The sequence below is a fragment of a genome, unplaced genomic scaffold (genome assembly GCF_019419815.1).
Source record: "Pyrus x bretschneideri cultivar Hongxiangsu unplaced genomic scaffold, Pyrus_bretschneideri_v1 Contig23, whole genome shotgun sequence".
Classification (NCBI taxonomy): Eukaryota; Viridiplantae; Streptophyta; class Magnoliopsida; order Rosales; family Rosaceae; genus Pyrus; species Pyrus x bretschneideri.
In genome coordinates, this window is record NW_025999535.1 from 1 (window position 1) to 131,858 (window position 131,858).

Consider the following 131,858-nt stretch of genomic DNA (forward strand, 5'->3'; position numbering starts at 1 on the left):
ATGGATGGGGATGAATGCGCTCATTATATATGCTTTGGGTGCTTGTGACCTCTTCTCGGCAGGTTTGCAAGGTTTCTATTGGCGGTCACCAGAGAATAACTTGGTAATCTTTATCTTTCTTCTCTGCTGGAAAAAAGAAGAGAAAAGACCGAAATGTTTTTGTTTGCTGTAGTCTTTTAATATTCCTTGCATTAATTGTTGATTTGTTGGATGATTTGTCACATTGGCTAGTTTCATAATAAATAGTTTGGAGGGAAATGTGATGCAGGTTGATGGGACAGAGGCATTATTGCAGGACATGCTTCGATCGAAGAACTGGGGTACCCTAGCATTTGTAATACTTGAGATTTTATTTTGGGGTCTTGTTTCCGGGTTTCTTCACATGAAAGGCGTGTATATAAAACTGTAAAATGGTACCAGTTTTAATTTCCTGTAGTGACAAAATTTAAGGACATCATCCTTGTTAATATTACAAGAAATTGTATAAATAATATTTCGGGATTATTATTTTAAGCATTAATTTTCTTATCTGATAAAACAGAAATCTGCTAATAGACATTTTGAATGTAGAGCAATTAACATTAGTACTTGATGCGAGCAAAATTCTATCTCCACAATCAAATCTGTATGTATTGTAGCTAGGTAGAAATCAAAGCCATGCACTATGCGGTACCTTATCTATATCTAATGATGCACAAAAAGAAGATGCATGCATCCATGGCCGACGATCGTGATCCTAATATTAATTGACGGTGAACTGCATGCCTCCGGCTCCATCAAATATATAGCTATATATCTATATATGTTACTGACGTGCACGTACTTTCACTTTGTTAGTTTAGCGAAGTCCATGATGTGGATGTTTCCGTTGCACGCACTTGTGGTCTTGCAGACTGCGTACCTCAGTTCGTTCAAACTAGGCAATATACTTTTACCTAAATGATCACGTGAAATTATAATTGTTTATTTGGTTTACGGTGTACATGCATGTATGCAGGATTTGATTAGAATTTTGTAAGAGCAGCATTTTTGTTGAAAATAATAACATAATTCTAATCAAATCTTGCATACATGCACGTACACCTTAAACCAAATAAACAATTAATATAGGTTGACACATCCCGATTCCGTTATCTCCAAATATCAGGGTAGGGACGTGCTAGCTGACATCCGATGGTGACGAAATTATTTTAAACATGCATACAATAAAATATGTAATTAGAAAGAAATATGCTAATGCAGAAACGTGTTCAGAGCATACAACTAATCAAGAATGATATGAAAGCATTATTCTAACAAGGCACGAACAAAGGAATGGGTCCTACACAGAGAAGACTCGAAGATACCTATGCGTAAGCGTCCTGACACCGGGATTGTATGCCTCGATTCTAACTCCTATAGGGGGTGCAAAACAAAGGGTGACTGGACCAAAGTTTATAATACTAATACTAATAATAAGAAAATCATTTTCTTTCTAAACATACTAACCCCCTGTTTTGAAAGCTCATATATTGTACTATATAGTAGGTTTTCTGAAAATTTTAACATGCCATGAAAAACATTCGTAAAACATGTACGTGTAAACCATTGTTCAGTAATGGTAATATAGTCGCCCAAAGGCAAATCCAAGAAACATCCGTAAATCACATCAATGATGTACTCAACTGGGGATATCATAGTCGCCCGAAGACATAACTATCACCTGAAGGTAAAGCTGTACGACACTGGGTTACGCCAATGAAGAAATAATGGGTCTATCACTCGAATGTGAATCTGTACAACTTTGGGTTACACCATAGAAGAAATATACATACATATATACACACACACACACACACATAACACACCGACATTAGCCGTGGCTAGTGAAGCTGGAACTACATCATAAATATCATCAACTGTGTCCTATGGCCATAGACGTCTACATACTCGTGTTGTGTGTGTGTGTGTGTGTGTGTGTGTGTTATATAATAACTCACTAGATAAGCACCAAAAACGTATCTCAAAAACTTGTATCAAAATACCGAAGCTCAAAAGCTCAAAGCCTCATCTCATAAATCCATGAAATTCGTATTCGTAAATCCATAGAATTTCACATACAAAAATACAATAATTCATAACCTTTGGTGAAACGTAAATTTAATAAATCATAAATAATGCATAAAACGTAAAATCATGAAATCATGCTTTTCATAAATGCAAGCCTAATATTTTATAAAAACTTGTGAGTTAAGAAGGGGTCCACTCACAGATATTTTGTTGATGGGGAGCCGCTTGAACTAGAGAGGACGGTGTCACTTCCCACCGACACACCTAAACACAAATAGAGGTCATTTAATAAAACTCTGCTAATACGATAGAATTTGGGAAAACAGACAATGAATTTGGATTCGGCACGTCGAAAAACCTAAAAAGGGACCTCAGGTCCCCCATGTGCCGAGATGGGTCGCCGGCGGAGCCCTATGTGTTCCACGCGTCGGCCATGATAGCCCTCCATGCGTCGACCATGGAAACTGGGATTGGATTCGGGTTGGGTCGGATTTGGGTTTTGGGTCGGTAGTTGGGTTGGGCCTGGTAGCTAGGTTAGGCCGGGTTACTGGGTTGGATCCAGATTATTGGATTGGGCATAGTTATTGGGTTGGGCTTGGTTGTTGGTTTTGGATTCGATTTAGGTTAAGGGTTGGGTCGACTCAGATTCCAGCCGTGGATCGACCGGACTCAGCGAAGAAGAAAATTGAAAACTGGGAAAATTATCCAGAGCTCCGATCAAGCTCAAATCTATACTATTTTCAATAATCTATAACTCAAAATGAAGCTAAGGAAGAGGAGAACAAGGATTTACCCATTCGAGGACTGGTTGTGGCCGGAGTTGGCAGAAAAACGGCTCAGAGCCGTCGAAATCCCCTGAAATCTGGGGAACTTTTCCTCCCAGTCGATCTGTACCAAAACTTCATCAATAAGCATGTCTAACCTAACAACTAAACTTAGAATAGCTAGATGAGAAAGACTAAGGGAGTCCCGAGACTCACCTTCATTAGAAAAATCGAGGAATCATTAAGAAAAATCAAGAATAATGGCAACAGTCACTGTGCGTTTCGAACCATCAACCTGGCATCCTAAGCACGTTAAGGGAAATGATGGTGGTCTGAGTGGTTTGCCGAAGGAAGAGTGGCGAGGTGGTGGTTGTTCTGAGAGAGGGAGAGAATGATGAGAGGGAGAAAGAGTTCAAAAGAGTTCGAGAGATTATGGGTGGGAGGACACGGGGAAGAAGGAGAAGTGGGGTGTGGGCTCCACGTGATAGAAAATTATAAAATAATAAAAATATCTAACCCTAATATCTAGAATAGTGAATTGACTACTTTGCCTCTCGACTACGTAGTTCGGTAAAACGTTCATAGTAACTCCAAATTCGATTTTACTTTGCGCCCACACATCCGTAATGCTAAGTACTACAAGGATATGCCAAGGAAACGAATCTTACATGACACAACAAGACGGTCTACAAAAGTCAACATTTTTACCTCGAAGGACGTTTTAGTAAATTCATGCTTTAAAATTATAAAAACCGAAATATTTGGGAACGGGTTGTTATAGAGGTAGGGTCTACCAACAAATATATGGTGAAACTCTTTTCCAGCATATCTTCCTCAGTAATGGTATCCCCACAGAGCTTCATCTGAAAGGTAATTATGAACAATGCAGAATTATACGCAGCCACTGACTTGAAATTCTGGATCCTTAGGTAAGTCCATTCTTAGCAAGCCCTTGGAAGAATCACAGTTGTCTGGTGATTGTATCTGTTTCTCAATGTCTTCCAGAGAGCTAACAGATCTTCAACCGTTAAGTACTCGCTCTTTAGTCCCTCATCAAGATGGCGTCGAATAAAGATCATGGCATTCGCCCGATCTTGAGAGGATAAGTTGTTTTCTTCCCTAATGGTATCTCCAAGATTCCTTGATTCTAGATAGATCTTAGTATCCAGTACCCAGGTAAGGTAATTTTTCCTAGTAATGTCCAGGGCAACAAAATCAAGCTTTGCCAAGTTCGCCATTTTCTTTTCTTTCTGAAAGAAAAATGAGATGCGTAAGAACTTGCAATAATATGTATTCCTGGAGGAATATAGTGTTAGAACTTCTGGTTCTTACAAATTTTTCATTTTGATCTTCAGGCCAAAAATGATAAGCACTCGAAACTTTAGGCTCGAGATTTTCATGATTAATGAGAAGGACGATTGTACCGCATCATTCTCATCGAAACAAGAATAGGATGGGTGATTATTCCGCACCACTTGAACAGCAGAAAAATTTTAATATGCAGGGCAGGGTAGAGGATTATACGCACCACCTACAATTGCGATAAAATTATGCAGAGCAAGATATAATCGATTTCAATATGCAGAGTAAGGTGGACGATTATACCACACCACCTAAAATTTGCAGTAATAAATCTGCAGCTAAAAATGGGCTATTTGTACCACACCATCTTTGATCGTAGTGAAAATTAAATTTGCAGTTCAAGATGGGCGATTGTACCTCACCATCTTTGATTACAGTAAAATTAACATAAATAAACACTGGGTTAGAAACCAGGAACTGCACCAAACAAGAAATCAAATATATAAGTAACTGTTAAATTTAGAACGAGAAGCAGGCATGGTGCTAGCAGTTCATCGCGAGAGTGCATCACTCAGATGAAGCAGAAGAAGAAGAAAGACAAGAAAAACCTTAAAGGAAGCATTTTTTCTTTTTTCTTTCGATGAAGGGAGATGTGAACTATTTAAGGTTAGAGAGTCATGAAGATAACGTGTTATCAATAGACAAAAGTTAGACAGATAACCTTTCTAAGGACAGGAGCGAAGCAGGTGCAAAATATAACACTATGACTTTAGTAGCAATAACACAAAAAGGATGGCAGATAAAGAGAGGGAGGGATACTGATATTATTTCTCTTGCTTTCTTTCGCATTGCATTTGATAACAGATGGAGTGCTCTATTTATAGAGCGACTCCTGTAACTACAACCATCCACAAAACAATGATGATACTTTTGAAAGTATCAAACACTATTCCTAAGTCTTGTTCTTTTTGAGTGGGTATTCATTCATCCATCAATTTTACAACATATATATATATATATATATATATAATTTTAGGAGGCGAGGCTATCCATGAAACACCTCGCCTACGCCTTCACCTTTTAATACATTGACAAAAACTTGATGGTGGTGAGCAATTGCAACCGACTTGCATGGCGGGAAAGATTATGGTAAATTGTAGTGGGGCAAGGATTGCTGGTTTTTTTTTTTTTTTTTTTTTTTTCAATTTTTTAATTAATTATATGAGAAGTGTTTTTTTTTTTTCAAGAAGAAGAGTATATTTGATTAACTGAAAAAAAAAAAAAAAAAAAAAAAAAAGGGAGCATTACAAATACATATTATGAAGAACGTGGTCCCAAAAGAATCCTTACAAATTAGGTCTAAAAATATTACAATAAAGCATCATTACTGCAAAGCAATTAGTAGACTTCAAGTCCTGGCCCGAGCTTATTAGGAACCGCAAGGTTAAACTTCGTGTCACACGAAGATCATTTGAGAACAAAAATCTCAAATCATAGATGGGAACAAGGAGTACGATACCCCTAGTCTAATCGCATTACCTAATTACCGCCAAGATCCCTTAACACAAAGTGAAGTAGATCTATCAAATCAAACAACTCCACCATTTAACATATATCCAAAAGAGGTAGCACACTTTATAAATCATCACATTCCTGAGGGAAGAGCTAAGTGTACTAAAGCCTCATGGTGCCAAAGGTGTAAAGGAGGTGTGCATCTTGGCCAAAAGAAAAGGGAAGGCTTCAAATCATAAGTCCATAAGAAGAAGGGAGGCTTTAAATCAAATCATAAATCCATTTCAATTGACCCTCCTACGGCTCTCCATTCATTTCACATTAATGGTAGTGCCCTAAGTAAGCACGAAATCACTTGCTAGTTAACTTTGAGGGAGGCATTAAACCACAAGTTCTTAAGCCATGTTTCAAGACATATAAAGTCAAGAGACACTATGCAAATACCCAAACACTCATGCTCTTTATCAAGCTCATGGAGAACCAATAAGCACAACAAGCACGTGTTGATTCATCCCTAACAAAGTTGATGACCACTCACCACGTGAAACTCCTCGTGGTCCCATTTCGTTCAAGATCAAGCCTCAACGGCTCTTAAATAGACATTTACGTAAAAGGACATCAAAACACACATTCTACACGTGACAAGCACATGTATATGTTATGCCTTGAAGCGGGAGTATTTGTAGATATGTAAATTTTGGTGAAATGAATATTCATCAACACATTAAAATTTTGATGTGCCAAGCGACACACCCTGACCTGGAATGTCCACCTGGACTCCGAATCGAGTGTGATGGCCGACACCAGAAGCGGAAAATGTGAATAAAAAATAACCTAAAAGTGCCTAAATGTAAGAGTATGCTAGTGAGCGGGAATGAACTCATTCCACACGTGATGTCAGAGCATAAGTAAAGTACAGTAGGATAGATTGAGAATTATACCATCGAAAATAACCTCCAATACCAAGATTTGCCAAGAATCCTTGTCAACATAGAAGTTCTGCCACTAAAACCTAGAGGGGTGAAAAACAAGGGTGAGTGGGTCTAAAAATAAAGCTTTGTAAAAACTTTTTTGAAAATATGATAACCTCTCGCCATAAAACAAGTATAGTTCCAAAATATACATATTACATATAGTATGAAAATAATTACCATAACCTGCAATATCCCAAGAATCCAATACGTCATAATAAATCATATATAAACATCTAACATCTGATCATCACATAATCCCACATAAACAAAATATCATATCAAGTGTTCATCAACATATGCTAACACACGAGTTCATGCAGAGATATTCTGACAAGAACAGGACTAGGTGTAATAATGATTTACGCTCTAGTACTACAATCACGTGAAGACTAGCGTTATGCGCGACACATACGAGTCCTAATTGCCTATAGAAATCTAGGACAGGACTGGCACCTACAATAGATCCAAAGTGAGTGTACAGTGCGATGTGAACATACACATGAAAGACTGGCCATAGCCCAGGCGAGTACTAACACCAGTGTAGCACATGATGAGCAGATAATGTAGATAAATTCATACAGTGGTAAATCGATAATTCACGTGACCATAATACTATTCACAACCATAAAAATAATTAAGGCATTGATAATAATATGCATACCTGTGCATCCTATAGGACGTAGCATAATTTCATAATTTATATCAATGCGCTAAAACTTATAAACGTTAAGGTAATCTAGACGTATCTGTTTGGGCCCAAAATATTATGATTGGGCCGAGCAGCAAGATGTGCTCGACCCAAGGTAATGACAAATACTATGGGCCGAATAATAAAACCCGGGCCAGTTGGCAGGGTCGGCCGAATCCTATCCTAAGAGGTCCAGATGAGTAGAAGGATCGAGGAAGTCCTAGTACGACCAGGATTCTCGACCAGCAAGAAATAAAGTCTCAAAAGGAGGAAAATTCAGAATCCCAGAGAGGGTAGGATTGTTCGAGCTAGAGGTAAAATGGGACAAGGACTCCCAATCCAAATCCGAATGGGTTTCAGGGAACGAGGTGCTATAAATACAAGAAATTACGCAATAGAAAAGACCCCTTCACAATCAGCATACAATTGCCCTGCGCAAAACCTCTCAAACACCTTGAGATTTTTCCTTTTCTTTTCCTGCCGACACATCTTCAGTTTGGATAAACAGCACTGTGGAAGCACCCGGCGAGCATCTTCAGTTTAGATAAACAGCACTGCTGCCGCAGAATCAGCCGACCGAGGAGCACCTTCAGTTTGGATAAACAGCACTGCGTCGAGGTCGACCGATTATCTATCTAAGTCTCAGCCGAGAAGGGTTTTCGAACCTTTGTTGGTGGAGGTCATCCTACTAAGCCTTTCTGGCATAGTTGGGTGTCACGAATTGCATTGCTCGGCGCATTGGACGCCGAGTGGTTTTATGATTGGATACTCGCAAGTAAGCTTCAGGGTTCGGCATTCAGACGGCCGAACTACGTTTACCATCAAGACATATATCACATTCGAGTACCTGTGTCCATATAGTTTGGTCTCGATTCGGCGTGCTTATACTCTTACGAATATAATCACAGTGACCGAATCAGGCTCCGACGACTTGTGAACTCCGTAGAATTAGTAGCCTTGTCTTCAGGCTATAGAACCCAGAGGCCGAGAGCGTTCCTTCCTCGGTCGCAATCGCAAGATACAGAAGTCAACAGCGTACCCAACGCGACAACATCAAATTTTACTCCTCGGCCGAGCTCGGCCGACGAGTTGGCACGCCCCGCATTCAACCGAATGACGTAGTTAGCTTATTAATTACTCGGCCTGCGCGCCACGTAGGTTTTGTAATTTTTATAGTCAACAGTATCGTACAAAATTCTTTATGAAATATATAAATGGAAACTAACAAATATATAGACACACACACTATATTAAAGAAAAAACCCACTCATAATTGCTTGCGATGTCACATCCTTTCGAGCTAAGAAAGCTGGAGTCTTCGATAGTAATCACACCAATTCGAGAAATCTAGGGAACTTTTCCCCCCGATCGATCTTCGTCGGAAAAATCAAGGAATCGCTATGAAAAATCAAGAATAATGGCAGCGACCACTTTGCGTTTTGAACCATCAACCTAGCGTCTTGAGCACGTTAGGAGAAGTGATGGTGGTCTGGATGGTTTGCTAGAGGAAGAGTGGCGGGGTGGTGGTTGTTGGGGTCGGTCTCGGCGTTCATCTGAGATGAGGAGAAGGCTAATGGAAGGAGAAAGACGAGAGGGAGAAGAGATAAGGGAAAAAGAGAGTCCAAGTGATGGAGAATGATGCCACGTGGCAAGAGATGAGAGGGAGGGGTTTATGTGTGGGTCCCACCAAAACAAAAAACTGAAAACAAAAATAATAAAATAATAAGAAAATATCTAGTATACTGAAGTTAATAAAATGCCCTTCAACTTCGTAAGTTCGAAAAATCTTCATCGTAGGTCCAAATTCAAATCCGTTTGCGCCCACTCGTTCGTACCGTCAAGTACTTCGAGAATACTAGTAAAATAGTAGCTTGTACACGTCACGAAAAGATGGTCAACGAAAGTCAACGATCTCGCCACTATTGGCATTTTTGTCAACTCACTCTTTCAAAATTATTAAAATCGTAAAATTTGGGACGGGTTGTTACACCAAGGCTTACGTGGCATGCGTCATGTGTCTCACCAATCGTACATATGACATGTGACTCATCAAAACCAGATGAGTTATCAAGGATGGCACGCTCAACAGTTGACGGAAAGTAATTAAGAAATTATCTTTATTATTCTTTAATTAATTTGAATTTAAATCAAATTAATTGATTTAAAATGCCAAATTAAGGATGAAATGTTATTGATTTTATTTGATTTTAAATCAAATTTAATTTGATTAAATTAAAGATTATTTGATAAAGTCAAATTACAAACCAAGTCTTAGATCAAGTCTTAATTCCTTGATACAAAATTTATGTTGTACTCGTGTTCTTGAGTTATTTGTAGCAAGAAATTCGGTTTACAAGGGATTTTATTTCGTAGTGTTGATTCCTGGGGGATAACATATATAGTTTTGGTGCATATGCACCGAAGGAAGGAAACAAACAAGGAAACGGTGGTCATGTCAGGAAAGTTCCAGCAAAATCCAACTAATAAAAAACTGCGTTGATTGTGATAGTTTATAACTTTATTATATATATAACATACATGTTGCTCAAATAATTAGCAATGACCTATTCAAATGGCAACCCCGGGAGTAGTTTTCTATCATCAATTTCATGTATATTTCGTCGAAAACCATCATTTATATGTGAGTCGTATATGTCAACAGCTAGAAAAAAAATTATATATATGTAGTCCCTCATATCCAACTTACTAGTTTTGTTGAAATGTAGTAGTTTCTTGCCTATCATAAGCATTAGTTAATTAATATTGTTGACTTGCAAGTTATAGCGCATTAAGGGTCAATTCGGTTGCATAATTTCTTACAAGTTTATGTATATGGTATAGAGATTCAACTTATGGCCTTTTGAATAATGTAATAAGAAATAACATAAAGATGCATTAGTTAGATTAATAATTTAATCTAATAAATAATACTTGGTTATTCAAGTTTTTGATGTAAATCCTCCTTAGCCATTGTCACTTTCAGGCTCTGTTTGTTACACTTTCTAAATGAGACTAACTTAGATAGGAGTATCCCTTGTTTGGTGGCGTAAAAATTAAGAATAACATAATAATAGTATACTAAGGGGAAAAAAAAGGCGGGGAAAGGAATGAGGGGGTGTATTAGACAAAGTTTGACTTCTTACATTTTAGAAATCAATACTCCTTATTTTCTTTTTACATGACGATGTTATATCATTTCACCTTACAGATTTCAAAATCTAAATTGTTTATTCTTTTTGTCGTCATCTAAAAATTATCTCTAGAAAATTTAATTTAATTTAATTTGAAGATCATTTAATTAGTCATTCATATGAATCTAACAAATTGACAGTTATTGTAAGGATATTACTTATTATCATATTCGTTATTTGTTAGACACATATAAATGGCTAAACATCTCATATTTATTTAAAAAAAATCGTGTTGGAATAATAAGAATGAACAATTCAAATTATCAAGTTTGTAATACAACATCATCATGAAAGAAAACCAAGTAATATTGTATTTGAAAATTGGGAACCATTGAATGAGTGGAAGGGGAGTTTCGAGCTTGCTTCCTCCCGCGTGTAACAACCGTGTCCCAACAATCGGGTTCCTACCTTCCACACTGATCTCCTTAAACCAATCATTAAAAACCACCGCGTACAAGACAAAGATTCCTCTAATATATACATTGTTTATATATAGATTAATAATCATGTATTGTATATATTCCAGCACAACAGCACTCACCACATCATACAAATTTTTCAGCTCTCTCATCAAACTGAAATTTATTAGCCAACTTTTTGTGAACAATTTGTCTTTCTTTCGTTCTTTCTTTCTGGTGTACCACTACCAGGCCACAGTTTCAATCTACGTACGTAAGTAGAACTATACTCTTTGCTTCCACCCGTTAATCAAGTACTCAACAGTGAGCTGACGACGACGATGACAATGATGAAGATGTCGAAGAAGAAATCATCAAATGGTAATGATGATGATGTCGGTCGACCAAGACCAACACATAGAGCGTGGAAGCTGCTGCGTCTGGCATTGCTTTGGGCAAGAAAAGGCGGTGTTTTCAGGCGACGCCTCATGATGGAACTGCGCGTCGTCCCCAAGTTGCTCAAGAGTAGCCTCGCCCACATGCTTATGCAGCAGCAACAGCAGCAGCAGTATTACTTTGAGCGGCAGCTGTCGTTCGACAAGACCCCCATTTTCCCCACCCTCAAAACGAAATCCAGCTGCTCCCGCTCCTCCTCCATGCGCTTCATCAACATCCCTTGCTTAAACCCACCATCAGTACTTGATTATTTTGATGATGATCAAGTCAACATGATCATCAATAACCATGAAGATCAATCAGAGGATCGCCGCAACTGCTACTATGTTGATGATGAGGATGATGATAGTACTGCAAGGCAGAGCTTTCTTATCAAATGCGATGAGGATGATGATGGCCGTGATATTATTCAGGATGATGAGGAAAAAAAGGTTCCTCTTTCTCCAGCATCAGCTTCTAATAATAATAATATGTACGAGGAGGAAGAGGAGGAGTTGGAGGAATCGATTGATATAAAGGCAGATGAGTTCATAGCTAAGTTTTACCAGCAAATGAAGCTCCAAAGACAGATTTCATACCTACACTACACTCAGAACCTCACATGTTAAGTTAATGATGTTAATCATAAATGTTATTCACATTGTCCATCCACATTCCAAAATTCCACAATTCCACAACTCCACAATTCCACAATTCCACAATTCCACAATTCCACAATTCCAGATCCAGGGGCAAGACAAACAGCCAAAATATTAACGCAGGACAGCCATCGCATTGCGGCATTTTTTTCGGTTTTGTTTTTGGATTCAATTCTACTCTACTGAATTACATTGTATTTATTTTGTAAAAGAAGAGGCATTGCATTGCGTCATATTTTTGCTGATACCGAAGGCTTAGGCTTCCCATTATATGGATGCATTTGAGCGTTTCCTACATTCTCCATTTATAAATTCATAAAAAGAATAACATCTTCGTATAGAGTTGGTTAATTATTTTGTTATGAAGTTTTGTTTTTTGATGAGCGAGGCTAGAAATCTTAAGATTAGGAATTTGAAAGCCCATTTGATAATCAATGATCATGATTCTCTTCATCGTCACACTAAGCATTTGATAAAAGTACCCAGCAATATAACTAGAGAGTAGAGACAGAGTTGGTAGACAAACAGTCCCGGGCTGGCATTGGCATTATTACAACAATATCACACCTTCTGAGTTGTCCCGACCACCTGCTGCAGTCATCGTACCCAGATTCCAGACTGTACTAGTCTACTCTAGTCTAGTCTAGTTTTCTCATGTAGTGACGACATCCCTTGTTAAACAATTTCGCTACACAAACTGGAGCTAAGAGAAATACTGTGTCCCATTTTGTATCGATGAACAGAAATATATCTGTCTCTTCTCAAATGCAATCACTTAAGATGCACCTATTTATGCATACGGAGCACAGAATATTGTGAGTCAAGAGAGATGATCCAACCCATTCCCATCCCACTTTCTCACCCACATTCAGAAAGAGCCAGGGGGAACAATGCACAAACAGCTCAAACGCAAGTCCAATTCTTCTTCTATGGGAGCTCTCGCATTCAAAGTACAAACCTACCTTGAACTAATGATCTGGAGAACTTGTATTTTGATTCTCATCAAGATATGTTTCCAACTGTCCCGTTGCTGCCAAGACCAGACCTACAGTTGCAATGTCACATGTCAACTCGAGTACAGAGATCAAAGGACTCGACAGAAATTGACCAAATAAAAATGACAACTGTAAATAGACAAGTCTATTCTGCCACAAACATGTCCCAAAATCTCTCAACCCTGACTAAGATCTGCACTACATGGTAATTCCATGATGGTTGTTCTAGTGAATACATGTTTCCAAGTAATAATGGTAAATGCGAGTGTATGACATCTATGGTTCACTTGTGTGTCCAAGTACCTAAAAATAGAGGAGAGGGCCTCCCAGGCCGTGATTTAAATTCTGGATGAAACTGCACTCCTACATAGAATGGATGACTTGGAAGCTCTAAAATCTGCACAAGAGAAAAATACCAGAACAAACACAAATCATGTAAAATATAAATCTTCAAAGTCAAATCCTTTTGCAGTAAATGATAGAAAGGACTTTTTGCAACAAAACCCACCTCCATTCGTCTCCCACTGTCATCCTTCCCCACAAATTTCAGGCCAGCTTCTTCAAGAACTCCAATAACATCTGGGTTCACCTACATCATGATGAAATAAGACCATATACACTACGGAAAACATGCTTCTGATACATCATGTTTTCACCTAAATAAATTTACAACAAACCTCATATCTGTGCCGGTGGCGTTCATCCACATACTCTGAGTTATGGTACCTAGCAATTGAGAGCAATAACACATCAGGCACGTAAAATATGGAGGCTAATATTGCAATACTCTTTAAAATGGAGAACTTTAAAGTGGTGGTCATGTGTGATTAGTTTTGACAAAAGCAACCACAGACACAACACAGAGGATAGGTCATCAAAGGCTGCCTGCAAAATAGTACATTGACCCCAAGTTTGTGCCGTGTGTCCTTTTCAGACCGCCAGCATTGGAAGTTGGAACACATGGCACATGCATCGGTTTTACGGTATAAATGCAGCAAAGTTACCTGAAGTTATAGTTTCAGTTTGCAGTAACAGACCGGCTATTTTATGATTTCTAAAACGGAACACAGTAATAGATATTTCACATACAGCTTTGAAGTAATGCAGTCAGGAGCTTGGAAAAGTGTTCTTCTGGATCCCAGTCTCATTGTGCTTCCCATGTGAGTTCTTGATCCCTATACACGGATATAATAAAAAATCAACTGTCATGGGGCGAGGTTGAAGCCATACTTATTTTTAAATTCCAGAGGTAAACATCACCATAAATTGTACCTCAGGCATAAAAATTACAACAGGATTCGGTGTCTGTGCATCAAACTCTGTGCTGTCTGCCCTTTCTAAATCCAAAACCTAAAACAAGTAATTAAAGTAGGGATGATATATGATCAAAATTAAGAATAAAACATGTCAGTTACGGAAATGTTGCTTACAGATCTCGCAAATTCAATCACTGAAATCTGCATGCCCAAACAAATCCCGAGATAAGGAACATTGTTCTCTCTGGCATACTTTGCAGCTAATATCATACCTCTCACACCACGATCTCCAAATCCACCAGGGACCAAGACACATGCTGCATTCTGCAAATAAAGAATAGATTAAAACATAAGCTGTACAGGCTAGGAGACGATAATTTAGCTTAAAGCAGACCTTTAGGGTCTCCCATGCAGCAGCATGTGCTTCTGGTATCTGTACGAAAAACAAATCTTAAGAAAAGACAAAATAATAGACATCAAACGAAATTCTGCAAAAAGAGGAGGGTAATGGTTCAATACCAGTTTGGCACTATCATCTTCAAGGTCAGAAGCAGCAATCCAGTCAATTGATGGCTTTAAAGAACAAGCAACACAAGCATGCAGAAGGGCCTGCAAGACGAATTTAGCAAAATTTTTATATTTTCCGGTCCAGATTTCCATATTCTTCAGCAAGCATTTATGGTAAAATAAACGTATAGGCGGTGACTTATTAACATATATAATTTAACAAGCATGCATTGCACAAGGAGCCATAGACTCATATTTACACTACAAAATGTAATAACTGAATTTTCTTATATGAAAAATCTCTAATGAATTCCGCAGACTAAGTAAAGATACACCGTCCTACCACCCAGCTTAATAATAGAATAGAAGCTACCATCCCACCTTTACTACAGACAAGTACGAATCTGTAAGGCCCACATACTTCCCCACCATGGCAATCCTCACCTGCAAATATAAAATTCTCATCTGGTGAATGAAAAAAACCAAAAGATGTTATGTTCGAAAATCGAGCATCGCACAATTATCTAATAATACTAACAGAATTGGTCAGGTTATCGTAAGTCTCTGCCATCTTGGTCCAATCTCTTAAATCAGGAGGCATGGCAATGCTGAAACAGAACATTAAACACCGGTAACTTAACATAGCCAAACTTCATGCGGTTTGTCTTCCTATATTTATGTAGCATTCCTAGAGAGCACATATATCAGCTAAAAGAACTCCAAGTCGAACAGTATTCTAGAAAGAGATTGCCTTGGCGTCATTACACAAGAAGAAGTTACATAAGCTGATGCTGATCAACAATCAAGCACAAAAGTTGAAGCCTTAGGTCATCTCCAATTGAAAGAGCTAAACATGGCCCCATCCAGAATTATAGCCCCCCCAAAAAAATTTTTTAAATGAACATTGTCAGGCCATACTCATATACCATCTCCAACCAAAGAGGCTAAACATAGCCCCCTCAATATTTATTAGTTTTAAGTCTATACTTTAAATTTATTGGTTAATTTAGTTAAACTACCGTTAAATGTTTTCAAATCTAGTCGTTGAATTTGAATAAGCTATTGCAACTGAGGAGCTGAGCTCTAAAAAAAGGCTAAAAGGGGGCTACATTTGGCCAGCCTTTGGCCAAATAATAGCCTGGTGCGCTCCATAAAATTATAGCCTAGCCATTGGTTGGAGATGAGTTTTTGTGCAAATCAGGTCATTTTTTGACTTTTGGACCTTTAGCCTTCTCCATTGAAGATGGTCTTACATGTGAAGTAATGGGTGAAAACATACCTTAGTAGATTTAGTTGTTGAAGAATTGAATGATGAGCTTTTTGATTCTGAACAACAATTTAGAACAATAGCTTAGATAAAAAAGAAAAATTAAATAAAGTATTAAACCACCAAGGAGACAGATAATTGTTAGTGAACCCACCCTAAGTAAGAGAGGAATGTGCCATATGTTTGGTACATCATGGATATTAAGAATATTACCAGCCTGTAAGAAAGCATAAATAAAATTTACAATATGTAATCAAGAAAATGAAGTTTGATTAAACATATTTAGAAAAAGGCCAAATAGAATTATTCAGCAACAACTTACTGCAACATGACAAAATTGTGAAAGTTTCTGCTTAGTATTTTCCAGCAAAGGCTGCAATGCAGTCACAAAAATAAATAAATACATTACATCTGCACAAAATTTAACCTTAGCAAAATAATGGTAGAGTAAAACACAAGGGAGTCGGGTGATCTCACTGCACCATTGTAGGTGTCCAAGCAAGTCTTAAATGGGAACTAAAGAAAAACTTATAAGGTTAATGGATAGGTGAAAAGAGGTACCTCCGCAGAGCGACATGCTAATAGATGAGGAGTCAAGCCTAATGCTCTTAGTTCCCGCACACTATGTTGCGTAGGCTTTGTTTTCTGCATGGATTACGAACAAGCAAAGAAAGTAAGAAACATAGAAGATTAATCAAACTCTTCTTAAAATTTAATCAACTTTGGTTCTAAACTTACAAGCTTGAATGAGGAACTAATGAAGAAAAGTAATACTCAACAATTAAGTAGAGGAATCTTACTTGCTCTCCAACAACACCCAGTACTGGTATCAGGCTCACATGAATAAGACAGAAGTTCTCTTTCCCTGACGAAAGAATGAAATCAACACCAGCAATTATCATTTAACATCAATGAAAGTTCAAGATCAAATTGCATATCAACTCAAAGGGGAGATAGTTAGTTACTTCTGGATAAGCATTATTCCATTGCATCTATACCCCGGACAACAAAAATAAAAAAGCACCACAGAAAGTCTCAATAACATTGGAATAAAATTGGATTATATCAACATTATTGTGGTAAAGCTGCTCATAACTGACATATCAGACCAGAAATCTAACCATAAGCCGCTCATACCGCGTATTCCTAGAGCAGTCATTGGAAGATGTATATATATCGATCACACAGCATAGAAACATAATAAACAATTGGAAGCCAACATATGGGTGAAGAAATTATCTCATCAGTGGAATCAAAAAATTCCTCAAAAGAACAGAATAAACCACAACCTTACCAACTGAAAAGGACAAATGGCGTAGAGCCTCAATGAATGGCATTGATTCAATGTCACCTAAGAAGAAAGAAGAACAATTATCATAAACACAGAGAAAAGAATAATGCATGTAATGCATCTATGTATTGATCATTGCTTACCCACAGTCCCTCCCAACTCTATCACACAAACATCTGCAGGGCCCTCTTTTCCATCCACAGGAATGACTGAAACAGATTCTATCCATATCTTAATGGCATCAGTTATGTGTGGAACCACCTAAATTGACTCAAATCGCGGAAGAAAGGCAGTCATCAGCATTCAATGCATGTGAAGCAAAAAAGAAAAGGTAGGATCTATGAACACGGTGATTCTGTAGCATCACCTGAACAGTTTTGCCAAGGTAATCACCTCTCCGCTCCTTCTCAAGGACAGACTACAGGGAAGAGGGGAGGAAAAAATTTTAAAATAAAATAAAATAAATGGAAAGCTAATTTGTAATTAGATTAAATAAAACTCATAAAATGAGAGACAAACACCCATGGTTATTAGGAGCACCTGATATATCTTGCCAGTGGTAATGTTGTTATCCCTAGTAAGAGTTACATCTAGGAAGCGTTCATAGTTGCCGAGGTCCAAATCAACCTACAGTTACGATTTGAGTTTAAAAAAACTCAGCAGCATGAAGATTAGAGATAAGACTAACACGGATTTGAATTGGATAGGTATTGGAGAAATTAGCAAGGTCAATGATTACCTCTCCGCCGTCGTCAAGAACAAAAACCTCACCGTGCTCAAAGGGAGACATGGTGCCAGCATCTGTGTTCAAGTATGGATCTGCAGAAGCAGCAGCAGCAGTAGAGTAAATCAAATCAAATCAAATCGAAGAGAAGATGATTAAGTAATAAAAGCAGAAGGAAGGAAGGAAGGAATAAAGAGAAGGAACCGATTTTGATGGAGGTGACGCGGAGGCCACAGGCTTTGAGGACGAGGCCGATGCTGCTGGCGGTGACGCCTTTGCCCAGCCCACTGACCACCCCGCCTGTAACCAACACGTACTTCATCAGGAGCACACTCTCTTCCCTTCCCTCCCTGTCACTTGTATTTTGCAGGCCAAACGTTTGTGTTTATGACTGAGCGGGAAACGCTAAGGGAATAGTGCCTTATCGTATCATAATCATATCGTATCATATCGTGTGATGGAGATGGATGCTCAAAGTCCTTTTCCAAGTTTCCATTTCTTACACACGTGGACGTCCCTCTTGGTATTGGATGGATGGAATCATTGACTTTTCTATTTTTGTTTTCTTTTCTTGTTTAGGAGAAAATAACTTTTTACAACGCATGATTAGCAATGTCACATATAGACAAATTTCTCTTAGACAAAGATTGTCTGTCCTTTCGTAGCCTCTAGTTTGTGTGATCACGGTTAAGTTACGTCAACCTTTTATATTACTATTCATTTTTATCTTATTATTTTTATAAAAAAATAATATAAAATGTTAACTTATCTTAACCGTGACTACACAAAACAAAAAGACACGAAAGGGCACCAGAAGTAAAAGGGCGGACAATCCTTGTCCATTTCTCTTTTATGCTTGGTTCATTTTCTTTTGTTTTCCACCAATTAATATCTAACAAGCCTGTTCATTTTATTCCCTTTGCCTAATTAAGGACCGTTGCTGCTGAGTGAGGGAGGAATAATCCCAGTTCCTCCGGCATCCATCCCACTTCCATTGCAATTAGTAAGTGCATTTCTTTTTCTCTCTCCGTCATCCGGATCTTCTTTTAATTCAATTGATATGCACATATCACAAGCAACGAATTAGCCATGGCATGCAAGCCCACAATAACTTATTTATCAACATATTCGATTTCACTTTCGTTCTGTTATGACAACACTATAATCACATCGGATTCCTCTTCACTGGCGGAGTTACACTCACGGCTACTATGGGCTGTAGTCTAGGGAGGACTATAACAAACTGCAGCTATAGTAGTTTGTACATGAGCTTGTTGTTGCTTATTGTAGATATAATAGCCCACTCAAATCCTGTCAAAACTATTAGTTAATGTATTTCTTAAATTATAAATAATACTTTTGTTACCTTATATATTATTTTATTATTTTATCATTTTTAGGCTAAAAGTAAAAATGGTAAATTAATACATAATTAGGTTTCTCCTATTCCCCATGTTTTTTACCCTATTCGTTCAAAACAAAAAATTTAAACTCTCTACCTTAAGAAAAGAAAAACTATGAATCACCATCAAATTATTTTCTAATGATATTCAACAGTAGGTATGTTCTTCATCTATTCATTTAACTTATTTCTTGATTCAATTGTTAGGTTAATTTTTATTCGTCCTTGAATTTGTCTATTAGGGTTAAAGATTTTAAGAATAGTCCATGTTTCATGGTTCTTGTATTTGTAACTAATAAAAAGGGCTCGACGACAATATCGATTTTGATAATAACAAAAGATTTCAATTCCATTACAGATATCTATGGCACAACTTGAATTGGTATCCCCTAACCTTTTTTTCTTTTGGGTACTTGTTTTCAACAAAAGTGATAATATTTGTTATCTTTCAATTGCTTTTTTGTATGCATGTTTTATTTGTGTAAAAAATAGTTGGAAAGTAATTAATAAACTCGTTTGGATTAGTACTTCATGTTCTTACTTTTATGTAGATTATTATAGTATTTTATGTAGGCAAAAAAAAATATCATATGATTACATGCTAATAATTTTAGCTAACCCATCCAAAAAAAAATTTCTGACTCCACTATTGATCCGCTTTCAGTTGTAAATATTATTACAAAGGGCATGCAATTCCATTACATAGCGTCACATTTCGAATTGAACCGATGAATCAACTTCTTTACCCCCATTCATATCTTACATCTGTGTCAACACGGCATTGTGTTGTACTAATTTTCCGCCTGCTACATTAAAGTATCTCCTTTACAAACATAATTAACTCCATCTTAAAGAAATGGAAATGGAAACAAAAACACATTCAATTTTGTGAGTCTTGGGCTGGTGGGGGAAGGCCCAAGTATATTGTGTTCTTTTTATGGAGGCCCAGTAATCGAGGGGCTTAGAAGCGGCGTCGTTTTTGTGTTCCCATTCCTTTCTCGAGCAGCATTGTGAGAGAGTCGGAATCCAGCTACTCTTTTGAACGAAACAGTTTCATTTGCCTTCCTTCCGCAGGGAAATGATGAGACCGACGTGAATGGAAATGATAAGTAAAGTGAAAATCCAGTAAAAAGAGATTAGACGAGAGAGAGAGTAAGCTGTCAAATGCGTCCGGAGTCCAGCTCATCAGGCGGAGGTGGAGGAAAAGGAGGAGGTGGTGGCGGCCCAGAGATAGAATCTTCATCATCTGCAAATGCATCCGCTGCATCAACTTCATCGTCTTCTTCACCATCTCCATCTGGGAAGCGGAGCAGAGATCCTGAAGATGAGGTTTACCTCGACAATTTCCACTCTCACAAGCGTTATCTCAGCGAGGTTTCCTTCTCGTCTTTTTTCTTTCAATTTCTTTACTTTTGTTTAATGGAATTAAGCTAAAGAGTCTTCCTTTTCCTTTCAAGAATGAAAATTTACTGGCTCTAAATTCTGATTCATTTCCATCAGAATTGAATTCATTCATGGGTCTTCAAACAATTTTGTTAAATGTTTCTTTTTTATTATTATATATATTTATCATTAATAGGCCTTATTTTGTTAGTGTTTCAAGTGAAACTAGTCCTTCATTTCCCTCATAACTCGCTTGTTTGTTGTGCACTGCACTAGTGCAGATTATGGCATCTAGTTTGAATGGACTCACAGTTGGAGATCCACTCCCTCTCCCTGACAATCTCATGGAATCTCCAGCAAGGTCTGATACCTTGTTTTATCCAAGGTTACTTCTTCTTTCACACTCATATCAAACTTGTCAATCACTTTACATAACATCGTCATCTGCTTTTGGAACCCTCTCAAATGAACTACTCCTTCCCGCATACATAACTAACTGCAATTCCTTCATTCATTCATTGTTATGATAACCTTGCGCTTCACATTCGGACTGTGTATGTTTAAGTGGCCTAGTTTCATAGGTCATAGGTGCTATTGCATCTTTCTATGTTAGTTCACCCTCTTTTTTAGTAAACGTACCTTGATTTTATGAGTTATTCCAATCCAATCCTAGAGACCAAACGAGGCTTGTAAAACATCTTAGGACTACAGGTTCGTGTTCATGGTTTCTTGGGTTATGGGACTCAACGTTTTGTATTTTCTTTGACTTATTTCCTATTTTGTTCTTATTTTTTCCCCGAATTCAGTCTGTTGGTGATAACCGTGATATCATATGACTCAAACAGAATAGGCCATCTGATGTTATAGACTGTATAGTTTCGACTGGAAGTGGTTATGATGCACTCATATAAGCTTCCTTTTGCAAGAATGTAATCGTACTTTTAACTGTCATACTTTGGGCCTTTTGCTTAAGTGGTATACCAATAGGTGAATTTGGTACTTCATGTGGCTGCTTAAAATTTTCATCCTTTTCTTCAGTCGTCCAAATGTTATCGCCTTTCCTTCAAGTGTTTTTTCTCTTTTTGTTTGATCGGGGCCTCGAGTGCCCCCCTTCCTAGGGAACCTTCAAGTCAATGTTTTCCACATTACATTAAACAGGAGTTCTCTGCATTGCTTTCTCCACCTTGATTCTTCCTGAAAAGGAGAAAATTGTATGTCCTTTATTATGCTGATCTGATTTTTCATTATGTTTTCATAACTTTATGCTTCCAGGGATGAGATGTGTTTACAATATTCACCAATGTCAGAGGACTCAGATGACTCTCGATTTTGCGAGAACCCCATAAATACTTGCTCCTCCCAACCTGATAGCGTTCCCTCGAGTCCTGTCTCTCCTTATAGGTACCAAAGATTTCCTTCCACTTGTCCGAGTAGTTCACATGGCTGCACTGTCACTAATTTCAACTGCTCCCAGCCTCGTCAACGAGGCTCTGATTCAGAGGGGCGATTCCCATCATCACCTAGTGATATTTGTCACTCAGCTGACTTGAGGAGGGCTGCACTCTTGCGGTCTGTGCAAATGAGAACACAGCCTGCTGGCCCACCGTCTTATGAGTTGGAGTTTGGTTCCGGGCAAGAGCCTGTATCCGATATTGAAGCTGAAGAGCAGCCATGCTCCTACATGAAGTCTTTAGTTGATGAGAGGGACTATCCAATTGCGGGGTGTTCTTCTATGGGTATCACGGAGCCTGATTTTAAACAAGAGAAATCGTGTGGGATGTTGGATATGGATGTGAAAGGGATTGATTCTGCAGATTAAGTAAGTGCATGCTTCAGTGATGTTCAGATAGATACTTGCTTCATTTGCAGAATCTGGAGTGCAAGATGAGCATTTAGGCTATCGCTTTGTTGCATATGAAGTGAAGGGCGTCATGAGTCGCATGTTCATTTTTGGGAAATTGGCCATTGTTGAACTATTTTAAACAGGCGGAGAATCGTTTACCCTGCTGTTATGTGGAAGAAGGTGAATCGTTTATTCCTTTCCTTTGTTTCCTTTGTGCTAGGGACAGCTTATCAAACGGTCGTGAGATTATTGTAAAGTAAATTATTCATTTCCCATTGTTAAGAGATGGTCAATTACGATTACGACTCTCATTTCTCCGCCACTGGTAAGCTAACTAGAGCAATAATTGAATGGCAATGGATATAATCAACACTTGTGTAGGTTCTGTCCGTTCAAATAATGCCTCGGTCGCATGTACATTTTGCCCCCTGCTAGTTTTGGGTCAGTGACATCAAAAACGTGTGGCCAGTCATTCGTAATTCTCCTAACATGCAATGCATTACTACAACTATCTATGGTAGGGTAGGGGCATAATTTCCCAGCTGTGTTGTTGTTGTGAATACTACTGGGTGTTGGTGATGTGAGGATGAGCCTCCCTCAAGGTGCAACGAGGCATTGTGCAGACGCTCCAAGTCTTCTTACGTCCGCCAGTTGACGGCTTATCTCCAATCTCAAATCATAGTTAGCCTTGCTTTGCTTGCTCCTCACTTCAGGGGAGGAGTCTCTTCCATGTAAATCAGCTCACCACTTGTGGCCGTTCACGATCGTCTGATTCAATCTGACAACCATAGGCGCAAAAACCAGAATTAAGCATGGGAGACTATTCATTAAAGCAAAAACAATTAACAAGGCAAGAAGTTGTATCTAGTCGAGCAGCACCTAGACTTGAACAATTACTGTAGTGGTGCGCTCTTCACTCTTCCATCCGAATACACAAGCAAATATATATACAAAAAAATCCCAGGAGTAAAGAGCTTATGACAGGCAGTAGTCATCTGTATATGCGTCCAGTACTTTCCAGATTAAAAAAAGCAAATGCAATGCTATTGATGAAGGTACAAATGCAAACGAAATCAAGAAAAGAAGAGTAAGTGTTTTCTTACCTTTTTATTGCGTTGTCTTCCACGCTAAACAAGGCATCAACTGCATCTTCTTTTGTCCTTACAAGCCCCTCTAAGCTACCACAAGACGTGCACATTTGAGTGTACTGCTGAGTCTGTTGTCTCCGAGTTTATTGGTAATTCTAATGGTAACTTCCTCTTTCTCCTCCAGTGGATCAATTGAACGACTGAAACTCCGTACAACAACCTCCCAATCCGAACCTGCTCTTTTGAATCATGGACAGTAAATAATTATCCAGAAACAATGGAAAATGGGGGTTATTCAACAGTTCAAGGGTAAACGACAATGTATATGACATATTCGTAAAAGTGGGCAAGGGCCTCTTTCAATAGGGAAGGTTGATTGCAGATATGTTCTCACTGCAATAGTAATAGATGAGAAGGTCATATTTTCGAATAAATAAATAAATATTGTTGTTATTGTTGCAGTTGTCATGATAGAATTAAATAGTTGGACAAGAGTTACCCAGTTTTGAGGAATCATCTTTCAATCTCATGCTGCTTTCTAAAGGCATTAGAGGTCTCTTCGCACGATTAAAACTTGTTTGGTATCCTATTTGAAAATTTTTATCATTTCTCAAAACATTTTTTGGGAACACTTCTTGAAAACAATTTTCTTTAAGACTCAAAAACTTAATTGGTATGCAATTTAAAATTTTTAAATCTTACGACTTAAAGTAGAACAAAGAGATCTAAAAAAAAGGGGGGGGGTTGCAAGAGAATGAAGGAAAAAGAAAGAAGAGAGAGGATCGGACGAGATAGAGAGAAAGATCAGTGAGAAAAAGAACCTAAAAAATGAAGAGAGCGGATTGGAGGAGAAACGAAAAAGGAGGGGGGGGGGAAAAGAGGTGAGAGAAAGAAGAAAAGAGAGAGATAGATTTGGAGTGAGAAGGAATGAGGGTGAGAAAATGAGTGAGTTTAAGCTTAAAAACTCTAAAAACTCACTTTTTATGTTTTCAGAGAATAGACTATATTTTTTAGTTAGTCTTGAATTCAGTTTTTGAAAATAGTCTTACCAAACAAGTTTTTAAGACCTAAAACTTGAAAATTGTTTTTGAGTTTAAAAAGTTGGATTCAAATACGCTACCAAACAAGCCCTTAGTTTTCTGCTTGAAATGAAATTTGTAACACCACATGGCCACATGGCATGTCTCGGTTCAACAATATTCATGAAACTGCAAGCAAAGGTAATATCTCTATAGCGCACACGCACATAAACAAAGTAATGAATGTACCAGGTTGGGACATTAGGCCATCTCCAACTAAAGGCTGGTCAGACGTTTAATATTTTAATGAACACTACAGGATCATATTTGCCTCCATCTCCAACCAAGGGCCATAGGACTCGTTTTAGCCCTGTCACAAAAAACCATTTCCAACCGAGAGCCAAAGGGCCAAACATAATTTATTATTTAAATTTAAAAACAACAACTTATATTTAAAAACTACAACTTAAATTTAAAAACGACAAATTAAATTTAGCTTCTCTGTCATCAACTTCAACTTCCGAGGATGAGTTGGAGCTTTAGGAAATGGGGAGTAGGGAGCCCAATTCGAAGCAGGTGTCATCTTCAGAAGATGAAGAATGAAAGGACTGGGGGACATTGTTGTTGGAATTCCTTTGTCCCACATTAGCCAGAGGACTTGAGAACAAGCCCTTTATATAGAATTACCCCACTCTAACTAATACCAAGACCTTTTGTATTAAAACCCCACACCTGACGGATTGAGCAGATGGCGAAGTGGGGACAGTATCGGTGTTGTTGGAGTGGGCTCATGGCCCGTCTACCTGAAATTTAAGATGGTATCAGAGCCAGGGGACGGGCTCGTACATCCACGTGAACAGGTGGGTCCCCTTTGACCTCGCGCAAACTAGTGAGCCCCGACTTCGCTCCACGTGGTTGCCGATGTGTGAAACTTCACGTGAGACCCCACACCTTGTTGAAGTGGGCCCATGACCCGTCTACCTGAAATTTAAGAGTTGTTATGCAAGATAAAGCCTTATTCCTCAATCATTTTCTATCCTTATATATATTTAGAGGTTTGTCATTCATATAGTATGCATTAAATTAATGCAATGCCATGCCTTGATAATGATTCATTAAAAAATAAATAAGGATTTGAAAAACTGAGGTAAAATTCGGAAGTAATTACCGAATGAGCTTTGTTACGAATGAAATGAAGAGCTCTTCACCTGTAAAGAATGAAATGAATACTCAGAAATCGTCATCTATTCTATCGGGTTTTGAAGCCAAAGTAACAGCTAGAGAAAGAAAAACCCTTTTACCAGTGGCAGTGAATGTTCTGAGGCGATTAGGCTTCAACCTCAACATCCCCACTCCCTCCGCACTCCGCAGCCAACGGTGCAGTCAACCGCCAGCATGCTGACAATGCGACGAGTATTGTAGTGGAATCATCATTCCACTGCTTTGTACTTGTGAGCTTCATCATGCTGACAGTGCGACGAGTACTGTAGAAACGATTCAAGAGTTCCCGCTTCAATTGCTCCCAGTTGTTGATGGACTCAGGCTCTAGGTCTGTGTACCAATCGAACGTATTCCCATTCAGAAAGCGGACAAACTGTTTTACGAGGTAGTCTCCCTCCATCCTAACATTGTTGCAAGTTTTGACGAAATAAGCGATGTCTTGCTTTGGGTTCCCCTTTCCGTTAAACTGCATAAACTTTGGTGGTTGGTACCCCATTAGCATCCGCAAGCTATCAATCCTCTTGGTGTATGGCTTCGAGTACATCAGTGCATACCTTGAAGTGCCTCCATATTGTGTCTTGATGGTGTTTGTGATCATGTCTTGAAGTTGTTGGATGGAAAGAGAGCCCATTAATGTAGCTTCGAACACTGGTTTTTGTTTCCCTCCAACTTTGTCGACATGATGCGTTTTTCTCTTGCCAGACTATTCGTCATGCTGATTCTTCTTTAGGTCAAGGTCAGCTTCTCCATCATGCTGTGATTCCAACATATTCATGAGCGTAGCGATCTACACGTATTTCTCCTCGACAATCTTTGTTAGCTTCGCGATATCCTCATTCATCTGTGCAAGTTGTTCCTTAATGAAGGTGGCACTGATGATCATGACTTGTGCAACCCAATAATGTGACTCTCTTGCAGACATCAAGGGTGCTGGCAAAGTCTCCGTGCAATGGTTGTTGGTTGGTGATCTGCAGTAGGATCATGCACTTGAGTCCACATCTGAACCCAGTGATAATGAGTGCTCCCTCGAGTTCTTCGAATCCCACTAGCCGCTTTAGGATGACATCCTACATGCCACAGCAGCATGCTTCGATGCCCCCAGCGGGGCTATGTTGATGACGAACACGCGCCTCTGACGCTCCCTTTACTCCCTCAGTGGCACCAACTTTGAAGTAGCATGTTGAAGAGTGGCGACTGCCTTCACTTTGCTCCGGGTTAACACGCCAAAAGATTCTTCGCTTGCGATAGAAGTACTCAGGCTCATTCCCTTGGTTGCGAGAATGGTTTGTCCCTTCTTTGATGCCATTGCGTTTGGAAGTATGTTTGGATTTCTTGAACGAAGAAAGAGATGAGAGGAAGAGATTGTCCTCCTGGGCGTGCCAAATTTGTAAACACAAAAATCCTGTGACGAATGAGATAAGAACATGTGTATAAAATAAATTTGAATTAATGTAAATTTAGGGTTACAATTTCTTTACAACTTGATCCTCTGATTCAATCTCCGAAATGTGTAGATGTAGTGTTGTTGATCCAAGGGTCGCGATGACTTGATCTTGGATGAACGGATGCCGCAAAGTTTTGGCTCTTGGCAATGGAGGAACCAACACGTGTAGGGGTGCTTAGTGGTTCTTCATAGGATTTGGCGAAGAACACAACGGATTTTCCGAGTCTTCTTGAGTGTTTGAGTGTTTAGAGGGTTTGAGTACTTGAGAGCTTCAGAGTTGCAAAGCTTCAGTGTCTGGGTGTGAAATGATTTCTGGACCCCTTTCTTTGTCTTGGAGCCTCCTATTTATAGACTTTCCAAGCCTTGACTACGGATGGATTTGGCCTTGATTGTGGGCTTGATTAATCGACAAAAGGACCAGGACTTGATTTGTGGGCCGGTTCATGATTTGTCTCCATCAATTAATATTTGATTTAATTAAATTAAAATCAAACAATTCATTTCCACCAAATGTTGACATGTGTCCTTCTTGATAACTAGTCCGATTTTGATGAGTCTCATCCATGTGTACGATTTGTGAGACATATGGCACATGCCATGTATTCATGGTCTGTCAAAACTTTAATGCGTTGGTGAATATTTATTTCACCAAAATTTTGATGTCTACAGATCTCTGTATACAATTAAGAGTTAAGATGCTTTGCTCTAAATGTAAATATATAGTACAGTGCTTTCTTTAAACTATAGTGATGGTATGATCGTACCTACATTGTGGGTGTTGTCCGAGGAAAACTAATCCCGCTATGATGTTGATCGTACCTACTTGCTGGAATTAATTTGAAGGGAAGAAGATTGTATTAAGATTGGCTTTGGAGACAAATTAAGTGCTAAATGGTTGTAAGTACGTATTTACACATCAGTGAGTAAATGGCTCGCCATGCATGTAAAGCTTGCCTTAATAGTGGACCTTGTAGTTTTTAATTAATTCATTGCATGTCACCATTGTATCAATTGTCAGGTAACATGTAAAAACGACAATTATGGATCACAATAAAAACAAGTAGAAACTTCCTGTCTTGAATTAATTGATTTCTTTTAATGGAGTACTCCATCTCACTTAATTATCACTTCCTCATTCAAAGAAACTTTGACAAAGAAAGCAATTAACCAAGTATAAGAAGTGGAAATTAATCAAGATATATAGGACGTTAACTTATAACATAAGAGAATACTTTGAATGTGTTTATTGTATTTTTCTCATTCCGAGGTATATATAATCATGTACAATCCTACTATAATAAAGAAAGAATAATTACAAGTAACCTACAACGTAAACAAGGAAACCCAAAATAATAGGAATCCCAGAATTAAAGGAAAATATTATACAAGTCAACACTTCTCCTCAAGTTGGTGCATATATGTCACACATACCCAACTTGTCCAAGAAACTTGAGAACTTGTCACTAGAACGGGCATTTGTGAGTATGTCAGCCACTTGATCCTCGATCCTAATCAGGGGAAATGCAATTACTTTTCCCTCTAATTTTTCTTTAATGAAGAACCTATCAACCTCCACATGCTTCGTCCTATCATGTTGTACCGGATTATGAGTGATATCCCTAGCAGCCTTGTTGTCACAAAATAACTTCATTGGCAGACTATGGTTAACCCCCAAATCTTGTAATAGAAACTTAAGCCACAAGAGTTCACAAATACCAAGAGTCATACCTTTATATTCCGCTTATGCACTCGAACGAACTACTACATTCTGCTTTTTACTTCTCCATGTTACTAGATTACCACCAACAAAAGTAAAATATCCTGATGTTGAGTATCGGTCATCTACTGAACCCACCTAGTCGGCATTAGTATACCCTTTGATTCTAAAATGCTCATTTTTCTTAAACATAATTTCTTTACCTGGACTCCCCTTCAAGTAACACAATATCTTCATAACTGTACTCATATGTTGCTCCCCCGAATCATGCATATACTGACTAACTACGCTCAAGGCATGAGCAAGATCAGGTCTTGTATGTGCCAAATACATCAATCTTCCAACTAACCATTGATATCTTCCTTTGTTTACCGGTACATGATTATGGTCAAGACTCAACTTCATTCCTTCAGCCAACGGAGTTGCAATAGGTTTACAAGCTGACATCTCGGTTTCCTTTAACAAATCAATGATATACTTTCTTTGGGACAAGAATATTCCAGACTTGCCTCTTGATACCTCGATCCCAAGAAAGTATTTTAGAGATCCAAGATCTTTCATTTCAAACTCCGTAGACAAATACTTCTTTGGAGCAAATTGTTTAACTGTGTCATTCCTTGTAACCACCATGTCATCCACATATGCAATGAGTGTTGTAATCTTTTCATTATTCCGTTTCAAGAACAAGGTGTGATCCCAATTGCTCTGACTATACCCAAATGCCTTCATTGATTTAGTGAACCTGCCGAACCATGCTCTTGATGACTGTTTTAATCTATATAATGACTTCTTTAGCTTACATACTTTACCCTTGTTCATTTCTATTTTGGTACATCCCAATGGAAGCTCCATATAAACTTTTTTAGTCAAATCTCTATGTAGGAATGCATTTTTTACATTAAAATGTTGAAGTGGCCAATCTAGGTTCACTACCATAGACAATAGAACTCTAACAGTATTGATCTTGGCTACTGGCGCAAAGGTGTCGGTGTAATCTATGCCATATTTCTGAGTGTACCATTTTTCCACAAGTCTTGCTTTAAACCGATCGACCATTCCATCTGCTTTGTATTTCACTGTATAGACCTATTTACATCCCACAGGTTTCTTACCTGCTGGCAAGTCCGATAGTTCCAAGGTAATATTCTTCTTCAACAATCTTAATTCCTTATTCATTGCTTCTTTCCATCTAGGATCGGCTAAAACTTCCTGCACACAGTTAGGAATATATAAGTAGACAATTGATTTACAAACGACTTATTTAATTCAGACAAGTGTAAGGTGGACACATAGTTGTTTAATGGGTACCTCACTCTCGAGTTGTGAGTTGGTTTGCTCACCGAATATTTAGTTTTACACTTAGAGTCTGCCTCATAAGTGGGTTTAGGAATACCTCGATTAATCATTTTCGGGAGACTACAAAGCGATGATCCATTTGGAGTAAAAGATGATTGGTAATGAGAATCACTGAAAGACGAGTCGGCATGTACTATTTCTTTTACAACAGTTGGTTCCAACTGCAAGGGGACTAAGGGGGCAGTGTTTTCTGCTATCTTAGGCTCGACAAGAAGCTGTTGTGCAGCAACAACTTGCTCGAAGCTTGGCTGTTGTGCAGTCGACATTTGTTCAATGGTAGGTTGTTGTGCAATGGCCTATTGGCTGCACTGCAACGTGCTGCTTGGTTCCATAATCAAACATACGAATTTCATTGCCTTGAAACTCCCCTTAAAGTGAGTACTCAAAGGAACCAAAATACATCTCCGTTTCATGAAAAGTGAGATCGGCAGTGATAAACATTTTCTTGGTTAGAAGGTGATAGCACCGACAGCCTTTCTGAGTAGTAACATGCCCCATAAACACATATCGAAGAGCTTGATGTTCAAGTTTGTTTTGCCGTTGTGAAGGGTGCACGTGCACGAAAGCCACGCAGTCAAGAACACAAGGGGAAATGTTAGGGACTGATGGGCAACTGAAGAGAGACATAAAAGTATAAAACGGTGTCTGAAACTTGAGAGTACGAAAGGGAAGCCAATTAATAAGGTAGGCAGCAGATGTGAAAGTCGCACCCCAATAATATAAGGGAAGACGTGCCTCAAGAAGAGAAGCACAAACCATTTTTAATAAATGTCGATTCTTCTGTTTAGCCACCCCATTCTGTTGAAGGGTATATAGACATGTGGCCTGATGAACAATATCGTGCATGTCAAAGAAAGAACGGAGTTTAGTATTAACATACTCGCCTCCATTATCACTTCGAACCACCTTAATTTTCATATTGTATTGTATCGAAACCATTTTGTGAAATTTCTGAAAGGCCATACTAACATCACTTTTTTATTTTAACAAAGTAACCCAAGTCATTCTCATACGATCAGCAATAAATAAGACAAACCAATGAGCTCCACCAAAAAGGCAATTTTGGAAGGGCCTCAAACATCTGAGTGCACAATCATAAAAGGAACGGAACTCTTATTTAAACTTGGAGGAAAAAAAGTTCGATGGCTCTTAGCCATTTCACACACATCACACTTAATCTGAGAAACATCGTTTTTCACAAACAAACTAGGAAATAACTTATGCAAATAACCAAACGAAGCATGGCAAGACAACGGTGCCATATCCATACGTTGGACCCTTTATTATTCTCAGCTGGAGTCCCATTCACTGACAATGCTTGAGTGAGCAATCCCGAGCTACTGGAATTCAACTCGATGAAGTACAGCTTCCCTCGTCTAATACCACAACCAGTCGCCTTCCGCGCCTGGATGTCCGTAAAGACAAAAAAATAAGGCCAAAAAACCACCAAATAGTGTAAGTTAAGGGTTATTTGGGCAACCGACAATAAATTGTAATTCAATGAGGGAACCACAAGGACAATATCAAGTTTCATGGTATCAAAAAGGGAAACCGTGCCTTCCCCAAGAACTGGGGCGGCATCACCATTAGCCACATTAACCTCGGTGTGGGTAAAGTTTTTTTAGTGAGGAAACCTGTCTAGAATCACAAGTCATATGTTCAGTAGCTCCATAATCAACTATTCATGTATTATTCATAACAGAAGTGAAGACATTAAGTGCCTTACCATTGGTACCTGCCGCAGCAATCAGAGAAGATGCTTTGCTTGCTACATCCGTTGAATCATCATTGGTTTCTGCAACAGAAGCTCGAGGTTTGTTGAAGCGAGGGTCATGTGTCTTATCCTAATTCTCGGGATACCCAATCAGCTCGAAACACCAGCTTTTGGACTGTCATGTCATACCACAATGCAGACATTTACCTGAGAACGATCACAACTGGTTTGGCAGGTTTTTGGCTGTCCAATTTTAGTCTCGAACCCACCTTGGTCGGTGCGGTTGGAGGGGCCTCAGGCCTTGGCTGCCATTATAGTCGGTTCTGACCTTTAGCCTTCCATCTTCATAGCTTCTTTGTGATCCGCTTCACGACGGACATACACATAAGCAGTATGAAGTTCAAGTGGTGGGTCTTTGTGCTTTATTTCGCCACAAACCTGATCAAACACATCATCAAGCCCATCAAGAAACAAATACAACATTTGTCGCTCGGTTGTCTTATGAAAGAATAATTACAAGCAATCTACAATCTAAATAAGGAAACCCAAAATAATAGGAATCTCATAATTAAAAGAAAATATTATACAAATCAACAATAACATTCATCAAGTACTTTTATCAACGAGTGAGAGAAAAACAAAGAAAACATTTACCATCGCCGACTATAGTTTTTGGCTTCGGTTTTTAGTTTGTGTGCCCTGCGTAAGACTACGAGGATCATTTCGTGATGTTTCACAAGAGCTTCTTTGTCATTAGAAAGTGATGTAATATTTTGTCCTCATGAGCATTATGGTTGAATGTGCTTACGTAGTTGAGATTTTATATTGTCTTTTATTGTATTTATAATCGTGAAATTATATTCTTTGTCTCTCATTTTAATTAATTAATGGAATCTTTCTCATTCAAACATAAAAAAAGTCCAATAAAACCAAAGAAACAACAAATTGACAAAAGGCTAGTGTACAACAAATTGAATTGAACATTCAAGATAGAAGCCAAGCCACCATGGCATCAGCATGATCACCATCACCAGCAGCAGTAGCAGATTCTCCTTCCCGCAACCAAGACAGCATGTTTTGTCTGTCATGGCCATCCCATAAGTAGTCATGCCCAGTCCCAGCATTGCTAAGTACACTCTCCCAATCCCATAATATTTGATCGTGATCTCCGAATCCACCTGCAGTATGACCGTCCTCCGTATCACAATTAATAGTATTTGTCAGTGACAATGAAGAGCCGCATGAATGCAAGTCCCCCGTCACAACTTTTCCGTTTGAGTTTGAGATCGACGACGTGGAGCTCAAATTACAACCGCAGCTGCTACTCTCTAGCTCCTGATCGTGATGATCATCACTGGCTGCCGTAGTAGTAGTCGTCGTTGTTGTCGTCGTCTTCATAACTTTGTTTGGACTTATGACTAGTTGGTCACATGACGAAGGTAATTCTGTGTCCTGATGATCACTTATAACCGCGTTCGGAAAATGATCAGCATCTTGATGAATGTTTATTTCACTTGAACTTAAAGCCATAGCCCCATTTGGATCCAGTATCTCGTCCTCATTAATGTCGTCCATCAAGTAGTCAGTAAAACCCAACAACCCTCCATTAATGCCGACATATTCATTCATATCATCGTCGCCATGTACATGTGGATGTGGTCCTAAAATTAGTTTTTCGCCATCAGTTTCTTTCTGATGATCAATGACCGTTGCCGGCATTGCGGTTCCTCCACCTCTAGTTTCCTGCTGCTGGTCCGGGACCCCCATTGGTAGCACGTAACCGTCCTGCATGGTGTCCACGTTTTTATTATTACTTTTAGTAGGCAAGGCAATTGCCTCGTGGGCATTATTGAGACGATCATCATCATCATCAGCAGCAGCAGCAATATTATCGTGTTTGTGGTGGCTCTGCCTCAGCCGGGCCTTGAGGCCTTTGGGTTTGGTGGTAGAGGAGGTTTTGTCCTTCTTCATGGCCCAGCGACTGGTTCTGCCGCCCCTTCTTTTGGGAGGGCCTAATTCCATAGCTGCGGAAACTTCATCACCGGCTGGTGGGAAACTGGTGCTAATTTCAGTAGTAATGGCGGTGGTGGTGGCAGGCCTCCTGAAGGTGCCAATTTTTCTGCTCAAGTGAGAGTTCCAGTAGTTCTTTATTTCATTGTCTGTTCTTCCTGGTAATTGACCCGCTATCAAAGACCACCTGCATCATATATACATTCATAATGACAGTAATTATTAATTAACCAGCAACGTTAAATCAAAACTTTATTTGCATTTGCATATTTAGAAAGAAAAGAAACGAACATTATATACTAGGAGTAATTCTAAATAGACAAAATTTACAAACTAAATGATGTATTATCTATAAAAAATGAATACGTTTATCGACGCTTAAGTAATAATTCAATCATCAACTTTCATATCATTAAGTTACAAAATTTTACCTACAAATTTAGTCTCTCTAACATTACATAATGCTATAATATCTGATATCTACAGCTAGCTAGGTTTGTCTTTGTTCCCCTTTACATTAAATTTGAAGGCCAAATTTTATGGTCCCAAAGAAAAATTGTCAAGCCAGTTTGATTATCGCGAGCATAAAGACAAGAAAATGTAAACAACGGCAACTTGTGCTAGTCAGACAATATGACATGGAAGAAAACAACTTATACCTACTATTGCATAATTGGCACGAGACATTATAGTTTATAGTTGTGAGTTTTTATATTAATCATACAATATCATGTGAAAAAAACTATTTATCATATTGCATAATTAACATGGAACACTGACATAGTAACTCTGTGTACTCAGTATAAAACAATACCATGTGAAGAAAAGTCTACTCATGGTATTACATACTAAACATTTATCACCATAGTAACGGAATATACTCTATAATACAAATCTTTCTAAACTAATTCAACCCTTTCTTTTATTTTCCTTTTTCAGTTCGTGTGGCCTGTGGGGACATTTGATATGATATAGTGCTTGTGTATCCCATGGGGGACTTATTTGTCTTCTCATCTACGCTTAACGAGCATTTATCGTTCAAACATCATTATCAAAATCGTTCATTATCTTTTCATCATCCAAAGATATGGAAAAAAATATATATATAATTTGGAGATTTTCAATCATCCATATACATAAAACAAATGAACAGTTCATCATGAGGATACTATTTGTTATCAAAATTATTGATTGATTTAACACGTATAGATGACTAAACGATATTCAAATTGAATAATTTTTTGCAGATATAATCTTAATAGATAATAAAGAGAACAAACAGTTTCAATTATGATGTTCAAGTGATAAAACTTTATTAATTGTAAGTGGTAAGTAAGTCCCTCAATAGGAGACAAACAGTATCTATGATATGCTTTAGATAATGCAGTAAAAAAATGTGGTGCACGAGAAATCAAGTAAAAAAATGTGGTGCATGAGAAATTATGGAGGAGCTTCTATATTTATCAAATCGTTGTAATTACAAAAGAAGCCATACATTATTTGGTATTAAAAATTGGTCAAACCGGTGCAGAGTAAATGTGCTTTTTTTTTTTTAACGGTGGAGAGTTGATATGATCACGGTGCATTCGGATTATCTCCGATTCTCCACAAATTGAGTTTAATGATCAAATGATTCGGATTGTTGAAATTTGATCTAACGATTATAATATTATAACTTTTAAAAGAATTCGAATCATTTGATCATTAAACTTAATTTTTGGGGATCCAAAGAGGATCCGGGTTCAATCACGACAAACCAATTCAACGTGTTTCCCTCAAAACAAACAACAATAATAATAATTAGTGCTAGCAGAGAGCATACACTTTGTGTGTGTGTGAACAATTTCTCTTAATAAGTGCATATTTTTTTTATACTATTATTAAGATAAGCCTCCTTGTCAACTTTTTTCCCTTTTTTTTTTTTTTCTATGTTGCTCTCATTTTTGTCAATAGTGTATCAAAAGTGAGGACAAAATAGGAAAATCCAAAAAAATCATGATTTCACTTACATGTATGAAAAAATGATGATGAGATAATTTCTCTTAATAAATGCATATTTTTTATCTTAGGTAAATATTTCGATATAAAATTACTATTTTGCCCTTCTTATGTAAATATTGTGTATCAAAAGTAAGGGCATAATAAAGAAAATGTTCAAAAACTACAAACTTACTATTTTACCCTCCTCATGTCAAATATTGTGTATTTAAAAGTGAGGGCAAAATTGAAAGAAAATGAGACAAATAGTTGACAAGCCCTCCCTCATTCGTCGTAAATTTTACGATCAGTTTTTATCAAATACTATTTGTATTCAATTTTAAATATAAAATTTAAAATAATTTCTGACTGCACAATATATAACGAATAAACATGATTAGAAAATCTTCAAAATCCTCAGAGAATTTAGAGAGGATGTTCATTCGAGATTTTTATTTAAAATATAAATATAAAAATTAATGATTAAAGTACTCGGAGTACTAGTAGTCTGGAGTACTCAAATGGTTTGCCAGAGTATACGCCTTACCCAAGTAACGACAAAAAGCAAATTTGTTTGCCGACAAATGACAATGACACGGACAGCATAAAAAAACATAACAATAATAGCTGCAAGGAAAAGAATGTTGACAATTCAGAATCCAGAAGAGAGGAGGGGAATGGGGAGAGAAGACGATACTTTGATGTTGTATGATATCCCCCTTCTTCTCTCTCCATTCCCCTCTTCTCTTCTGGACTGTTTCTATTTGCGTTTGAATTTTTATATAATTATTAGTAAAAGAATTACGATCCATGAAAATGAAGTGCATGGGAAAATAATTATAATTAGGCTAATTTATGAATTTAATTAATGCCCAGGCTTATGAGTGAGTGACTAACCTATTACCCAAAGAGGCATGCAATTTGATGATGATATCTTCCTCTTGAGAAGAAATATTTCCCCTCTTTAAGTCAGCTCTCAGATAGTTTATCCATCTCAGTCTGCAACTCTTACCACACCGCAGCAACCCTTCAAGTTGAATAATTAATAATATTATTAATTTAATTTAATTGTACGATGCATAATTATTAACAAATTCATGATAAGAAGGACAAGTAGGTACCTGCATTCTTCGGTAAACACCTCCAGGAGCCTTCCCCATTGGCCTGGATATAATTGAGTAACATTTCATCCTCCTCCGCCGTCCACCTTCCCTTCTTGAGACCGACTTTCTCACAGCAAGGCGCCCTCCCCATTTCTCTCCAGTTAATCTCTCGACCGAGCCAAGAATATATACAACAGAGATAATTCACAAGTAACGAGTCCTCACTGCGACAAAGATCACTCTGAGGCTGCTAAGACGAGGGTTTTAAAAACGTGATTTACACAAGGAGAGGGTCCAGCAGGGTGGGATAAATATGAGCCCCCGAGATAGAGAGAGAGAGGGGGAGAGAGAGAGAGAGAGAGAGAGAGAGAGAGAAGGGAGGTGTACTGGTGGACTGGTGGAGGTGGAGGTGGGGTTCGCCATTAAATAAAAAATTGAATATTGATAGAGACGGACGTGTGGTGGAAGATTGTGCCACGAGGTCTACATGTCCATACCACACTCGTGGCTGCCTCTGTGTCGAGGGCCTCGTGATGAGGAAAATTTTAAATGTGACGGGAACACGAATGGTATATTATGTATATTTATGTAAGTGGTGAAAATTTTTATTTTTCAAGTAATTAATTTTTTGACACACAAATCTCACAATTTGTATAATAACACGTGATGTACTATCTCGTATGCTGATCACATTGAAAAATCTCTCATCGTGAGGATTGTATCTCCCACGTTGATGAACCTCCGGGCCCTCTCTCCCTCCCTCCGTCCCAACCTACTAGTCATGTCATGTCCTTCCTAAAAAATCAAAGGACAAAAATTGTATGTCCTCCCGTGTCCTCCTGTTTTGTATGATCATGATTAAACTATGTTAATATTTTATATTATTTTTTTATAAAGATAATAAGATAAAAATAAATAGTAATATAAAATGTTGACGTGATTTAACTGTGATCACACAAATAGAAGGGCACGGGAGGATAGACAATTCTTGTCCAAAATCAAATGTTCTGTTCGTATTTTCTGTCTCCAAAATATTTATAATCTTATCTACGTCCTACTTTTCTAATATTCAATCACTTGAATTTGAACTATTTAAATATAATGAGATCCTCTCTAGAATTAGTATTCATGAGTCTCCACCCAATCCATCTTCCCTTCTCTTATTTCATTTTTCCGTTAAGTAGGAGGGCTTTCACGTACCTAATTATATATGTAAGGCTACGTCCGTAGCTTAGCATACTCTCTACTCAGTATTGGAGATGTGAGCTGCTAGCTGACCCCTTGGTCTTATTTCTTCACTAATTTTATGTTACAACAAACGTTTTTCACAATCCATCCATCAATGAGTTTTCACGAAAAAACAAATCGTAACAACAACATTTAAATGCAACCACCGCATTTATTTATATCGTATATACTTAATTTTGCTGATGATGTTCTTGCTCTGCTCTCTCCGGGCCATTCGTTCATTCAATTCAAGCCTCCTCTTGAAAACTTGAAGAATCCTCGACGTGTTTCTTTCTACCAATCACCACGTAATCATTTTATTTTTATTTCTTCTGATATTTTTCTGTTATTAATTCATTTGTAACGGGCCCCATTGGTCAGGATGAGGTGGGCTGCAGCCCACTCAAGTTCTGAGCTAGAAAATGAGTACCCTGATTCATTGTAGGACAATATAAGAGCAAAAGCAATGGGGCCTGCCTTGTGCCTGGCCCTGCAGGATCTGAGAAATGTATGGAAAGCCCACATTCCAGTCTTTATTATTTGGGATTTCATTTTGAAGAAATGATACGGAGCCCAAACATCATTTTCGACGTGTCCATCGGATCTACAAAATAAATAGCATCGTCGTCGTCACGGCCTCCAGTCCGGTTCCAGGAATGCGCATCAAGGAAAGCCTATCCGACGTGGCAGACGATGATTGGGTAGAACAACCATACGCTCAACGTGATTGGCCAATTTTGGAGGAAAACACGTTGCAAAATACAAATGGTTTGACGCAAAACAGAAAAATTGAATTGACGAAAAAGTGGGTTTCAGAGTTTTGTGTTGGAAACCGGAAAGGAAATCACATCACTTAACCAACGGACCAACGAACTCCAGAACTCCATCCCACGCCTTCCTGCTGCCAGGAGAGGAAGACTCTCAGGAGGAAGAAGAGGACGGAGACCCTCGGACCCGCTGTCCGCCGAGAATTCAATCGGAAAGAGAGAGTTTGAGTGGTCAGGGGAGATCCACCATCCAACCCCTAATCTTTCCTTGCAATGGCGCATCAGAGAACCAAGCTTGTACTTGTCTTCCTCTTCTTCCTCTGCTTTGCTGTTGCCGCCGTCATTGCGGTCGCAGGGAAGAGCTATTATGAAATACTGCAGGTGCCCAAGGGAGCCTCCGACGAGCAGATCAAGAGAGCTTACCGGAAGCTCGCCTTGAAGTACCATCCTGATAAGAACCCCGGCAACGAAGAGGCCAACAAACGATTCGCCGACATTAACAACGGTACTTCGCTTCCTTCCTTCTCAAATCTCAATTATTTTCGAGCTAATAATAATCAATGATAATGATGCTGAGAATAATAATGGCTACTTTGATTGATTTGATTAGCATACGAAGTGCTTTCGGATAGCGAGAAGAGGAGCATATACGATAGGTACGGAGAAGAGGGTCTGAAACAGCATGCCGCTACTGGAGGCCGAGGCGGCGGCGGCGGCATGGGAATGAACATCAACGACATCTTTTCCGAGTATGTTTCATTGGATTTTACTGAATTACTTTTCAGTTTCATTACTCCATAATCCATATAATTACTCACTTCACATCATAGTTTTGTTCATGTTAGCTAACTACACCAATTCAAAACTGAAGAACTAGAATTTTGAGATTTAATGTCTCTAATCTATGGACTGTGGGTGAGTATGTGCGAGTTTAGTACTTATTTAAAATAAGGTAGCTGGTGTTGATTCCGAATAACTATTCAATGAGATAGAGACCGTGGAACCACACAAACACTGATTGATCGTGGTTTATCCAATTCAGTCCATGTTGAGCTATATCTAGATTTTACTATAATGTGGGTTACATTGTACATATAGAGAACTGGGAGTTGCCAAATGATGAGAAAGCAAGGAACCCAAAGATATGGGTGAGGGGACCCTTTTATAGGGCAAGGGGTTGCTCTCCACTTCACATATTTAGTGAGGCCGAAACCAACGGTGCAAATAGCTGTACTTGTTGCACTTTTCCTACACTCACTTTTTTTTGTTTCATATAGGTTTTTTGGTGGCGGACGCCCTTCGGAAGAAGAAGATAGAATCATCAAGGGAGATGATGTAGTCGTCGAATTGGACGCAACATTGGAAGACCTCTATATGGGAGGCTCATTAAAGGCAAGAGACATGTATAGCTTTTTAGCTCCCAATTAAGAATATGCATGGCTGTCATCCAGTATCTGATATTAAGCATTCTTCATGCATTGTGATAGATATGAAGTTGTTCACCCGTGCATATCAACCATGACGGAAAACTATATATAATGAAAATGAAGTTTTAGTGGTAGCCAATTGCATGGCATCACTAATCTCTCTCTCTCTGATATGGTCACTGCTTTTCGATGTATTGTGTTTGTTCTGACATCTTGTTTCTACATTTACTACATGCTAGAGAAACCAAGTTTTCCAAGCCTGTAGGCTCTGCTGGATCTTTCCATTTCTCTCTGTATGACTTTACACTCTCTTTATCAGGTTTGGAGGGAGAAGAACATTCTGAAACCAGCACCAGGCAAGAGACGTTGTAACTGCAGAAATGAGGTCTATCACAGGCAAATCGGTCCAGGGATGTTCCAACAGATGACAGAACAGGTATATGCTTCAACAATTGTTTCTTCCAACAAAGTCTTCTGAGTGCATTTCTATATTTTTTGTTTCCCTGTTCCTTTCTTCAACTAGTTTCACTGGCTATTATGCTACTACCATTCTTACATACTTTGTTATGCTCTTTCAGGTCTGTGACCAGTGTCCCAATGTCAAATATGAAAGGGAGGGATATTTCGTCACTGTTGATATTGAGAAGGGGATGCAAGATGGGCAAGTAAGATTTCATTCTTCATTTTCTTTTGAAACTTATTAGTTCTGTCAATTTGCTTATGCCAGTTAACAATAGATAACTTCTTCCTTGTGCACATATTCGAAAATCTCTTCCCAGTGTTTCCGTGTATTGCCCCATATGCAGTGCATGTTGGTGTTTTAATTCCTGTTGATTCCTGATTTTAGAGTATCATTCTGAATATTCTGAAATATAAGCTTTTGTTCTGAGCGGTAACTTTTATTTTATTTATATTATATATAAGATTTATGGAACTGGTTGATATTGTTTCAAATCTAGTTCGTGAGTGTATAAGATTTATGGAACTGGTTAATTTTGTCTTTTTACAGGAGGTGGTCTTCTATGAAGATGGTGAGCCTATAATTGATGGAGAACCTGGAGATCTAAAAGTTAGTTCTATGACCTTGCCAACTTGGTTTAGTAAATTGAACATCCATGGGCCATGTTCTGGCAATAATTGTCCACATTTTTTTTGCAGTTCCGTATCCGCACAGCAGCTCACGACCGGTTCAAAAGGGAAGGCAACGATTTACATACAACTATCACTATCACACTGGTATGACCGAAATTAATTTGTGTGTTAGGTTTAATAAGTTGCAGCTAGCATAAGGACCTTAAAATTGGACATACAAGTTTTTAGGTTGTAGAATGGAGTTGATTTCTTGGCCTTACAATGTAATGTATATACAGGTTCAAGCTCTTGTTGGCTTTGAGAAGACTGTTAAGCACCTTGATGATCATCTGGTGGACATTAGCTCAAGGGTGAGTCAGCATAGCATGTACTTGTTAGCTATAGGGAAAATTGCTTTAGAATATGTCATGCTTTGCTACTTTTAAAATTTCCATGGGGAAGGAAAGGGATTCATAAAATAGTACAAGTTAGACTGAGGTTTACGTTGATAACGATGCAGGGAATTACAAGGCCCAAGGAAGTGAGGAAATTCAAAGGGGAAGGGATGCCTCTACATTTCAGCAACAAGAAAGGAGATTTGTATGTAACATTTGAGGTTCTATTCCCGAACTCACTAACAGATGATCAGAAGACAAGGATCAAGGCGGTTCTGGGCTAAGTAGGTAGGTATAGAGGATATATAATTTTGTTTTTGTTTTGTTAGTTTAAAATGTGTTCCAATTGTAACATCTCGAGAGACGTTAAGAAGGCCCTGAGTTCTTGTTTGAGCCCCGAGCCCCTCCTCTCCTCCTGAGTTTAGCTAACAGAGTAAAACATTTTATGATAAAAAGATTATTTGTTGTTGTAGTTATATCATTTGTGTGGTCTGCCGGTAAAGCGCTGTTCATTCAAAATCATAGCCATAGCCGGAGGGAGGGAGAGAGAGAGAGAGAGAGAGAGAGAGCTCTTAAACTGGATCATGAATTGGGCCTGGCATCCAATTGTTGTTAGATATGGATTTGGGTGAAGTTTTGGTTGGAAGTTGGAGATGGCGAAGGTGGCGCCCAATTTTGACCAGAATGAATGGGAGCAGATGAGCTACCTTCCTTATTCCACCCACTCATGAGTCAAGACTCAACTCGCTACTACTTGTAGGCTGCTGACTTTTCCAAATTGCCATCCCAATTTGAATTTCCCACCGACAAAGGAAAGGAAGCAAACTCTTTGATGCTTGTGTTGTGCGATTTTAAAAGTCTGCCAACTTTCTAACACAACTTGTTGAATTACTACTAAAACCCAACAAGGAAAATAACAAAACCTCGAAACTTTTGAGAGCCAGACCAGTAGTAATGCAATTTAAACTTTAAAGGGACGTCACGAATCAGAATTAGGTGTGCTTGCCTAGTGCCCAACATACATTAAGGAGGGAAAGCTCTATTCACCCTTTTTTCTGGGCTAATAAATTGGCTTTGCCTAAAATCTAGCTCCACCCTTTTTCTTAGCTTAACAAGCCATATACACAAGTATTAATCACCACGTTGTTGAATATCCTCACCTTTATTACGAATTAGAAAAATAGTTTCATGAATCAAAGTATTGAGAGAGGGACAGGACATGATGTGGGTGTCATGGACACGTGTTAAATGTAGGAGAAGCAATGGCATGAGAGCTTGGAGAGTCTGCGTCTGTGTCTGTGTGAGAGAGGGTACGTACGGGATATGTATTCCATTCATACAATCCACTTTTGTTTTGTTCCCTTCCTACTTTGATGTGTAGCGAAACAAAGAAAGAAAGATAGAGCATTTTTTAAGACACGTCACTCATATGATCCGTAGTTTGTATTGAATTTTAGAATTTATAGATTTTTCCGTTCCATTTTAAAATTTAGCTACATGTATGTTTCTCAATCTTTTTCAAAAAAGGGAAAGGAAAGAGAAAATCACTTGTAACTCACGATTTCATTGTTGCATATGAAATTGCTTGGTGTTAATAACACACAGATGTTAGAGAGACCAACGATGGACAGAGACTCGATCAAAAGGAGATAGAAGGAAGGGGCCTACCCGACCCGACCACGCACTTTCGTATAAGATGATATTCAGATTACCTTCTTCTTCTTTCTTCTTGTTGCTTCCATGATTTTGCCAGGTCACCCCACCCCACCCATGTGATACTCAAACATGACACATCCCGATGATGCTGGTGGTCTTGGACTCCTAATATAATACTATTACTTGTATATTCCCTAATACATAATCATTACTTGTCTAATCATAATCAAATTAGCACTTGTTAGTTTAGACTAGGCCTCCGCGGTCCACCAACTTAAGATAGGCCAATGCATTACTGAATCATTACATTATCATCTTTCCAAACCTTTCTATTTCTATACAATCTCTAATTTTGCTCACTACTCTAAAGAGATTTGAGTTCAATTTGTGCCGGGTGCATTCATATAGAATATCGTTTATTTAAAAAAATAATAATATTAAATATACAGTTGCGAGAAGGTTGAAAATGAGCATGATTTGTAAAGTTGGTGGGCGGTTGCGGGTTTTACAAAACTACCAAAATTACATACAAACCCCCTTCCCTTTCTCTTTCTTTCCTTTGTTTCCTTTCGTCTTCGTCGTCTTCTTCGTCTTCTTTCTCTCTTTTTCTCTCTCCTTAAAAGGCCCCTTTCTCTCTCTGTCTCTCTCTCTCTCAATTCCATCTTCTGCAGCTTCGTGCAAGAAAGAAACACAGACGATTCACCCAAATTTAAATACAAATACTTTACTTATTTGTAAATTGTAGGTTAACGCCTTTTAGGTTTTTTTTATTTGTTTACGTGTTTTGCGAAATCAAACCAAAATCCCCATAATCATATTTGTTCTCTATATACCCAAAAAGAAGAGGAAAGGAAGAGAAGGAAGCAGGGAGACTAGTCATAAATGGATGGCCTTTGTCTGAAAACAACTGCGCCAGGGATACACGGCATATCTTCCACCATCTCAGCGGCTGCAGCCCTCGATATCCGTACGAGCCCATCTCCATCTCAGGTGAGCGCCATTGGCCGCTCCTCTGCATCTGGGATTGACAAGTCCACAGCAGCTTTGGTTCAGAAAAGGACGACGCCGTTTTCCAGATTCTCGTTAAAGCACCCTCTGAAATTCTTATGGCCTGGAGCAGCAAGAGGAGGTGGACCTGCCTACAATGGGATGGCTCCCTACGAAGCCGTCCCCTTACCCTCTAAGGAGGAAGAGGAGGCGGAGGAGGAGCGCCAGAGTGCGACCAGGGCGTCGGCCGGTCAAAGTGGGAACTGGGTTTTGAAGATTTTGCACGTGAGGTCTCTCTCTCTACCCAGGAGAGAGGAACAGCAGGGGGACAAGGGTGGCGGCGTTGCAGAGCTGCCAAGGGAAGATGGAAAAACCGTGGTGGATGATGATGACAGAAATGGGAAGGCCAACTCGGAGGAAGACGATGACGAAAATGATTGTTGTAGTGTTTCAGAGGAGGCCGAGTTTGATAAAGATACGTTTAGTCGGTTGCTTAGGAAGGTTTCGTTGGCGGAGGCGAGGTTGTATGCTCAAATGTCGTACTTGGGGAACTTAGCTTATTCCATTCCTAAAATCCAGGTACGCACACATCATTCATCATTCCTATTCCCAATATGCGTGGGAAAATTATGTTTTGCTTTCCCATGAGAATCCAGCAATTTTGGCCTTTTGAGATTTGAAAATCTGTTCTTGTTGTTTGTGTTTTTGTATTCGTTTGAGGTGTTTCTGAGGTAGCGAATTCTGCATTTGATAGGAATGTGATTTAATAGATATTAGTTGCCTACCTCGGTTAGGAACTTTTCTGTACTAAGGTCAAGTTTATACATCAACCTTCTTTTCATCAAGGCATGGTGCATTGATGCTTAATCGTGTAATTAAAATGGCATCACTCAAATCTCATGTTCGTTCTGTTGTTTATGGTTCCGGGCAGTTTGCATTATTTACTCGTTTGATGACGCTACTGGATCCTTAATCACTTGAGGGTCATGAATCATGATATGATATGTATCGGATGCTATAATTACATCTTACTCTATGTTAGGGAATCACTTTGGACTCTCGTATTTTCTTGGGTTGATAAACTATCTCATGTATCTCATTTCCGTCAACCAATCCAATTCCCATATACAGGCTACATGCATAAGAACTTACTTGATTTATTTCAAATTCAGACAGGAAATCTCCTAAGAAGTTATGGTTTGCGTTTTGTTACTTCGTCCGTAGAGAAGAAGGAATTGGCTGCTAAAACTGAGGAGGACCAGGTGTCAGCTGAAATTCAAGAAACTGAAAAAAACCTTAAGGAAGACAGGGAAGAAGATGGGGAAATAAAGGAGCAAAAGAACAATGGATATCAAATAAGTCCAGTTGCTGCTTATCAAATTGCTGCTTCTGCAGCTTCTTATCTGCGTTCTCAAACAAGGAGCATACTTCCATTCAAATCCTCAGAGACTGAGGCAGATAAAGATCTCACTGAAGAAGGCAGTGAAAGAAGCGAAGCTGTTAATAGGATGAACTCAGAAGTGGCTTCTTTAATGGCAACCACCGACTCAGTTACAGCCGTCGTTGCTGCAAAGGAAGAAGTAAAGCAGGCTGTTGCAGATGACTTAAATTCAACACTTTCATCACCTTGTGAATGGTTCGTATGCGATGATGATCAAAGCAGCACCAGATTCTTTGTCATTCAGGTAAGAAAACCAATCAAAAGGCCCTCCCTTATGCACTGTACAATATTTATGCATCCCTCAAGGGCCGAGCATGTTGGGGCACTTCGAATAATTTTCTTTCTATTAACGGTTAAAAAGGGGGGAACATATTGTGGTTTTATACATCTGTTTCAGGGAACTTTCCCCAGTTTTATGATTTACTTATCAGCTCATTTTGTTTTCTTAATATTTGGTATCTTCTTTCCTATATTTGACTTCAAATCTATATGATTTGCAGGGGTCTGACTCCCTAGCATCCTGGCAAGCAAATCTACTTTTTGAGCCCATTCAGTTTGAGGTTAATCCCTTTCCATAATTTCTTTAGTTTTCCTAGTAATAGTATTGACCTTGTTTGTATGAGAAGTAATTACTTATTGAATAATCTTCTTTTTCCTAGGGACTGGATGTGCTTGTGCATAGAGGCATATACGAGGCTGCGAAAGGGATTTACGAACAGATGCTGCCTGAAGTCCATGCCCACCTCAAATCTTGTGGTGACCGTGCAACCTTTCGTTTTACTGGGCATTCTTTAGGGGGAAGCTTGGCACTACTAATAAATCTCATGTTGCTTATACGGTTAGAAGTGCCAGTTTCTTCACTGCTTCCTGTTATTACTTTTGGTGCACCATCCATTATGTGTGGAGGTGACCAATTGCTTCGCAAGCTTGGATTACCACGAAATCATGTTCAGTCTATTACGTTGCACAGAGACATTGTACCCCGTGCCTTCTCTTGCAATTACCCAAATCATGTGGCAGAGCTTCTCAAGGCTTTGAATGGGAACTTTCGGAATCATCCCTGTCTCAATAACCAGGTAAGACTGGTACTGTCTTAGAAAGATCGTAGTAGGAGAACAGAAGAACATTGGATTTATCCATTTCATTGTTCCCCTGATTTTGATTTCTGTATCTGATCTGTTTTGTCTTTCCTCAAAACAGAAGCTACTGTATTCTCCAATGGGGGAGCTCCTGATTCTTCAACCAGATGAGAAATTCTCCCCAAATCATCATCTTCTTCCATCAGGCAGCGGTCTATATCTTCTAAGCTGTCCGCTGTCTGATGGCAGTGATGCAGAGAGGCAGCTCCTCGCTGCACAGTTGGTATTCCTAAACTCACCACACCCACTCGAGATCCTAAGTGATCGGTCTGCATATGGTTCAGAAGGAACCATTCAAAGAGATCATGATGTGAATTCTTACTTAAAATCTGTTCGTGGGGTAATTCGGCAAGAGCTTAACCAGATTAGGAAGTCTAGGAGACAGCAGCGCCGCAAGGTGTGGTGGCCCTTGATAGCACCCCGGAGCATGCATGCAGGAGGTGTGATTGTGGGAAGGACAATTGCCTCAATCAACCTGGGAAAAGAGCAATTAAACTTTTCTGGCGTATTACAGACGGGGAGAGAGTCGTTGAAACGGCTCAGTAGACTTGTTGCATCGCGGCACATGCATTTGTTTGTGGTGCTTTTGGTACCAGCGCGATTGTTAGTATTGGGGGCATACAGCATCATCGGTTTCCGGTGACTAACCGGCATGAGGTAGGCGGGCGATTCATGTTACATGCTTGTGGACGGGAATATTACTTGTGCACATGGGCGGTGGTTGTGGTTGTGGTTGGGTGGCAGAACGATAGATGATTCTTTATTCAATTTGTTTGCTTATTCGTAATAGTAAGCAAAATCCGGGTCCAGGGTGAGCAGGGTGGGTGGGGGTGTTTTTTGTTTCATTCACATTTCTCAAGAGAGATGATAAACGTGAAGCTGGATGGATACTCTTATTGTTGTGTAAACAAGATAATATAAATTAGCAATGGATACACATACAAAGAAAATTTTACTGGCAAGAGGCAGAGGCAGAGGGAGAGGCAGAGGGATTCTGTAACGTTTAAATTTTCTCAGCGTGCAACCGTAAAGTAGCATGAGTAATAGGGTTTAATATGGCATAGACATGATCATCATCATTCAACTTAGGGCACCAAATTTAGTTTTATGACAGCAAGACAAAACTGATTAAATCAATTTATGATGTTTTAGGAGGATATTTGCAAAACTGGCCAAAAGTCGCGAGTTATAGCTCACAATTCACGTGAAACTTGACTCTTGGCAAGATAATTTGAATGCGCATTAACGAAATATTACAAAGCCATTTTTATTCGTCACTAAAAGATGCTATTGGTGGCAAGAACAAATTTTCGATAGCCATATAATGTCTTTGAATGAGTGGAATGGACTCAACAATTGCCTACCAAAACAAGAAGCAAGTATATATCATCTTGAATAGAAACTCACGTCTCCGATGGTCAACGGCACAACAGCACAATGCTTCCAACATTGCATTCCTCGTACATATAGAACTTTTGAGTCAATTCAATTCATTCAGAGTCATAAGTGTGTTGTTTTTTGAAACCGAGAACGAGAAGAAAGCCCCCATAGAAAAGGGGAAGTTGGGGTTTTATTTTCTTAGAGATCAAGCTTACCAGCCAAGTACCACGAGTGCATAGCAAGGCTGCCAAATGCGAAGATGTTGGCAAGAGATGATAGTCCGTGAATCATACCAAACTTCTTATTCATGGCTGCCAGTTTTGGGTTTACCTTTGCAACTTGCACATTCTTTGACCATCCAACTTCTTCCCCAATGTTCTGCTCCCTCTCCACCTTATGCCTTTGCTTCATCATCTGCACCCGTCAGCCACCACAACCACAATTACATTTGAGTTACGCAGCACCATGATAGACAGTGATGACATGCTCATGTTATGGTCCAAATAAACGAACTTCGCTGTGAGTGATAGCTACTTAACCAAATAAACACACAGACGGAGTTGGGATACATTTTATCTACCTAATCCGCAGACAGACAGACAGACAGACAGTATTGCAAGTCAGTAAACAAGCACTAAACTGAATTTCCAAGTTATGAAATGAAATGTACAGCAATTAGCAACTAGCAATTACCTCGATGGTCATGGGAGTGAAGACGAAGAGATTGGTGAGATTGAAAGATAAGGAAGAGAGCAAAAAGCCGAGCTGGTACTTGTCGGCAACAGAGGAAGAGCTCCACGGATGTAAATACCCAAACGACCCAGCTGATACTGCAAGGCATATCCCCACCATCGTGAAGTACGCCGGAAACATCTTGCTCTGAAGATTCCCGAACTGATGCCGCGGAAGATTCCTATTTTCCAATTCATCAATCAATCAACCAATCAACCAATTTTTGTTATTCTTCTCCGTTGAACAAAATACAAAATTACCAACAAAAATGGAAATTCAAGAGAAGATAAAAAATGAATACTTGAACATGATGATGCCGCCTATGAAGGTGACCCATAGAGCGGCGCCGAAAGCGGTGGAGAAACAGAGCAGATGTGCCAGCTTTAGGTAGGTGGAGAGGGTGGGCGATTTCAGACCGTCCGATTTCGACCCAAAGGTCTCCGGGGAGAATATCACTCCGATGGCCAAGAAAGCCACGGCTGCCACAAATCGAGTCAACCAAGCCATCGCAATTCGCAAGCGATTGAAGGAATGAAGCTTGAAGCTTGAAGCTTTACCTACTTTCTTTCTCTCACTATCTTGTTTTCCTCTTGCGACTGGAAATGGCGAATGGTAGTTGCTTTGCTTCTTTCTAGTTTTATTCCTGACCGTTGGATTCACCAATCTGATCTGATCGAAAAGTTGGTGATTCACCTAAAGCTAAGCGTATAGCCAGAGGCCCATTTTATGTATGTTAACGACTCTAGTCTCCGGGAGGTTTGGAACTCCTCCAGCAACAATATGTAAATTTGTTAATTTATAGCTAAAGACTAGTGTATAAAAGTATTACAAGCTAATTGGAAGCCTACTTTACAAATACAATATTTAAATTATAACAAGCGTGTCATTTCTCTTTTCTTTTTGTTAAATCTAGCGAGTAATTGTTTATTTCGCTTATTTACCGAGCCATACAGTGAGTAGATTTGCTGTTTTTTATTTTTCGCTACATTTTTTTTTTTTTTTAGTGCAATGATATGACTAAGAAAAAAGGGAGTTTGGCTAGTCACATAATGGGTAACCTAATTTAGTATCGAATTTGCCACTCACGAAATTCGAATCTAAAACTCTCACCTACAAATAAGAAGGAATACTAGCATACCGTAATACTGGGTGACACTACATTTTTCGTTACACTAGTAAAAAAATTTCTTCTAACCAGTCAGCTAGAGACACTCTTAGAGCAACTTCACCGTTGCAAAGGCCCCCTAAGGCAAATCACTGTTGAATAGCCTTCAATGAACAGTAACTGTCTTAATGAATAGTAATTACCTTTTGCATCTCCATCTTTATACTGAATAGCCATGACAATAGGTAATAAAATATTAGTATTTTTTATTTTATAAAATAATACAAAATAATTACTTGTGGAATTTATTTTACTTTGACCAGTCCCCTCACCTAGCCTTCTCTTTCTCTATCTCTCTTTCTCTTTCTCTCTCTACCGACGCAAACATTTCCCCTCATTTCTGAAACCCCTATTTCTCTTTAATCTCTCGACCCTCTCATTCTCTTTCTACAGCTCCGAGAGCTCTCATCCTTCCTCTTCTTCGAAACCAAAGTAAATCAAACTAACAAACTCTAAAATCTCAATCCCCTGGATGAGAGAAACTCGAAAATATCCTTGCATGCATCATCAGAGCACCATTTGGGTGATACACCATTGAAGCCAAGAGCTTCAAGTTTCCATTGCTCAAACCCATGTGAGGTTATTGCCCTACTTCAATTGCTTGAGTTATTCATTGGTTTTTTATGTGTTTCGAGTTGAAACCCTTGGGTTTAGTCTCTGCAATTTGTCTATGGGTGTATCATCAGCCTCGGCGATGACCTCCGGCGAGAGTCGTTGAGTTCGAAGCCTGCTGGGTTTTATATTTTTTAAAATTTTTTATTAATTTTATATTATAGTTGACGTGATCCTAACGTCAGCCTGTCATTAGATCCTTTCATGCGCAATCGCCCGCATGGGCTGGACATAATTGCTGAGGCTATTGCCCCTTGTTCTGGAGCCGGTCCATCGGGCTACTCCACACGGTGGAGTAGCTCTTATGGGCGACGCGCGTTCAAGATATGTGGTGCCACTGTTCCACGTGGCGCACTCGCACCATTTAGACCTCCCGCCACTGCACCCAAAATCAAAAAATGAAACAAAATTCCCTCCCTTTTACCAATTATAAAAAACAATAATTATTAATAATTGTCATTTTTTCCCCCAAACAGTGAGTCGGCCTCTCAGTCTTCCTCCACAAGTTTTAGGCATTCAGCAACCGGATGAGATGAGATTGCAGAAGCCGCGGAGGCGGAGCACTATCTGTTAGTTTTACACCCTCACCCCTTGAATCGCACCTTCTTCCTTTTTCTCTTTAGCTTTTATTTCTGGATGAATCTTGTGTTGGGTTTAGGTATTTAACTGCTGAGAGAGGCCCAGAAAGAGCTAGAGAGTTGAAAGGATTCAAATTTCAATGACGGAGGGAAGTTCACCGGCCAAGACGTTTATAGGCGTCCGTTTCCTTCTTTTGGGATTCGATCCCTTTGACGAGGACCAGGTCCTCCTTCCTCCCTTCCCTTTGTCTCTTACAGTCTTGGGAATTACAAGTATCTGAAATTTCCATGTGTATGATACTATGATGTGGTAGCCTTGCTTAGTTTTGTGTTTATTGATGAATCGCGCAGGTTCGATCTAAGCTTGTAGATTGCGGCGGAGAGGATGTTGCCCACTATTCCCCCAATTGCACCCACGTCATTGTGGATAAAATTGTGTATGTAAGTCGCTTTTTTCTTCTAATTGCTTCTCCAAGGTTCAATTTTGACGCTTCAATAAGTTCATGCTATGTCTTCTTTTCTGTGATTATCGTAGAATTATTGAAGTAGAATGGTATTATTTGCATTTTTGTACATTGTGTAGGATGATCCCGTATGTGTTGCTGCTCGAAATGACGCCAAGACTCTTGTCACCGCTTTATGGGTTCATCATAGTTTTGATGTCGGACTCCCCATTGATCCCACTTCGGTGAGTTTTTTTCCCCCCTCTCAATCTTACTTCTCTTATCATTTTCCAGTTTTGATCCTTTCTTTTGTTTTGGGATCTGGCTTCTTAAACGTGTCCTCATTCCCAGTGAAGTTTGCCATTTATTCATTTAATTAATACATGATAAACGAACCACGTTTATTGAAAATGCAAACTCTAGCTGCCATAGTTTAAAGCACCTATGAGCCTGCAAATACTGTTCCTTATTAATAGTAGCCTTTTGCACAGATTATATACAGACCTCTTAGAGATTTGAATGGTATTCCGGATGCCAAGAGACTAATTGTATGCTTGACTGGATATCAACGACAAGATAGAGATGACATTATGGTACGCATTTCTACTTTTTTGCAATGCTTCAGATATAGGCCCTGCTGGAGACTGGAGATTTGTTTCATGAGTGCCTGTTTCATGATTTGTTTCTTTTTTCTTTATCAGACAATGGTTGGGTTAATGGGTGCTCGGTTTTCTAAGCCCTTGGTGGCAAACAAAGTCACTCATCTCGTATGCTACAAATTTGAGGGTACACATTTTATCTATTCTCTGTTATGCATTCTTCTTTAACTCTGTACTTTTATAACGAAAGTTATGATACATATGGTTTTTATATCATTAGGGGAGAAGTACGAACTTGCCAAGAAAATCCCAAAGATGAAGCTTGTCAACCATCGTTGGTTGGAAGATTGGTAAGTTCATGTTTTGTTCACTCTCTTATGTTTTAAAAATTCTGATATCATTTGGCATCTATTCAGATTGTTTCAACCAAAGAAAAGAGATTTTCCACCACTATGAATTCTTTATTTGTTTCCATCTAAGCTCCTTTTTACATGCTTCAGCTTAAGGGATTGGCAACTTCTTCCAGAAGATAATTACAACATTAGGTGAGTTGGTTGTGTGTGAATTTTTGAACAATTTTTTCTCCGTAGACCTGCACATTTATATGCTGATCTCTCACATTCTCAACAGTGGCTATGAACTGGAGATGATGGAGGCTGAGGCTAGAGATTCAGAAGATGAGGCTGAAAACACATTTGGGAAGCAATCTGGGGTGAGAAGCATGTATAAAAGTCCTCACAATATAAAAGCTGGCTCACCAGCAACGTCTAGATTGCCTAAATCAGAAGGAGAGGTGCCTAAGGTTCCCTTGATTTTTGATAATGCCATTGGCAACTTATCAATTCCTCAGAATGAGAATAAATTGGATCAAACCTCAAGCTTTTCTAATTCTTATGTTTCCAAGGGATTAAGCTGTCAGGATGCATGCGAGTTGAGGGATGCTAGTGGCTGTGACCTAAATGATCAACATCACCGAACCCCTGACCCTAAGGTGAGAGATGATTTCATATCTAATTGTGGTTCTGCTGGAAGGGCTTCGCACTCTGCTGGGAAAATAAGCTACTCAAGGCAAACCTTATGGATGCCAACAGTTCCACTATACACGGGTGATAAATCAAGTGGTGGTAGTGTGTCTTCTAAAGTACCTATTTGCAAATCAAGTGCCACTTTGAAAGATCAAGCAAATGACAAATTTGACCCCAATTGTGTTGAAGTCCCTTTAAAAGGAATTCATTTACAGAATGGAGAAGAGTCAAGTGGTATATTGCCTCGGAAAAGGGTGATGGATCTCTCTTATGCTAGCTCCAAATCACAGAAGACGAGTCCAGGTGCAAAATTAGGCAGTATGCATAGTCCTTCACCAAGTAATAAATCTCCAAAAGTAAAGCCTACATCTTTGATTGATGGTTCATGCAGGACTACTAGCCATTATATTGTCACAAATGATGACCACTCTCTGGATAAGACTGGCAATTTGAATGCTGCAGGAAACTCAACGGCTGGTGTTTCACCAGCCAAATTATCTAATTTAATTCAGAAGCCATTGGCATCTGATCTCCCCTTCTCTGCCACCGTGATCTCAAACATGGGGAAAGATGAAAATGCAAACATGAAATCACCTCTAACCACTCTTCGAAGATTAAGAAACTCTAGCTTATCCAACAAGCCTGGTATTGTAGATTGTGCTGAGGAAAAGTCTACAGCTGCAGTCAGCAAAGCAGTGGAACTGCAAAATCAGCCACAAGATGTTGAAGGTTCATCTGCAAGTAACAAAAAGTCAGTGAATAACAGTTCCAACGACCCTGCTAATCTGAACATGCTTAAAGAGGGAAATAATGACTTGGTAACAAAACATCTTAAGCAGAAGGTGAAGTCCAAGAAGACTCTGGGTTCTAGGCCTAGGTTAGTTTCAGCTAACCAAAAGGGGTCTGTGCACTTATATAAAGATGCCTCCTTAAATGATACGGCAGTTCTTTATAATGCAGGGGATCATCAGAAATCCCCTGATCCCACAAAGCTTGATGTGCTTTGTCCAGATATTAATGTTGAGGCCCCATACGAGGTGGATGGAAAAGATGTTGACATGTCTGCAGATGTTGCTGAGAAAAACATTGAATCTGTGGATGATGAAACTCAGGCTCCAGAGGAAGAAAGTGAACATAAATTAGAGAATGTAGTTCACGAAGCTAAGGGTATAGTGGTCCAAGCAACAAGTAAATGTGGTGAGAAGTCAGAACAGGAGCAGCACCTACAGGATCATTCTGATGCCTGTACTCCCCGTGATGCAATGGCCTCATTGGGTACAGAAGGAAACGAACGAGAAAAGTCAGTTTCTAACAACATTTCTCTGCTGGTTGAGCCAGCCGCAGACGGAGACGCTGTCGAGGGAAAGAAGAACCAAGGGAAAAAGCATGCTTTGGGTAAAACCAAGCTGAAAACTGTTCATCCTGTCACGGATGTTATGAAACCTGAAAAAGTAGCATCTGAGGAAAATACTCGGAATGATAACACTAGGGTGACAGAGAAGGAAAAAGAAAAAAGACTTGCAGGTCTAGTGGGCAAATCTAAGTGCCGCGGTGCGCCCCAAAATAAGTTAGAGAACTCTGCCAAAATGAAGGAGAACAAGCCAATTGTTGGTGGAGATCAAACTGTAAGCAAGGCCGAACAGCAGGCAGAAAAATCAACAGCTAAATCTGGTATAACTCCGTTGAAGATAATTCAAACATCTGCGGAGAGAAGTGACAATCCTTCAATACCCGAAGGGAAGGCTTCAAGCAAAGTTAAAATTGAACCTGTTAGGTTCATTCTGAGTGGGCACCGATTTCAAAGAAAGGAGTTTCAAAAAGTTATCAAGCGTTTGAAAGGAAGGTGTTGCCGGGATTCTCATCACTGGTCTTACCAGGCAACGCACTTCATCTCTCCAGATCGAGTTGGCAGGACAGAGAAATTTTTCGCAGCTGCAGCGTCTGGAAGGTATGTATGTTATCCCCTTAGTGTGCCTTTCTCCTAGGATGTTTGGGATTAGCAAATTGAAATTTCCAGTTCAAATGGATGCTTTAATGTATTCTACGTTGAGTGCAGGTGGATTCTTAAGAGTGATTATCTGGAAGCTAGTGATAAGGAAGGAAGGTTTTTGGAAGAAGAACCTTTTGAATGGTACAAGAATGGTCTTAGTGAAGATGGTACAATCAATTTGGAGGCCCCAAGGAAGTGGCGGCTCTTGAGAGAGAGAACAGGCCATGGTGCTTTCCATGGAATGCGCGTTATCATATATGGCGAATGTATTGCACCACCTTTGGTATGCTATATTTTCCAAGTTTAATTTCACTGTTTTTACATTGTTCTGATCCAAATTGTGCCTTATCTTTTACTAAAGAACATTAGATATCTTTCCCAATTAGTCAAATTCCTTTTTCATACTGATGGGGGGTATTATGCCTCGGAATCGATTGAAGGCTAACTGGAGAGTTAACCAGAATGTGCACTCGTTGTCTTCAAACAGGATACTCTGAAGCGTGTCATGAAGGCTGGTGACGGAACAATATTGGCGACTTCTCCTCCTTATACCCGCTTCCTTAAGTCGGGGGTTGACTATGCCATTGTCAGCCCAGGCATGCCGCGTGCCGATATGTGGGTACAAGAGTTGTTGAAGCATGAGATACCCTGCGTAGTGGCCGATTACTTGGTTGAGTACGTGTGCAAACCTGGGTACCCGCTCGACAGACACGTGTTATACAACACCAATGCGTCGGCGGAAAAGTCTTTTGAGAGAGTGCAGAGTAGAGCGGAAGAGGTGGTGGAGGGAGCGTTTACAGGTGGGGATGGTGATGATGCTAGTTGTGGTGGTGATAGCGACATACCTTGCGTGCTGTGTGGGTCTGGGGAGAGAGGGGAGGTGATGCTGATATGTGGCAACGAAAGTGGGAGCGTTGGGTGTGGAATTGGTACTCATATCGAGTGCTGCAATCCACCGCTTGAAAGTGTTCCGGAGGATGACTGGTTTTGTCCAAACTGTAGTTGGAGCAAAAACAGCACCAAGTCGTCCAAGAAAAGGAAAAAGGATAGGAGCAGCAAATGAATTTTCTTTTTTTTTTTATTTTTGCTCGTTTGTTTGTTTGACCAATCTTGGAGGGAGCTATTTTTATTTTGACTTATGTTTTTTTTTTTTTTTTTTTCGTATAATTGATTTTTGTAGACGAAGTTGTGGAGTTAGTAGTAGAACTAGAAACTTATTCTAATGAATGATTCATGATCGGGCGTAGCTAGCGTAGATACCTTGCATGCATTATGGCTAATTGCTGTTCGCGCAAATTCTCGTGTGCGGACCATAAAATGTGGGCCAATGATACCGACGTTTTTAATCCGTTAGATTGATCTGGACAACTCACAACAATGAGGCCAATCGAGGTCATTGGTAGAATCGGGTCATATATGACCCGTTAATTAGTGGGCAAATTTTGAATAATTCTATAATATAGTCTCTTGGTGATGGATGCACAGATCAAAAGAGAGAAGAAAGAACAAGGTCTTGAAGTGTCTAAGAACTTGATGGTGAAATCTAAAAGGAGAAAAAAGTCACTTTAAAAGAGAAAGTATTTGCCTAATATGTTCGGGATGTAGAGGGGAACGCTAGTCAAATGTGGAATTACGTAGCTAGTATCCGAAAAGTTACAAAATGAGGTATTAGGAGAGTCTAAGGGTTTTGCCCCACATCAAAAGGAATCTTGGTGGTGGAAGGAGGAGGTACAAGAAAAGATTAAGGCTAAGAAGGAATGTTGTAAAACCTTATACAAGGATATAACCGATGAAAACTATAAGAGGTACAAGTTAGCAAAGAAGGAAGCAAAAAACGCTGTGAGAGAAGCAAAGCTAGCTGCTTTGGACGACATGTATAAGCTGTTAGATAGCAAAGAAGGAGAATTGGATATCTATAAACTAGCTAGAGTAAGGGAAAGGAAGACAAGAGACTTGAACCAAGTAAGGTATTTCAAGGATGAGGATGGAAAAATGTTCTAACTACGAAGAACGCGGTTATAAACAGATGGAGAGCTTATTTTCATATCTTTTCAATGAAGGACACGACATGAGTACTTTTTTGGGTGGTGAGTAATTGAAAGAGTGTAGAAATTACTCGTTTACCATTGAATAGGAAAGATGAAGTGGTTGTAGCTTTGAAAAAGATGAAGCAAAGAAATGCAGTAAGTCCCGATGATATACCGATTGAAGTGTGGAAAGTATTGGGAGAGATGGGTATAACACGGCTCACAAACCTTTTAAATAAGATTTTGAAAATGAAGAAAATGCCCAATCAGTTGCGAGAAAACATTTAGCACTTCAACAAGAATAAGGGCAATATACAAAATTGCATGAACTATAAGGGTGTTAAGTTAACGAGCCATACGATGAAGCTCTAGAAGAAGCTAATTGAGCATATAGATTGAGGCATGAGACATGGGCCTTAGAGAATCAATTCGGTTTCATGTCAGGGTGCTCGATAATGGAGGCAATATATCTCTTACAAAGATCGATGGAACAATATAGAGATATGAAAAAGGATTTGCACATGGTCTTTATATATTTGCAAAAAGAGTATGATAGAGTCCGAAGATGAATTCTTTGGAGGATGCTAGAGAACAATTGAGTACGAATAGCATATATCCAGGCAATAAGGGATATGTATGATAGAGAAAGAACTGCAATAAGAACTCATGCAGGACAAACTGAAAGCTTCCTATAACCATAGGGTTATACAAAGGCTCACTTTAAGTCTTTACCTTTCCTTTTTTTTGGAAATGAACGAGTTAACATGACATATTCAAGATGACATCCCTTGGTGTACATTTACTTCACCTTAATTTGGCAGGTAGTGTTGGAAGCTAAAGGTCTTTGTCTAAGTAGGTCAAAGACAAAGTATATGGATTGCAAATTTAGTGGAAATGAGGGTCCAAATGAGATAGGGGTGGAGATTCGAGGTCAGGAAGTACTAAAGAGTGAATGTTTTCGTTATCTTGGATCTATCTTGTAAAATAACGGAGAATTAGGTGGAGATCTCAACCATATAATACAAGCTAGATGGATGAAGTAGAAGAGTGCATCAGATGTGTTGTACGATTGTCGTGTGCTACTAAAGCTAAAAGGAAATTTTATGGGATGACAATAAGGCTAGCGATGCTTTATGGCACGAAATGTTGGGCAAAAAGCAACACATGAGAAATATGAGCGTAGCAGAGATGAGAATGCTTCGTTGAATGTGTGGGCAGACACAAAATGATATAATTAAGAACAAGGACATTTGAGGTAAAGTAAGAGTGACTGCAATTGAAGATAAAATAGAGAAAATCGGTTAAGATGGTCTGGGCACATAAACCGAGACTTACAAATGCTCTGGTTAGAAGATGCACTATGAACTGGAGACTCAGGGAAAAAAGGGTAGAGAAGACCTAAGAAGACTTTGAAAAAGACTATAAGAAAAGATATGGAGTACTTAGAGTTAACTGAAGACTTGGCGCAAAACCAAGCAATGACGTTGTAGGATTCATATGACGACCCCACTAGTTAGATAAAGCTTAGTTGTTGTTTTTTAATATGAAAAGTGAAATTTCACTGGATAATGTTCGATTGTTGTTGTTTAATATAAAGTGAGAATTAACCATAAGCCCTGTCACTTATATACACTTTATATTGAGTATTGATGATGGGCCGTTGGGTTTTGTTGTATTGATGATGGGCTGTTGGGTTTTGTTGTTGGTCCGTTTCAATTACAAAGTTAGAAACTGAAACTGGGGTGTGGACGGCAGGCAAATATATCATCGGATATATTATTTCATTTCATTTTGATGGTTGTCCTTTTATTTTAAACGGAGCGAGCATTTGAAATGAACCCAGTCCAAAGCAAAATAGTGCTGAATCAAGGAATTGTTTTTTATTTATTAAGATTATAAATATAGTGCTGAATCAAGGAATAGTAAGATTTTTCATGAAGTCTCTGTCACTTCATGTTTTTTGTGCAAGATTTTATAAAATAAATATTGAGAAGACTCTCTTAAAGTAGGACTCTTTATGGACTCTCTATCACTTCACAGTTTAACGTCAATTCCCGTGTCAATGTTATAAAACATTGTGTCAAAAATATGAGAGGGTTTGCTTAGCATTTCTCATTTTATAAGGTTGAATGGAGAGTCTAACTTTGAGAGAATCTCCTTAACATTTCTCTATGGGTAGCGCTATCCAAATATCCATTTTTACTTCTCACGTACTCTCTCAATTTCTGGTTATCCGAATGAATTAAAGAAGATCAATGACTCAAAATTAACAAAAAATATATAGAAAATAAAAATAAATGTATGAATAACACTATCCTTCTCTATATACATACATAGATCTCGATGGATTACAATGTGAAAGGAATGTTGTGCTTGAAGTTGCATATTATTAGTTTATTAGTGTTTTCGTGCTTTGACAAGGGGAAGACCTACAGAGCCTACACTAGTGTACAAGCTCCCCAAAACACACCAAACCCTAAACCCCAATTAAATAAATTAACTAACCCCCATCATCATAATCATGTTCATATTCATATTGTATTGTCTTTGTTTGGATTGGATCGGTTGAGCTGATCAGACTTGAGAATTGAGAGAGAGATGAGATGCAACGAGTAACGAGGGAGGGAAGGCTCGGGCAGCACGTGAAAATATGATATATATGATGATATCTATTCGCACTGAGATTCATATGGGATGGGGTGGCAGCTAGTTGCAGTGACGACATCATCATATCTGGCCACGACTTAACCCCTTTTCAATGTTAACTTACGTATGTTCCCAACATTCAAAACATCACGTGTTTATTTACTTCTTCTAATTATACAACTAAGGAGATTTTTTTTTAAATATCTGATATTCAAGCGAATACTTCTCGTATTAGAATTTAACACCACATGAATTCCTGAAGGCTTGAGCTCTTCCCTTCTAGTTCTAGTACGTGCTTGGTTCTAGTTTCCACCCAGATATATCCAATTTCTTCTTCTTTTTTTTTTTTTTTTCCATTTCTATTTCCAAGATCTGCTCTCTCAGTGCTCCATCCGATCGAACCTCCTCCCTCCTCAGTCCTCGATCACCTTTTTCTTATCTTCTAAGAAAGAGAGAGACTGTGGTGAATCATGCCTGGAGAGCGCACATGACATATTACATATATATGTTTGTCCTTCCCTCCTTGCCTTGTCTTCTGTATATCATATATAATAACAACTAAGATTTATAATGTACAAAGAAATACCATATTTATATATAATGGTTACCACTAGTGATTAATGGTGGATGGACCAAACTTGAAAGGATATATTAAAAACAGTATGTGTCTATATATATATATGTATGTATGTATGTATGTATGTATGTATGTATGCGACCAAGCTGGTTGGCTAGCCTGCTTTAATACAATTTAACCTCCTTGCAGTTTCCAGTACTACCACCCACCCCACCAACGGGAAATTAATTCGGATGCATAGATTATTCAGGACAGGACTCAGGAGGAACAAATTAATTAAGAATAACAAATACAATTAGAGATAATTTTAGGATTGTTTTATACACATCCCACATTTTGTTGACTACACCTCACATACTTAATAGACCTCACGTTTTTTTAGATTAAAATTTATCTTAATACACTTCACATACTTTCCAATACTACCTTTACACCCACTCTTTGTGAAATTTAAGATTTCTTTTTTATATTCTCTATTCAATTTTTTGCACATTTAGTTTTGTCTACTCGAGGGTTTAGTCTTCCATCAATTTTCTGCACATTTAGTTATGTTTATAGATTTTTTATTTCATTTTTTATGAAAATATGACTTTCATTAACATGAGAAATCAACAGATAGCACAAGAGGAGAGAGTTAACTAGGCTCCTCTTCAATCCCAGATTTAAAATCATCCGCACGAACTGCATACTGAGCTAGTTCATGAGCCACAGCAAGCTCTCTGTTCTGCCATTGACAAAAAAACATTCAAAACTTTTCCCCAACATTTGTATATTCTCCATGATACAACCCTCTGAACCCATAAAATCCTCCATAGACGTAATATCAGCCGCCACCACTCCTTTCGCGTCAAGCTCGAGAACAATATCTCTAAGACCCAAATTAAAAGCAAACATCAAACATTCCTTTTCTACAGACATTTCAGCGGCTTTAACTGAAAGGCATTATTGCATTGGTTTTGATTCGAATTATCGTGAAAGTATTACTTTTTAAAGCTGAAATTTTTTTTATTTTTTATTTTTTTGTTTGTGAATGTTCTGCGGTAGGTTTTGACATACCTCCTAATGTGATCGCCCAATACATCACCATTGATTTCTTGTGAGATCCTCTTGTCCCATAATGCATGTAGTTTGGTGTCGTCGTCGATCTCAAGCTTCTTCTGGCACCCAAAGGTGGGATTCACAATGTTAAACTTCATGTTTGCTCCGCTGCCGACAGGTGGATGAGAGAAATGCTCCGCTTGCTAAACAACTCGAATTCGACGAGTTTTTGGCAGCTTGTTTCTTGAAATTTATTGGCTCAACTAATTTGATTGTTTTACTTCAACTAATTTGGTTTTCGTGGGCTAGATAGTCATTTCATATAAAAGTATATATCATTTAATAATAAATTTTTATGTAGGTGTATTCAACAATATGTGAGGTGCTAATAAAAATACCCTAATTCTATATCATTATCATCATTCATATGGTACACATGTACTAGTATTTGAGCCTTGAGCCGTGAGATGCATGGAGAGCGAATAAAAGCCAATCAACTTTTTTTTTTTTTTGGGAAAAGAAAAAAAAGCCAATCAACTTTCAACAACAAAGAACAAGACTTCAACAGCTAGCTAAAAGCCTAAAAGCCTAAAAGGAGACACTGCAAAGGTGTATATGGTCAAAGAAAGACCTACTTTCACTTAATTTGTTATACTTTTTGGACAAAAACAATAGTGATTTCATTGATAGATTAACAGTCATTACTACCGTATAAAACACCGGTCTTCACGTATTATTTTTACTATACATAGCACGATCGTTTTGAACACTAAACCAAGCATACTCCTACTTATGTCATCATACATCAAAGCACAAGAAGGAGCATAAAAAAAAAAAAAGAAAAAAAAAAAAGAGAGAGAGAGAGATAGTAATTAAGTCTTAAGAGCGCAATTACAGCCTTGCGGATTGTTGATTATTAGCAAGTGGTCTCTAACCTACTACTTTTCAACACCCAAGAACATGTTGTAATTATATTATATAGAAAGAGAGATTTGGATCCGGTTGGTAAATTTGATTAATCATAATACATGCACGAAGATGATTAGATTAGTGATAATTGGAAATTCCCAATTCATCTTTTTGCTTGATGTTTCTTAAATGGTGGAGCAAATTAAGCAAAGCAAACATAATTGAAGAGTGGATTGAAAGGACGGAAGCTAAAGCGGAGTGATAGGAATAAAAGGTGCTCACTGCTCATATCATCACTTGCAACAAAAGAAAAGGAAACCGTGACTTGTGTAAATGGTCTGTTTGTTGTTTGGTGTTTCTTTAAGAATGGTATATTTACATTAAGGGATGCATGAATAACACCACATCATAGTACTAAGTGGCAATGACATGTTTGGTGTTAATCAAACGATTTTTTTTTTTGGTTTTGTTTAACTTTAACCGATTGCGTAAGTTGCTGAATAATGTAAAAAGTCTCATATCATTCAACTTACAAAATAAATTACAATTTATATTAAATGGTTTCACTTCTAAGTGAATCGAGGTATTTTGTAATAAAATTTCGCACCTATTAGATTACACATGTAATTAAGTTAAGAATAATATTAGTATGTTTGGTTAGCAGTGAGCTAGTGGCTTGTCTTGTTGAAGTCTTAACCTTACTTATTCACTTTAGTTGGTCAATCATTATAATGGAAAACTTAACAACTCATATTATATCATCTAGCTTACTGAAGTATACTAAAAAAAGGAGAATCCAATGTAGTATAGAAAAACAAACATAAATTTTGGGGCTAGTCCATCATCCACGAGGTTTTCAATTGATCAAATTTACTTGAGTTGAATGCAGTGCATGCTTGGTAGATAATTTCATGATCCAACACCACCAGAACGTCCAGAACCCAGAAGTGGGGTGTGTGGAGGCTGGGACCAATAGAATCTTTTGCTGGCATTTGGCATCGGCATTTGCATGGGGCCGGGGTACTAGTCCTGTCCTGGCAAACAGTCGTATCCTATCCTCTTTTCAGGCAAAGTGAAAACTGACGAGAAAGAAAAGGAAATAATGCAAATGTAATTAATTGAATTTCGTTTTAGCATTTTAGTAAATTTTGGATGGAGCAGTAGCCAGCAGACAGACTTTTCCCATGGAACAGATAACCCCTTGCTTTTTTAGGACCTAAAACCATAAACTCAATTACAATTTAACTAAAAGCGAATAACCATCTCATCTGTAATGTAATTCTGGATGGTGGTTGTTCATCTCATTAAATTCCAACCGCCCCCCTTCTCCCATCTTAAATAATCTCCAACTTAAAAGCCTACTGTCTCTTCTTTTTTAGAATGACTTACATGAAACGAGTTTAGAGTCATGTGACATCTCTTTGTTCAATAATAAATGTTTATTTGTAAGTTTTTCTTCACATGATAATGTGTTATTGGATTGGAATATCACGTAATAGTAAACTCCTTCTACGTAAGTTGTTCTTCTTCTTTCTTATGGAAATTGAATCTTACCAACCTCTTTTTTTTTTTTTTTTTTAATATGGATTAAGATCAGGAGACACACGTTTTTGACACACATTTTTGTGGTCTTACTTCGTAATGTATTTTAATGAGTCAACCGTCTATCTTTTATGTCTTTCCTCAAATATCATCTCTTTCAAAAATCCCCTAAATTCGAAGTCATATGACAGTGAGATTAAAATTAGTGTTTCTTTGTAGAACCTTATTCATCCATTTAATGGTTTTTTTATTTGTCTATTTTTTTTTTTTTTTTTTGGCAAAGATGTGTTCTAAAGTATAAATGTTTCGGAACATTGAATTACATTACGAAGACCTTACACAATGAGTGTCCAAAATATGTCTCTAGATCCGAACCTTTTAAATATATGTATGTATACCTCTCTGATTAATCACTCTGTATTCTGTAATAGCATATGCACACAAACACAAACACAAACGGTTGTATATATGTATGAAAGATATTACTTGAAAACAGTATTTTAGATTTACGAACACATGCATGAATGAATTGAATGAATGTATCTGGATTCTGTAATATCATTATATAAATCTGTGTGCGCGCGCAGTAGCAGTAGCAGTAGCATTTCCATTTTTCTTGATTTTGTAAAGAGGCACGTCTCTTTACGGGGTTGCAAAGTAAGAGTGGAATAATTTATAAAGTAAAATATGTGAACAGATAAATAAATAAAGCGCATTCCGCTCCTCCCAACCAGCACTTCACACATGGAGATAGATGGAGATGCATAATTATTGATTATTCTTTTACTTTAGCATTGGTTGCAACGCAGGGATGGAGAAAGGAGAAAAGAGAGTGGAAAGAAACAACAAAGAAAAGAACAAATTAACAGTGTACGGATGGAATCATGGAACGAAGGAAGCAGACTGAGAGAGACATACAGAGATGCCCTAAACCATTGTATTGAGTGTTCAATTTCGTGTTTGATTGATTAGGTACCCTCCTTCTGCATCGCATCGCAGGCCTCGCGTCGTGTGTTGGAGTTGGACTATGGATTCCTTGGATTGGCCACCAACCATGCACTTTCTTTCAATTTCCCACTTCCCACTTCCGGCAGTGAAAAATACAAACGAAAGACTGACAAACTTTTTCCTACACATGTGCTTTCTCCCCCTTTCACCCATGTAAATATCTAACCCACCCACGGATCAACCGCATTTGCCATCTCTCCAATCTCCATTATTTATCTCCCTCTCTGGTCTCTGTCTCACCATTCAATAATAATCGCTCGTATTCACTCATTTCATTAAAGGGTGCAACTTGGGAGACGAATACCAAATTTCAATATATTTCAAACTGAAAAACTCTAAAATATTCTGTCTAATTCAAATTCCAAAATTCGAAAAAAAATTGGAATATATGTAATATTCTGAATACGATTTGATGTTTCGAACTCTATTATATATACTTAATTATGTACTTATTTACTTTGAATTTGAAATACAATGCGTTCAAGTATGTAACTCTTTATTCAATTACAACTCCCTTGAATACATACAAAAATGAGAATTTGAGAAGTATATAATTTTATATTATGTAGAGAGCATGAAGATGCTATGTATTTTCTTTTATCTTGGCATAGATGAAGTCATAACTCATATAATTTTGAAATTCCAGAATAATGTAATTCCAAAAATACCGAATTCATCTTGAGATTATGAAATTCCAAAATTGAAAATGATATGTATTTCTAAAACTTTTTGGATTGAAATTGAAAAATGTATTTCCAATTAAATCCGACCAAAAATAAGGCCTACGCCTGCCTATATGTTATTAGCCAAGTGTATGCTCAAGAAAATAAAACAGTTTCGATTATAATAAGCATAGCATTGATTACAAGTGAGCGAGCGAGCGGGTGGGTAATGAGGCGCGCGCTCAAGCGAACCAAAGCATTGTTTTGGTGAGGAGTAGCAACTGAAAAGACATGGCAGAGAAGCCAAGGCCCCCCAACTTTTATGAATTGTATTCGAAACCCTACCCTACCCCAGCCCTATTCCCATTCAATATTTCAATACGATTACATTTGTGGATGCATCCACAAAATTTTAAAACAACAAATGCGAATATGAAATTTATATATTTAATTTCAAAAAGAAACTAAAAAAATAAATAAATAAAAGGAAAAGGCATCCAATTTTAAGCTAAAGCGAAAAATTAAAAAGTAGAAAATTTGTACATGTACCAGTCCAACACCGTAGTAGCTACTAGTAGTAGTAGATAAGGATAATGGAAAAAATGGTGACAAAATTTCCCGGCTTTTTTGTACAGAGAAAACAAACTGAAGCAAGATCCTTCCCGCCGGAAATATACTTGCAATTTTCCAATCAGCAACTCAATGCCTCATACTTGACTTGAATTGGGCGGTTAAATCCAACCTGCGACAGCAAACTCCCCACCACCGCAATGTCTCTGCAAAACACCCCTTGGAACGACGCTGCCGCCGCTGCTTTCGCTTCCGCTGACGAGGAGTGCGTATTGTTGTTGTTATGATTACTACCGTTCCTATTGCTAGAATTGAAAGAACAAGAGGAGGAGGATTCCATTCGAGATTCTTGGGCTTGGGTTTGGGACACTTGCACTTGAATTACTGCGGCTTGAGCTGCCTGTAATGCAGCTGCCGTCTTCTTCCTCTGTTTCTCCGCTGCCTCCTCCTCCGTGATGGTTGCCATCACGTTTGAATAACCCTTTTGCAGCAATCTGTAAAGCAACAGAGCCGACATCTTCGCTTTATCCCTAATTGAATCCACATCCCGATCATCCGCCAGCTCACACCGATCAATGAAAATGGTAGCCTTATCGGGCTTGTGTCGTAAACAGAGCAGCAAATGCGCTCTCTCCAACTCAGACCTCGAACACCCGCGTCGCAACCCAATCAAAGCATAGTAATCCACGTTCCCTGTTTCCCCTGAAGCCACCCTCTGCTTCAATTGCTGTATCTTGGTCGTCAGCAAACACAGCTTCCCCGGAATCTCCCTGTATCTCACGTTGTGCCGCTTCCACGCCGGCCCCGGCAGCTTCCGATCCCTCAAGATGGAATTGTACAGAAGCTTCAAGTGCTCCAGGTCATGTAAGCAATCCGGCAAACACCTGATGGTCTCCAGAAGTGAGGCTCTCCTGTCCAATGCTTGTATATAACTCGGCTCAAGAGCCAGAGTCCGATTGCAGTCCGCGATCGCCTCAGCGATCCGTCCCGCCGCCCGGAAAGCGCAGGCGCGCTGCATGTAGCACTCTGCCAGGAATCCCTGTGGGGCTCCACGCCGGCCGTCCACGATTTTGGAGAAGTGGCGGATGGCCTCTGAGTAAAGGCCTGCGTCGAGGGCAGCGATTGCGGCTGTTCGGCGGCGGAGATGGAGCTTAATGTGGCTAAGGAGATGGGTAACGGTTTCGGACTCGGATAACATCCTAGGAGGCGTGGCGGGTACGTTGGCGGAAGAGACTGTGTCGTTAGAGAGATTGAAGCTGGAAAGAGAGAAACTGTCGTCGGACCAGCATATGCTTTCGCGGCGGAATGCGGCGGACGCGAGGCGTTTCCCGGTCTGGAGAAGAGCCATGGCGTCCTCCATTAGGCCAAGGTGGTAACACGCCTGGCCCAGAACCAAATACCTGTGTCAACACGTGGTAAATTAACTCAATTAGCAATTGTTTTTTATTTTCAATAATAACATCAAAATTTAACGAAAAGATACAGTATTTTTATTTTAACGAAAAATAATATTTTTATATTAAAAAAATCAATTACGATACTATTTATTTTAACCTTTATTTTGTTCTTATCTTAAAATTCAAAACTTCCAAATTATTTTCATTAATTTTCTAGTTTAAAGCAAGAAATGGTACCCTAAGTTTATAAAATGGTGGGGCACATGTGATGTGACCAGGTTTCGAAATGTGAATGCCAATTGGGTTATATTTTATTTATTTTTAAAATTGGTTAGCTGGCTCTGCAAATATGGAAGTCAAATTTTCCGGAACACAACTGGAATTCATCCTTCTCATGTCCAATTTGCCCCAAGTCCCGAGTACTCTTTGAACAAAGATTTTTCCAACTCAGCTACATAAGTGTACCAAAACATTACAAAGGAAGATCCACACTTGCAGAGTGACGAACACACTAGCCTACCGAACTGGTTACACCAAGTTGAACAAATACACAAAATAGGATTAGTGGTTTTTTTTTTTTTTTTTCTTTCTCTCTCTCTTTTGAAATTGGGGGCCGAAAATCGAGGATTTCATTTACAAAAGTTGGCAGGTGCATTTATTAGTGAAGCGTATAAGGCACAACAAGAAGGCTGATCTGAAAATAAATAATACTCGTAAAGTCATAAAAAGCATAACACAGAAGAAAAACAATTTTAGAAATCGAACGCGCATTAACCAATGGAACAGAACACAACAGAGCAGCAATCAATCCGAGGGGTTTAATTTACCTCCAATGCCCTTCCTTGTCGCCGTTTTTACAGAGGCCTGCCATCACCTTCTTCTTCAAGTCCGAGACAGAGAAGCACTTGAAGGAAGGATCCCGATCCGGCGAGCTGGAGGACGAGTTGCCGCTGTTGGAGGAGAGAAGTTTGACTCGCTCACGGGAATGCGGCTGAGACGAATTGTCAGAGCCACCGGAGGATGAGGAGGAGGAAGAGTCGTCGGTTGCCATTTTGAGGCTGGGAATGTAGTCCTGGAGCATATCGGCGACCTCCTTGAAGCGGCGGAGATAGAGGAGAGACCTGGCCTTGAGTTCGAGGGCTTCCTCCAGGCGCGGGGAGATGGCGAGAGCCGCGTCCAGAAGGCCCACCGCCGATGCTACCTCGCTGTATTCGTGGGTCGCAATCAGGCTTCTGGCATCTTTCATATACTTTTCCACAATCTGTGCAATCAAGATTACCATCAAAGTTTAAACTAACATTTTGCAATTGAGTTCTGTACAAATGTATATGTATAATTATTGAGTAAAGAATGAATCAACTAAGTAAGAAATAAGATGAAAAGCAATACCTTTCGGGTGCTGAGCCACCAGTGCTTCTTCTCATTGGAAGTGGAAGAGAGACAGGAAGATGAATTGGTAGTAGTCATTGTTGCTGTTAATGTCTTGTAAGAGACTTCACCATTCACCATCAACCCCCTCTCCTCTCCTCTCCTCGCCTCTCTTCCCTTCTCTTTTCTCTCTGCAATATTCCCTTCCAAACAAGGCAAGGGAAGGGAAGGGAAGGGAAGGGAAGGGAAGGAAGCACAAATACGTACTTATATATGGAAGCAAAAAAAATGAAAGAATAAGAAGATGAGAGAAGGAGAGAGAGGGAGGAGAAGGAGGAGGACGATGATTTAAAATCTGCTCGAAAATTTGGAGAGTAATTATAAGGGGAAGAAGGTGGTGGAGAGAACAAAGCCCTCTTTTTTATAATAATAATAATTATTAATAAAAGAAATTGCCAGCTTTGACTCTTGATAATAGAAATAAAATAAAATAAAAAAGAGAGAGAAAAAGGGTTTGATCCTTGAAGTTAAGAGTAATGTTATTCATATCATATTTTTAGAAAATTGTTATTATCACTTTAAAATAAATGTATTTTTCTTTTTAATTATAGAAAGTTTGGAGTGCCAAATAAGATTTTTGGAGTACTAATAATAATTTCTTATTTTGTACTTCATTTCTATACCACCCGAAGTGACATTTGATGTGGACAACTATATCATTTGAAAAATTTATAAAACCAAAGAAAAAAAGAAGAAAGACTCTTCGTATATCACAATCATCATTTAATTAATTAATTTTATTTAATAATTAGTTTATTAAATAATAAATTAAATTTAAAATTTTTATTAATTAGTTGTCTATATTAAATATCATTTACGATGATATAAAAATATAGAACAACAATATTGTATAAATGACATTACTCTGAACTTAATAGCTGGCAGCCCCACCAAGCACACACCTCTCGCTGCACACTGTGGTTAGATTCTCTCTCAAGTCTCCCAACCCTACGACCCTATGATATGACCAATTACAGTGGGTGCACCCGGTCACCGCATGGTTCTGACTGGATATACCCGGTGATCTATCACGGGTTCTTGGGTTCAACACTTCATCCTTGTGGGCGTAAAAGATAGGTACGGGTTTGTTGTAATAATATATTCGATTTACTTGACATTTTGCCATGAATGTTTTGATTAGCGGATGTTAAAATGAGATTGAGAATTGCTTTTAGTATTTCAAAATTTTCATTTTTTATTTTTCATAAGTATAATTTTTTTTTTAATTATAGAAAGTTTGAAATTTCAAAAGAGATTTTTGAAGTGATAATAATAATTTCCAATAAAATTATAAAATTATGATGTTTTTAAGAAAGGGTTTATCATCTTTTGTTGCAGCAAATGCAGTCGTTCATATAATTTAACGCTGCTCTGTGGGTTATATATTAATGACCATTAATTGTCCTATTATGGCTGGTAATATGGATTAATAGCCAACTCTACAGGATAAGTAAGATTAAGAGTAATGATGAATGAACAAATTGAGGACGCCCAAAGATAGACATATTAAGTATTTGAACAAATTGAGGACGCCTAAAGATAGACATATTAAGTGTTTGATTCATTGATAAGAGGGTGGTTAAGTAATAAGTATAGTTTATCTATTAATTTAAACTTACACGATAAAAAATATAAAAATAAAAAGTAATTTGCATGTGTGGTATAGTGTGACATGTGAAGGCGCTTTGATATTTTCCTTTTTAAATTTTTTGGGCCAGTATAAGATGCTTCTTAGCGATACAAAAGCAAGTTTTCATGTCTTTATTTAGAAGATTTATGAGGACCAAATATATATTAACCATAAGATTATATTTATTTAGATTTAAAAGTTTAAAATATTTGATAATTTAATAAGCAAAACCAACTTAAAATTCATGGACTATTAGGAAACTCATTTTCTTGTTTTGGTTTATCAAGTTGTCAAATATTTTAAGCCTTTAGATCTAAACTAATATAACTTTGTGGTTAATATGCATTTAGTCTTCACAAATCTTAGGGACCTTAGGAGAGTAGGACTTAGTTTCATAAACTAAAAGAAAAGCTTGTACAAAAAGCAACTTTTTTTTAGAGAATATGTTCTTTGAATTGTTCGAAATGAATGATTAAGGATGAGATAAGTTTGTCTCTAAATTTCAAGAAATGGGAGAAAGATAGTAAATTTGATGATATGACGATTCTAACAGTAAAATGTAAAGAATTTTATAGGGAATAGAGAAAATGAGAAAGGGGGATTAATAAAATTGGATCGAGTGGGATGATAAGCAAGCGAGCAAGGTAATTTTAATTTATAGGACCGGGGAGAAAGTAGAAAAAGCGACCCTTGCATTGTAAGGCACAGGAATCATGCTTTTCCTTTTGCTTTGCTTCGCCTTTATAATTTTTCACCGACATTTCATATTTCTTTGATTATTAGCACATGAAATATGGATGGATGGATGAATGGATGGGTGGATAGACCGCCACTTGCCAGCATCAGCATGGGCATGGGCTTTGTCTCTTCCACTTGTATAATTAACTTAATTTCCCCTTCTTTCCCTTTTCCATTTACCTTTCCTCTCTGCCTCGAGTCTGGAGCAGCGAAGAGCGCCGTGCCCCCACCAAAACCCAAACCCTACCTCACAGAAAATCATTCATTCATTCCTGCCATTCTCTTGGCCACGTCACCTTGTGATCTTCTAAGCATATGTACAAGTGTCGGGTCCCGCGTTTCAAGGACCACTCCAAGTGTCCAGATCAGCCAGACTCTTGGACAATGCTTGCCTTGCTGCCACCACCACGATGGCAATGCCCTCCCTTCCTTTTCTTCCATTCTCAGTACGTTATTGGGGTTGGGGTTGGGGTTGTGTGTGTGGTTATTATGGTGTCTATTGTAGGATCAATCATTTTAATATCGCACATGATCCCCAACCCAAGTTCATAAACAGATAGCAGTGGCAGCAGCTTATATTTCTATACCTAAATATGTTATGAAGCTTAGAATAATTCCTCCTAGTTCCCCGCAGGCAATAAATTAATATACTGAAATTCATAAACGAATTAATGCATCGTTTCTTTTTTTTTTTTCATAACTAAATAGATCTTTCTTAATTGTCACTTAGTACTACGGTATTTCTCTTTACTTGTAAATAAGAAGTTTAAAGTCGCAATTTTGAACCACATTATTGCTAGTCTATTGTGAGGCTTAGTCCACTCCCCCACCCTCTCAGTGTAGATAATATTGTCTGTTAAAAAAAATAGATCTTTCTCGATTATGTCAAGAGAAATGCTAAGGAGACATTCTCAAAGTGAGACTCTTCATGGACTCTCAGTCACCTCATGTTTTTGTAAACTAAATGACATGGAATTGATGATTGAATTATTACTTAAGTGTTGATTAACATGTTTATTTCGTATTGATGACGCATCATTTAGTTTGCAAATTAGTCTACCTAGCATTACTCAAACCTTAATCATACTCACATTTTTGTAACTCACACACAATTATATGAACCAAATGAATTAAAATTCGACATATATTTTTAATTAAATTCATGAGAAACAAGTACAATAATTATACCTAACTAATTAACGGGCTCCTCCTACGTGAAGACATGAAGAGATGAAGACACGAAATTTGAAGTCTTCCAACTCATAAGAGATGGGCGTGGTATAACTACACCATTATTTGCTTACAAGGCCATTAATTGTTCACCACATTGGTTATTATATATGAGAATTTTATGCCTTCCCTTAATTTGCATTTTTCAAAAAAATAAAGTTCAGGTTTGATGACTATTTTATTTTTCGTTTTTAGATGTTGTGTTTGAGGTACAAAAAAAGTATATGGGAGGAAGGAAGGATAAAGAAGAGTAGTGTGAAGGATGAAAATAAATAAAAAAAATGAATGAAGACAAAATGAAAATAAAAAGCAAAAAGCAAAATGGTTATGAAACAATCCCTAAAATACAATGAAGTTTTTGAAGCTTTGTATTCATTATTGTGTTGAAGCTTTGTTTCAATATTTTGGGTTAAAACAAATGCAAGGTCAATACAATGGTTCCCATTGAAAATATAGTTGTCGATGATGTAATTAACATTAAGAATGGGGGATGATTGATGAAAATATTAAATTCTTGTTGGAATGAGATTATTATGGGATGGGGACATACTAGACAATAATGGAGGCTAAGTTTGTTGCTCTTGCTCCCATAGGTTGGGGACCATTTGGACTCATGCGGGGGTCTACAAGTCAAGGCAAGGGCCAAGGGGTTTGGTTTCTTCCGATATCCACACAGAGATATGAGAAATGAGATGGCTGCAACTCGGAGTTGTACAGCTAGGAATTTAGAATTCCAGCTTGTAAACCTTGGGACCCAACCTTCCTTATAACTCGATGAAGAAGCCCATTTTTTAGGTACAAGCCGTCAATACATGATGGATCGATCGAGTTATTGCATTTGCATGTGTGTCATTCTGGTCTATATTTGGTATTGTAATATGGTAGTGAATTATTTCAGATCGATCATTTTCATTTTCTGGTGTTGCATACATACATACATACATACATACATACATATATATAACAGATTTGGATTCTATTATTATCTCTTTATCTCTTTCTCCCATCTGTCTCTCAGCAGCTGGACTCTTGGGAGGAAACAGAAGAGAGAAATCTAGCTAGGAGGGAGGGAGGCAGTTCAATTTTATCGGATATAGGTTTTGTACTGCTCTCAACTCTGAAGTGTATGTGTTTGTGTGTATATATATTATATTATATATGCAAAAGAAAAGGGGAAAAAACATGTATAGGGCGTGTACCCCGTTTGTGTTCTGTTCAAACATATGACGTGTCGACTCAGGAAGAAAGGATCTCATCATCTTTACGTTCGGGTTAGGCAGGATGGCCAGGTCGGGTCCTGGAAACCTTTGTTTTCTTCCATTTCCCTGCTCGTAATGAAGAACATGCATGTTTATGTAGTGTAGATTAAATAAAAAAAAGGCAAAAATTATCTTCTTTAGTAGAGTTATAGACCACAATTGGTGTTATTTTATTAGACTTTATATATTTTGGACTTATCTCCCAATATATGTTGTGGGACATATATATGTTCATATGTCTGGTTTGATTGTATATTTTGGTCGAAGAGTGATTTATATGCAACAAGATGTTAAAGTGGCGATATTTGAAATTTGATACACAATATTATATGTTTTAATCTTGAGTAAATTGTAGCAATGATCCCTTAATTTTAACTCAATTGGAGCAATAGTTCCTCAAATAAAAATCCATTACCATTGGTCCCTCAACTCATTAAAACGTGCAGCTATGATCCCTTAACTAAAAATTCATTACCATTGGTCCCCCAACTTTAATTCAACTGAAGAAACAGTCTCTCAACTTTAACCCAATTGGAGCAATGATCCCTCATCTTTAACCCAATTGTAACAATGGTCCTTCCAACATAACTCATTTTGACAAAATTCTGACGAAGTTGACGAAAATGACCATAGCTACACATTTTGATGAGTTCAGAGACTCCAATTGTAGTAATGGTCCTTCTAACATAACTCAGTTTGACAAAATTCTATCAAAGTTGACAAAAAGGATCATAGCTACACATTCTGATGAGTTGAGGGACCAATGGTAATGAATTTTTAGTTGAGGGACCATTGCTCTAATTTAATTAAAGTTAAGAGACCACTGTTACAATTTACTCTTTAATCTTTCTACTTAACATTGCATGAAAAGTTTAAAACATTGTCATCTTGACATACAATCTATTGTTCCTTGGTGGTAACACGCATGAAGTCATATATATGTCGAGCTAAGGACGTAAGTTTGTTAGGGATTATATATATGATCAGATCTAGGGACACACGCTTTTGACATTCATTTTATACTGCTCACTTCATAATGTATTTTAACGATCCGTCTACATATATATACATGTATATATCAGATGTTTGTCATCCGACGGCTTCAAAACATTCCCCTCAGTAAAGAAAACAGGAAAAAAGGTAAATGTGAGGAACTAATTCAATATTTGACTATATATATATAAGAACTCCATTATGCTTCTTTCCAGAAAATGAATTCCTACCTTATGGCGCGTTTACATACCCGTAATCGGAATCAAAATGTGGAATTGAATTCTGATTACGGACTACTCTAGTGTTTACTAAATCTGGAAGAATTGAAAAAGTGGTGGAACCCACAAAAATTTTGGAATTCAATTCCTTCTTTTGAAGGAATTGGACTCTTGAGATCTATGAGGTATTTCAATTCCGCCTGCTGTGGGGAATTCGGAATACAAATTTTCTACCACTTATATCCTCACTTTATTTTTAAAATTCTAGCACTATCCTTTGCATTAACACAGAAGATCCACCTGCCATTGTCCAACGATAATGTCCAGTGCTACTCCCTCCTCCAACACCGCAACCACCCATGCCCAAGGACACAACCCAAACCCATTACTCCCACTTTCCGCCATATGTCTATGTTTCCCTAGGAAAATTTTGAAATCAAAATGCACTGGGTTAGAGAGAGAGAGAGAGAGAGAGAGAGAGAAAGAGGGAATGATGGACTTACAGTGGAGTTTATTTGCCATCAAATGTTCAAGACTTGAAATAAATAAACTTGAATTATAATGGAATGGATTGAGATAGTGAGAGGTGGCGGTGAGGAGTGGGTTCTTCGGGAAGAGAAAGATAAGATTGGTTTGGAGTTGAGTTATTTTTTATTTAAATAAATATATATTCATTTTTTTTATGAATTATTATATAAAATTTTGTTATATAGATTTTGAATAAGGGCATTTTTGTAATCATATTGAATTGTATTCCGATTCTAGTGAATTAGTAAACACTTAAATGGAATCGGTACTTTTTTTACTCTGATTCCATAAAATTTAAGTAAACAGCTTTAACAGAAATCCAATTCCAACTCCTCCTCAATTCAATTCCTCTCATTTTGATTACAGATTAGTAAACGAGCCATTAGTTAGTTATTAATTATGGGATAATACTTGCTTTCTCCCTTGAGGATAAGCTCATTCTTCCGCTTGCAAATAACGTATCTTTAATGTAGAAATTTCATAATCAGAACCGTCCATTCTCTTAATCTTCATTTGAAGGTACCAAGTAGCATAGTTATGACAATCTACTGATCTATTTGATATATTTTGATGACTAAATAATCACCGATTTGAATAATTTTTTGTATAGATGATATTTAAATGAAGATTGAGAAATTGAACGGTTTAAAACCATTCGATTTGAAGATCGTTTAGTCATTCATATGCATTAAACAATAAACAGTTCATAATAATAATGCTGCGTACTTGCTATGAAAATACATCAATTGATTTAATATGAATAGATGACTAAACGATCTCTAAATTTGACTATAAAAGATCATGCTGCTTTCCAAAAAAATGAATTTCCCGACCTAGCTATTAATTATATATATATAGATATATATTGAAACAGTAATATAAATTGCCATGGTGGCTATCAGTGTTTACAACAAGATCAAGATAGGTCCTTGTTTAGAGAGAGAGAGAGAGAGAGAGGCTGCAACAACTACCATCGTCATGCAAGGAGAAATGTGGGGGATCGATCTCTCTTTCCAATTTTTAAGTATTGAAAATTTAAATAATATAGGGATTAAATCCTTAAACAAAGAAACTTGATTGAAACTCTCTTGTTAATTAATTGGAAACGCTCGATCCCATTCTCAAAGACATGTTTGTGTCCAAGGGGGCAATATGTGACGTGAGCTCCTAAATATTCTCCTATGAAAAAAACACACATGGTTTATCCGCATAGGCATAGATAATGAGATATCGATAAGGTTCTTGCACTTTGCACTTTGCTCAATTTGACGGCAATTGTTATTTATAGCGGTGATGATTAATTAACTATGAGATTAATTTAGCGGGTTTAATTCATCCAATGAGAGGCTTTCCGCTTTCTCTAAGCTAAATATATAAGCCTGTGCAGCTGCAGCAGAGAGGGACGCAAGTGTCTTGTGGATCAAATTTCACGTGGGAAAAGGTGTCCGTCCGTCCCACTCCCATGTGCAAAGATGTGCAGCTTTATGACGACGTTAACCAGTTTTCTTGGTTTATTAGCTTGATGAGTGAAAAATGGCCAACAACGCCAGCCTAATTGGGGTTGTGTTGGGGGTGCTCAGGCAGACACACTCTCAGTGGTGGTGGCGGTGGTGTGGTGTGACTCTTGCTTGTTGCTTTGCTCAAAAGTTGCTAACTAATATTGCCACCCAATTCCATTTTAATTTCCATTTTAAATATAATATGTTTATTTAATTTTTTTTAACAAACGATATTATTTACACTAAGAAAATAGGAAAATAGGCTAAGCCTCACAATGAACTAGCAACAATGTGGTTCAAATTCGCCTTTAGCGAGAATCGAACCCAAGACCTCTTATTTACAAGTGAAGAAGAATGTCAAAAGACCGTACTACTAAGTGACATGTTTATTTGAATTTGGAACCGACGAAATTTGTTGAGACACTATCTTAAACTCTATTATTGTATGTGAACTTTATTTGTATTATAGAATTTGTCAGCTAATATGTTGTTTTTTTTTTTGAAAAAATTAGTATTTGGTCCCTAGATACTAATGCTTTTTCACTGCAACTTATTGGTTTTCAGATTTTGATCGATGTCTTAATGTAAATAACATGTCAGTAAATAACTTTAAAAAAATCGGTAATTGATTTAGGGTTTTGATACACACACACACACACACATTCATTAATCTTTTATTTAATTTTCAATTTAAAACATTTCCTGTGATAGCCCGTCCCGAAAGTATCAAAAACGCACGTGTGAAAAGACAGTTTTGTCCCTAGTTCGTTTCTTTTTCATCCATTGGTTGTTTTGTGTTGTGTTGGCATGTGTAGGGCCACACACTCACACCCTCACTCTCCCTAACCCTCTGTCCCGTTCTCTGTCTGTGTCCCGAGCTCCATTTCCCTTCCTCTCCCTTTGAAAACGTACGGACACACACATAACTCACTAAATCCCCACAGATCGAAGGAACTGAGTACACATTCGAACTCGTGAGCCTCGTGGGAGTCCAGTCGTACCATTTTCAGGTGAGAACTCTATCGTTTTCACGTCATTTCGACGATGTCCGATTTAGGTACTATTCATGCGAACGTAATTTCTCACGTTTTAGGGGAAATGAAGCTTGTAGATAGCTTAGTGAAGTCCCAAGGAGGCTCGGAGTAGTTCGTTTGAAGAAATTGGACGTCGGGATCGTTGGTTTTGAAGTTGGCCGGAGTTGGGTGGTTTGGACAGGTGAGATTTTGTGGTTTTTGTCCCTTAAAAGTTGTATATTTGTCTTCTCCTAGGTCTAAGCTTCATTTTGGTGGTAGTTTCATGAAATTTGGACGAAAAACGAGCGAGATATCAAAGTTAAAAAATTTCCCAATTTTCCGGCGCCGGAGAAGGTGACGGAATATTCCGTCAATTCTGACGGAATATTCCTGACGCCGTTAACGGAATCTGTCAAAACTGACGGAATATTCCTAACGGCGTCAGTTGACACCGTCAGCGTGCCAAGCATTTGCCTGCGCGTGGCCAGCGCGTGTGGCCGTGCCTTGGCCGGTGCGTGGGGGCGCGTGCGGCGGTGGAAAATTTTTCTGAAAATTTGGGTGTGATCCTGAGATTGTGTAGAGCACGTTGGTATATTCAATTGTCCAATTTGAGCAATGTATGAGAAGTTATTACGAAAGGAAGGTTATGTGCTTTAAAATTAACGTTTTTATAGTATTTTCGCATATAGGTGAGACGTATCCCGAGGACGAGCGTGGTCACTCGAGGCAGGGGGGCTACGACCCTTCCACTTATCAGTGAGTGGGCTTTTGGTTTTCCGTATATACCTATATACTATTATTTTCCCAGAAATTGATTTAAATGTTATTAGTTACATGCCATGTGTTATATTATCGTTCCTTATGCATCATTAGTGGCTTTATTAATCGTATATATATATATATATACGTATGCATAATTGGTGTTGTGGATGCACAGGTAAGTGTCGGGTAAGCGTTATTTCATATTTGCATTCAATAGTGATTAGAGATGCTTAGAGAGCTCATAACCTACACCCCCGGTGTTAGTGCTCCCGCCCAGAGTAGGGCACAGTCCTTCACGTGTTGTTCACCTCCCGCACCACACGCTCAGCTTGGATCCAAGTTAGGTGCACAGTCCTGTCGTACAGACCACTTTAGGTGGTTCCGACTCGTAGGTGATCCGCGATTATTCGCACAGCCTTCACGTGATCGTAGCACTAGAGCGTTTCTATATATTACACCCAGGCCTGTCGTACAGACCACTTTAGGTGGTTCCGACTCGTGGGCAGGTAGTTATTGCTATTGAGATTTGAGCTCTAGATGCAGCCGTACAGGTCACGTTAGGTGACTCCGGCTGCCAGACTATATATTATTGATGTGATTTATACCTAAGCACTTGCATTTCATCGTGAGATTTGGTATGGCACTATTGAGCGTGTTTTGGCATATCTATATATACGTACATATGTTTATTTTCTGGGAAGTATACAGGTTTTACGACGAGGGGTTAGCATCTTGTTTTTGTAATGGTTTTCGAAAAGCTTTGTTTTTGCCCACTCACGCTTTTGTTTTGCGCCCCTCCAGGTTCTAGCTAGCTAGCAAGGTTGGTGGTGTCCTAGAGGGCTTTCCCGGCATTTCTGACAGACGTTCACCAGCGTAGGGCCACCTGCGGGTGTATTGTTGTCGTATCTTTTCCTTTTAGACTGCTCTAGGGGTTTTAGCTCTGAACTTAGTGTCTCACTTGCGCTAGCACTAATTACTTTTAACTTATGTATGCTAGTTTTTATTTATTCGTACTTTTACGTTACTATTTTATTAGCTTCTGCACTGTGCACATGGCTACGTCACTTCCACGTGACGGCCAGCACGCCCTGATTTCGTTCGGGGTGTGTCATTTCCAAAATACACAAAAAATTAAAATTAAAATAAGTTTTGATTCATTAATTTTATATAAAAGATTTTTAATTTTTTAATCTTTTTTTAGTACAACAATTTTTTTAATATTAAGTGTACCAATTCTTATAATGTTTCAGCTTTTTAAATCATAAATGTACATATTCATAAATATATAGATTTATTATATGTATATATGTATAGAATATGTTATATATATGTACATACATTTTATGGCAAAACATGATTTTTTTTATTGATTTTGAATTTTCTTTTATGGGATAGGGAGTATAATTTATTTTTTATTTAAAATCTCATCAAGATAAAGAACTACAAATTTTAAATTTTAAGTTAAAAAAAAAATAATAAGTGACATGAAAATATATTAGTATATTAATATCAAAGACTTCGACCGAAAAATAATAACCAATAAGGTTGTAGTAAAAAAATATTGATAGCTAAAGACCGTTTTCAAAGTCTTTTTATTTTTCCAAAGTGCATCACTATTTTAAATATATTGCATCTTTTGAGTTCTATATATGTTGTCATCTGAATCCTGTAAATAAATCGTAAACCCTAATTACAATTGCCTTAAGCCCACCATACTTGAAACAAACAAGAGTTGGTTATATAGGTTGGCAAGTCTCCAATTAAATTAATCAAAGTAAGTGCACGACTACTGACTTAAATGAAGCTGAATTTCAATACATGAACCAAACCGTTGAACTATATACATCCCTCTCAACAGTGCGCTGCATGCTTAAGAAAAAGACATAAGTTGAATAGAATTTAAAAATACAAATTATGTCATTTTCTTGATAGTTTAACTGTAATATAAAAATTAATTATTGTAATGCTTTCAAAATATCATGGCACTGGCAGTCAAACTATTTCATTTTTCTAAGAGAAACATAAAGATTCCTGATTCCGAAAGTGGAATTTGATAATTAGCTCAAAAAATTAGTACATAATTAAAGCAACAAACTTAATAATTACGCAGTTCAAGAAATGCCAATTGGAGAGAGGAAAAAAAAAAAAAAAAAACTTGACATGGGAAGTGGAGGTTCCCTCAAATTTTTTTTTAATTTTAACTTTTATTCTCATATTAATTAAAAGTTGTACTCAATTTCACTGGTATAATGGAAGCGAAATTATACACCAAGTCAACTCAAGTTTCTAGTCTTTTTTTTTTCCTGCAATTTTCTTTTCATTTTTAACAATCCTATGCTTTCATTTGATGGTGCCTACTGCCTTGGTATGAAATGGTTTATCAGTATCTTTGACCAACGTAGTGAAATTACAAGAAAAGTCAACTCGATCGTAGCAACATGTGGTAAACCGAACATTTGTGTGTGTGTGTGTTAACTGAGAAAGATCAAAACATAATTTCTATATTAATTTAATAAACATGAAGGATGAACCATGTCTTAATTTTAAAATATGGATGGTTTTCCCTGGTGGAGACAGTAGCTGGTTAGATCCCCAAACAAAAGATATAGATTGCGGCACACCTGGTTTAAATTAAGTATACTAATTTGATGCAAGGATGGACGAATGAGAAAAGCTGAAAGCTTGATGCAATAATTGGGAACAAACAACATGTGCAAAAGTGGTATGGAGCTAAGGACTCGTCTTTGGAATTCCTTTCGATCGAGCCCACCCCACGGCACTGCATCCAACAGCCTTTGCAAAAGCTAATTAGTCGTCCTTTAAACTAAAAATAACACAAATTCCTTCTAAGGTCATGATATATAGTTTATTTATTTATTCTTTGTATGATAAAGAAATTACAACAAGAAACTTCTATGAGAGGTAGAGAGAAAAATCTCACAACCATGTTAAACGAACTTATGGTTGAAGAGAAGTTAACATCCACAATAATCATCTTTTCGAAAATAAACATAGTGGAATTTAAAAGTTGATAAGCCCGTCATCTTTTAGATATTGAATACAAACATACGAATTTTCCCTGCATGAAATGAGAAACTCACCCAAGACAACATCACTCATCCCTTACTTAATGCATCCCATCAACAAGATCCCGTAATAACAAGAATACTTCAAAGGATTTCGAATAACTTGTAAATTTTTTATTGGAAATAAAACAAAAAAGCAATATTGATGTAAGAACTTGTTAATACACACACACATGTATATAGGTGTGTGTGTGTGTGTGTATATATATATTATATAGGTATGTAGGTACGCTGTGGGAATTCTGTGGGGTCTTTCTGCTCTTATCATATGATTAGATTGGGCTGGGTTTGTTTGGGGTTAAGATGTTTGTTGTGGATGTGGTATTGTCCTTGTCTTTTGTTGAACGTTCATGATACATACATACATATACACACAGAGATACAAATGTCAAAAGGAGAGAGCCAATGCCATACCATTACCAGCTGTTATGGTTTGTTTTTGTCTTGAGTTGCTGGGATGATTGCACATGCGTTTGTAGCTCTCGGTTATGAGGGAGGGCATTGTGCTTAATTATGCACATGATCAGGCATCAACACATGCAACATATGATTGTCCGCAGTGGCAGGAGCAGGATCACTATGATGAGTTGGCCTATATATATATATATGTGTGTGTGTGCGCGTGTGTGTGTGCGCGCGCCAAACCAAGTTCTAGTTAACTATTTTCATTATTACACAGTTACCCATTTACTTTATATATGTCAAACTTGCAAACCTTATAATAATCCAATGACGAAAGAAGGACAATATTATAAATTCTCCAATTCCAAGTGTAATATAAAGTAGTGGAATTAATTGTACATTTGCTTAATTCATGAATCAATTTCCAGTCTAATGACTAAGTACATTTGCATATCACGAAACAATTTCCAATGATAACATATATCAAGATTGATAACCAACCACAACAAAATAAATATATAAAATCGGAAACAGATATATTGGTGTATCCCATTTCTTTCTTTCTCCTCTTGTAAGTTATGCACGCACGCGCGTGAGAAATTAAGATTTGATGACCCCCAACCCTAATGAAGTGGCGGGTTTGAGGGAGACAGAGTGCATGAGGTCACCAATGTGAAGATTGTGTTGTCCCATTGGAATTCTTCGAATTCCAAACCTGTCCACCACACTAAGGGACTTGCACACATGAATTTGGATTCGCACCCGCCGTTGAGCCCTGGCCGGAACATACACTTTCTCAAAGGCAACCAGCTGTTTGCGAGGAGCCCAGTCTTGTGCTGGAGGGGTAGAGAGCACTAACAAAGTGTGAGACCCGTCTCTGTTGCCCACATTTCTCACGTCCACATCAAAACTCACCGACACCCTACTGCATTTTGCATGTGTCACTCGGATCGCCTTGACATTGTCCGAATCAACGGTTGTGGTTGTGTTAATTTGAGAGGCACGATGACGGCCATCGAGCGTGATTCCAACCACGGTGGGTGCAGTACCGGCTGCTATGCTAAGAATAAATTTGGTGTAGCTTAATCCATGCCCAAATGGGTACACCACTGGCCCTTTGTAGAATCTGTAGGTTCTTCCCGGGTACCCTTTTGATGGGTTTGACCTCATGTCCATCGATGTCATTGCCAAATTTTTAAGGTACTCCTCTTGATACCACGTCATAGGCAGCTTTCCTCCTGAGATTTGGATTAGCAAGTAGACATTAGTAAATGAATATATGATGATCTTTTTGAACTACCGATAACAGCTCCCAAGTAGAAAATAAAAAAGAAATATTCAAAAGCTAGTACGTAGCTGGACCTGGGTTTGTGATTCCAAACAGAACACGAGCGATGGCTGCTCCACCAGCTTGGCCAGGGTACCCAGCCCATACGATTCCACCGATGCGCGGGTCATTGTTGGCCAAAGAAACGTCAACTGGGCCACCAGACATCAATACCAAAATAGTTGGGCCTTTGGATGCTGCAGCAACCTTTGATATGAGGTCTTGTTGTCCTCCAGGTAAAAGCAGCCCAGCTCGGTCTCTAAATTCAGCCTCAATGGATTGGTCAAGTCCCATCACCAAAACAGTAGCATCCGCTTCCCGGGATGCGTCGATGGCTGCACCGAATAACGTGCTGTTGGCGCAAGCAACATCCGCACAACCCCACTGGTGTATTGTGCGTGCAAAACTCCCAAGCCCTTGTAGGGGCGTAGTGTATCCACATGCCACACCTACCAGTAATCAAGTTGCATCATGTTATAGTATCACACCACGCGACAAATGATATGATCACATATTTTTTTTGCTAGTGGAATGCTTACCGGCATAGTTGCCAATCATTGTGAGAGTCACATCAGAATTGGGGCCGATGACAGCAAGAGTGCGGTGACGATGGGTGGACAATGGGAGCGAAGGCCCGTGATTCTTGAGGAGGACGATGCCTTGCGAGGCGGCCTCAAGGGCGAGATCCTGATGAGGTGGGCTGCATACGTCTTTGGGGCCCAATCTGGCATAGGACCCGCGGTCTCCATCAAACATCCCGAGTCTCATTTGGACAGTCACAGTATTCACCAATGCATTGTTGACGTCAACCTCCTTCAATAACCCCTTGTTCACTGCTTCCTCCGAGTGCACGGCCAGGAATGACCCACAGTCTAAATCCAAACCTGCTTTAATGGCATCGGCAGCGGCTTCTTCCGGCGTTGAGGTGTAGTGTTGACTATTATAGAACACTCCCACTGAGTCGCAATCGGACACAATGTAGCTGCCACCCAACATTTAATTATTTCAAAATGGTATGAGGGTGCTTAGTTAATTAGTTAAATAATGGCGATTATATATAATTACCCGTCGAGGCGCCATGCACCGCGTACAGTTTTTTTGAGGAGATTAGGGTCGGCACAGGTGGGGACACCATTGACCTGATTGTAAGAACACATGACACTCGCCACCTTTCCTTCCTCGACGCACATCCTAAATGGCACATCGAATGTGTCCTCCATGTCCTGCTTGCTCACCTGCCAATTCCAAATGCCATGCATTTTCCAGTTTCAAAAATGCACTCAACACTAGTGTTTCGCCCGCGCGTGACGAAAAGATAATCCCTCTAAACTATATATATATATAGTTATAAAAAGTTAGTGCTATTCACACACATTTTTTTACCTCTCACACACTCTTGTTAATTTGTGTTCATCTTCTTCATTTCCGATGGTCGAAAAATCAGAGAGGTGTATGAGAAGTAAAAATAGATGTGTGGATAATGCAATCCTTTTAACGTTACTCATATGCACTGCAACATATATGCGTTACTCATATGCACTGCAACATATATGCCCTAATAATTGCTTCAGCGGAAGTTGTACACAAATCCATCAGCAGTATTATACACTGTCCGACAGTTTGATAATATATAATACAGGCTACAGGGAACAAAATCAAATGTAAAAGACAAGCCAAAGCATAAACTTGAGAGAGATTTTTGGAGGGATAAAAAAGAGGAGATATTTTGGGAGGAATATAAGTAAGGGGTTTTGAACATTAGTCCTTGCAAAAGATTAAAATTTAAAAAAAACCTGGTGCTAGATTAAATATTCAATTTAATCCCTTGAGTGTACTTTTATCAAAATTTACATTCAATTTTTGTTATTTAATGTGTATTTTTATTTAATCTCTCCATATTAAATTTTAATTTTATTAATATGCACATATTTAGTTTTTTTAATTAGAAATGAACGTAAATGAGAAAATATTAAAAGAAATTTGTGATACAAAAATATATAAATACATTAGTGTACAGAAATGATTGTGCCAAAATATATAAAATTGACTTTTTTGTACCGAAATATTTGTACCTACATGATTGTACTGAAATATATTATAATGAACCTAAATGTATGTGCCGAAATGTATTATATATAATTAATGTACCTAACTATCAATACCGAAATGTATGTACCAAAATGTACGTACCTAAATGTCAATACCTAAAATGTATGTACCTAAATATCAATACCAAAATGTATGTACCTAAATGTATTTACCGAAATATAATATATTGAATTAATGTACCTAAAAGTCAATCCTCAAATGTGTGTACCAAAGTGTAAGTAACGAAATGCATTATATTGACCGAAATGCATTATATTGAATCAATGTAACTACATGTTTGTACCGATGGATATACCAAAATTTTCAAATGTATTAATGTACCTAAATAAAGAACATACAAAATTGTTATCGGAATATATATTATAAAAAAAATTAGTTGCCTAAATGTAGACATTAAAATATATTATGATGAATGAAATAAAAATTAAATTTAAATGTAATTAATACATTAAAATAAAAATAAAAAGATAAATAATACAACAAAATATAACTAATAAATGATATGATTAAATGTGTTAGGGACTAAAATTAGATTTTGATCTTACGCATGGTTATAATCTAAAACTCATCTTTTTTAAGGATTAAAGTGAAGTTTTCTATATAAGTAAACTCTCGTAAGGAGGAACTTCTACACGAGTAAACAGTGACGACAACTCATGATAAGCACACGACGTCATGTAAAAAAAGTTTATATTCATGTGACATTGTATGATTCGCAGGTATTCATGTGACATTGTATGAATCACAGGACGACAGCTTGTATCTAGCCCATAAGTCTTTCTGCTCCTCATAGTGGGTTGGGGTCGTTGGGCAGTTAGTAAGTATATAAGAGTGGCTGCAGGTGCAGGGTGGCAGCAAACTCTCATGTCTCATCTCGTATCACATGCGCATGGCCATAAATTTCCAAGGGTGGATCACCAACTTACTCATGATAAGAGTCTTTACATATACATATATAATATAATTGCTACCCTAAATTATTAGATTATCAAGTATGAGATACATGAACTAAACAATGTGTAGCCATTAAAGAAGGAAATTCATCTATTCCCTTGCATAGATATTTTCTCTTTATCCTTCCCATTACGTGACCAAGAGAAACAAATATGCATACAAAAAATATATCCCATTACAGAAGCGTTATATACGTAAGAATGTGATTTTATGAATGTATATGCGATCATGTTGTATTATCAATTGCTTACTTACTTACCTTGGCGTTAAAGTGAAAACGATCAACTCCATTCCAGTTGTCGAGGTCATAAGCGGTGAAGTGCTTACAGCAAGCCGCCACCTTCAACCGGTTACCGTCATTTCCCTGCAACCCCCTAACGTAGCTGGCAGCATATCTACCCACCACGGTTGGGTCTTCACCGGGAGTCTCCTGTGCCCGGCCCCACCGTGGGTCTCTCAGTACGTTCACATTTGGGCTCCAATACGTAAGGCCAGCCACACCGCCGTTGTACATTGCTCTTGCTTCGTCTGACACGACCTGCACCAACATATATATGTGTGTGTGTGTGTGTATATATATATTATATGCCCAATTGCGCACATTAGTATGTTCACTTTAGAAAATTTAGACCTACTAATGCTAGAGTACGCACGCTAGTTAAGTTTGTCATTGGAATACTCAACGCGATCCAAGTTGAGAGAAATTGCTCATCCAATTGAGTACCACTACCAGTACTGGATCTGGATGAAACTTAAAAGTAATGCCTTACAGCTTCTGCACCATGGCAGGGGCTAGAAATTAGAAAAGTCTAGAGCAGTTCACCTACCTTTGTAACCCCACTTGTTAATATATCCATATCTCAACCGAGAACAATTTAATTGCATGATAGGTTAGACCACTTTTTAAATAAAACATCCTGTCTGTATTTGAGTACCATCCAACCTCACACATGCATGAGTCTCAATGCGTGAAGCACCACTCTTTGCGAACGTGTTTAACTAACCACGTGATCAGACGAGTTTAGTGTTTTTCTATTTTAAGTTTTAACTGCCATTTCACATTAATGAATTTACAGTAAGAAAACTTGATAATTGAGACATAATGAAAGATAAGGATAAACAAGCAAGTTGCACATAAAAAGTTGCAAGCCTTTCATGAAGCTATTCCTAATTAACATCGGACCATAAATCTGCCTTTTCAATATCATAATTATGAGAACATAATTAAAGTGGAATAATACTAATTCTCAGCATACGTGTGACATACTTTCCCTCTGTTTTGTTTTACTGTTTTCCCACAGATACCTCACTCTATTTATATTGCTAATCTTTGGCTTCTGGATTACTTAACCAAACGTACTCACAACGCTAACTTAACACTCATATAAAGTGCCGGTAATCCAACTTGTATATTTGGATACTAATTATTCGATTTCTACCCACCAGAAACAATACTGAAGTTTCATGCTTAAGAAACAAAACAAACAAAACGAAGAGAACCGAAAGCTGCATGTAATTCACACTCACAGTCACAGCCCAAAAGGCAAAAGCACAAAGCGACCTTTTCTTTCACTCTTCTAATATATTTCAGTATTACTGAATACACTAATTAATAGAAGAAGAATATTAAAGAGAGCAAAAAATCTCACCCGTCCGATGGCTTCCCACAGAGAAGCATTGAAGGAAGCAGCGGTTGTAATGACTTGAGGGAAGCTAGTGGCGCCAGGGAAGTCCCCACCAAACTTAGTCCCGGGGCCCACATTGGAAACGCCGTGAAGTGCCTCGGACCACCATTCGTAGCCTTTGATGCCAAGGCGTGGGACAGGCAGAGCAGTGTTCACCAGCAGCTTAACCTTCTCTTGCAATGTCAACCTTCCGAGAAGGTCCCTCACTCTGTCTTGTACGGGCAATGTCGCACGGCAAAACGGCAAGTCCTTGGTTGCCGCATCTTTTGGGTTGCAAGCGAAGGACTCACCGGCTTCGCAAGTTTTGGGTTGCTCGAAAAGATTGCAAACTAAAAGTAAAAGAAGGAGAAGGCTGCAGAGCTTAATAATGGCGGGCGTGGGAGCAGCCATTTATAATTTGTAATTAATTGGCTAAGCAACCGACTGCGCAGCAAGCCCTGAAAAAAAATTATGTTTTGAGAAGGGATGGGCGCTGTGAGAGGCAAAAGTGATCTGGTATATATAGCCATACTGCAACTGGCAAACATGATATGGATGATGTAAGACAGGCGCATTGATGCATGATTAGAATATTGGATATTCATGAATAATCTTGTTAGAATAATGTAAAAGTGTAGTAGGTGGTAATATGTTAGTTAACGGAAGTATTAATGTGATTAGTAGTAGTTAACTTATTCTTACAAAAAAATTCTATGGCATTAGAACATGCGTGGTTTGATATCAAATCTTTATTTGCCTTGCCCACATTATTGGATCTTTTACTTAATGACTTCAATGAATTTAACATGTAAGAAAATATACGTTTTTGGGTATAAATTTTTCATTTAAAAAATTAAACCATTGCGTAGTAATTTAAATAATACTCAGCCTCTTCACTTATTAGTTATTATTAGTGATAACAAAAATTCATGATTGAATTTACCAGCTGCCATTTCCATTTGAAAGTCTAATTAACAAGTGACTTCGCAAGCAAGTTAAATGAATAAACTGAGAAGATCAGAAGAGTAGGTTTTTGTAGGGCATCCGACGGCACTCATGGCAGACGTTAATTGGATTGATGAAACATGGATAGGCATTCCTTTTCCAAGAAATGTCGGGTCCGACATTGAAAAGAGAAATTATTAGATGATTGGGCGGTGAAGTTAGATCATCTAACTGCTTATAATACAAGTATGTTCGGGATGTATTTAACCACCAGGACTATACATAAAAGTCTACCACTACCAGAATATATACTTCTTCAATTATCTAACTTGTTTCTCAAGCATAGACATTAACAACTAATGATGATGAGAAAATCTTGTTTTCTTTTTTTACTGACAAAAAATTAAAACTTGTAAATCGAGTATGAAAGTCAAGTATTTCAACATAGTATTGTAACTAAATAGCGCAGTCAAGTAAGCATGTATAGAGGAGAAGTCAAGTAGGTAAGAGATTTATTATCATCTTTTATTGGATAATAATATACATAGAACGAATTCACCATCATCATAGTGTTTCGGTTCAATAATAGAATTGTCTCAAATGTTATATGAGGTCAAATTAACACGCCCTAGCATCTCCAATGGATCCAATGAAATAAGCAAATAAGTAGCCAAGCTCTATTTGATGAGCCAAATAGGCGAAATCACTTTCCAATAGAGTAGTCAATTGATTAGGCAACATTGCCTACTTCTACATGGATAGTACCTAGACCCCACATCTTTATTTATAATAAATTATTCTACATGAGAGGAAGAAAACAAAATAAAAGATAATCAAATGTCAAAGGTAAAAATATAATATAAAAAAATTTCGCTTACTTTCTTTGCCTATTACAATAAAAATAACATTTTTATCATAAAACAATTAAATAGATAACGTGTCACACCAACCATTATAACAAATTTACGTATCATGTTTGCCTGCACCTTTGAAAACGCTTGGAGCCTTCAAATTAGTAGAATAGGCCCCACGCCAGCGAAGGTTGATAATGTAATTGGCCGCCTCTTAAAAAGACTTGGTAAATTACATCACCGAAATCTGAGGACTTTGTCATGGTATTATAGCTAGCTTTCTAGAAAAGGGGGGGGATGCTCGTGCAGTATATCACGAAAGCAGCTTCGCTTAGAAGACATGTTTAATCAGAATATCAAGTCACTTTACATGTATCAATCAGTAATCAGTGAAACCATATGATTGATTGGGGGTGCACTTGCACTACTTTAGTTTTGTATCAGCAAAGCAATAAGAAGGCATTACCAAATAGATGAAAAATAGAAAGCATATTGTTATTGTTCTCTTAAAAATAAAAAAAAATACAGAAACAAATAAACATGGTTTTTTTTTTTTCGTTTGGGACAACATGGTATGAGCCTTTTGGACTTCTTGTGTATTATTATAGAGAAATATTAAGAAGATTCTTTTAAAATGAAATTTTTTATGAACTTTCTGTCACATTACATTTTAACGTCAATTCTCGTATCTACATTATAAAATATTATGCAAATAATATGATGCAGTAAATAATCCCATCCCATTTAAAAAAAAAAAAATCTTCTTGACATTTCTCGTTATTATATGGCTATGTTCGTGCATTGATGTTAATATTAGAATATAGAGGTCTTGGGCATGGGGAAATGAAAATGGGACAGCAACTTGTATTGTGTTGAGTCTCTTTTCTGGTAAGTAGTAATATATACTATATATAATGGTTTTATTCACACATTTTTTCTTGAAATAAGATTTTCTCCTTTTATTTTCATCTCCTCCCCCTTTTCTCTTCTCACACTTTACTTTTTTGTTTTATTGTCTCTATAAAAAAAAATGAAAACTAATGAAAAGGGTTTGAAAACTTTGAGTTTTAATGATAAGGACAAAATAAAGGGTAAAATGAATAGTACCATGATTGACTTTTTAATGTAAAAATGTGGTTTTTCGTTAAAGTGAATAATACCGTAAGTTTTTTGTTAAAACTCCCTAAAAAAACTATATAAAATATTAACATGATTTAATCATAATCGTTCAAGTAAGAGGGAAAGAAAGAGGAGAAAGATTAGGAGAGGAGAAAATCGTCCTCCCTTTTATTGTATTTTCTATACAATCATTTTAATTTTCGACCGTCGGATTGAATAAATTGAAAAATATCAAATGATAGAAATTAACAAAAGTGCGTGGATAGTTCCTCTCACTATATGTTACATCCAACTGTTAACGGGTAGGCCACCTCTTTTTTCTGTCCTCTCTTTTTTGTCTGCCCTCATATCCCCTCCTTTTATCTTGGATTGTTCAACCAAATCCAATGGTTAACAATATGCCACCTACTACAACCCAATTATTTTTATATAAGCCAAAATTCGAATTATTCTCATCACACCACATGTTTTTTAAAATTAATTAAAGGCATTCAGTTGATTTTTGACACATAAGACCCTCTATTAGTTTATATTTTTGTTTTATTTTCAACTATAAAAATCAATAAAAAAATAGTCTCGCGACCTAATAAATGGTAGAATCACACTCAAAAGTCTTGCAACATTTTTCTTAACTTAATTTTCAAAACTTCACTGCTAGGTGTAGTTGAAAATAAGGGTGAGACTTTCCGTTGAGATTCTTGAGTGACGAACCCCTTTTGACAGTGTTCTAGGACTCACTACTATGTTTTTCACTTATTTTTTTAGTTTTCGGCTCAAATATTCTACTAAATATACATTTATTACTCAATAAACTGTAAAACTACCTCCAAATTCCTTAAAAATCTAACTTAATGCTCAGGAAAATTATTTTTCGAAAATAAAAAATTTGCATTTTTGTCAAAAAAAACATGGGTGTTAGGCGGGCTCAACGCACGCAAAACGAGGTGAACTCAGCTCACGCAGAACGAGGTGAAACATGGCACGCAATACAAGGCGGGCTTTGCTTATAGAAAACAAGGCATGCCTCTTGCACACAAAACGAGGCGAGCTTGCGAACGAAAAATAAGGAAGGATACTTCGCACAAACCGAGCCCATCCTTGCGCACAAAAAACGAGGTTGATTCCATGCACGCTAAAACAATGCAAACTCTATGGATACAAAAAGGGCGGGCATCTGGCATGCAAAACGATGTAGACACCTCACATTTAGAAAAAGGCGAACCCATGCACACAAGACGAGGCGTGACACACCCTGACCCGGAATATCCATTTGGATCCTAAATCGAGGCGTGCTGGCCAACACCAGGAAGGTGACGAAGCCATAAAGTGTGATGTGTATTAGCTAGGTATATTACAATCTTTTCCAGCCTACTAGCCAATGTTGGAGTTTCCATATCGATGAGGATTTGTGGCACTTCCCAGTACAAGTGGATTCTTTTGATGGTATAATCATTATCTTACCTTACTGTACTATACTTATGCTCTGTATCACGCGTAAAATGGGTCCAGACCCCCTCACCGCGCACTCGTGTACTTAGGCACTTTTAGATTTTAATTTATATGTGGTGGGGGCCCAGGCCGAGATGTGACAAGGCGGGCTTTGCGCACACAGAACAAGGCAAACTCTCGGATGGTCAGAAAGAAAACAAGTCGAGCTCCACGCACAGACAAAATATATTTTGAAGAACATAAATATGATAGTTTATTGTATTGGTAAGAGAAATAAAAGAAAAACTAACAAAAATGATTCAAATTCTTGAGGGTGGTAGAAAGGTATTGATTCCATTTTGGTTGCCTCAATGTCATGCTTGACTTTCTGCCACCCTAGAATTTGAATCATTTTTCTCAATTTTTCTTTAATTTCTCTTACCACTACAACAAACTATCATATTCATACTCTTCTAAATATATTTTTTCGTGCAAAATCTATTATAGTTTGTGTTTAAACACTTGTAACCAGCGATTTAAAACCCAAGTTTAAAGATATTCGAACCTTTTTTGTTTTGTTAATTTTTCTTTTATCTAAATCTAAACTACTTTTCAGCTTAAATATTCTACTAAATATACATATGTTGCTCAATAAATCGTAAATCCGTTTTCAGATACATTATAAAGATTTCCTTAACGCTCACGGAAAATATTTCAAGAAAATAAAAAAAAATTCATTTTTCACAAAAAAAACGTGGATTAACACTCACGGTTTTCAGTCGGTTTTGCAAATTCGTACATAAATCACCGTTCAATCAATTTATTTTCACCTTCGCCTCACTGTGAAGTTCTAAAAATAAAGGTGAAACTTTCCGTTGAGATTCTTGAGTGACAAACCCCGTTTGATAGTGTTTTGGGACTCACTACTATGTTTTTCACTTATTTTTTTAGTCTTTTGCTCAAATATTCTACTAAATATAAATTTGTTGCTCAATAAACTGTAAATCTACTTCCAAATTCCTTAAAAAGTCTAACTTAATGCTTAGGAAAATTATTTTTTGAAAATAAAAATTTGCATTTTTGTCAAAAAACATGGGTGTTAGGTGGGCTCAACGTATGTAAAACGAGGCGGACTTAGCTCACATAGAATGAGGTGAAACATGGCACGTAATACAAGGCGGGCTTCTCTCATAGAAAACAGGGAGTGCTTCTGGCATGCAAAACGAGGCGAACTCGCGAACAAAAAACGAGGAGGAATACTTCGCACAAATTGAGCCCAGCCCTGCGCATGAAAAACGATGCTGGTTCCATGCACACCAAAACAACACGAGCTCGGTGGACGCAAAAATGGTGAGCTTCTGGCATGCAAAATGATGCAAACACCTCACATGCAAAATGAGGCGAACCCAGGCACACAACACGAGGCGGGCTCCGCGCACGCAGAATGAGACGAACTCTCGAATGCTAGAAAACGAGTCGAGCTCCACACACGGATAAAATATATTTTGAAGAACATGAATATAATAGTTTGTTGTAATGGTAAGAGAAAGAAAAGAAAAACTAACAAAAATCATTCAAATTCTTGGGGGTGGCAGAACGGTTCTTTCTAGCTGCCACAAACGCGTGCCTTTCTGCCACCCCCAAGAATTTGAATCATTTTTGTTAGTTTTTCTTTAATTTCTCTTACCACTACAACAAATTATCATATTCATGCTCTTCTAAATATATTTTTTTGTGTAAAATCTATTATATTTTTGTTTAAACACTTGTAATCAATGATTTAAAACCTAAATTTAAAGATACTTGGACCCTTTTATTTTGTTAATTTATCTTTTATCTAAATCTAAACTACTTTTCAGCTTAAATATTCTTCTAAATAAACACTTGTTGCTCAATAAATCATAAATCCATTTTCAAATACATTATAAAGATTTCCTTAATGCTCATGGAAAATATTTCAAGAAAATAAAAAATTTGTATTTTCACAAAAAAGGTGGATGTTAACCCATGTTTTTGTGAAAAATGCAAATATTTTATTTTCGCGAAATATTTTCCGTAAGCATTAAGATTTTTTTTTAAGGCATTTGGAAATGGTAGCGGTTTTATGATTTATTCAGCAATAAATGTATATTTAGTAGAACATTTAAGTTGAAAACTAAAAACATAAGTTAAAAATATCGTAGTGAGGCTGAAAACATTATTAAAATGGGGTTCCTGTCACATCCCGGCCCGGGGGGGACCACTTCCCGGGCCCGCTCCACTACATTAGCACGATATTGTCCGCTTTGGGCCCCGACCACGCCCTCACGGTTTTGTTTTTGGGAACTCACACGAGAACTTCCCGATGGGTCACCCATCCTGGGAATGCTCTCAAGCGCTACTCGCTTAACTTCGGAGTTCCTACGGAACCCGAAGCCAGTGAGCTCCCAAAAGGCCTCGTGCTAGGTAGGGATGGGAATATACATTTAAGGATCACCCCTGGGCGATGTGGGATGTCACAATCCACCCCCCTTAGGGGCCCGACGTCCTCGTCGGCACACACGCGGCCAGGGTTAGGCTCTGATACCAAATTGTCACATCCCGGCCCGGGTGGGACGACTTCCCGGGCCCGCTCCACCACCGTAGCACGATATTGTCCGCTTTGGGCCCCCACCACGCCCTCACGGTTTTTGTTTTTGGGAACTCACACGAGAACTTCCCGATGGGTCACCCATCCTGGGAGTGCTCTCGCGCGCTACTCGCTTAACTTCGGAGTTCCTACGGAACCCGAAGCCAGTGAGCTCCCAAAAGGCCTCGTGCTAGGTAAGGATGGGAATATACATTTAAGGATCACTCCCCTGGGCGATGTGGGATGTCACAATCCACCCCCCTTAGGGGCCCGACGTCCTCGTCGGCACACACGCGACTAGGGTTAGGCTCTGATACCAAATTGTCACATCCCGGCCCGGGGGGGACCACTTCCCGGGCCCGCTCCACTACCGTAGCACGATATTGTCCGCTTTGGGCCCCGACCACGCCCTCACGGTTTTGTTTTTGGGAACTCACACGAGAACTTCCCGATGGGTCACCCATCCTGGGAATGCTCTCAAGCGCTACTCGCTTAACTTCGGAGTTCCTACGGAACCCGAAGCCAGTGAGCTCCCAAAAGGCCTCGTGCTAGGTAGGGATGGGAATATACATTTAAGGATCACCCCTGGGCGATGTGGGATGTCACAGTTCCACCATCAAGGATATCAACGGAAAGTCTTACCTTAATTTTCAAAACTTCACAGTACGGCGGAGGTGAAAGTAAATAGATTGAACGATGATTTATGTACTAATTTGCACAACCGACTGAAACTTTGAGTATTAACCCACATTTTTGTGAAAAATGCAAATTTCTTATTTTTGCAAAATATTTTTTGTGAGCATTAAGGAAAATTTTATAAGACATTTAAAAGCGATTTTATGACTTATTGAGCAACAAATGTATATTTAGTTGAATCTTTAAGCCGACCAAAACATTATTAAAATGGGGTTCCACCCTCAAGAATATTAACCCAAAGTCTTACCTCAATTTTCAAAACTTCACGGTGAGGAAAAGGTGAAAATAAATAGGTAAAACGATATTTTATGTACGAATTTGCAAATACCAACTAAAAACCGTGAGTACACCCACATTTTTTTTTTTTTTAACAATCACTGTTTTTAATCGGTTTTGCATGACACACCCCGATCCGGAATATCCACTAGGACTCCAAATCGAGCTGTGCTGATCGACACCTATAAGGTGATGAAGCCATAAAGTGTAGTGATGTGGAAAATGTGAATAAATTTAAACCTAAAAGTGCCTAAATACAAGAGTGCGCGGTGAGCGGGTATGAACTCATTTCACACGTGATGACATATCATAAGTACAGTACAGTAAAATAGGGTGAGAATTATACCATCAATGGTAATCGTCTATGCCAAGATTTGCCAATAATCCTCATCGGTACAAAAACTATAATAATACTTCGTAAGTACGAAAATGAATGCACAAGTACAGTGAAAACATAAGCATGCCATACTACAGTATCTCTGCAATAATAAATGTAAGTCAGCTGTGAAATCTGTCTAAATTAGCATGTTAGTCGGAGTCACCTAATGTGACATGTACGACTGGACCTATTGCTCATCAATCTATGCTAGCACACAAGTCGGAGTCACCTAGTGTGATCTGTACAACAGGCTGGGTGTAAATATATATGCTCTAATGCTACGATCACGTGATGGCTAGCGATAAATTGCGAGTCACCAACAAGTATGAATTGCTTAATGTAGTATGTATGACAAGCTAGCACCTACTTGGATCCAAGGCAAGCATGCGGTGCGGGAGGTGAACATACACTTGAAGGCTGTGCCCTGACCCGGGGCGGGAGCACTAACACAAGGATGCAGCAATGATGAGCTATAAATGAATATATGCATGCTCATATAATGCAACCACTTCAATCACATAATAACATACCTGAACTTACCTGCGCCCCCGTAGGATCATTTGGCATAATCACAAATCTTATCATAATGCAATATTTAAATATAACATCTTTAAATCATGGCATGCTATGCATAATTCAGTTCAAAACATTTGTGGAAACTAAAAAATTTATATACATATATATACACTATAAAAAGGAAAAAGACCCACTCGTCTGAGGTCCGCACTACAACTCTCTAGCATGAATATCAAGGCATCACGAACGATCGGCACCTAGAACAATTATCAAATCACGTCTCATAATTCTTATCATAAGGAACACGTAACTTACATATCCTATTCGGGAAGATCCGTAAGTTTCTAATATCCTCAAATATTACGTACTATAATGTATCAAAGTTTGGTGACAATCCAACGGACGGATTGTCGATTCATTTATTAACCAAGTGGCAGCCCTTAACGGAAATATAACCAAACAATGAAAATTTCATAAAATGAAGGGCGGATTTGGGTCCTGCATGTCTAGGAATCTAAGGAAGAACCTTGGGTTTTTCCCCCATGCATCGCCGCATCCGCCCTGACTCGTCGGAAAATCCAACAACTCCAAAAATTCTCAAATTTTACAAGAATGAAGACCTCGATGTGAGGAATAACTTTCATACCTGTGACTAAGGCCAACTTGATCGGGAAAAGCCTCAATTTCACCCAAACCCATCGGAACCCTAGATTTTGGTGTGCATTGATTCGACTCCTCTAGTGCTCCGCTGCCTCAATGGTTGGTTGGGGTTTGTTCCTGGGTTCAAGGAGAGTCTAATGGCAATAGAGATCGACATAAATCATTTCACAAATGGTGATTCAAGGCCAAGACCCACCCGGACCCATTGGTGGGTTTTCTCACCACATTAGGGCTAAAATTCATCGGGTTTGGTTAGAATTAGGTGATGGGGTGTTGTGGTGAGGTTTGGTGGTGATGGAAGGTTGAAGATTGCGGGAAAATTGGACAGAAAACCGTCGAAAAACTCCAAGGAAGTCGGGTCATCGCGCGGGTCAAAGGGAATCTGATCGATTCCCTCCATCTCCTTTTCCCTCCTTTCCCTTCTCGGTCTTTCTTCCCGTTGGTCACTCACTTCTTTCTCTTCTCCCGATTGGGCAGTGCCCATCCTCCTTCCTCTCCTTTATCTTTTATCTCCACTGCCCAACTTTTCTTCCTTTTAATCTAGACCACACACGTGGCTTTCCGGATTTTGCTCCAAAAATCTGGAGCATTCCAAAAAATAATAAATTTACAATTTTGCCCTCGACTTCATTTGTTAATAACTTCTTTGTTATAACTCCAAATTACGTTCCGTTTGCGCCCACGCGTTCGTAGCGACGAGTGCTATGAAGATTCACCAAGAAAATGAACCTTATGTGACATGACAAGACGGTCAACAAAAGTCAAGGTCTTTACCTCGAAGGACATTTCCGTAAATTTACATTTAAAATTATAAAGATTATAATTTTTTGGGACAGGTCGTTACATTGCAAATTTTTTATTTTTGCGAAATATTTTCCATGCGCATTAATGAAAACTTTATAAGGCATTTGGAAGTGGATTTATGATTTATTGAGTAACAAATGTATATTTGGTAGAATATTTAAGCCGCAATAAAAAAATCTAAGTAAAAATATAGTAGTGAGGCCCAAAACATTGCAATTCGGGTTCTACCCTCAAGAGTATCAACGGAAAGTCTTACATTAATTTTCAAACTTCATGGCGAGGTGAAGGTAAGAATAAATAGATTGAACGATGAATACGAATTTGCAAAACCGACTAAAAACCGTGAGTGTTAACCCACGTTTTTGTGAAAAGTGCAATTTTTTTATTTTCACAAAATATTTTCTGGGAACGTAAAGGAAAACTTTATAAGGCATTTGAAAGCGGTTTTATGATTTATTGAGCAACAAATGTATATTTAATAGAATATTTAAGCTGAAAACTAAAAAAATAAGTAAAAAATATAGTAGTGAATGTCAAAACATTGTTAAAATGGGGTTCCAAGTTCATCTCGTTTTGCCTACATGAAACCCGCCTTGCTTTGCGTGCGCAGACTCTGCCTTGTTTTGCATGCGCAGAGTGCGTTTTATTTTGCATGCACCAAGCTCGCCTAGCACATATATTTTTTTTGTTAAAAATGCAAATTTTTTATTTTTGCGAAATATTTTCTGTGAACAATAAAGAAAACTTTATAAGACATTTGGAAGCGGTTTTATGGTTTATAGAGCAATAAATGTATATTTAGTATAATCTTTAAGCCAAAAGTTTAAAAAATAAGTGAAAGATATAGTAGTGAAGTCCAAAATATTGTTAAAATGGGGTTCCATCCTCAAGAATATCAATTGCAAGTCTTACTTTAATATTCAAAACTTCATGGTGAGGCGAAGGTGAAAATAAATTGTTTGAATGATGATTTATGTACGAATTTCTATTTTAAAAAATAATAAAAAATAGTTTTGGGACCTAATGAATGGTAGAATCACATCCAAAGGTCTTACAACATTTTGCTTAGCTCTCACGCAAAATATTTCCTAAAACTAAATATTTTAATTTTTCTAAAATTCATTATAAGCCACAATTCAAATCATTCTCGTCGCACCACATGTTTCCTAATATTAGTTAGGACAGTCTGAAGATTTTCAACTCATAGGACATAACTAGGGCCCCTCTATTAGTTCATAATAATTTTTTCAACTTTTTAACTTTAAAAAATAATAAAAAACAGTTTTGGGATCTAATAGATGGTAAAATCACATGTAAAGGTCTTGCATCATTTTCTTTAGCTCCCATACAAAATATTTTCTAAAACTAAACTCACGTTTTTAAAGCAATTTTTGAAACTTTTACAGGATTCATTATAAGCCAAAATTTGAGTCATTCTCGGGCATGCCAAATGTTCCTTATATTAATTTAGGACGTTCTAATGATTTTTGACACATAATATATTTGGGGCTCCCTCTATTTGTTAATAATATTTGTTCTATTTTCTAACTTTAAAAATTAATAAAAAATAGTTTTAGGATCTAATAAATAGTACAATTTATCCAAAAGTCTTGCAACTTTTTTTTTTTAACTTCCACTTAAAATATTTTCTAAAACCAAATTTTCAATAAAAATACTGTGAGTTAGAACCCACGTTTTCAAAGCGATTGTGAGAATTTTTACAAGATTTATTATAAATCAAAATTTGAGTTATTCTCGTTGCACCACATGTTTCATAATAATAATTAGAACATTCCAAATATTTTTGACACATAATATATTTGGAGGCCCTTCTATTAGTTTATATTATTTTTTCTATTTTTCAACTATAAATTTAATAAAAACAATTTCGAGATCTAATAAATGGTAGAATCACATGTAAAGGTCTTGCAACATTTTCCTTAGGTCCCATGTAAAATATCTTCTAAAATTAAATATAATATTTTTTTTCACAAAACATGTGAGTTATAAGTTATAACCCAAAAAACAATTTTGAGAATTTTACAAGATTTCATCATAAATAAAAAATCGAGTCATTCTCGTTGCACCACATGTTTCCTAATATTAATATAAGACATTCCAAAAAGTTTCGACTCATAAAATAGAATGAGGATCCTAGGAATCTTCAAATCGTGTCCGTTCATTGAACATCGTGCGGTCAATTTTTGTTAAATACTATTCATATTTAATTTTAAATAAAATTATTTAAAATGATTTCTGACCGCACGATGTATGATGAAAGGACACAATTTGAAAATCTCCGAGATCCTTATAAAGAGGATCCTCATTCCATAAATTATATTTGGGGGCCCTCATTGTAATAAGCCTGATAATTAATCATTGGGCGTCGCAGGACAGCGTGGGGGCTAAGTTGTATGCATGCTTGGGCAAGCTCAACAATATGTAGTATGTACCCATTTTCCTTCCTGAATAAGTTAATACCACGAGTGAGTTCCCATGAAACAGAAAATGATATGACATTTGTATAGGAGGCAGATTGTCTGCCCTCCTGTTTGGATGCCCTTCTCATTTTCTCGTATTTTGTGCGGTCACGGTTAAACCACGTCAACATTTTATATTGATTTTTTTATAGAGATAATAAGACAATAAGCAATAGAAATATAAAATGTTGACATGACATAACCATGACCGCATAAATAGAAGGGGATGAAAAATGCACCCAAACAGGAGGACAGACAATCTGCCTCCATTTGTATTTCTCAACAATCAACATGAAGATGAAGGTACAATCATGGACTAAACGCAACTATACATTGTCCATACTCGATTTAATTGCTGGAATGCACCGATCGATAAAAGTTAGTTTTGTATGCGGTAAATTTTTTTTCCCTGGACCTACCCGGAGGGCTGTAAGCAACAAATTTATACGTAATTATGTATCATGAGATCTGGGAAATCAAAATTAAGGAATATTATTCTGTGGACTTTATGATATTGCTTGCTTATCATAATTTATTAGTTGGGATTGGATCATATACCTAATTGTGTCATGATTATTGCTCTGGATCGGATCCTATAATTCGCTAACAAAATGATCAACGTACCTATCACAATGGGATTGGGGAAGTAACACGACAAACGAGTTGTTGAAAGATTTGATTATACATGGATAAAACCCAATCTCAATCATATCTATTTTGATAAAATTATATTCATTGCCTCCTTTCTTTCTTTCAACTCTGAATCTGAAGAGAGACTAAAAAAACAGTCATGTACACTGTACAATAAAGTGGGCTAGTGTAACGACCCGTCCCCAATTATTACGATTTTTATAATTTTTAAATATGAATTTACGAAAATGCCCTTCAAGGCAAAGTATTGATTTTTGTTGACTTCCACGTTGTGTCACATAAGATTCATTTTCTTAGCGTATCCTTGTAGGACTTGTCGCTACGGACGCGTGGGCGCAAACGGAACACAATTTGGAGTTATAATGAAGGAGTTATTAACGTTTAAAGTTAGGGGCATTTTAGTAAATTGGTTAATATCTAGAAAATTCCATATTTTTTTAGCAAAATATGGGATGCCACGTGTGTGGCCCAGATTAAAAGGAACAAAGGATGGTCAGTGCAGATGGAGTATAAAGAAGAGAAAGGAGGGAGAAGTGAGACAAATTAGAAAAGGAAAAAGAAATGGGCTCTGCCCAATCAGAAAAGGAGAAAGGAGGAAAAAGGAGAGGAGGGGAGGAGCACGAGATCACTCCTGACCCGGTTCCAATCCCGTCGACCCGACTCGAGTTCGTGACATCCTGCGTCGATTCCGACATTCTTTCGGCAATCTGGGCGTCGCCATTACCCAAACCCAAGTCTGCGACCTTCCTTCTTCCAGTTCCACCTCAAATTAAAGTGATTTTGGCCTTGAAACGAAGAGGGACTCCCGAGGGTGAATCCGTCGGTGTCACAGTGGTGATCCACTCTTCGTGCAACCATCAACGTCGATCAAACCCACCAAAATACTTCCCTTGAACCCAGGAATCATGACTAGTTTGGTAATTTTTAGAAATAGTTGAATTTTCCGGCAAGTTGGGGCGGGCAACCGCCACCTGTGACGGCGCGTGGGCCGAGATGTCCTTTGACCTTCCTAGGTTAAATTTGAATACTCTGATTCCATGAGTGAAGTCCGATTGACGAATTTCCGTCATTTGAACATAGTTCCATGAAAGTCCGCCGCTTGATTATTATAGCAATCGATGGTTCGACCGTTGGATCGTCACCAAACTTTGATACGTTATAATATGTAATATTTAAGGATATTAGAAACTTACGGATCGGGAATCCGACGAACGGATCTTCCCAATTAGGACATGTAAGTTATATGTTCTATTGATAAGAATTCTAAGACATGATTTGATAATTGTTCTAGGCGCCGATCGTTCATGACGCCTTGATGTTGTGCTAGGGAGTTGTAGCACAGACTCCAGGTGAGTGGGCTTTTGGTTTTCTATATATACACGTATGTATACTTTACGTTTTTCCCAAAAATTGTTTTAAATGAAATGTGATTGAAATGCCATGTCATACTTGTGTTATATTTTAGTATATGCATTGGTGTAGTCATGTATAATGTTGCATGATGTTGCAGAGCCTAGGTAAGCTACATGTGAGTACATTATGATGTTAGTGGTTGTGATGTATATGGTTATGCCTGGATGCATTTGGTACTCATTATCCTGCATCCCGGTGTTAGTGCTCCGCCCGAGGTCAGGGCCTAACCTTCACGTGATCGTTCACCACCCTCACCACACGCTCACCTTGGATCCAAGGCAGGTGTCAGCCTGTCGTACAGACCACATTAGATGGTTCCGACTCATAAGTGACTTGTGATACTTCTCACAGCCTTCATGTGATCGTAGCACTTGAGCGTATTTATTTACACCCAGCCTGTCGTACAAACCACATTAGGTGGTTTCTACTCGTGTGCAGGTTTAGAGTCGTACAGGTCACGTTAGGTGACTCCGACTGGCATATCATTTTACATTGATTTATTTCACCTGGCTTACTTATTTCATTGCTGAGATACTTGATATGGCATATACTTGGTTTTCACTAGTCTCGAGCATGATTTCTATATACGTATGTATTATTATTTTTGGAAAATTATACGGGTTTTACGGCAAGGGGTTATAATGTTTTCAAAAGGTTTTTCTTAAAAACTTTATTTTCAGGCCCACTCACCCTTGTTTTTGCGCCCCTCCAAGTTTTAGCTGTTGGATGTTCGTATTGACGAGCATTTGTGGCGAATTTCAATATAGGTGGTTACCTCTGAGGGTATGATCCTTACCCACACTACTGTACTTTACTTATGCTCTGACGTTGCATGTGAAACGGGCTCGTTCCCGCTTGCAGTGCACTCTGGTCCTTAGGCACTTTTAGGTTTAAATTTATTCACATTGTCCACATCATTATACTTTATGGCTTCGTCACCTTCCAGGTGTTGGCCAGCACAGTTCGATTCGAAATCCTAGTGGACATTCCGAGTCGGGATGTGTCAGCTAAGCTGCAACTTGACAAAAACTGATAAGTGCATTTCCAAAGGAGTTAAAGAAATCTTTTATTTAAACGTGTTATTTGCTAACTTATTTGACACTCTTATACTTTAAAAAAATTTCACTTAAACTCACTCTTCAAAATTTATTTTTCACTATAAAATATTAGTATCTTAAGTTTAACTTATCTTGCGGGATCTAAATTTTATCAAATAATATTTTTGAATAAAATATATTGTACGACATAATTTACTAACTTGAACAAGATAATATTGTTTGTCCAAAAAAAAAAAAAAAGTAGCAACTTACCTCGTAAAAGTTTCTACCGCTTTTGAAAATGCATTTTCTTACGTGGCATAACAAACCTAACTTTGCTATCCAATTGCTACCTCGGTTGAAGATGCTCAAAGATCTTAACATCCAAATAGGAAGGAGATTAAACTAATAATAGAATACCAAAAGCATCCTTAAATATTAACACCGTAATAAGTAATAAACATTGAAATCCATGAAATTTGGTTGATGACGCCGCCGTTCTCTTCAAAGTAATGGCTCATGACCCCAAATCTACAAAGCTTTTTTCTTGCTATCTATTTCCACTTGATGTTCAATTCACTCTGTTACTTAATCTACATAAAAAATCCTCTGCTTTGATGAATCTCATTTCATGTTTAAAATTATTCACTTATGTAATTTATTTCCTCCGCTTCCCGAATCCTGAGCAATATATGTGAATTATTATCGCACAATATCATCGCCTACTCCTACTCCTATCGTGTAGAGAGAGAGAGAGAGAGAGAGAGAGAGAGAGAGAGAGATCACTTAATTTCAGATGGATTGTGCTAAACTTGTTCAAAATCAAACAAATAAACCGTAAAGAGACAATCAAGAGCAATTACCATGTAGTAATTAATTAAGGAGAACATTAAGGAATCAAATAACGAATTCTAAATCTAATTTATTGGCAAAAAATCAGTTCTAGCCATAATATTAAATTAATTCACGAAAACACTGATGACCGCCATTTCCATTTTTACCCCATAATCTAGGTTATTAGAAACTTAGAAAACTCATTCAATCAAAAGCCATTGCAGAAACCGGGGGCCATTAGAAATTAGAAATAACCTAGTAGCAGTGTTGTGATTGTGTGATCGATATGTCTTGCTTAATTACTAGATCAGACAAGTTTACATCCCCAAAGTCTAAGACTAAGACGGGCTTGGGTTGGAAGCACTTGATGCGTGCGGTGCGCTCAAAACTGCCCCTTGGCCTTGTGAGGGGATCATCAAATCTCCGTCTTAATACCCAATACTGTTCTAGTACTCGTCCTTTCTTCCACCACCTCCACTATTGCCATCAGTATAATCGCTACCCCTACCAAGAGCATCTGTCAACCCAAAAGAGCCTTTCGCTATCGCGCACGGAAGGAGCCAGCAGGGACAAAAAAACCCTCGTACTTGCTCCAAGTCCAACCCTTTTGATGCCCAGGTCGCAAGACGAAATGGAGGGTTCACAAAGTAGCTTTGCCACAGCTAATACAAGTGACCAAGATGACGTGCTTCACAAGGACCTGCATGACCATCATGTCTTGGAAGATGGGCTTCATCTTGATGAGGAAGCCTTGGGTTTGGACGACGTGTATAAGAAAATAACCAACACTACTACTACTATAGTCACTACTACTCCTACAACACTAGAACATAATCGTCTATGCAGAGTTGATGTGGAAGCGGATAAATTTATAGAGGATTTCCGTAAGACATTGGCACTTGAGAAGAAGAAATCAGCTGAGAAATTTCGGGCAACGTTGTCTACAACAGCACTAGAAAGTCGTCCTTGCGGAGTGGATGCCCAAGCCGATCAATTTATTGAAGAGTTCCGGAGAAGAATGCGACTAGAGGAGCTTGAGAGGCAGAAATCAGCAGAGGACTTTTGGATAATGTTGGCTCGATGGCCTAGTCCTTAACTTAATCATACTACGTACTATTTAAGGTTCGAGTTTTATTTAGTTTGCAAACTAATAAATGGCACAAAAGGTTGGCATGTTTGCCTTCATTTCTTCTTTTTCGTTGCCATCAATTCGATTTAGAAATACATTACTCATGTCCGACTACATTTTGATTAGTCGGACAATATATATTTTAATTTTATTTATAATTTTAAGGTATTAGTATTAGTACTAACTAGTTATCCAATATGATTTCTTATGATATGTCTTTCCTTGATGATTAAGAGTGTTTTCATTTGAGTTATGACAAACACGTTGCTCATGATCGAGTTTGTAACTATGAAACCCCTTCTTGTTTTGCTTAATTTACGAAACAAAATAAATTTAATTAATTGCCAATACCGTTTGAGATTTTCTTCTTCTTCAAAATTGCTTTATTTTGGAGGTAGGTATCTTCAACCTTGTACATAATTATAATACCTTGTTTTAAGGTTTTGAAACCAAACCAATAGCCTTGGTTGCCACAAATTCCACGGGGCTACAATCCGATCGGCATCCCGGCCGGTCCACGAGTGAGTCTGTTTTTTTTCCCTTGATTGCTTCCCGAGTCTCCCCAATGCCATTGTTAGGCCATTAAGTAATTTAATATTCATAGATTCTGGGTTTATGATCTTCGTCTTGTTCCTTCCATTTTTAGCTAGCTAGATATCTTAGATTATTCTTGATTCATATTCCCTACAAGGATCATCATCTCTGTATAGATTAATTCCTTAAATCCCGTCACTAATTCAATTTAATGAAAATATTGAAAATGATTTGTTGTATTGTATGGGAAAGATTGAACATAAATAATCTCGCAATACTTGTATGAAGATTGAAGAGTAAGACCCTTTGATTATCAAAACACATCTGATTCATTCAAGATCCAAATGAAACTGAAAACAACAGCACTGGCTGATGATTCGAACAGGTAAATTTACACCCTTTTGCCATCTGGATGACAATATATCTCTTACCTTTAAGCTCTAATACATACTTCACATACAATTAATCTCACGTTACATCAATCATAATCAACAACATTCTTCTTAATTAGTTTACTTCAAAGTTGAAAATAACCAATGAGACTTCTTGTCAGCCTTCTTCTCCTTAATGGTATCCAAGTTCGGTTTCCAAGTACTCTTGCCCGAAAGCTGCCTACTCAAATAGTCCGGTCTCGAGTCCAAATCTTCCGGCAGATCAAACTCCGGCACATGCCTGCTCACGACCTTGGACGACGTCCTCTCCATACTAGATTCCTTGTCCTTGTTTGGCAGCACAAAGGCATGCCCGGGATCGCCTGCCGGGCATATTCGAGCAAACAAAGGTAAAAACGTTAGCGAACTCGATCGTAAAACCAAATTTGCACTTAAAAGAACACCGCGGACTTCTTCGGATGACAACGACAGTGGTTTCCCTCGCTTCATTGGCAGCATCAAGTAAACCTTTTTCATGTCGAGCTTCATGTCTGCAGGCAACGGGGTTGCCCTTTTTTGGGAGACAGCAGAGCCGAATTCCACAACAACTTGCTGCGGGTTCTCTAGCATGAGCTCGGCAACGGTGAGGGGCTTATTGAACTCATGCACAGAGCCGTCGGATAGTATGACTTTTCCGGTGGCATGGGATTTCCTGTGGGAGATGGAATTGCCCATGATGATGAAGTAAGTATTAGGAGCTCAAAAGCAAACTAGGATTTGACAATGAGCCGAACAGACTCGGGGGTTTACTCACATTTTATACAGTGGGATTCTTCATAGCTTAGCTTAGCTTAGCTTATAGCTAGGATAGGTTTCATATGTTGGTTAACCAGCTCCATCTTGGTGACGGATATATGGTTGACTTGGTATATATTTATATGTACAAACGATTAATTAACGAATACAATTTGGAATCTTGGATGGGGTCGTTGGGTTTGGAATTTTGGAGTGCGTTACACTTTACCACCTTGATTTTCATGGACCAGTCACAGACATGAACCTACAGATGGAGGAATCTTTGACGATCAAGTCACTGGGATTAATCATTCATCAATCCTGCGTAACTATGTTAACCTGTTAACTAACTTCTGTACAACTAATTTAATTGCCACTCAAGCATAAATCATTTTCGTGCAAATTAGCAAAAGAGAAAATTGGTGTGCGATTATCATTTTCCTGTGGAAATCCGTGTGGACATTAGGAGATTTTCAGCCTTGGAGGATTCACTTTTGAACTTATCCTTTACTTCTATTTTGCTGATTTTCCTTTTTCTTTTTCTATTTTTTTATTTAACCGTGGAAAATTAATAAAACAGTGACTTTGGGCCTTAATAATGATGCAAGCAGCTGCGGAGGCCCATTTCACTTATGCTTAATTTACTTAAAAATCTCGTATTTTTCACAATAATTATGCGCTAATTCATATTATCGAGTTTTTACAAGACAAGCACAATATCTATCCTACTTTCTTGCTCAATACAGAAACAAACTAGACAAGGATTGAGGTCATAAATAAAATTTTTACAAAGTATTGACATTCATATTTCCTTCCACACCAATCCAAAGACAAAGATCCAATTTGAAATCCCACCAAGAGCCTAAATAAAACAAGGACCGAATAAGTTTTCAAGGTAAGGTGCGACGAGTAGTACACCTTGTCGAACATCCTCCTACTTGATGTATTGAGAGAGCCATTTGAAACCATCACCGTACCCCATTTTCCGTACAATGCTGCACATAAATACTTCTAATGGACGGACATTTGAGTCTGTTAGGTTTACCTTCCCCTTGCCGGTGGTGAAGTTGGTCAGCCCAAGGTGATACCGCAACTCATCCTCTGAGGCAGCATATGGTAGGTCAATCTTGTTCCCTAGAATTAGAAATGGGACAGTGGCTAGGGCTTCATCCGAAAGGAGCGCATCTAGTTCCTTTTTTGATTCTGCAAACCGCTCCTTGTCATAGGCATCCACCAGGTACACCACAGCATCTACCTGTAAAGCAAACCGTGTAGATATGTTAGCTCATGTTGGAGACATTCCTTGCCGATGAAAGTTCAAACACAGCATGTATTGGACGATAATAAAATAAAAAATATAAATTCAAACTTAAACATCCATAAAAGGTCAGAGGAACAAGGTTCTATAGTTTCAGGCACAACTCACTAGAATCAAATTTACATAAATACACAATTTGGTTGTATTAAGCAGAGCCAACAAACCAACACTCAACCAGGACGACAAGAACAAGTTGCTTCCAAGAAGTTGTTGCACCAATACAGGGAGTAAAAAGAAAATTCAAGTGAAAAGAAAAAAAAAAAAGAAGACTTTCTCAACGAACAAGAAAAAGAAGACCAGAAATCATACATTAAACCATGAATTTCTGAACTATGGCGAAAATTAAGCCTTATCACCACATTGATGATCAGAAAAAAGACCTCTCGCAAGCAGGTTTAGGTTCACGCAAGAGATTGGAAAGGGACTCTGCAGAGGTATGAAAATGGAGCAAAAGTGTGGCCGTTAATCAAGTTTTATGTATGTCTAACCTTTGCATAGTAATCCCTCCAAACTCTACGAGCAATCTGATGGCCTCCCAAATCAAAGGCCTTGAACTTGATTTTCCCAATGCTCAACTCCTCCGATGTTGGATACTGCGTGGGCTGATGCTGCACCAGCCTCTGAAAACGAGTTCAACAAAACTCAAATTATTACCACGCAAGACAACAATCCATTTGCAGCAACCTAATATTCAAAACAATCATAGCAATGTGAACACGAAAAGGAAAAAAAAAGCATGGATTAATCATTAGTGTAACTGCTTCAACTTTGACTTTCTAGCTCATGTTTTGGCATAAACTTGAATCTTGTAATTCAGCTACCCTTGTAGATTGCTTTGGATTTGCCATTAAATTTAAGTGATCAATTGCAAAGTTGCAACACTTAATAATTTAACCCCTTTACAGATTTTTTGGGCAGGAAACTGTAGATCTTGTAAATCGAACTCCTAAAATTCCAATTATTTTCCTCAATCCTCAGTCTTCAACTTAGGAAAAGTAAATTTAATCTAATCTATGAATTCAAAAGATTAAAATTGAAGTAAACGGAACGTTTCTGATTACCCGAATCCGAAGTAGGAGCCAATCGATAAGGAAATTAAAGCACGAATTTAAAAAAGATTAGCTGATAGAGTAAGAAAAGTGGGGGCGGAGGAAGGAACCGACCTCGTCTTTCAACATGTGGAGCAAGGTGGTCTTGCCGGCGTTATCCAGGCCGAGGAACAAGATCTTGGCCTCTTTTTGCCAGAGACCGAGGGACGCGAGCACACCGTAGAACCAGTCGAACAGAAACATGCTGCCGCTACTGATGCTGACACCGGATCGGAACGGAATAGGTCGGGTCGAGCTCGGATCTACAACGATCGAATGCTTATCGGATCAAGGCCTCCGATGAGAGTTCATTGACTCTGCGATGATCCCTAATTCTAATTCATTCTCCGCTCGCTCTACAAGTTTTTGGTGGTGACCGGTAAGTCTCAAATTAATTAATTAAAATATATTATATGTAAGATTGGCGGGGTTTCGTGTAAATCTTTTTCACACGTTCCATTAGTTTTGCTTGGTGAATCAGATTTGAATTCCAATCGGATTTATTTTGTGAAAATCTTATTTTTTAATCGTTCATTATATATTTTACGGTTAAAAATCATTTTGAATTAATCATGGACCCTAACATCCTTGTACAGTCGTACTTATGTTTTTACCTTTTTCATAAGTTTGATGTTCACTTAAATTGGCTGGGTTTCACAACATAACCTTCGTAACGAAAGCAAATTGGTCCTACAGTTAATCTTTTGCTTGTGGATGTAGTAAGTTGTACTAAATGAAAATTTGTTAGAAAAATGTTAGAAATTGGTAGCTGCAAGGATGGTGTAATACATGTATGATAATCGGTGTAATATAACTTATAATATGTCGTTTCGAAGAGAACAACGTAAGGATCAAGACTCACCAGCCTCGCTCATGACATAAGGGCAATTTTGGCCAAAAACATTTTTTTACTATCCCAAACAACGTTTTAAGCTTTAAGGATACTTTTGAAACTAAGTTAATAGTTTATTTTCTTTCCTATTTGGACGTAAAAACCTATTAGGGTTTGATTTTGTGTTTTGAACCTATAAAAACACCTTGTTGGTGTAAGGATTGTTATCTTTTACTTATTATCCGCTATATGTGTCCCTGATGATACTGAGGAGACGGACACAATACCCTCTTCCAATTCAATTAAATAAGAGTCCTCAACATCCAATAAGAAATGGGTTAATCTGACGAAGCCAGGTGAGGTAGTTGGAGCTAGCAAGCTTCAGAAACCGAGCCACATTTTAGGTCCTGGGAATGGAGAAGCAGAAGAAGATGGTGACATCGCGGAGAGTGTGAGACAGTATCGAGAAATGGGTGTTAAGCCAGAGAGAGAGATGATACCATGTAGAAACGCAGCTGCAGGTAAAACAACAAAGGAAACGCACATGCAAAAGCTGAAATAATTGTGGAAGTGATGATTTTCATTCCTTGAATTGTCGTATACATAGATACAAGTATATTGGCTATACATAGAGTCCTAACGGAACATAATCTGATATACAAGATCAAAATACTTAAATTTGAAATGATACAAACTTAATACAAAGGTTGTTGAGGACGTTGGACGTTTTTTTAACAAATTCCAACCTTGGATTTTCAATGTTTAATTTATGGTATCAGCAATAATGATCAAAATTTGTTTACAAACCATCGTATCAGGGTTTAGAGCTTAAGGTTTAAAGTTGGGTTTGAGTGCACATTACTACACAAAATAAGTTACGCTTTCCCTTTTGAAAATATGTTAGAATCTTCCAATCCTTCTTAAAACTAATGGGTTTTCAATGTTTAGGGTTTAGGGTTCGGGGAGCAATATATTGTATATGTGTGTGTGTGTGTATATATATTCTTCCACATTGCTAATGAAAATCATACTTTTTTTTTCAAGACATCTGGCTCTTGTATTCTTTTCTGGAGATCATGTGTTGTATAACCTATTATATGAGTGAATGATGTAATAATTAGGAAAATTTTCTCCACTCTTTCAAAGACATCTCACCTGAGGGTAGTCTTGATGTGGTATCTTATGGAGCAAGCATACTTTCAATTTATAATCATCTTCTATCTGCTTGGTTTCACAAGTTCAGCTGGTATTAGTTTGAAGTTTTAAACTAAGAACTGAAGTTGAGGTGCATGCTTCTTTCCGGCCGGTGAAATTGTGGATCTTGGTGTCGCAATATTTTGATTAATTAGCATTAGAAGCTGGAATTATTGATTAATTGATCGATCCTGCTGGTGTTTGCACATTGATTATTATTATTCTCAGAGCTCCTTAATTAGCCACCCTTTTAAATTTAAGTTGGCTTCTTTAGAATTTGCATCAAATTCTTGTTCAGCAGTTTGATCTTTTTTCTTACTAAACCTCAAGGCACATGGAGATGGAGGACATAATTAAACACAAATCATGATCATACATATTTAGGACATGCAGGTACAAGTTACATAATTCTTTTCTTATTTATAATTAATTTTCCTCGTCTTCATTTTTTTCAATGATTCATCTGTTGAGTGTCGACACATGCATACATCAATGAAATCCGATACCTCTTCCCTTCCCTTGATCGCAACCCCACCCCCAATCCAATGCTTTTTGTAAATTTACAATCTGATCGTGATTATGGGCCATTTTCAGTGATCAGGATTTCTTCACGATCACCACTGGACATTCTACGTGTTTCGCACAATAATCACTCACACTTCCAAGAATAGTCCTGCAACAAAATATCAAATTTACAACAAGATGTCAGATGTAACTCATTAGCTCCATCACAAACCATTAAAAACAAAACAAGGATCAGATAATTAGTTAATGTGAATGAATTAATAATATATACCTCTTAAAGAAACCATAACCATGGCTTCCCATGACCAAAGTGTCAGCTTTGAGTTTCTCAACCGTATTACATATCACATTCTTTGGGTCTCCTTTGCCTACTACTCTCACAATATGGGCCTGCATGTAGCACATAAATTAGTTAATTAATTAATCAATTGAAAAACACACACAATTGCAGAACACAACACATATAGCAGTAATCAGTAATTACATTGGTCTGGAAATTTCTGTAAACAGCTTCGGCTCTTTGCATCACTGAATTTACCATCTCAGTCCCGTATTTTTCCATGCATCCAACCACATCGCTCGAAAACATATATGCTGCAAAATCAAGTACACACACATCAACTCCAAAGCAATATTTCGATTTCAGTATTCCAAATTGATTAATTAGGTCCAAAATAGAAACCAAAAAGTATGTAGTTAGTTGTAATTTGCAAAGGAACGTCAATTACCTGCAGCGTCGAAAGTGGAATGGACAGGCTGCGGTTTGACATAGAGAAGAACGAGAGTGTTGTTTGCGTTTTGAGAAGAGAGGTTTCCCAGACACCAGGAGAGAGCATGCATGCTCTCTTCGCTCTCGTCTACTGCCACCACAATTTTCTGCTCTCTGCTCTTCATTTTTTCGTCCTCCATTGCTATAATTCAATAAAAATTGCTCTGTTTTGCCCTGAAGAACTTTGGTGTGCGTATGTGGTATTGGGGAAATCTTTGAGGCCTCAAGATATCGATAACACAAACCCGAATGCAAATATATATAGGGGGGGGACTTTTGCCGTGGTTTTTGATGTTTTTGGTTCAGCTGCGGGATTACATTACATTACATTAATTGGATACAGATAAATTATTAGTGTTAGTAGTTTCTGGAATAAATTAAAACTCCGGCCCCAGTATGCAGACACTGAAAACAACTGGTCCTTCTCATCTAGGTTTGGCAAATGACCAAATAATTTAACTAAAGCTATGTATTGAGTATAGGTGACATGTTAGCAATTGCCACATCAGCACAGGCAATTGCCACATCAGCACAGCTTTTATGTTAGCTTATATGACAAGCTTAGGGGTTTTAGAAGGACATATATAAGATCTTTTTCCCTCTCTGTATTCTTAAGATTGATTCATTTTGATAATAAACAGATATAGAGTTTTCGAGCCTTCTTCTTTCTCAAGCTTTCTTGTTTAGTCTTTCTCTCTTCAATTGTAAATCTGTTGATTGATTTCATCTGTTAATATGGTATCAGAGCCTTTTCTGCTCGCGCGATTGATCTTGGACGAATTTCCGCTGCTCTCTTTCTCGAGGTTGTTCTCTAATCTTGGCTGTTTCAAGAATTGTGTGAAGGTGAATTTTTGGGAATTTTTTTTTTGGAATCAGTATCATAGTTCTATTTGTTACAATCTTGATTTCTGCAATGATGAAGGCCGATGCCAAACTTGCTTTGTTTGCTGATAATAGCGTTTTTGAGTTGATTAAATTTGTTCTGAAGGCCGATGCCGTTTGATGAATTAAGGTCGATAACCATTTTGTTCATCAAGATTTGACAGTTTGATTGAAGGATTTTTCCTCGTTTCAAGATTTTGTGAAGTTTCTTGTTCATCTAGGGTTTTGTTTTTTTTTTTTTTGGGTTCATTTGGGGCTTTCTGGAATTACGGTGTTCTTACCACATCATGTCTGAATCGGTGAAGTTGGAGAGTCTTTTAGGGATGTTGACTATCAAACTGAATGATGATAATTTCATCAAATGGAATTTCCAGTTTTGTTCTGTACTTCGGGGGTATGATTTGTTTGATCACTTCACGGGTGATTCTGTTTGTCCTCCTAAATATGTTGTGACTCCTGAGGTAGGTGTTACCAAGGATGTTAATACTGCCTACAGGGATTGGATTAAGACCGATATGGCTTTGTTAAGCCTTCTCATTGCTACACTTAGTGATGATGCTATGGAGCATGTAGTTGGGTGTAAAACCTCTCATGAGGCTTGGGTTGCGTTACAAGATCGATATATGGCTGTTTCTAGTGCTAGTATTAATCATTTGAAGGCTGAGTTGCATACTATTCAGAAAGGTGGTGATAGTGTAGACAAGTTTTTGTTGAGGTTAAAGGTTATTAAAGACAAACTTGTTGCTGCTGGTGAGAAAGTCTCAGATCATGATATTGTTATAGCGGCATTGACTGGTCTTCCACCTGATTTTGAAATCATTCGAACTGTCATTCTAGCCAGAGACACACCTATTACACTGAAGGAATTTCGGGCACAATTGTTAGGGGCTGAAAAGACTCTTGAGACTCGGATGCAGTCTCTTGTTCATACTATGGCTGCAATGTATGGTAATGCTGGTTTGCCTCCATGTAATTCTATGACGAGTTCTTCTGGGTCTTCTAGTGTTTCCGGGTCTGCAGTTCAGTTTCCTCAAAATTATGGATATGGTTTTGTTGCTCCTGGTTCTTCAAGTGGTGGGGTGTCTCAGTCTCCTGGATTCTCACACCCTCCTGGTTTTTCACACCCTCCTGGTTTTTCACACCCTCCTGGTTTTCCTCAGCAATCTGGTTTTTCTCAGATGTCTAGTGGGTCTCATGGCAATAATTTTCCTCCTCATGGGCATACTTTTGGTGGTCAAGGCCATCGTTCCTATGGTCATAATACTGGCTATAAAGGCAGAGGTTCAGGAGGTTTTAAATCTAAGTTTAATGGGTTTAGAAATGGCAATGTTTGGTCTGGCAATACATCCAATAGGCAAGAGATTGTTCCTGAGTGTCAGATTTGCTCAAGGAAAGGACATATAGCAGTCACCTGTTTGTATCGAAATGACAATACTCAACCACCTCAGGAGTGCCAGATTTGTGGAAAGAGAGGCCATATTGCAGTTGACTGTAGACACAGGGGAAATTTTTCCTATCAAGGAGCTCCTCCACCTCCTTCTCTCAGTGCCAATTATGCTTATCAGGACTTAAGTTCTGTCTTTCAGTATTCTCCTTCGGGGCCTTCTTCTGCATATCCTCTTCCTTATGGTTTTACAGGCAATACTTCTGCGCAGGCTTCTTCTTCAGAGATTTCACATGCTCCTGCTTTTATGACTCAGGCTTCACAGTCTAATATGTTCTCTGACATTCCTGGTGGTCCTCTGTCATCAAATGTACCTGAGTTACCTACACAATCTGCATCTGGGGGTGAGTGTTGGATAGTGGACACTGGAGCTTCACATCATATGAGTCCTGATATTACTCTATTAGACTCTGCTGTACCTTATAATGGAGATAAGAAGATTGTTGTGGGGAATGGGACAGGTTTGGATGTTCACAATATTGGCACTGTGACTATTCAAAATTCCCCTAATAATCTTTTTCTTCGTAATGTTTTACATGTTCCAATGTTGACTGTTAATCTTCTTTCTGTCAAGCAGTTGTGCAAAGATAATCACAGTTGGTTTATCTGTGATGATTTAAACTTCTTTGTGCAGGACAAGGCCACAGGGGTGGTACTTTACCAAGGACAGAGTAGCAATAATGATTTGTTTCGGATTCCTGTACATGTGTTCCCCAAGCTACTGTCTCCAGGTGTTCGTTATTCTTCTGCATTTTTGGGAAAAGCTGTTAAGTCCTCACTGTGGCATCATCGGTTGGGCCATCCTTCGAATGACGTTCTCGCATCCATGTTACAAAGTTCTAAGGTTTTAGTAACTAGTGATGTAACTACTCATGTGTGTTCTGATTGTCTTAGTGGCAAGATGAGTAAATTGTCTTTTTCCGAAAAGCTAGATAGAGTTGATATTCCATTTCATAAAGTGCATTGTGATATCTGGGGACCTTCACCTGTTACTTCTCTTGAGGGTTTTAGATACTATGTGTCATTTGTAGATGAGGCTACTCGATTTGTATGGCTTTTCCCTCTCATGAATAAATCAGAAACTTTTGGTATCTTTGTTCGTTTTTGTGCTTATGTTGAGAACCAATTTAATAGTAAGGTCAAAGTTCTTCAAACTGATGGTGGTGGTGAGTTCTTGAGTAATGCTTTTAAGGACTATCTTCATACTCATGGTATTTTACACTTTGTTTCTTGCCCCTACACCCCCCAACAAAATGGTTTAGTGGAAAGGAAGCATCGGCATATTGTTGAGACTGCTCTTACTATGATGAATGCTGCCAAATTACCTCTCAAGTTTTGGTATCATGCTGTTGCGCATGCTGTGTTTCTGATTAATCGAATGCCAGCTCACAATCTTGGGATGAAGTCTCCTTTTAGCTTTCTGTTTCACAAGCCCCCTAACATTTCTTCTATAAGAATTTTTGGTTCGGCTATCTATCCTTATCTTAGACCTTACAACGCTCATAAGCTTCAACCTCGTTCTTCTCAATGTGTATTTTTGGGCTATTGTTTTGGATACAAAGGTGCCATTTGTTATAATCCGGTTACAGGCAAGGTTTTAATCTCTAGACATGTCATTCATGATGAGGACTGTTTTCCTTTTGCTAGTACTTCAGGTTCCTCACAGTGTGTCAATTCTGTGAATCTTAATAATACCCCTGTGACTACAAGGCCTATTGTTGTGAATTTAGTTTCTGCTTCTCCGAGACAAGGACCTGCTTCCTATAGTACTGCTAGTCCACATGTATCTGCATCTTCTCATACATCAGTTGGTACTCCACTGTCCAGACACTCTCATTCTGAACACATTGTACAGGATTCCTTTTTAGATGCTACTCTCTCACATTCCCCTGTGGTGCCTGTCCAATTGGACGTGGTAGTACCTGAGTCTGTTCCTGTGGGCTCTGAGGCTGTGTCCACTGCGTCTGTTCCTCCTGGTATTCAGACACGGTTGAAGACTGGTACTATAACTCGGAAAGATTATAGTGCTCTTGCTGCAGTGTTTCCTCATATTCAATCCTTGGAATTACTTGACAGTCATCATTTTTCTGGAGGGTTTACATTCCTTGCAGATATAGTTGATGTTTCTGAGCCTTCAACTTTCAGAATTGCTTCCCAAATTCCTCAATGGCAGAAAGCAATGCAAGAGGAGTTCGATGCTTTACAAACTCAAGGTACATGGACTCTTGTTCCTTCTCCTTTCGATAAGAACATTATTGGCTGCAAGTGGGTATATAAAATCAAAAGACATCCTGATGGGACTATTTCTCGATATAAAGCTCGGTTAGTAGCTCAAGGTTTTAGTCAAGAAAAAGGTTTAGATTACACAGAAACCTTTAGTCCTGTGGTTCGACATACCACTGTGAGGATTATTCTCGCTTTGGCAGCTACAAATCATTGGTCTCTTCGGCAACTTGATGTTAAGAACGCTTTTCTCCACGGGGAATTACATGAGGAGGTTTATATGAAACAACCTCAAGGTTTCGTAGACTCTGAGCATCCTTCACATGTTTGTAAACTTGTCAAGTCTTTATATGGTTTAAAGCAGGCTCCACGGGCCTGGAATGCCAAATTCACAAGCTATTTGACTGTTCTTGGGTTTCAAATGTCCCTCTCAGATTCCAGTATGTTTGTTAAAGAAGTGAATACAGATGTAGTCATTTTGTTACTCTATGTTGATGATATTATCATCACTGGGTCCAATTCTGTTTTGATTCAATCTGTCATAGATGATTTGGCTGGGGTATTTGATCTTAAGGATTTGGGTCAGCTTACATATTTTCTGGGTTTACAAATTCACTATAAGTCTAATGGTGATATCTTTGTGAATCAAGAAAAGTATATTACAGATCTGATACATAAAGCTGGGATGGACAATTGTAGGCCTTGTTCTACACCTTGTCAGCCACATAATTCTGTTCTGGTTGCTGAAGGGGAATTATTATCTGAGCCTACACTCTTTCGCAGTCTTGTTGGTGCACTCCAATATTTGACATTTACCAGACCGGATATAGCATTTGCTGTTAACAATGTCTGTCAATTCATGAGTGCTCCCACAGATGTCCATTTTGGTTTGGTTAAGAGAATATTGCGATTTCTTCAGGGGACTAGGACCTGTGGTTTGACTTTTACTGCTGGCACTGATCTGCAACTCAAGGGTTATAGTGATTCTGATTGGGCAGCTGATGTTAATACACGGAGGTCCATTACTGGTTATGTCATTTTCTTGGGTGCTAATCCTGTGTCCTGGCAGTCTAAGAAACAACATTCTGTTTCTCGGAGTTCCACAGAAGCTGAATACAAGGCTTTAGCTCATGCCGCAGCTGACATAGCTTGGCTCCGATTGATTTTAAAGGATTTGTGTGTTGTGCTGCCTAATCCTCCTCTGTTATGTTGTGACAATCAGTCAGCAATTGCACTTAGTTTAAATCCAGTGCAGCATTCCCGCATTAAGCATTTAGAAACGGATTTTCACTTCATTCGTGAACGTGTCCAACGGGGTGATTTGATCGTTCAATATGTTTCTACCAAAGATCAGGTTGCAGATGTTCTCACTAAAGGCTTACATGGTCCTGATTTTCTTCGACATACTGGCAATCTTAAACTGGGCATTCCCAGTTACGATTGAGGGGGAGTATTGAGTATAGGTGACATGTTAGCAATTGCCACATCAGCACAGGCAATTGCCACATCAGCACAGCTTTTATGTTAGCTTATATGACAAGCTTAGGGGTTTTAGAAGGACATATATAAGATCTTTTTCCCTCTCTGTATTCTTAAGATTGATTCATTTTGATAATAAACAGATATAGAGTTTTCGAGCCTTCTTCTTTCTCAAGCTTTCTTGTTTAGTCTTTCTCTCTTCAATTGTAAATCTGTTGATTGATTTCATCTGTTAATACTATGGGCTACAGACTAACAATTTAAACCAGCTACCACAGGAAATGGATTTGTACTTATTACTAGCATCGTAAAGGAATTTAAATGAATAACACATTGTTATGTGTTTAACATTGTCATGTGGCAGTGTATTAAATGACATATTTAGTCATCCTTCAACTCGAAAATTTAGTAATCCTTGTGGCTTTTGGTCAACATCTTTGCTGAGGAGAGGAAAGCGGAGGTTCCTGCCGATTAAATATTACACAGGCCAAGTTTGAAATTTCAGCCCACCAAACCAGACATGTTACAGTCAATCATAAGGTCTCGTCCAATAATTCACAGGTAGCCCTCCAGACAATACATAACAGATATTTGCATTTTGGCTTACTCTCTGTTTCTCTTGTTTTACGTCTGAAGCTTTATAATATCTAGTTATTCCCCGAACCAAAAAAATAAATAATATCTTTCAGTTGTTCCTAAAGTAACAAGATTGACTTTTTTAATATAAAAATATGATTTTTCGTCTAGAGCTTTTCGTTAAAGTTTCGTATATACAAAGGCAAAAGATGCACTTTTTTATGACAAGTTTTGATTTGCAGAAGAAACCACTTTTCACTACAATGTTGTGTTAGGGTAATTTACTAGGGGGATTATTTTTGTTGCTTTGAAGTATTATATCTTCTGAGGTTTTATCAACCACTTTTAATTGTTAGATTCTTTTTTATCAAACAAACAATAATCAAAACATAACGGTTAAAGAACATTGATGACACGTTTATGGAACCGTAATGAAAATATAAGGAATTGAATTGAGGAGGAGTTGAAATGAGGAAAAGTCAAAATCAGATTCCTGTTGAAGCTGTTTACTTAAATGTTATGGAATCAGAATAGAAATAACATTAATTTCATAAAATTGTTTACCAATTCAATAGAATCGGAATATAAGCCAGTATAATTACTAAAATGCCCTTGTCCCAAATCAAATATTTCATATACTTTTTTTTAATAAAATTTGATATAATATATAATAGTAAGAAAAAAAAATTAAATTACTTTTTTATTTCATAGACACACAAAAATGCTTTTGTTTATTATTATTTTTTTATAAATTTAAGTTACTTTAATATTTAAATTTTCTCGCTCAAATTGTAGTTTCTTCTCTTCGGCATATGCATGGAATTGTGCATAATGTAAATAAGCACGGAGTTGTGCATAATGTGAATGAGGGCATAATAGGAAGAAAAAATGCATTCATGATTCCTTCACCCTCTTGGAATTCAAATACCTCATCTATCCAAGGAATCCCACTCCTCCAATTTCAGGAATTGCATTCCTTGTTTCGGGTGGGGTCCATCACACTATTGATTCCCTAGTATTTAGTAAACACCGGAGTAATCCGTAATCGAAATTCAATTCCGTTCTTTTATTCCCAATACCCTTACGTAAACACGTTATGAATATGTTGCAGAGCATCATAGAATTTCAACTACTAGGATATTTATGAAATAATTTAGATTCCAAACCATCAAATCCAAATTTAATATTAGTAACTTGTAGCAGGAAATGAGGGACCAGCCACCCAGAGGTGGGAGTCGGGACCAGAGAATACGTGAAGTGGGTAAGCGTCATGTTTGTCAAACTGATCCATAATTCAGGGCAAGGCAAGGCAAACGAATGAATGAATGTCAAAATCTGTTTGCTGTAGCTTGCGCAACTCGACATCTCCCTCTCCAATCCAATCCAATCCATCATCACCTCCTCATCCACTAACGAGTGGTCTCCAAATATTAATATCTTCCATTTAAATCGGAGGGAAAATTGTTTTGGAAAAGTGTTGGAATGCATCCAATCTTGATTCTGCTCAAGGTAGGTATTCTCAAGTCCTGGGCTTTCCCAGCCCAATATCTGCCCTATAAAATTGGGCTTCACTAGTAGCCTTCCCTCACCCATTTATGTCCTTAGTTTGACCAAAACTGAAAGACAGACAAATTAAATAAATATTTATTTGCTCCTTGTGATCCTATGTTTCATTTCAACAATGAATAAGGTTGTTAGGTACAGCATAGCCTTTGAAATTTCATGTATCAATTAAAATTTATAAGGGAAATAAACTATTTTCCTCCATCTTGTGTTATTTTTTACCTTTGGATAACTTGTCGTCTAAGTGTAGGGTCTTAAACACGTGTTAAATTTATCACGTATGTTAATAAGCGTATTTTGTCAAAAACAAATTTCAGATGGAGCAAAATTTGATTTTGGTTATGAGGTGTCCTTGTGTGCCTCGTGGTGTAGGCTTGTGAATCTTGGGTGATAAGTTATGAATTTTTAGACCCAAATTTGATGATCCCATATAAGGGTGGAGCGTGAGGGCGGTGGAGGCCATTAGCCGCTGCCAAAGATGAACTTGTCGAACCTTCTGGACTCTTGACTTCTTCAAGTAGAGAGAGAGAGAGAGAGAGAGAGAGGTATTGTATTGGGTTGGCTCCAAATGTCCCCACCACAAAGTGCCGACCACTTGCCTTAAACCTTCAGAAAGTTGCAGTTCAATACTATGTACATAGTCGTCCCATGAATTAATCCCAATCCCTTTTCCCTTTTCCCTTTTCCCTTTCCCATTTGTTTGCTTTGTCATTAGATAATTTCAAAACATAAAAGAAAGGAAGAGACGATAAGACCGAGATGGGATAAGCAGAAATGCCGCCACCATTCTTATGCCTCATTCTATACTTTAACACAAACGGATAAGGCTGATATTTCCATTAATTTGAGAATTATTATCGTTGTTAATAGTATGTTAATACAACAATATATTTATATTACCAATTGAGCGATATAGTATTGAACTTGTCATTCAAATCAAATCTAAAATCTATCACTTGTGTCATCTTGAACAATAACAACATTGACTGAAGAATATTTTCTCCCTCTAAAATATTTTTTTCTAAGGATAATGCTAGGAAGACCTAATTTTTAAATTAATTTAATTTGCTAACTAAATTATGTATCACCATTAAGAAATAAGCATGTTAATCAATACTGAATTAATAACCAATCATCTACAACAATATTATTTAGATTAAAAAGTTTGATCTCCCTCACGAGTAGTAGAGCTTACATACTAATCTTTAGACAAATAGAGAAGAAAGAGAAAAAAAACCTCGTGTGTACTATGGTAAAAACTATTTTGGAGGAACGCTCGAGCTTTGAAAGGTATTTTGAGTTTGAGTTAACATTGTTTGCAGATTAGGATATAACTCACTTGTTGAAGTCGAAGTTCACATACTGTCGAGCTAAAACTAGCCTACATATGACATTGTCTGAAAATAACCTTACAATAAGGAAAAAATAGGGTAAATTACACTTTACTAGCTTAGGTTTGAGGTCTATTGTAATCTCATATAATATCTTCAAAACATTTCATTTTCATACCTTACGTACTATTTTATTTCAATATAATACATTCATTACATTTTTCATCCATTGATCTATTAAAAGCTAACGTGGCTGCCAAATTTATACCACATGAAAAAAAAAAAAAATTTATACATTAAAAATATTATAATATTAACCCTAAAACAAAACAAAACAGAAATTCAAAAACCCATTTCTCCCCCCGATCCCCACCTCCCTCTCCTCCACTTTCTTCACCCCCCCTCCATATACTCAAAACAACTTTGAAGACCCAAAGAACCTTTTTGCTTATCTTAACCCCATTCCAAAGAAAAGGACCTGGGAAAGCTTCTACGTATAACAAACCTGCGGAGCTTTCTCGACAAACTCCCACGGCCGCTCGAGCTTGGACACAGCGGCTTTGAGCTCGGCCCTCTTTCGAATCTCATAGATTTGGAGAACGAGAGGCACTGCATTTGGGAAACGAATTAGGGATTGAGTGGAGAAATAGGGGGAAAGTGGAGAATTGAAATTAGGGTTTGCAGAGATTGGAACCGAGGAAGAAGATGGCGGGAAGTGAGGGCAGCAGAGCCGGCAAGTACGATGGCAGAGGTGGGGGGATGGGGTGGGTTTTTGGATGGGAGGGGAAGAGGTGAAGAGAGTGGAGGAGAGGGAGGTGGGGGTCGGGGGGGGGCAATGGGTTTCTGGGTTTCAGTCTGTTTTATTTTATTTTATTTTTTAAATAGGTCAAAATTATAATATTTTTAATGTATAAAAAAAATTATTTTTTCACATGACATAAATTTGACAGTTACGTAATACAAATGTGTCAGTCACGTCAGTTCTTAATGGATCAATATATGGAACATGTAACAAATGCATTATATTGAAATAAAATGGCAGTTAAGATATGAAAGTGAAATGTTTTAAAGATATTGTATGAGGTTGCAATAGACCCTAAACCTGAGATAGTAAAATGTAATTTATCCGAAAAAATATTACTGAAAATGTAACAGATGTATTATATTGAAATAAAATGGTAATTGAGGTATGAAAATGAAATTTTTTAAAGATATTGTAAGAGGTTACAATAGATCCTAAACCTGAGATTGTAAAGTGTAATTTATCTAAAAAAAATATCACTGAAAACATAAGTGACAAAAAAAGAGAGGAATATCATGTGGAGCATACGAAGAAGCAGCCCCGACGAATCACTTTCACACAGCTCCGTGCTGATGCGCTTTTGGAGTTGGATGAGCACGTTTCCAGGCCGTCTAATCAAAGAGCAGGGGACCCTTCAAGTTTAAATTAGTTCCGTTGGTTTCGACCGTTGATCAACGATCCCACGCTCAAAATTCAAACGTGGGAGGGATAGGTCGTAGGATGACTAGGAATTCGAATTGGACGCGGAGAGGATGGAAAAAAGTGTCCTCCTCCAATAATACACTGATATTCAATTCAATATATAAGAATAAAATTTGCTATACAACAATTTGGCAACTGTTTCCCAATCAAATTATATATTAACCTGACGGCATTGCCCCTCTCTCCCAAAAAATTATGCAAATAAAAAAAATATGAAATATTATTCACGCTTTCCTTTTTCTTTTAGTTCTTCTTTCCTTTTGGGATATCAAATTTAAAAGGAGTAAGTGAAGAATACGAGCTAAATGCATTTTATTAACTATAGACCTAAATGCTTGTAAAATACCAGCTACTTTAATGATAGCTCTTATTTTCGGGTGAGATTACATTACTCTTAGTATTAAATTATTCCGTCGCTTAGAGTCATTAGCTTAAATTCAACAATTGCTCCACTTTTCTAACACAATCATTACATTTGGATCTAAATGACTCTAAATTACAGGGTATTCAATACTCCAAAATATATTTGATATTTCACTTACTTTAATTCATTTTTGATTGATTGCTTCATCTAAACGTTCTAAATACTTGAATGTGTGTTTGACCGCGCAGGACAAGACAAAGTAGTGCATCCATATATTTATGGCGTCAAAGACTTGATAGTTTTGTGAAAAACGCGTGAGGGCAAGACAACTAATAATAATACTATTGGTTAAATTAAAGTGAATATTCAATTGATTTTGATTAACATAAGTGCGAGGGCATTTTTGGAACTTCGGGTCACCTTTCTTTTATTTAAAGTCCGTTCTTTCAGACGCACACGTTGAGAGAAAGAACTGGACACAGACACACACACAGAGGCAGAGTTTTTTGAATTAAAGAGAAGTTTTCTGAAAACAGCGAAACACCGAAACAGAAAGAGGAGAGAATTGAGGGAGGGAGTTTTTGAAAATTATGGGAGACGTGATACTGTACGTGGAGGAGGATTTGAAAACATGCTCGGCAGTTTCGCTCTGCAGGATTTGCCATGAAGAAGAAACCGGAAGCTCCGATAAGACCATGGAAGCTCCCTGTGCATGCTCTGGAACCGTTAAGGCACACCTCAAAACCGAGTTTTGTTCTTCTTCTTGTTTTGGCTTTCTGAATAATCCTGAAAACGATTTATATATTCTGTTTTTTGTTCTCAGTTTGCACACAGAGATTGCATACAGAGGTGGTGTAATGAGAAAGGCAATACAATCTGCGAAATATGTCTTCAGGTAATAATCAGCTGATCAGATTTTTCATTTTTGGCTTCTTTTCGAATTTCATCATCTCTTATTTTTGTTTGGTGTTCCATATTTTAATTTGTTTTTAATATGTATTCTAATTCGATGAATTGGCTTTTGCTGTTTTGCTTCGTGTTTACGTATTTCAATCTTCAAAAATGGAATTGGGTCCGATGTCGTTGTTGTTTTCAAGTCGATGAAACGATGTATGAAAACATCGTTTTCTGTTTTGTCTGGATTCTTGGCATCTAAAATTTGTCTTTTCCCGTGACTTTGGTTTATGTTCCAAGTTATACTATTTGCTTCCTTGGTTCCGATGCAATACCAAACAACATTTCACAATTAATGACGGAGTTCTGAGTGTTGTGCTAGGAGTTGTTATTGACATTGTAAAACCTCATTACATATCATTATGTGCAATTTCCGCTTATGTTTTTATAGCAAAGAAGTGCGATATGATTTTTTAGGAGTGCAAATAATATAGCACAGTTTAAATTGGAAGAGAAAAATGGGGTTGATGAAGTTTTTCCAACCATAAAATATGTATATGTGCAGAGTTATGAACCAGGATACACAGCACCACCGCCAAAGAAGATGCAGATAGATGACTCAGCAGTAACAATTAGGTACGTCTCTATCTTTAAGTATCCAGAATTAGATATCTATAGTTTATAATATGGATTGGAGCGCTAGCCTATTGCTATTTTCCGCATTCGTTGCTTTACGATATTAATTATGCCTTCAATTTTCATTTTTTCTATATAATTAATCAAATGCACGTTTATTGCAATATTGAGGTTGATATATAATTAAATAATGAGGCAGACAGACTGTTTTGCAAGTAGGCATAAATTCTAATGCTTGTATTAATAACATGGGAATGTGATTAGGACCACTAATTGGAATGTTTCTAAATTGCGCAGATCCTTGATTTGATTTGATTTATGTTTAATATGTAATTGTTTATTTGGTTACAGAGACAGCGTGCAGGTTCCGAGAAGAGAGCTAGAGCAAGAGGAGGAGGAGGAGGAGGAGGGCGCAGGAAGCCCTAGATTAGCAATAGAAAATGGCTACTCTTCTTCTCAATGCTCGTATGCGGCTGACAGAAGTGCATCTTGTTGTCGATCTCTCGCTCTCCTTGTAAGTTTGTTCCATCCACATCTTTATGCACCATTATCTTAAGCCAATACAGCAGTCTGAAAGCAGCATATTCTTTTATATTGGCGATGGTTCATTTTAAATTAATCTAAATTGTAGAGATGTAGATTTTAATTCGGGTGCGTAGAGAAGCACTTCTGCTCTAGCCAACTTAGATATGCCAAACAATCAATAACTTGGTCAACTAATATTTACTGAAACAAAATAAATGCGTATTATGCGTGCGACCCACGACCGTTGGCGTTGGACATTATGTATTCAAGAAATGAATGAGTAGCATTATTGCTTGCTTGGTTGACCAAATTGGTCTCCATGTGGCAAACACGTAGGTTATCTTCCTTCTTTGACCTTGTATATATAAAATAAAAGTCGCAATGAAATGGTGTTTGCCCAATTCATACGGTTTTAAAAAGTTTAACCGTCTCCAGAAGAAACATGCTTTTAACTCTGTTAATTAACGATGAGTTTGAATTGCATTGCAGTTTACGGTGGTGTTGCTGGTGAGGCACCTCTTTGTGGTGCTTACCGGTTCCGACGAAGATTACCCCTTCACGCTTCTAACTGTAAGTACCAGTACCTGCACAGCACCTACCACTCTTCATTTGGTTTCCAAAATTTCCCTCTAAAAATGTACTTGTTAATATAATGATGTCGGGTGCTAATCTTAATTTGGCTGCATTTCAGGTGCTTATTATAAAGTCTAGTGGGATTATCCTGCCAATGTACATATTATTTCGAACAATCACAGCCATCCAAAACAGCATACACCGCCAGTATCATCGATATCATCGTTATGAACAAGGAGGCTCTGAAGATGAGACTGATAGCGAAGACCTGGCTGACAATGAAGAAGCTCAACATCATATAGTATGACACAATCTCTAATTGTATTGTTTTTCCTTCCATTCATTTGTAACAAACAGAGACAGCAGAGAGCATCGTATCAACGCTCACCTGTCTCTGACGTACATACAAAATGAAATACTATCGATTCTTTTTTCTTTTTGTTTTCTTTCCTTCATTTAAAGATTTCAGGTTATGGTTTCGAAATCAAATCCTATAAAGTTAGGGATCCACCAACCAAACCTAACCCAGAATTAGAAAAAAGTACTCAAGCAGGTTGAAGTTTAGAAACTCAGCAACCTGGATACTGGTCAGTTGGGTGAACCACCACTTTGATGATAAAGAAATATATCGTATACTAATAAGGAAACAACCAAACCAACAACCTTGGAAGCTTGTCGGGTCGAATATCGGAACCAATACATCAACATTGCAACTATCTTTTACAATGGAAGAACCGCTCCCCTGGCGGAAACAGGAATTTACCCAATTCTGGTGGATGATGATACGCGGCTTGAGGCTCAAAAATATGTACTTCTTCCCTTTAGTTACACGTTCCCCAGCCATTGGTAAGACTATAGCAAACGCCTTGCGAGTAGCCGGCCATTCCCAAAATCTTCATTCCGAGTGCAAACTCAAAGCTTATAGAGTGCAAAAGAAGCCATCATTATCAACTTTCTTGCTGTAGTAGTCTTGCTCTATGCCAAACTTCTGTCAGGGAGTCCATGTCAATGCTTTTGGTAAACTCATGACTAGTCAATTTTGCCACAATGCTAATCAACTCTTGAAAGCAAATGTTATCTCCAGATGCCTTCCTGTGTTTACCATATGTAGCCTCGAATTCCCTGGACTTGGCGGTAGCTTTTTTAAGGACGGAAATAGGAAGTCCTGTAGTGAATAATATACGTAGTAAGAACTACAATTTGCTAATGACTAAAATGAGCAATGCACAGATTCATCATAGAGTTTATTGCTTGCAAGCTTGTCTAGTTCTCATAAAAAAGTTCCCAGTCATGCGCATATTAACTGAGGGCAAGGTGCTTTAGATATACATTATATACATGTTGAAGAAAACCACAGATGACAGCGAGATGGCTCAGATCTAGATCATGCATCACAACCAAATGATTGCATTTCAATTACTGTTCTTGTGTTAAAGATGCTAGTAAGGAAGCAATACCAGACAAAGATACTTACCAGCTAACCGTGCAATGTTGACACCATAGCTTTTAGGGCATGCACCAGGATTCAACCTGTATAGAAATGTAACTTCTTCCACACCTCCATCTCCGTTTCCAACTTGGCATGCCATATGACATAGTGAAACCTATCAAAGAAGCAAGGAAATAAATTAGTCACAGAACAATTTATAGTATACGCATACAAGTGATCTTCTCACAAATCTTGTCAAAAGAAAATATAAATCAACCACAGAAGAATAAGAAAATACCTTAGAATTATTTTGATAATCTACAGCTAGTCGGTGATAATGGGTAGAAAACATTCCTCGGCACTGGACCTTGTAGATAAAATGCTCAAGAACTGATTCCCTGCCAGTTAAAGAGGACGTTCAAAGGTTGAAGAGGAAACTAATTAAAAATACTAAATTTTATTAAAAAGGAATCATTCACAAATATCTGGAATGATTGGCTCTTACGCAATGGCTTGTCCATCTGAAGTTGATGTTCCACGTCCAAGCTCATCCAGTGCCACCAATGAATTACGAGTAGCTAAAGACTACAAACAATATTGAAATATATGTTTAGAACAATGAATAAATCATAACGCCATCTATATAATTTGAAATAACTTCAATTTCCAGTGAACTGACATACTCATTACACTTATGAAACATGGCACAAAATATTGAAACAAGTTGAGAAGACATGATTTATGAATTTTCAAGAGAAAATGCACACACGATTTAAGAATTTTCTAGAGAAATGCATTCATAACCAAGATTAGAATCAGATGAAAAAATTTCAGCCCACACTACCTAAATAATATATTTTTATGAAAAATGAGAAATCAGAACATACATTTATAACACTAAACTAAATTGAACCAGGTTGCTCTAAATAGTAATCTCACCAGCATTGTTGCAGTTTCTGAAAGCTCCGTCAGAAATGTACTTTGGCCTACCATGATATTATCTTTAGCACCCATACGAACAAAGATTCGGTCAACAGGAGAAAGCTCAAAGCTCTCTGCAGGAACATCTGCTCCTAACTGCCAAAGAAACAAAAGCAAAAATGATCACACATTACAAGACAATGAATACCAAAAGTAAGGAATTCAGACAATAAGAAAAGACTACCTTACCTGTGCTAAAATCACAGCCAAGCAAACTTGACGAATAAGAGTAGACTTTCCACCCATGTTAGGACCAGTGAGAAGGATAAAGCTTGCATGGCCAGAACCTCCAATGGAAATGTCGTTGGATACAAATGCACCCTTTCCTAAAGAATCACTTCTAAGAACAGGATGGCCCAAACTTGTAGCAGAAAAACGAGGTACTTCATTACTACATGATGAACTCATGACAACTGGCTGACAAGAGGGGCCTTCAAAATAATCACTTGCAATTGCTAGACTGATTAAAACATCGATTTCTGCAACATGAGGGGTCAATATCAGCAGTGAACATAATATAGACACTAAATACTAGACTCATGGACTTGTTTCTAGAAATACATTTTTAGAATTTGTTTAACCAAAATGCTTCGAAATTAACTATAGTTAAATTCGTTTAAAATGGACCCATATTTGTTACAATCACATAGCTACATCTTTTGGGGAATCAATCAACTAGCACTACTCTTGTGTGTGTGTGTGTGTGATTTCTCTTATATTGCATACATAGCAGAATGCACTCACTAAAAAAAGGCAAATGACAAACTATGCTCCAGACTCCAGTTAATCCACCAAAGTTTGACCAAAATCGATCAGAACAAAGCAGCCCACAGAGGGAAAAAGATTGCATACCTGCAGTCACAGAGACCAATTGTCTCCATTTAAGACGATGCTCGCAGAAACGTCCAATTAACCTCTGCAAAATACTTTTTAGTGAGGACTCCTTATCAGTTTCAGCTTGCGAGAGCTCTGTCAATGACTTCTTGATATCTGGGGTCCAGTACCTCGAGAAACCCTGCATGTTAAACACAAGGAAGGCATGATCATATTAATATAAAACCGT

At 37.9% G+C, this 131,858-nt stretch overlaps 15 protein-coding genes and 1 long non-coding RNA gene across 22 annotated transcripts in view; 7 read left to right on the plus strand and 9 right to left on the minus strand.

The window, feature by feature from the left end:
• Positions 1–516, plus strand: LOC125478074. The gene is made up of 2 exons (XR_007258894.1): positions 1–103; positions 269–516. It is a non-coding gene; the product is annotated as an uncharacterized LOC125478074 (long non-coding RNA).
• A 10,703-nt stretch (positions 517–11,219) lies between these two features.
• LOC103967155 lies at positions 11,220–11,942 on the plus strand. The gene has a single exon (XM_048585681.1). The coding sequence runs from the start codon at positions 11,220–11,222 to the stop codon at positions 11,940–11,942; it is 723 nt and encodes a 240-aa protein (XP_048441638.1).
• A 498-nt stretch (positions 11,943–12,440) lies between these two features.
• LOC103967154 (CTP synthase) lies at positions 12,441–18,447 on the minus strand. Its single transcript, XM_009380411.3, has 22 exons — positions 18,217–18,447; positions 18,028–18,107; positions 17,829–17,915; positions 17,656–17,706; positions 17,432–17,549; positions 17,292–17,348; positions 16,798–16,862; positions 16,559–16,642; positions 16,320–16,370; positions 16,152–16,214; positions 16,010–16,056; positions 15,269–15,338; positions 15,112–15,174; positions 14,743–14,832; positions 14,618–14,656; positions 14,398–14,547; positions 14,240–14,317; positions 14,057–14,142; positions 13,645–13,693; positions 13,476–13,556; positions 13,271–13,364; positions 12,441–13,017 (listed from the first exon to the last, which is right to left on the minus strand). The coding sequence occupies exons 1-22, from the start codon at positions 18,332–18,334 to the stop codon at positions 12,941–12,943; spliced, it is 1,698 nt and encodes a 565-aa protein (XP_009378686.2). The 5' UTR covers positions 18,335–18,447; the 3' UTR covers positions 12,441–12,940.
• Positions 18,448–20,405: 1,958 nt separating this feature from the next.
• Positions 20,406–22,942, plus strand: LOC103967152. 2 transcript variants are annotated; one of them, XM_048585910.1, is made up of 3 exons: positions 20,406–20,788; positions 21,079–21,158; positions 22,070–22,942. In XM_048585910.1, the coding sequence occupies exons 1-3, from the start codon at positions 20,579–20,581 to the stop codon at positions 22,614–22,616; spliced, it is 837 nt and encodes a 278-aa protein (XP_048441867.1). In that variant the 5' UTR covers positions 20,406–20,578; the 3' UTR covers positions 22,617–22,942. The 2 variants fall into 2 exon arrangements, with proteins under 2 accessions (XP_048441867.1, XP_009378685.2); XM_009380410.2 differs by having other exon boundaries at positions 20,408–20,788; positions 21,079–21,182.
• A 10,159-nt stretch (positions 22,943–33,101) lies between these two features.
• Positions 33,102–37,672, minus strand: LOC103967156 (transcription factor MYB11). Its single transcript, XM_009380415.2, has 3 exons — positions 37,308–37,672; positions 37,084–37,213; positions 33,102–34,396 (listed from the first exon to the last, which is right to left on the minus strand). The coding sequence occupies exons 1-3, from the start codon at positions 37,438–37,440 to the stop codon at positions 33,184–33,186; spliced, it is 1,476 nt and encodes a 491-aa protein (XP_009378690.2). The 5' UTR covers positions 37,441–37,672; the 3' UTR covers positions 33,102–33,183.
• Positions 37,673–39,399: 1,727 nt separating this feature from the next.
• Positions 39,400–42,652, plus strand: LOC103967157 (dnaJ protein ERDJ3B). Its single transcript, XM_009380416.3, has 9 exons — positions 39,400–39,788; positions 39,894–40,032; positions 40,561–40,675; positions 41,030–41,146; positions 41,289–41,375; positions 41,720–41,779; positions 41,869–41,946; positions 42,081–42,152; positions 42,302–42,652. Exons 1-9 carry the CDS (start codon positions 39,557–39,559, stop codon positions 42,458–42,460), a joined length of 1,059 nt encoding a protein of 352 aa, XP_009378691.2. The 5' UTR covers positions 39,400–39,556; the 3' UTR covers positions 42,461–42,652.
• Positions 42,653–44,369: 1,717 nt separating this feature from the next.
• LOC103967158 (phospholipase A1 PLIP2, chloroplastic) lies at positions 44,370–48,361 on the plus strand. Its single transcript, XM_009380417.3, has 5 exons — positions 44,370–45,398; positions 45,992–46,504; positions 46,761–46,820; positions 46,920–47,336; positions 47,461–48,361. Exons 1-5 carry the CDS (start codon positions 44,715–44,717, stop codon positions 48,040–48,042), a joined length of 2,256 nt encoding a protein of 751 aa, XP_009378692.2. The 5' UTR covers positions 44,370–44,714; the 3' UTR covers positions 48,043–48,361.
• A 289-nt stretch (positions 48,362–48,650) lies between these two features.
• LOC103967159 (transmembrane protein 205) lies at positions 48,651–50,143 on the minus strand. Its single transcript, XM_009380419.3, has 3 exons — positions 49,813–50,143; positions 49,473–49,692; positions 48,651–49,193 (listed from the first exon to the last, which is right to left on the minus strand). The coding sequence occupies exons 1-3, from the start codon at positions 50,016–50,018 to the stop codon at positions 48,978–48,980; spliced, it is 642 nt and encodes a 213-aa protein (XP_009378694.2). The 5' UTR covers positions 50,019–50,143; the 3' UTR covers positions 48,651–48,977.
• Positions 50,144–51,745: 1,602 nt separating this feature from the next.
• LOC103967160 (BRCT domain-containing protein At4g02110) lies at positions 51,746–57,169 on the plus strand. Of its 5 annotated transcripts, none has more exons than XM_048585429.1 (11): positions 51,746–52,090; positions 52,218–52,307; positions 52,450–52,554; positions 52,801–52,902; positions 53,011–53,095; positions 53,189–53,258; positions 53,409–53,453; positions 53,539–53,710; positions 53,813–55,881; positions 55,990–56,206; positions 56,411–57,169. In XM_048585429.1, exons 1-11 carry the CDS (start codon positions 52,007–52,009, stop codon positions 56,984–56,986), a joined length of 3,615 nt encoding a protein of 1,204 aa, XP_048441386.1. In that variant the 5' UTR covers positions 51,746–52,006; the 3' UTR covers positions 56,987–57,169. The 5 variants fall into 5 exon arrangements, with proteins under 5 accessions (XP_048441386.1, XP_009378697.2, XP_009378696.2 ...); XM_009380422.3 differs by having other exon boundaries at positions 53,539–53,701; XM_048585428.1 differs by having other exon boundaries at positions 51,747–51,857; positions 51,947–52,090; positions 53,539–55,881.
• A 9,664-nt stretch (positions 57,170–66,833) lies between these two features.
• On the minus strand, positions 66,834–70,064 carry LOC103967162. The gene is made up of 3 exons (XM_009380424.3): positions 69,689–70,064; positions 69,127–69,560; positions 66,834–68,302 (listed from the first exon to the last, which is right to left on the minus strand). Exons 1-3 carry the CDS (start codon positions 69,806–69,808, stop codon positions 67,024–67,026), a joined length of 1,833 nt encoding a protein of 610 aa, XP_009378699.2. The 5' UTR covers positions 69,809–70,064; the 3' UTR covers positions 66,834–67,023.
• A 13,353-nt stretch (positions 70,065–83,417) lies between these two features.
• On the minus strand, positions 83,418–89,651 carry LOC103967163 (probable beta-D-xylosidase 2). Its single transcript, XM_009380426.2, has 6 exons — positions 89,125–89,651; positions 87,735–88,013; positions 85,478–85,647; positions 84,952–85,394; positions 84,448–84,861; positions 83,418–84,323 (listed from the first exon to the last, which is right to left on the minus strand). The coding sequence occupies exons 1-6, from the start codon at positions 89,548–89,550 to the stop codon at positions 83,686–83,688; spliced, it is 2,370 nt and encodes a 789-aa protein (XP_009378701.1). The 5' UTR covers positions 89,551–89,651; the 3' UTR covers positions 83,418–83,685.
• Positions 89,652–107,809: 18,158 nt separating this feature from the next.
• Positions 107,810–108,864, minus strand: LOC103967164. Its single transcript, XM_009380428.3, has one exon. It carries the CDS (start codon positions 108,603–108,605, stop codon positions 108,012–108,014), a length of 594 nt encoding a protein of 197 aa, XP_009378703.2. The 5' UTR covers positions 108,606–108,864; the 3' UTR covers positions 107,810–108,011.
• Positions 108,865–109,410: 546 nt separating this feature from the next.
• On the minus strand, positions 109,411–111,540 carry LOC103967165 (GTP-binding protein SAR1A). The gene is made up of 3 exons (XM_009380429.2): positions 111,147–111,540; positions 110,472–110,603; positions 109,411–109,920 (listed from the first exon to the last, which is right to left on the minus strand). Exons 1-3 carry the CDS (start codon positions 111,273–111,275, stop codon positions 109,600–109,602), a joined length of 582 nt encoding a protein of 193 aa, XP_009378704.1. The 5' UTR covers positions 111,276–111,540; the 3' UTR covers positions 109,411–109,599.
• A 1,907-nt stretch (positions 111,541–113,447) lies between these two features.
• LOC103967166 (universal stress protein A-like protein) lies at positions 113,448–114,656 on the minus strand. The gene is made up of 4 exons (XM_009380430.3): positions 114,351–114,656; positions 114,107–114,216; positions 113,894–114,012; positions 113,448–113,770 (listed from the first exon to the last, which is right to left on the minus strand). Exons 1-4 carry the CDS (start codon positions 114,529–114,531, stop codon positions 113,695–113,697), a joined length of 486 nt encoding a protein of 161 aa, XP_009378705.2. The 5' UTR covers positions 114,532–114,656; the 3' UTR covers positions 113,448–113,694.
• Positions 114,657–126,206: 11,550 nt separating this feature from the next.
• LOC103967168 lies at positions 126,207–128,821 on the plus strand. Its single transcript, XM_009380432.3, has 6 exons — positions 126,207–126,488; positions 126,581–126,652; positions 127,217–127,287; positions 127,639–127,801; positions 128,302–128,382; positions 128,504–128,821. Exons 1-6 carry the CDS (start codon positions 126,348–126,350, stop codon positions 128,690–128,692), a joined length of 717 nt encoding a protein of 238 aa, XP_009378707.1. The 5' UTR covers positions 126,207–126,347; the 3' UTR covers positions 128,693–128,821.
• Positions 128,822–128,977: 156 nt separating this feature from the next.
• Positions 128,978–131,858, minus strand: part of LOC103967167 (DNA mismatch repair protein MSH6) — an 8,531-nt gene continuing 5,650 nt past the window's right edge. For both annotated transcript variants that reach the window (XM_048585772.1, XM_009380431.3), the window contains exons 15-21: positions 131,648–131,810; positions 130,985–131,274; positions 130,754–130,891; positions 130,320–130,399; positions 130,113–130,212; positions 129,860–129,989; positions 128,978–129,550 (exon numbers count right to left, since the gene is read on the minus strand). In XM_048585772.1, the coding sequence (XP_048441729.1) occupies positions 129,333–129,550; positions 129,860–129,989; positions 130,113–130,212; positions 130,320–130,399; positions 130,754–130,891; positions 130,985–131,274; positions 131,648–131,810 (1,119 nt within the window). In that variant the 3' untranslated portion in view covers positions 128,978–129,332. The remainder of the gene's footprint in view (positions 129,551–129,859; positions 129,990–130,112; positions 130,213–130,319; positions 130,400–130,753; positions 130,892–130,984; positions 131,275–131,647; positions 131,811–131,858) is intronic.

Excerpts from the sequence above, each read along its gene's own strand:
- LOC103967166 (XM_009380430.3), bottom strand. The coding sequence starts at position 114,531 with ATGGAGGACGAAAAAATGAAGAGCAGAGAGCAGAAAATTGTGGTGGCA. Across the intron at positions 114,217-114,350 it reads TTCCACTTTCGACGCTGCAG|CATATATGTTTTCGAGCGAT; the intron begins GTAATTGACGTT and ends TTGATTTTGCAG. Across the intron at positions 114,013-114,106 it reads ACAGAAATTTCCAGACCAAT|GCCCATATTGTGAGAGTAGT; the intron begins GTAATTACTGAT and ends TGCTACATGCAG.
- LOC103967154 (XM_009380411.3), bottom strand. The coding sequence starts at position 18,334 with ATGAAGTACGTGTTGGTTACAGGCGGGGTGGTCAGTGGGCTGGGCAAA. Across the intron at positions 14,833-15,111 it reads CGTACTTGTCTGTAGTAAAG|GCCCTTCTGCATGCTTGTGT; the intron begins GTGGGATGGTAG and ends TTCGTCTTGCAG. Across the intron at positions 14,318-14,397 it reads TGATTGAATTTGCGAGATCT|GTTTTGGATTTAGAAAGGGC; the intron begins GTAAGCAACATT and ends TACTTGTTTTAG.
- LOC103967159 (XM_009380419.3), bottom strand. The coding sequence starts at position 50,018 with ATGGCTTGGTTGACTCGATTTGTGGCAGCCGTGGCTTTCTTGGCCATC. Across the intron at positions 49,693-49,812 it reads GGCGGCATCATCATGTTCAA|GAATCTTCCGCGGCATCAGT; the intron begins GTATTCATTTTT and ends ATTGGAAAATAG. Across the intron at positions 49,194-49,472 it reads TCACTCCCATGACCATCGAG|ATGATGAAGCAAAGGCATAA; the intron begins GTAATTGCTAGT and ends TGACGGGTGCAG.
- LOC103967162 (XM_009380424.3), bottom strand. The coding sequence starts at position 69,808 with ATGGTGAATGGTGAAGTCTCTTACAAGACATTAACAGCAACAATGACT. Across the intron at positions 69,561-69,688 it reads GGTGGCTCAGCACCCGAAAG|ATTGTGGAAAAGTATATGAA; the intron begins GTATTGCTTTTC and ends TTGATTGCACAG. Across the intron at positions 68,303-69,126 it reads GACAAGGAAGGGCATTGGAG|GTATTTGGTTCTGGGCCAGG; the intron begins GTAAATTAAACC and ends GTGTTGACACAG.
- LOC103967164 (XM_009380428.3), bottom strand. The coding sequence starts at position 108,605 with ATGGGCAATTCCATCTCCCACAGGAAATCCCATGCCACCGGAAAAGTC.
- LOC103967156 (XM_009380415.2), bottom strand. The coding sequence starts at position 37,440 with ATGGGGAGGGCGCCTTGCTGTGAGAAAGTCGGTCTCAAGAAGGGAAGG. Across the intron at positions 37,214-37,307 it reads GTGTTTACCGAAGAATGCAG|GGTTGCTGCGGTGTGGTAAG; the intron begins GTACCTACTTGT and ends TTCAACTTGAAG. Across the intron at positions 34,397-37,083 it reads CATGCCTCTTTGGGTAATAG|GTGGTCTTTGATAGCGGGTC; the intron begins GTTAGTCACTCA and ends TATATGATGCAG.
- LOC103967157 (XM_009380416.3), top strand. The coding sequence starts at position 39,557 with ATGGCGCATCAGAGAACCAAGCTTGTACTTGTCTTCCTCTTCTTCCTC. Across the intron at positions 40,033-40,560 it reads ATCAACGACATCTTTTCCGA|GTTTTTTGGTGGCGGACGCC; the intron begins GTATGTTTCATT and ends TGTTTCATATAG. Across the intron at positions 40,676-41,029 it reads ATATGGGAGGCTCATTAAAG|GTTTGGAGGGAGAAGAACAT; the intron begins GCAAGAGACATG and ends TCTCTTTATCAG.
- LOC103967158 (XM_009380417.3), top strand. The coding sequence starts at position 44,715 with ATGGATGGCCTTTGTCTGAAAACAACTGCGCCAGGGATACACGGCATA. Across the intron at positions 46,821-46,919 it reads TTGAGCCCATTCAGTTTGAG|GGACTGGATGTGCTTGTGCA; the intron begins GTTAATCCCTTT and ends TCTTTTTCCTAG. Across the intron at positions 47,337-47,460 it reads ATCCCTGTCTCAATAACCAG|AAGCTACTGTATTCTCCAAT; the intron begins GTAAGACTGGTA and ends TCCTCAAAACAG.
- LOC103967168 (XM_009380432.3), top strand. The coding sequence starts at position 126,348 with ATGGGAGACGTGATACTGTACGTGGAGGAGGATTTGAAAACATGCTCG. Across the intron at positions 126,489-126,580 it reads CATGCTCTGGAACCGTTAAG|TTTGCACACAGAGATTGCAT; the intron begins GCACACCTCAAA and ends TTTTGTTCTCAG. Across the intron at positions 127,288-127,638 it reads GACTCAGCAGTAACAATTAG|AGACAGCGTGCAGGTTCCGA; the intron begins GTACGTCTCTAT and ends ATTTGGTTACAG.
- LOC103967152 (XM_009380410.2), top strand. The coding sequence starts at position 20,579 with ATGCGTCCGGAGTCCAGCTCATCAGGCGGAGGTGGAGGAAAAGGAGGA. Across the intron at positions 20,789-21,078 it reads ACAAGCGTTATCTCAGCGAG|ATTATGGCATCTAGTTTGAA; the intron begins GTTTCCTTCTCG and ends GCACTAGTGCAG. Across the intron at positions 21,183-22,069 it reads GATACCTTGTTTTATCCAAG|GGATGAGATGTGTTTACAAT; the intron begins GTTACTTCTTCT and ends TTATGCTTCCAG.
- LOC103967160 (XM_009380421.3), top strand. The coding sequence starts at position 52,007 with ATGACGGAGGGAAGTTCACCGGCCAAGACGTTTATAGGCGTCCGTTTC. Across the intron at positions 52,308-52,449 it reads TTGTGGATAAAATTGTGTAT|GATGATCCCGTATGTGTTGC; the intron begins GTAAGTCGCTTT and ends TACATTGTGTAG. Across the intron at positions 55,882-55,989 it reads GCAGCTGCAGCGTCTGGAAG|GTGGATTCTTAAGAGTGATT; the intron begins GTATGTATGTTA and ends CGTTGAGTGCAG.
- LOC103967165 (XM_009380429.2), bottom strand. The coding sequence starts at position 111,275 with ATGTTTCTGTTCGACTGGTTCTACGGTGTGCTCGCGTCCCTCGGTCTC. Across the intron at positions 110,604-111,146 it reads TCCACATGTTGAAAGACGAG|AGGCTGGTGCAGCATCAGCC; the intron begins GTCGGTTCCTTC and ends ACTCGTTTTCAG. Across the intron at positions 109,921-110,471 it reads GGAGGGATTACTATGCAAAG|GTAGATGCTGTGGTGTACCT; the intron begins GTTAGACATACA and ends TTTGCTTTACAG.
- LOC103967163 (XM_009380426.2), bottom strand. The coding sequence starts at position 89,550 with ATGGCTGCTCCCACGCCCGCCATTATTAAGCTCTGCAGCCTTCTCCTT. Across the intron at positions 88,014-89,124 it reads TGTGGGAAGCCATCGGACGG|GTCGTGTCAGACGAAGCAAG; the intron begins GTGAGATTTTTT and ends ATGTTGGTGCAG. Across the intron at positions 85,395-85,477 it reads GGTGCATGGCGCCTCGACGG|CTACATTGTGTCCGATTGCG; the intron begins GTAATTATATAT and ends GTTGGGTGGCAG.
- LOC103967155 (XM_048585681.1), top strand. The coding sequence starts at position 11,220 with ATGACAATGATGAAGATGTCGAAGAAGAAATCATCAAATGGTAATGAT.